Genomic DNA, 122,424 nt, shown 5'->3' on the forward strand with positions numbered 1-122,424 from the left:
TAGTCTTGGTCTTTGCCCTCGACGGTCTCTCTGACTTCTTACACTGGTTGTTCTCCTGGTGCTCAGAGGAAGAGGTCTCCTCCATGTCTATGCCATTGACCTCTCCCTCCTGCCCGCTGCCACCTCCCGCTGCCTTCTCCCCATTGAGCTGGGCTGTGGCCGGCAGGTCCTCCTTGTCAGCCAAGCCATTCTGCCTCTTCTCAGGGCGCTCTGCCCGCTTGTTTAGTGGCACCCTGGTTCGTCTCTTGGCTATCTGGTAGATGCGCACGTAGACCAGGATCATGATGAGGCAGGGGGCAAAGAAGGAGCCGATGCTAGAAGATATGATGTACCACTTCTCGTCATTGATCTTGCACCCTGCCACCCCTTGGTCAGCCTGCTGTCCGCTCTTCTTCTCAATGGATATGAGTGGCGGAAAGGAGATGACGGCCGAGATGACCCAGACGATGAAGATGATGCATTTGATGCGGCGGGGGGTACGCTTGAGGTTGTATTCGATGGCTTGCGTTATGGACCAGTAACGGTCCAGGCTGATGGCACACAAGTGCACAATGGAGGAGGTGCAGAACAGCACATCCAAGGCCAGGTAGATCTCACACCAGACTTTGCCAAAGTACCAGTACCCCATCACCTCGTTTGCCAGAGAGAAGGGAATGACCAGTGTGGCCACCAGGATGTCGGCTGAGGCTAAGGAGACCAAGAAGAGGTTCTGGGGGGCCTTGAGCGCCCGGCTGGTGAAGACAGCGATGATGACCAGGACGTTGCCGAAGACAGTGAAGAGCATGAGCAAGCCGGCCAGGCTGATGAGGGTGACGGTGGTGTGCAGGGGGTACGGCGTGCCCCAGCCCTGCCCGGCACCGCTCTCGTTGAAGGTCCCGTTGGCGCCGGGCGGCAGGTAGCCCTCCTCCTCCTCCAGCTGCCGCTGGTACTCCATGGAGGAGAAGAAGCGGCCCCCCTCCGCGAACGGGCGCTCCAGGTCGAACATCAACGGCGGCTGCGGGGACCCCCCCGCCCCTCCGGCCGCTCCCCGCCGAGCCCGGGGGGCTGCGGGCTCCCTCCGCTCATGCCGGGGCGGCACCGCGCGGGGCTGCAGGCGGCGGCAGCTGCTGCCGCTCCGCCGAGCCGCCGCTTTATAGCCCCGCGCCGGGCCGGGGCTGCGCGTCAGCCCCACGTGGGGCGCTGCCCCCGGGCACACGCACACGGGCACACGCGCCCCCCCGAACCACGCACACACACGCGCGCTGCTCGGCACCCTTTCTGCCTTGCACACTCACTCACCCCCGGCACCTCAGACCCTGCACACGCACCCCCAGCTCCTTGCCCGCTGCACACACACCCCCCCCCGCCCCACTGCCCCACGCACCTCGTCCGGGGCTGACGCCTCCCCGCACACACACGCACACGCTGCTCAGCACCGTCTCTCTCTTGCACACCCGCTCACCCCCTGGCACTGCACCCCTTGCACTCGCACCCTCCAGCCCCGCTGACCCCCTGCCCCACGCGCACGCACCTCCCTCGGGGCTCACGCCTCCCCGCTCACCCCCTGGCACCTCAGCCCTTGCACACGCACCCCCGGCTCCTTGCCCGTGCCCCCCCCCCAGCCAGCCCCACGCACACTCGTCTCGCTCAGTGCTCACTCCTCGCCGCTCTCCGCACACTCACGCTGCTCAGCCTCCTCTCTATCTTGCACACGCACTCACCCCTTGGCACCTCAGCCCTTGCACACGCACCCTCCACCCCCCCTGCCCCACGCACACGCACCTCGCCGGGGGCTCACACCTCCCGCACACACACGCACGCCGCTCAGCACGCCTCTATCACCCCTGGCAGCTCATCCCTTGCACACGCACCCCCAGCCCCACGCACCCCCACCTCGCTGGGTGCTCTCACCTGCCCGCTCAGCCCCTGGCACCGCAGCCCTTGCACACGCACCCCCCCAGCGCTCTGCCCCGCGCACACCCACCGCACTCGAGGCTCACGCCTGCCCGCTCACCGCACGCATGAAACGAAGGGACTGAGCCGCGTGCGTGTCTTGCACACCCGCTCACCCCCGGCACCTCAGACCTTGCACACGCACCTCCTGCCCCACGGTGTCTCCCACCCCCGCCCACCAGCGACGGGAGCGGCTCCAGCCCGCCCGGAGCGAGGTGCGGGGGGATGATGCCCGGGGGGAGGGGGGGGGGTGTGATCCGGGGCAGCGGGGCTCGGGCTGCGGGTTCGTCGGGGCTCCGACCCCCCGCGCATCCCGCGGCTGATGCCGCCCCGTCCCGAGGGGTCTCCGGCAGAGGCGGCGCGGCCCGCGGGCAGCGCCGGGCAGCGCGGGGGGGCAGCGGCACCTGCTGGCCGCGGGGCCGCACTGCACCGCACCCAGCGCGGGGGAGCCCCAGCGCACCGAGCCTGCCGGGGGAACCGCGGGGGGGAGGGTGGGGAGCAGCCCCCGCCATGGAGAAAACGGGGGGCAGCCCCCACTACGGAAAGGATGGAGGCATCTTCCTCAGTGCGAAGGATGGGGGGCAGCCCCCGCAGCTGGAAGGATGGGGAGGATCCCCCACAGTGGAAAGATGGGGGCATCCCTCACAGCAGAAAAGACAGAGGCAGCCCCCGCAATGGAAAGGATGGGGAGCAACCCCCACAACACAAAAGATGGGGAGCATCCCCCATAATACAGAAGATGGGGGGGCATCCCCCACAACACAAAAGATGGGGAGCATCCCCCATAATACAAAAGATGAGGGGGCATCCCCCACAGCGGAAAAGATAGAGGCAGCCCCCGCAATGGAGCGGCCCCATAAACAGGAAAGATGGATAGGGGAGCAACCCCTGCAATGGGACAGGCGGAGGGCATCCCCCACAATGGGAAAGATGGGGAGCAACCGCCACAATGGAAAGGATGGGGGCATCTTCCTCAGTGGGAAGGATGAGGGGCAGCCCTCACAATGGAAATGATGGAGGGCAGCCCCCACAACGGGAAGGATGGGGGGAAGTCCTCTCAATGGGAAGGGTGGATGGGGAGCAGCCCCTGCAATGGGAAAGATGGATAGGGGAAAAGCCCCCACAAGGAGAAGGATAGGGAGCAGCTGCCATGACAGGAAGGATGGGGACAGCCCCCCACTGCCACCCTGCACCTTGCCCCTCCCAGGCTGGCTCATCCTGGGCCATACAGGCCCTCACACCTCACAGCACCCACGAAGACTCACATCCCATAGCGCCAGACCCAGACATCTCTTGGGGCCCCCCTCATTCCCTCCCGCGTGCTCCCCGCTGCCTCTCCCCAGCCCCACGCGCAGGAGGGAGGTGGGCAGCTACCCCCCCCACACCCTGCCCCGTGAGGTGCCCTATGCCCACATGCTCCGCCAGGAGCACAGGAGCTGGGATCACCTACCTGCGCTGCTGCAACACCAACGCAGGACCTTTTTAATAGCAAAAGAGCAATAGTGACGTACCTGGTAGCCGCCTGACCCCCAAAGCTGTCAGCTCTCAGCATGTACAAATTACTCACCCGTAGAGTGCACGGACTCCAGCCTTGATCCTGTCACTCACAGTCTCTTCTCCCTCATTTTCAGATGGCTCTAATGATGCTCACTTGGTGCTCCAGATTCAGGCAGCTCTCAATTAATCGCCACGCCGAACGCTGGGGCCAATGAATGTATTTCCTCTGCGAGATGGAGGAAGCCCTGTCATCTTTGTCCCTGCGCCACACATCGTGTTATAAGCCAGGCCCAGGGGTGATAACACCCAGGAGAGAGGGAGCAGGAGGGGAGATGTAGGGTCTGGGAGACAGAGAGCACAGCCTCTGAGACTGGCACAGGGCTGAGAGGGGAAAAATGAGGGGAACCCCAGAGCAAGGGAGCGCAGGACCCACTACGCCAGTTTACCTCAGAAAAGGCAATCTGCAGGGAGTGACTTAACACTTGTAAATTGAACCCAAGATGACCAATAGGCACGTGCAAAAGGTCTCTACCTGAGAGTAAACGTGACATATAACCACAAGGTTCACTGCAAGAGGCAAGTGGAGACGCAGAAGCTAAAGGGCCTCACCTCAGCCTATGGCAAGACCAGGCAGGAGATCGAGGAGATGCTGGACTTTGTGAGCATCTCCTGTCATCTGCTCAGTGCAGGTACCTGTGTGCTCTGCAGGAGCCCGTGTAGCTTTGTCCAGCAGTGGGTCTTCCTCTACCTCAGATTGGGGATCTGCAGAGGCTTCCTTTGTCACCGCTTGGATGGAAGGACCCAGAGAGGGAGGGTGTAGGCCATGCCCTGCTTGACATGGTTAACCCTTTCTCTGACCGGTTTGACCTCAGTTGTAGCAGCACACTTGTACTAAGGCCACCACAGACCATGGAGGATGTTTTGCTGCAGACCTGGGCTGGTGCCTTTCTGGAAACGCCCTGTGTGCCCCCATGCTCCCTGCAAAGCCAAGCTGCATTCCCAACACAGGCAGAGAGTGGATTTAAATAACAAAACATGACCAGCTGCCTTGCTTTTCTCTCTGCTTTTGTGGCTGCACACCCTCAGTCTGCCTGAAGGTAAACTCAGCCAAAGACATTGCTCCAGAGCTGCGGCATCGCTAAAGCAGAACTTTGATCAAGGCTCTTTGCTGGGACAAAGATCACAAGGGGGACACGTGAGGCCAAAAGCCAGAGGAAAAGGGTTTGATTGAGGAACACAGCTGGACAGAGCGCTCTCTGCAAGCAGGTAACAGCTGGGGTGGCATCATATTCATCTCAGAGAGGGAGAAAACCTGCCTCATCAAAGGCACTTTTCTTGCACTGCCACCATCGTTGTGTGTGTGACATCTCCATGATTTTATTGACATCAGCAGTGCTCAGTGCTGTCTGCAAAGTGACTCGGTAGTGCTAGCTCTCCCATTTATTTTCTCTGCAGGTCATCTCGTGGCTCTGCCAAATTATCGAGGTGGTTGGAAACTGCTGGGGCTGGTAAGGACCCTCAAGATCTCATACCACAACCCGTGGTGCACCCTGTCCTACAGGACGGCTGTCTTTATGAGTCTATACAATGCTAGGTAATTTGGAATATTCCTAAAGCCTCAGCTCCCAGAGTCCTAGTAGAATTAGCCAAGAAACTTGAATTTGTAGCCCCTGGAAGACCGTAGAGAAAAGCTTCTGGGCAAAAAAAAAAAACAGCTAGTAAATAAAATTTTTATATCAATCCCCTGGCATTTGCATTTGGATGCTCGATTTTTGAATACATGCTGCTGACGGCATCGATACAAGTTATAAAGACTTTGCAGTCTAAGCTCAGTCAACAAGCGCCTGACGAGACAGCCTGGAAAACAGCCTGTTCCCTGGCAGCACCGTGCTCTGAAGAGCCTCAGGAGCCTGCCCTTTCCCTGGAAAAAGCAGCCTGGCTTCTTAGCAGAGCCCCACAAAGAGCTGGGCTCACCAGGTAAGAGGGCACAGCCTGGGTGCGCACTAATGAGCGAGGAAGGCTATCGATCGTCCTCCGACAGCTCCCCCTCCACCAGTCGCCATCCCAGGTGGGCGGCGATGCCCTTTTGGAGGCACAGCTATGAAGTTTGTGATCAGCACGCATACCTTGAGCACGTCCCTCGCAAACAAGCTGACCTTTAGAGCTGGTTTCAGGTCATTAATTAGGCACGTTGCTTCTATGTTTATGCATCTACGGCATCGCTTCCAGCGGCGTGAGGGGAGCTACGACCACCCTCCCCTGCTGCCTCTTGGGGAGAGGGAGCTGAGAAACATTCGTGGGATCTCAGGGCAGCTCACAGCACGGAGTAAATCCCATACAGGGAGATAATCTCTAGAAAGAATCGCTATGGTAATAAGGCTGCAAAATGTGTGTTTTGAACAAGCAGCCCCAGGAATTGTTTATTTCCAGAAGAGCAGTGAGATTCTGGCTGGGAAAAATGTAACAAGAGCTGCTAAAGGACCAAGGGTTGCTTTTTGGACGGCCTGGTTCAGGGTTCCAGAAGCTTGACCAACCTAAGGCTAGCTCAAGGCTTTGCAGCATAGAGTCCTGAGGGGACTATACAAAATGCCAACTACCAGAACAAGGTGTCAAAATTATTTCTCGGCAGAACCATTCAAGAGCAGTTCTGTAACAAATGGACACAAGCCTTCAAAGGGGGGAGCCTTGGGCTAGGAGCTGTGGGTGCTCCACACCAGAGGTAAACAGTTTACTTTGGGTTAGGAGTGGTTTGCTCATTTGCGCTTATCTCAATATTTGCATATCCATGGCAGGAAGCCCTTATTATAGCTGTGAATTTTGATCATGTCAGTGGTTATATTTGAATAAATTAAAGCAGGGTTTCTTTCAGGAAGATTTGCTTTAGTCTCTGGATTCCATTGAGGGTAACGCACTGAAATCCCCTGGCTTGTGACACCTTATGGCCTGACGTCTGAATAGCCCTTCATGGCAGCTTTGAGTTGGCCAGGTTTCCTCCAAGCTTAGGACAAGCTGGTGTAGATCATAGAATCATATAACGGGTTGGGTTGGAAAGGAGCTTAAAGCCCCAGTTCCGTGGGCAGGGACACCTCGCACTGGATCAGCTTGCTCAAAGCCCCATCCAACCTGGCCTTGAACACCTCTAGGGATGGGGTATCCATGACTTCTCCGGGCAACCTGTGCCGGTGCCTCACCACCCTCACAGGAAAAATATTTCTTCCTAATATTTCATCTAAATCTCCCCTTTTTCAGCTTAAAACTGTTCCCCCTCATCCTATCCCTGCACTCCCTGATAAAGAGCCCCTACCCAGCTTTCCTGTAGCCCCTTTAAGTACTGGAAGACTGCTCTAAGATCTCCCCAGAGCCTTCCCTTCTCCAAGCTGAACAATCTAACTCTCTCAGCCTGACCTCATGTGGGAGGTGCTCCAGCCCTCCGGTAATTGTGCTTGGGATTGCCTCATTCCAGATGCGGAACCTTGCACTTGGACTTGTTGAACTTCATGTGGTTCACACAGGCCGACCTCTCAAACCTGTCAAAGTCCCTCTGGATGGCACCCAAGCCACACAAAAAAAAGCATTTCACTTTTTTCTGCGTTAAACCTAGAAGGAAAAGCACTGTAGGAGCTATCAGCGGGAAAGGCATAGACCTTCTGCAGGCAAACCTGGCCTTGTTGGGTGTACCATGGTCCCGCTGCAAAGTAATACAAAGCAATACAGCAAGCACGCCATCCTTTTCCAGGGATGTGTTTCAAATACAGTAATTCATATTTTCCTTATATTTTAAGAATTACTTTACAAAAAATAATAATAATCAGACGTGACTGGTCTGGCCGCTCTCCAACTGCTTTGGGACCTCTGACACTTTTCCTCCTGCACACACATTGAAACCCACAGCTCTTCCCTTCCCCTACTGCACGTGCAGGTTTGAGTTTTGCTCTTTCCATAGATCTCACAGCAACAGCTTCTGCCAAGCTGTGTTGTTCAACAGAGTTTGTCTGGACTCAGCTGGTGGATGTACTTTTCCGAGTTATTTGAATAAACCAGTAGGAAACAGATAGCTGCGACAGCGGTCTGTGCTAGCACCTAATCCCCGTGCAAGCAGGGACACTGCCACCATATCAGATGTTCAGAGGGGAAGGAAAGGTGGCACACTGAATATTACCTACTGTGGCAGCTCTTCACTACCCACCCCCCCATCTGCAGCGAGCTGGCTCAAACAAGCACAGGATGGACCCTATGTGACCACCTCTTCCTCTGGTGCTTTTTCTTTTGCAAACGGCCTGAAAGCTCTGCTCGCCTTTCCTCATGAGCTGGCGTTCGGGTTGCCTGTCCTGTTCAGCAGGATTTTAACTACCGAGTTTGATTGCACAGCCCTAAAACAACAGCCAAGAGAAACATTTCCACAATACAGATTATAGCCTGGCAGAGTCGGGAGTGGGGCTGAGACACGGGGCCTGCGCTCATGTGAGCCTCTGGCTAATTTATGCATTGTTTTTCCTCTTTTGCTTCTGTCACAGTGGCCTCTGCAACATTAAAGGCTCCTTTTGGCTCTGCAGGAAGAATGATGCACAACAAGAAGCCTCCCTGCCTGTCTGTATGCCGCTGGTCTTTTGCCCCTCGGGCACTTCAGACCTGGGGCAGAAGGGGAGAGAAATGTGCACTTTCTCTCTGTGACATCCATAAGTGCATTCGCTGATCTGTTTTGCTGTACTGAGCACAGGCAAGTGTGTTTCTATGCAGCTCAATTTTCTTAATCCAGTTCCCTAGCTGGGAATCTTTCCTCCTTGCTGCATCCTGCCAGAATGTGTGACCAGAACAAAACAGCTGTGGGGCCATCCCCCAATACAGTGGAGCAGCTCCATCCCGCTCCCCACGCTTCCCATCCTGCTGGCTCACAGGATGGATCCCCTTGAAATAGCCAATAAGGGCAGAAACATAGTAAGACACAAACCTAACAGACTATGGACCATCCCAGTACAGTTTAGGGGCCTTCTGTACCACGCAGCATCAGTCCCTCAGCTCAGGGAACTGACTCGCTGCCTCCCATAAAACCGCTTAGCGGGCTGTGATGGATTTTTCCATACGTGTAGGCTCATATAGCCAAAACACCATGAAAATACAGCCCGGTCCTTCCAGCCCTGGCCAGAGCAGAGGAAGGCAATGTCCTCCATCCTCTGGCACCGCTGCCTTCTGGAGGCTGCCCACACGCAGCCCTGCTCTGGTGGGCACTTTCTGATCCTCTCCAGCGGAAAGGCAGCCAGCTCCCAGCGATGCCCCAGCGAGCGATAACCTAGCCAGAAGCATTGCCTCCCGGTGCTACAGGGCAGCACCATCAGCCGTTCCAGGCAGCCACAAAAGGGACGGCTGTCCAAACCTGCACTGCAAGCAGAGCCAGTACAGAAGTGGCCCAAAGGGATTTTATAACCAGCTTTTCAGGAGAAGAGCAAGTAGTCCTGGGCACGTGGAGAGGTGCCCAGCCCGGTGTTCAGAGAGGAGAAAGGCTGGGCGCTGCTGTTTCCTTGTAACCTTCCCTAAATGAAACTAATCAAGTTTCTGCAGCTCAACAAGTTACCTTTCATCAGCAGAGACAGCAAAATACTCACTTTAAAGTATTTAATTTCCCAACTGGGAGAGGTTAACATTCAATTACTCAGCTGAGAAGTAACTCGTTCATTCAAGTTTCACTCCCTAGGGCCCAAGTGCGTCTCTGCCCTTTCCCTCCCCGTTCTTCACCAACTCTGTCTGAGACTGACACAGTGACGCTACCTCAGGGCCAGGGGCTGCGGTCAGCAGTATTCCTTCAATCCCTCTTGCGAAAGCAGCAGTGCCCCAGGGTGAGCTGGAACTCTGGTTCATTGCACATCCCCAGCAGCTCCTTTGGCTTCCAGGAAAGCAAACAGCTCTGAAAAGAGAGGGTCCAAGGGAAAGCAGCCAGGCAGGACTGAAGGCTGCAGTTGCCGCTTGGCAAGGTGTGGGTCTCCCAGAAGGTTCAGATCACCACGGGAGAGGGGTGTTGCATTATACGTGCCTTTGAAAACCCAGAACGCAGCAAGGTGCTATGACAGAAGACAGCTGTCCATCCACACTCACCTTAGGTAGCTTTGCTGCCTGTCTTTCACCCACTTTGTGTGCCTAAATGAATCCAGGTCGGCACTACTGGAGTTAAAAAGATCAAAGAGCCGGGATGGCGGCAGCAGTTCTTCAAGGCTGAGCTGTATAAAAGGTCCAGGACATAATTGCCTGAAATTGCCGGGTTCCCAGAAAGCAGAGCACGTCAGCGTGGTTTCACAGGGAGAGAGGCTGCCAGGGAGCGCAGCAAGACTTTCCCTGTTTTCCCTTATTTCACCATCTAGTGGCAAAAGCAAATAAAGCTGAGAAACCTTCCAGGAGCAGCTGCCGGCTCTGGAAGGAGACCTCTCTTTACACCAGCTTCTCCCAGTTACCTCACAGCTGCCTGGGCTGGGGACACAGAGGAGGACGCACTGGAGCATCCAGCACTCTGCAATCATGGTCCTGGATAAAGATTCCTCTGCACAGGCTGACTCCCACCCCAGGACCCTCTGCCCACTTCCCTCCACTGTGTCCCTGCTCTCCCCCATCCCGGCTGTAACCCACCGGCTGCTGGAGCTTCTCCCCACCACGCGCCAGTAACCACTTCCCACCCTCCTGCCTCTGCTCAAAACCACCTGGTTGGCCGCAGGGAAGCCCCAGCTCGCAGGGAGCAAAGACAGCTACAGAAAAGCAGCACAGATAAGGCAAACTCAGGTTTTCCACTAATCAAACCCAGCTTAGCTAAAGGCGCAGGCTGAGCTAAAGCCCCAGGAAAAGATGTCAAGGGGAGCAGAGTCCTTCCAACTTGAGGCTGTTCTTTCCTCATCTCCGCCAAACCATTAGCCATGGCTGCAGTGGGTGGAGGAGGAAGGTCATTGGAAAGGGACACAAATACCTTCAAGGAAAAAAGTTTACCACCATGGCCTGGTGTTAAGAGCACCTCAGGTGTTGAGGAGAGCTTGCCCTCAGCAGGCCTCCAGAGCTGCCTTCTCCCTCTGCTGTCCCTTTCCATCAGGCAATGCAAAATTGGACGTTTTCCCCAAGGCCAGGCCTTCTTCCCACACCGCAGCCACAATCTGCCCACTTGGATGTGGCGGGAAGGTTTACGAGAAGGAGGGAAGGAGCGCACACCTGCCTCTGCAGAGCAGAGCTTGCGCAGCAGGTGCAGCCCTGGCAGCAGGGTGAGGGGCTGCCCTGCCTCTGAACTCCAGCTGACAGACGGTCCAACGCCTCCCCGGCCTGTGTGATGATAGCCAGGCGAGTGGAAAGCAGACAGAAACCTTCATCATCCAGTGACCGCAGGAGGGAGGGTTCTTCTCTCCAGAGCCAGGGTTTCCATCCTCGCAGAGGTTTGCAGATCCTGTGTGCAATGTGCCACTGCAAATCCATCATCATTACTGCGCTCATTCTCTCGTTGCCTACAACGCAATTATCCCTATGCAGATTGCAAACTACAAAGGTGGGTTTTTCTTTTCCTGAGAGGCTCAAATTAAGTTGAAACACCAGCTTTTGATTTATTTGCTTATTCAGCACTGTCAGATGTTTTTCAGCAATACAAAACAGCTCTCTCATATTCATTCTATCTGCGAATACCATATCAAGGGGGGGCAATGTTTAATCAGGATAAAGCACTCGGAGAACGCAGGCTGATATACTATACGCTAAGAGAAAAGCTATAATACATCTCCACTTGTGCTTTTTCAACACAGTTCTTCCTTTGCCCTGGAAACATTATAGGTAGCAAGGGAAATTCCATACAAAATTCAAGAGCAAAATAATCCATGTGTTGCCCTGAAATGTCACAGAAAACTAAGCACCTACCAACAAGCATTAATTTCTGGTGCTACAAACAAACTCTCTTCCTTTTTTTTTAACCCTGAGAAGTCATTTTCAACTGTGCACTGAGCAACGCCAGCAAATTCTTCTGGCATAGTTTTGTCTTTGCACTTGGATGAAGGATACTGCAGGGCAGTGCTCTCATCAGCACAGTACACCATCTCCATCCAGACAAAGCTTGATGTCTTTAATGCCCGCTGCCGCTCTGAGAGCCACAGACGGGAGCTACAGATGTAGAGAGGGAAAGGAGAAATCTTCACAACTTCATGTACAATTCTGCTATTCAGCCTGTCAGTGCCAGTTAAACGCAAGGGCAGAAGGACTGAAAGGGAAAGTAAGCTTTATAAGAAACACTGAAGCTCCTCTACAGACAGAGGGTATTGAACCCCTCCTGAACCCTTCTTTCCACTTGTTGGGCCAAGCCATTTGCTGGATCACAACTGCAAAGTGGAAATTGCCATACAGCATCCAAGCATTACTTGGAGGCGTAGTACCAGCATTATCAGACACACAGAAGGGAAAACAGTGCCACTGAAATCTCAAGACTTAGCAGCACCCTTTCAGTTCAGCTAGGCTAAAAATATCCCCCAAAGCCTCGCTTGGATTCCTTCAGCTGGCTTTAATCAACAGGCCCTCAAAACTGATCGGCTGAAGAGACCCTCCTCGCTGCCCAGCAGGCAGGGTGTATGGGATCAACCACTCAGCCACGAACCAGGCTTGGGTGCTACCAAGGAGGGTTCCCAGTATCTCTGAGCACCAGGACAACTCATCAGGCCAGGAAAGTACTCTAGAGTTCAAGTCATTGAAGAATACCATTGACTCCTTACTACAATCCAGTCTCAATTTTCCTGAAGCAGAGCTAGAGACAAGAGTGGTAAAAAGCAATCATGGCAACTTTAACAAATATCTTCAACAAATCCAATTTTTTTTAACATTTCTAGGGAATTAAATGCCTGTATGAAATAAGAATGTCATTTTGCCATTAATATTTCACTAACAATTTGGGGGAGATACCATGTAAAACCCTGGCTGGGCTATAAAAACCAAGTGTCCAAGGAGCCAACAGAGCAGTGGCAGAGCAATGCACAGCTGTGCCACATGCAGCAGATCATCTTTTATATTTCCCTCTCCCAGCCATCTGTTCCCAAATCTTGTTTTTCTCCTGGTGTCTCCCTTCTGCAACAGAACTAGAGAAAAGGGGCTTGCAACCCCTACAAAGCAGGCTCAGAAGAGGACCTGGATGTGCCAACAGGTATACAGATCAGAAGCCACTGGTTCCACACCGTTTTTTTTGCCCTTCACCCGGCCCATCTCCATTTACTTCAGCTCAGCACGGTGTGAGAAGCACCAGGGTGAGATAAAAGGCTGTTTGCAAAAAGAGGGAAATCTGAAGTAGGAGAAATGGGAGGAAAGAGCACAAGTGGAGAGGACGAAATCAGATGTGAACTGCAAGAGCTCACAGCAAAAAACCCAGACACTGCTAGAAAATCCCCTCCTTCTCATGAAGGATTTGGCTACTTCCAACTACAGTTCTGTTTCAATGTGATATCACACCCCCCCCCATCCCAAATTTCAAAAGCTTCTTCGCAAGAGGAGGTGGCCTGGGTCCAGGACCATCCATCTGGTGGAGCCACAGCCCCAAGAATCTTGGCTGCGATCTCCTGCCGGGGGGGAGGCTCTCTCTGGAGCTGCAGCTGGGTGTGGGCTATCAACAGCACCCACCAGGAGATGCTGCTGCAGGGGACCCGCTTACCGCTTTGCTCAACTTGCTTTTAGGGAATTTCCTCCAGTGCCTTGCAACCATTTCAGGCAAATCCCTGACTCCAGTGCTGCTGGGAATCTCTCCTGGTTCCTCACACCAGAACCGTATGGTGCTTTCTCATGTGACTTTCTGGGAGGCTGGAAATGCCTGGCAGGCCTATAAAGAAGTACTTTACTTGGAGAAGATTAAAAAGGCTGAAATCAGAGCTGCCTCGATGACCAGCAGCTCCTTACCTAGCTGAATTTGTTGCCTTCTGCTATGCTGGCAAGGACAGATGATTTCTGACCTCTCAGTTTAACTTCCCACTTGGTTAACACAGTTGGCAAGGACTGGGAAAAGCTGAAGGACACTCAAAAGACTTGGGTCATATAGAGAGAAGTCATATAGTCACGGCATTATATTTACCATGTCTGTGTTCAAGCAACGGTTTAAGACTTTCGCGGAAAAATGTACTTCCATTAAAATTGCCCACATGAAGTTTGGAAATCGGTCCTGGCAGCACAGCTGAAAAAAAAAAAAAAGGCAGGACAAAAAGCAAACCAGCTACTACTGAGGTCAAGTGAAGCAACTACTAAACTACAGCAAATTAAGGATTCATTAGGAGTCTTAACAAAGAAATACTTTACCAATAGAAAGGCAGAAGAGGGTGTTGCGGAGAGAGCTTTTAACCGGGAACACTTGTGTGCAATTTTGCAGATAGCATCTTACTCAGAGGCAGTGGGGTGGACTGATCTCTAAAGACTCTTAAAAGGTTTTGCAGTGGAAAAAAAAAATAATTGCAAGGCATACAGTCAGATCATTAACTGTGCAGCCTGGGCTGCCAGCTGCTCACTCAAATACTCCAGATGGCTCCTCCTCTAAACCATCATCATTTGATCTCGGTAATCAAATTATCTCCCACTCTTACAATCCTAAGCAAGGCAAGGCTTGTAGGAAGAGATGATGTATTTTATTTGACTGAGATGGCTTGCAAAAACAAAACAAATTAGCTTTCAAGGCACTCAGCCCTTTCTAATTGTATCAAAGCTAACCACCTCCAGCCCTTTAACACCTACTTTCTGCTGTTGCCACCACACAAGAGTTCAAAGCACCAGCTATAGTCTAGAAAGCTGCCCGGCATCCAGATTTTGTACAGTATTTGCACACTAAACACTTATTGTAGGTATCTAAGTCCACAACTTCCCATCAGTGGAAAGTAGGAGAGCGACACTGGGAGACTTGGTATCCCGAAGCACTTAGGCTGGATTAATTACACAAACATGTAATCTGTTTGTCTCGCCAGAGTCACACAAGACGCCGTCTGCACATTTTGAGGCCTTTAAAACAGCCTTTAGGACACAGAGTGCCAGAAACAAGACGTTTTCTTCACTTTTCACTCAATTAGAGCCATGTGTTGTTCTTCTGAGGCCAGGCTCATCTGTGGATGCTCGCTTCAATCATTTCAATAGAAAGGGGTCATGACCAGCAAGTTTCCCCCCAGTCCTGGTGGCTGCCGAGCACTGTCTGGCTGACACCGATTATCAACAAGATGCTCCTGGAGCAGGGGATGCTTCTTCTTTTAAATTGTGGAAGTTTCTTACATAACTTTCTGCAAAGGATTCAAGGAGGAAAATGAAACTCAACCAGCGTGCTGCCAGTCTTCAACTTCTCTTCCAAAGAAACAACACTAGAAATTGCCCAATATTATCAGAAAGTGTTGAGCTTTGACAGTTTAAAAAGGCCAGCTAAAATCATCAAAAGTCACACCTTCCAAAACTACGCACTCGTACTGGCATCAACAGAGGATTTTAAATCCTGGCATTATTTAAATCACCATACTTATGCTAAATTTAATATTAATTTTGTTTCTCAAAACTAGTTGCAAGAGATGAAAAACAGTTATAGCTAATATAGCCAATCAGAGGAAACAATTCATCACTGCAGTGGGTGGCTTGCATCTGAAGTCTAAAGACCAACCTGATCATTGCCTAGTGGGATTATTCCCCTCTAGAGTTTAGCACTAAACTTTATCGCCCACTCAACTTTAATTTTCAAAAGTGAGCTGTACTTCTGTTTCACAAACTAGAAGTAAACAAGAATAAGGTAACTTGTCAAAGGCCATGAACTAGGAAAAAGAATCAGAGCTGGGGCTAGAAAACTACGGAGAAAGGCAACAAGAATTATCACAGAATGGAAGAGATTTTGTTTGAATAGAAGCTAAAAAAGTAGAACTTTGACTTGGAGAAAAAACACTGCCATTTGAGGGGAAAAAACATCAAGAGCACTAAAAAGCAGATGAACAGAAAAAAGACTGTTCACAAATTTCTCAGAATGTAAGAACTAGGAGTAAACAAATGAAATAAGGTGGTGTGGTTTGAAACAAGCAAAAGGAAGTACTTTTTCACTCGGCACATAATTATATTGTAGAATTGTTAGACACAGGATATTGCAGAGGCCAGAAATACAAATTGATTTCGGATTAAAAAGAAAAAGAAAGCACTTTCTTCTGTGAATTTTCCTAATCTATCAAGGGGTACTAAGCACAGTGAGGCAGATGCTGCTTCCCTCTTTGCAAGCCCTTCAGACTCTGGTTGGTGAGGTCCTGAGCAGAGGAACCTGTTATGTTTCATACACAGCTGCCACTCAGCCCTGTCAGACACGGGGGGGATGGATATGGTCCAATATCACCTTCATGATGAAGCTGCCCAACTCCTTAGCTCGGTTCAGAGTGCCGGATCACTTACAGGAACAGGGATCAACTCAACTCGGAGATTGTTAGGCAGTTTGATCAGACCCTCTATTGATTTTAATCAGCAGAGATCTGATGTAAGGACTCGGATTATTGCTGCACACTGTGAGAACCCATTCCAGTTTTTAAAGCAACGAGACACAGTAAGTACACTGGTGCCATCACCATCATCATCTCCGAACTGCTAAGCCTTCCTATTCTGATTTCAAAGGATATTAGCACTTTTGTGTTTGTAGAACATGATGTAAGCATGACCTCCTTGAAACAATGTCTATCATAATGAGCTTCATGGAGTTAAAAGACGTCAGTTTAGAGCTGCCATGTCAGCTTGGCAATATTGTCTTTAATTAAACCAGAAGTTTAAATGCAGGTGTCTTATAAGCACCAGAATTCTATATCTACTTTAATTTTGTTATTGTTGAAATGTATTTTGCACTGAAACCCAAGATTCATTTTCCCTTCCAGAGAGAAAGGCTTGGGTTTTTTTTTTCCTATATGCCCCACTGTATTAGAACAAAGTGAAAGTAAAAGATTTACCAACATTTGCTTTATAACAGGTGTCCAATTACATGACTGAGTAAAGCAGTTACCGTCATGCAACTTTCGAAGTTTCCTGTAATTGCTATACATGAAAATCTATATTTTACTTTAAAAAAAAAAGCTTATAAAGAGGGATGAGTATACAATGAGAAAGCAGGTCTTGGTAATTTGGGGCACTGCAAAAATACAACTTACATCCAAATTAATGTTAGACTAGAAATACTAGAAAACTTCCAAAAGACTCAGTGGCAGCTTATTTACAAATATACTATTTATAATGAATGCATTGATACAGAATGACTCTTATAAAAAAGCAAGGCAATCTTTTACATAGACATAACAATCAACATTACAATAATTCAGATTAAAAGTACATTTTTTGTAGACTGCTTACACTCTTGTTTAGCTTTTAACCACAAAATTAGTGTGGTCTGGTATGTTTCCACAGCAGAAGTCCTGTGCAGTCCTGGTTAAGACCAAAACATCAGAACAATAAACATAATTTTCTGATCTTTGCTAAAGTAAAAACAAATGCCAGTTGTAGATACTACTGTTTTTTTCTAGTTGTCCTTACTATGCCTTCCATTTGTGTTGTGCAAATTACTACCAACTGCACATTTCTATTTAGAAGCTATTCTGGCATGCCGATTTGACACAACTGAGGTGTGATCCTGACTACATGAAAATGTTAGTTGCATCCAGACACGAAGGCTTCCCTGATATGGGTTTGTACTGATTCAGAAATTTAACTCATTTTTGGTTGTTTGTTTATATTATTTTAACAAAATGTAAAGATAAAATAATCTCCCAGTTTTCTCATTGTTAAATAAAAGGTATTTTAAAAGGTATTTTTCTAACTCCCAGGATTAAAGACGATACTTGAATTCCAGGTGACACAATGGGTTTAAGTGCTAACCAGCCAGACAGTTTGGGTACTAATTTACTTAATCACGTACATGAGCAAACACGACCTTCAAGAAGCCTGAACATGCACTTTCTCACACATTAGCAAAAAGTGGACAAAACTGCAAAGAAAACCTTACATCCAAGAGAGGCACTGAAGCAAATATTCTACAACCCAAATCTCTTTCTAAGAAATGGATATGGATTTCAAAGTTTCCAATAGCATCTGGCAAATGGGAAAGTACCAATTACACAACTGTATGACCCAACTTCACATGCAGCATTTCCACTGCTTTTATACTGACAATTTTAGTGAGGAACCTTTAATAGGGGACAGCCAGAGACAAAACTTTAACGGGTTTATACTAAAAGAAAACATTGCTGCAAAGAATTACCAAACAACTTTCTATTTAGTAAATTTAAGCCCAATGTGACCAACAGGAGTCACAATTGCAATTATTCCTTCTTTTCATTATTTAACAAATCCCTAATCTGCTTTACACTTTACCAAACTTCCATAATACTATATAGTCTGTGGTACAGTAGTTTAGCTTGTTAAATCAAGGCGTGATTCAGGATAGTGTCTTTACGGGGCACGTGTATACGTACATATTCTTATGTACATAGGCACAGACACATACAAATTGGTATTTTGTATATAGGCGAGAAATCAAAGTTATAATTTTCACTCAAAGTAACAACTCACACTTTTCAACAACCCTTCTAGATTACTTCCCCCAATACACCAAGGAGGATAAAGATTTAATACAATATTATACAATTTAATAATCTAGGAATCGCCTGTCTCTCTATCTTGTCTTCAAAGATGCCATAAAGAATTAATTTCTCCATATTGTCTGCTTCCATACATACACGGATGCACGTATACATATGTGTATGTGTGTGTAGATACGCTTGTCAGGATGAAGTTCTTTCCATTCATACTTTAACTGACTGGGCCAAATAAAATACTTCAACAGGTATAAGCCAGCACATGTGCCCAACTGAACATCATCAGGCACCAAAGACAATTTAGAAACTCTATCAGTTAACAACCCAACATCCTGAGAAATGCAAGTCTTATTTCAGGATGGAAGACACTTTTGAATGATCAAAACAGTTGGATTTACACACACCTGTGTACAGGGGTAGATATAAATCTATGTATGTACTTACACAGGTTTATATGCCTCTATTCCCAATCCATCTCACACATTTAATACTTAAAATTTTGTATTATTTCAAAGAACTTTTCAAATTCTTCCGAGTTAGTTTCTCCTGTACCAGAACTTCTCTCGCACTGCTTTTATTCAAATCTCTCAAGACACCGAAAAAAATAAACGTGTCCCTCAGAATGTATAAAATAAAAGTCCTAAAACAGGGCTCAGGATTATCTGGCATTGCAACAACCATACTAGTACAAAGATAGTTTGAAAAAAAAATCCTGGTTTTAATATAATAATTAATTAAAACATAGCTTGCTTTATTCCTATAAGTGTAATGAAAAGAATAGTTTGTTTTTAAGCAAGTGTAACGAGCGCTATTTTGTTAGCCAACTTCTCCACAGGAACTTATGCAAGAGAGGGTCAGCTCCAATCATACAGTTATCAACCATGTACCTTAATAAGGTGAATAATCAACATATTTACAAACTAAACAAATTCAATCCTGTCGGCTCTTATAAAAATAGGATTGAGGAGCAAGACAGGGAATGAGACCAAGATGCTTGAAAACACAAGGGGTCGCCACTTTTGTTTTAAGGAACCATATTAATCAAATCAGTTTCCCCTAGCGATCTGAGGGTTCAAATGTGGATTTAGCAGTATATTCAGAAGTTAGATTACAGTCTTGATACTAAGCATTTCAGCATCTTCATATCTTAACGCCTTAATGCTGAAAAAGATTAACCTCGGGCAGAACCATAAGGAACAAGCCTTTTGTAACCTAAAGTCTAAACCGAAAATCTGCAGTAGATGTAAAAATAAAGAAGGGGGGGCATGACAGAGAGACAGTGTGAGAGAAAGAAAAGAACATTACTTAGTAAAATCCAGTGACATCTACATTAGTTTTACAGCATGTTTAAGCCCTCTAAGGTTTTATATCTCCACCTGCCTTCCATTTAAACTTACTCCTTGTTAATGAAAATATATACGACGAAACAGAATGCAAATAGATCAAGGGGATACGTCTAAGAATGTGTGCCTAAAAGCCGGAAATAATATTCCCCAAACTTCTGCATATGAAAAAGACTTCCCGTGGCATCAGCTGATTTGATTTTATTCAACAGTTACAATCCTCTAACTCAATTCCCCAGCAGCAATTCCAACGAGTATAAACTGGGCAGTTCTTGAGTAACCGTGGAATGCAATCGCCTCGAGTTCCTACCCTCCTGAAAAAGGACAACTGGCCCTACCAGTGCAGCGATAGCGTAAATCTCCCTGAAGCATCCTCTGCCTTTTAAGCCACCAAGAGTCATGACAAAACTGAATGTCCACTATTTACAGTGTTTGTCTTGAGAAGAGAATACCTATGCACAAATGAAAAAGGTGGGTGATTCTTTTTTAATAGATCGGTTTAATACTGAAACAGATAGGATGAAGTTAAAAAAGAATAATCAAGATACTGAACTGAATATTTTGAAGCAAGTGCCCCAGCTGTGGGGAAAAGTGCATTTAGTTCAGCAGCAAAACAGCACAGTGTGAAGATATTGTGCTTGGACACAGAAGTTCCATAATGGAAGGAGGTACAAGGCAAGTCAAGATATAAAACCATAGTACATTGTTAACCAACCTTAAAACTTACATATATTGCAGTGTTTAAAAGTAAGACACATTCATTTATTGTACAAGGACTATAAGGAATCCTTAAAATTGCCTGTTGTAGTTTATGACTCAACATTGTAATAAAAATGTACATATATATTATTTCCTTGCCACTTAACTGTACTGTTAGACCTCATGGAATTGTTACTTCACAAAATGAAAACCGCTCTTCACTGAGTATACTCAACGTTTTTACCAATCTGAAAAGGTTTACTTGTGCTAGAAAAGACCAACCGCAAAAGGCTCAGTTCAGATATGTTGTGCCTGCAACTGATAACTCAGGGAAGCAAGACTTAAAGGAATTCAAGCTTTTTTTTCCTTTTCCTTTCCTTTTGTTTTGACTGCATCCTTTTCACCTGCCAGTTGTTCTGATGAGTATATGTTTTTAGCATACAAACCAGTTGATAAAAATTCATCAGCAGAGGCATATAAATTCTAGATACGATTGATTAAAACAGAGCAAATCAGAATAAAACAAAATCCAGTGATTTACTCTGACTGTAAACAATATAAAAACACCATTTGCTTCAAATCTCAAAATAAGTTAAAAGAAAATCCCAACCTCAGGACACATGACCCTTTCAGGTTTTGACACAAAAAAAAAAAGGGAGGAAAACAGAAGAATTCATTATATAAAGGTTATACATTTCTCTTAACTGAAAGTAAATCTAAGCAAAACTATTTTTGTCCCTTAAATTTAAACTTTGAGTTCATTGGCAATTGCTTTAAATGAACTGGCATTTCCAGATTATTCAGACAACTTCCATCAAATTCAGCAAAGAAAACTTAGACAAGCATTTTTACAGAATAAAAAAAATCTAAATGGCTATGATTCCTCTATTAGCAGAAACACATAATGCAGTCTTAAATTTGCCTTTTTATATTATTTATATATTTATATATATATAATATAATATAAAACACATATATTATATTATATATACATATACAGACAATTACAACATTAATGCAGTTTGTATTTTGTACAGTGTATTGGACAATCCGATTAGCATCAGACCATGGCACGATATGGTCCCTGCATTTTTAGGAACTGAATGATGAAGGAGGGTCCTCCTGCCACAATCTGAGGTGGAAGGTGGCTGAGCGGGCAGTTCTCAATACTCATTATTGACAGTTTGCTGCAAAGAGCCAGCTCAAAGGGAAGGCTGTGCAGATTGGGGTTGTCATTCAAATACAGTTCTTCCAGATTCTCCAGTGTACCTGGTTAAAATAAAATAATACAAAGTAGTATATTTTTGACTCATGCAGTTTATAACTTTTAGACAGAAGCTCTAAGTCCACTTGAAGATTCTTTACTATGTAGAATCTAGAGTCAGTGACTCTAAACTCCTATTTTCAAGCACTGGAACCTAAGCAAGAACCAATCTGCTTTACTTTCCCTGTAAAAATATCCATTGCTACATCTCCCTTAGGTACCAACTGAATTGAGAACCCACAGAATAAGAGAACAGAGAGGGACTTCACCCTAACTGTTCCGCCAAGTGCTTTGCAATTCCAGGCAACGTTGAATATGTATCCAGTTAAGTGGGCCTAGAAAATATTTATACCATACAGTACTTATTGTCTCTATAAAGATATATACCATACCTTTTATTTAATTAGAACCAATACATTAAAGACTTGAAGCTTTAACCATAATGAACCACAGGAAGAAAGCAGGAAAGATCTCTGCACAGCAGTGAATTTATTAAATGGAACAAACCTGTGTGAAAAATTCCTCCTGAATTCACATTTTACAGCCTGCCTCTACTACAGATACCATAACATAGACTAATCAGGAGATGGAAAACAGACTAATTTCTTCTTTCTTAAGACTTCCATTTCTCCACAGCAATTAAAATATCAAAAGTAATTCATATCTTTGAAATATATTCCAAATTCACAACTCCTCCTCAAAACATTGCCCATTTTCCCATCTTATTTACCATAAACATCTCCTGTAACCTGAAAGACTATTTCATCTTTCGTAAGAGAAAGCAGTAGCCAGGACTCAAGGAAAACCAACAAAAAGGAAAGGCTAAGAAAAAACGGGATAACTTTGGTCAAAGCAGTCACATCTGAAAATAGTTATCTATTCTCTAATCTGTTAAGATGACCCAGCTTTAACAACCAAATTGGACTCCTCCAATACTATTTCAAGTTTACTTACGTATTTTAATTCTGCAGCTTGTTTCCACAGCATCCAAATTCTCTCCACTAACTTACAAACTAAATGACAAAGCTCCAGATTTAGAGTGGTTTAGGGCCCTCTCACAGAGGCACATACAACATCAGTGGAAGCCAGAAGGGCTTTTCACTAAAGATGCCAGGAGGGGCCGACCGTGTCCCAGCCTGCTTCATCTGCACATCACTGCTTCTGACCACATTTTGCTTTGCTTCTCTCATCATTTCTTCTTCCATAACGAGCTCTAACTGTAAGTCTTAAGTGCTCAGAATCATGCTCTGGAGGTACTTATAACTGACTATAAAAGAAACAGGGGCTCTTAGTTTCAGATGCTCCGAATTCCATTTTCTCTGGATGCATCAAGTAGACAAAAAGAATCTTATTCTTCCCTTTCTTTCTATAGATTTCTTCCTCTTCACTTCCTTTTCTTATCTCATCAAGGTGAAAAACAATATGACGGTCTATAAACAGAGTGTGTGCAGAGCAGAAACATTTGCTTCACCTGTCTACACCTTACACAAGACCAGTGTGTCTGACACAGACCTCTTTCCAAGAGCAGGATTATGAAGTCAAATGACTGATAATGCGTGATCTGTGGGAGAACATGGAGAGAAAAGGAGTCCCACCATTTTGGGTTGGTGCGTGTTTGGCAGCTATCTGTAGAAGAACTGAAAAAACCTAGACTGTTCGTTTCACTACAGTTCAGCAAGATAAAGATCATACCCTACAGCGCTGTTCCTGTGGCACGTGCTTCACATTAAGTTGTGTATATCTATAATAGAAGTTTCACATGAATTTTGTGGCCTCTACTTCGGAGCACAGTAGATGCCCGTCTTCTGTGTTAGTAACTGCTTGGACCGAGGCACACGGTATAAAACCAGAAAAAAGGGTTCTTACCAATTTCCTCAGGAAGGTGTGTGAGAAGATTCTCTCCGAGCCCAAGGTGCGTCAGATTGGTAAGGTGACCAATACCTCTGGGAAGCGTGGTCAACTGATTATTAGTGAGAACCAATTTCTAAGGGAAAAACACATTTTTAGAAATTAACTTAATGACTTTTGCTTCTAATGACAGCAAGTAACGAGATATATAGCTGATAAATTGTTGGGTTCTACTCTCCAGCATCTGAATAAGAAGCTTTTTACCCTTCAACAACATTTCAGACCTATATTAAGCACAATAAGCGTAAAAATAAAATAGTGCACAGTAAAACACGTGCCTAAATATGAAAGCTTTCAGGAACACGACTGAAATCAGAGACTATTCCCATGGCAGTACTGTACTCATCATACAAATAGTTAAAGTCTTCAAAATTTGTTTGATCAATATTAACAGATAAGTTGAAAAACTAGCAGGGACAGACTGTGGGTTAAGTTGTGCAAGATTCTTGACTTTTGGTTCTACGTTCCAAACAGTTTTCCTCATCAAAATAGCTGTAATTAAATCAGCACGGTGTAAATAAAGGACACAAGATGTTTATCTTGGCCAATTATTGTTTCACCTGCAGATCCTTGAGGTAAGCTATTTCATTTGGCAAGGATTCCAGTTTGTTTTCCTCTAGATCTAACTCTCGGAGTTTCCGCAGATTTCCAATTCCATGGGGAAGTTTCTTTAGGAGATTGTTTGACAAGATGAGAACCTCAGGAAAAAAAAAAACAACAAACAAACCATAGAATTTCAGCAGCATAATTAGTAAATAACAATTAAGACAGGATCGGTTTTTATTTTCAAGTAATGAAGTCCAAGATTAGTCAACTTTCAAATTATGGAAGCAAACTGGAAAGATTAAACAATCAAATCAGTGAGTAACACCATTTTTTTTAACTGTATAATGATACATAGATTTATGACAGAATTATTTTAAGTATTATGTTATGTAATAATAATTGCAGAGCAAAATCAAAGAACACCTTATTTCTTCAAATAACTAAAGAGCAATAATTTCTCTCTGGCCTTCCTTTACTCTTGTTATCCTGCCTTATAGATACTTCATAACCAGGTTTTACATTATTTGCTGTGCTTGCCAAGCGCTCCTTTAGAAGCTTAACATTTCCTCTACTCCCTCCATCCCTTCGGTTAGGAGCAGCAGATCAGAACACTGCGTAGAGCACACAGACCGGAGCATTCAGATCAGAACACTGCGTAGATATCCTCTGGCTTTCCAAAATGGTTTCCTATCACACTCCCCCCTACTAGAGTGTTATCTTCTTGGTTTTCTCCTCCTTTTTAAATTGAATTATAAATAACCTAGGTTCAAGAAATGGATCCTTATTTGCAATGTCAGTTAACAGATTTATTCGTTATACCACAAGGAGGTTAACAGGGGTTACACTAGCACAACATTTCTCCTCTAGAGAAGTTTCACAGTCCTTAGAAATAAACAAACACAGCAAGTAGTAAGGTAATTCATTACCAATTAAACAATGCTATTATCTAATTATTTAAGAAGGCACCCAGTGCGGACCCTCACGCTAGCCAGGCACAGCTCCCTGCTAAGCCAGCCAAGGTCGCAAACGCTTGGCTTCTACCACTCCCAATTCTCACTAGCTTCACGTAACGTGGAAACACTGAAGGCAGGAACAGAATAGAAAACACGGCTAAAAGTCAAAGTGAAAATCAAAATTAATAAAAGCTAAAATCTTAACATTAGCACAAGCAGTATTTCAGTGACCTGCCTTTATGCACTGTGATATTCATGGAATGATAAGAATAGTAACATTATAATTGCATATCAAGAAACAAAGGCAGGAACAGAAAATATTACCTACATGCAATGCAGTTGACTTAGCACTGCTGTGGGAACCTTCACTTTTGCGTAAACACTGCCCAAGCAGTTCTTTGTATTTGATTCTTTAATTACAGAGACAAATAGCTCTAACGGGTCTGCAGACTGCGTGGCTCTCCAGCTTCGGCAGCTGGCAGACCACAGGCAAACCCAGTTGTTAGAGGTTACTAACTTCCCAATCACATCAATCACAGCCTTAACTTAAAGGGAACTGGGTTACTAAATAGTTATTACTCTGCCATAGCATTTTTGCCCTAAACTACAGGAATTATTAATTATTCAGAGTTGCAGTCACACTGGAAATCTGCCATTTCAAACACACCATTTGCTATTGTACTTTTACAGAACTTTCCCAGCTACTCACGGAGACTATGAAGTCCCCTCAGCTGCCCCAACAAGCATCTCTGTCTTTATGTCTCTCCAAGGCAATTACGTTTGTCTCTGCTAATGGGACCTTGGGAAATTAGACTAGGGGACACGACAGATTTAGTTCACAGTTTCAACCTATGAGTTCTTTCCCTCAAAAGCTGAGAATTCCCATATGGCTGCCTAAAAGGTTCACAGTGCTACGTTCAAGCCACCTCTGGCTGTAGGCTGTTTTATTAAGATTTTGGATCTCTCCAGGAATCTAACTGAGTTCAGTGCCGTTTCACTTACAACGGTAACTTTCTGTTGAGAAAAATTTTCTTCCTACGTAGTTAAAGACATATGCACTTAGCCCTTTGCACACAAACACTCACATATAGCCCGACGAACATTCAAAAAGCTGTTGACAACAACCATAAAAAGATGCAACACATCTATTTAAATAGTCTACATACATGTATACAGTCGGCTTTGTTTGACCAAAAAGTAATATTACTTAAACCTGAAGTAAGGAACTCCTATTTGCAGGGATTCACTTAGCTGTTCACGTATACTGTTCTCACCTCAAGAGAAACAAGCCCAGATACATCCTCAGGGATTTTTGTGAGCTGATTAGTCGCTAAGTTCAGTTCTACCATACTAGTCCAAGTCCCAAAGTCCAAGGGGAGAGAGGTCAGCTGATTGTCCTGTGATTTAACATATCAAACATTTAGGGTCTGTGTTTACAAGAAATCAGCATGGCATCAGAGAGATTAAACAAACTGCTTATAAAATACTTCATAACAGAATAGTAGATAATTAAATCAGAAGAATAAAATGTTGATAACAAGCCAAATATTTTTCACATTCCTCAAAACATAACAAGGGATTCCAACCTACAGTAACAGAACTGACTCTGTGTTACTAATGTGAACCGAAGTGGAAATACTAAAAGTACATAATTCTCAAAATTTCACACATCCCAGTAGTTAAAACATTTTTTTTTTTGTCCTATCTTTGCTGAATACAATGGAGAGGATGAGGGAAAGAACAGAAAATTCACCATAGCTTACAATGGTGCTTTCAGCAAACTTGAAAAAAATTCTACCACACACACCACAGAGGAAATACACTTTAACGGCTCAGAGTAAAAGCATCTTAAATTAAACAGAATATCTTACTGTTCAAAATGCAGCTACACATTTGATCTATCCCAGACACTAAAAAAAAAAAAACCCAAAGCCTAAAACTCAGGTCATACAAAGTCCTGGCAAACATGCAAAGTTACAAACCAGTATGTGATAAAAATGGTCTTATGCAGATGGAGAATCCACTTGTGCCAAAAGATAGTCTAAAACAGTAACTGACCACAGATACTGCTCAGACATTATTTATTTCTTTAAAATCATGTAAAAATTTTAAACATCCATTTGTAGAAAAACACCTCTTTTCTCTAGTTCTCTTCACTAAGTATACATTGCACAGATTTAAAGGTTCTTTTTCTGCGCTTTACAGCTACTGCCAAAAGTCTTCAAATTTAGGCTCTGAAAGAATATATTCTAAAAAGATATATTATGTAATTTAGTTTATAATCTAAACTGTAACAGTAGAGGGGGAAAAGAAATAAGCTCCTCTAAATGCTCGTGTCCTGTGTGAATATTCAGGAGCTTTGCAACCAATCTCCTTATTTTCATTGTTCAAACTCGAGCAAACGTGACAAAAGCTTAACTAACAAAAATAAAAACAAACCAATAGCACCTTCGATAGTACATTTTAAACTAGTACAGAGTTGTTTCTGCGACAGCAGCAGTGTTCACTTCAGCGTGATAAATCCACTCTTTATATCTTAAAGTTTGCCAGAATTCATGGAGCAGCAAACAGTGCTCCTCATTGATTTTACACACAGTAGCATGTTTCTGTGCCTCACCTTCATGTTCAGCTTACTTAATACTTTAGCTCTAGAGAAAATTCCAAAGGGGATTTTATTGATGCGGTTGTGCTCCATATTGAGAGAGTAGATTGTGGAGAACTGGGACGGGCCACCCACAGGATAGGACTGGAAGCAGTTCCTGGCCAGTGTTAAACTAGTCAGTTTGACAAGGCTGGATAAAAGACCCTGTAGAGAGAAGAAAACCACCCAGGAACTTAGGACAGAGTTATTTGGATACATCTTTCTTCCCCCATGGGTTTAATTAGAAATGTTTTCCCACCCAACTCCATCCCCTAAATAAGTGTTGCAACACACAAACCATTGTTAAATTTGATAAAACTTCCATCAGTAACAATTTCTGCTCACAGGCATCAGCCTTTAGCCTTTCTCTTATTTCCCCCTTTCTCCTTACATATTGCCAGATACAAAAAAACCAAATATATCCCATCTAAAAGCACAAGTTTAGGAGGTTTTGTAACTTCTTCTCCAGAAGGAATGTTTTAATAACACACTGCTATGTCTTGGGCAGCTTGGAAGAGCGCAAGGGCAGCAGCCGGCGGGTGCAGGCAGCAGCGTTTCCATCCTGAGCTTCGGTCCCGGCTTCGGCCAATGCCACCCAACTGCAGCTCACTCCATTTTGATGCCTGCTTACAGTTGAGAGTTGGGCCCAAAGTAGTATTAGCCACATGCACCATTTTTCAAGTAGATGTTTGATGCTTCCAATAAAAACCTTTGTTAATTTAATAAAAATCCATATTACGACCACATTTGGTAGAAGTTTCCGTTTAGGCTCTAACGGTTTCAGACAATCTGACAGAATAGAGAAAAAGAACGGAAGGATAAGGTTTGGAAATTCCATTTTTTTCTCCTGCTTTCGAAATATTCCTAAATACTTTCCCCTGCCCTCCCTTAAGAAATGAAAAGCAACAAGATCGGAGTTAAACTGGATAGCAATGGTTGCCCACTGAATCCAGAGTCTCATTTCCTGTCACAATCCTGTTAGATTCTAGAGCCTCAGCAGTGCAGATCTCAGTTTATCTTTTAGTTACGAGCCAAGCACGTTGCTGGAACTGTGGAGATGAATAATGAGATCTAAATTACTGCTGAAGTGTCACCTTTGCTTATTACTATGCCAACTTGAATCCATCCCTGTTTGCTTAAGTATTACAGAAATTGGAGATTTATGCATAGCATTACATACCATAAATAACGCAACATCTGCAATCAGGAATGAGCAGTAACAAGATAATGATTCCAACCGTATTCCTAATGCCAGTATTTCTGGATTGCAATTTCAGTGCTTTATTCACTGTAAAAGCTTTAAGAACACGCCTTTGCTGTTTCACCAGGAAGGCTTTGGGGCTACTTTTCTAAATAGTTTATTAACTTTATCGTAAATAAAACAGGACTAAATAGGAATTTGCCTACATGTCATGGCTAAAGCTTTAAGCACTGAAATACAATTCCAGGGGTATCTCAGCAAGTATCAGTGAAGCAATTTTTCCCCTACAGTCAAAATAAAGGATCTTCAAATCAGTATTAATCTAACTTAATCATTAACTAGTATAATCTTTGATTAGGAAACACTGCCTCTAGCTATACTTAAATTAATAGATATTCTTTGTCCTAGGGTTAGGCAGTCCCTGAGCTCTGTTACAAACACACTTCATTGCTTCCAATGGATCTTGGCATTTCAAAAAGCCATTTTTGAAGTCTGCTTCCACGGAAAAAAAAAAATAAAATATTAAAAATATGTTAGCTAATACACTTTAATAGCCCAGAGTAATTAAACACATTTGAAAGGAAACAAGAGAACTTTGGCAGTATAGAGAGAACAATGGTCTTGTATCTGAGAGCTGTGGCAGCATTGCCTTCTCCCAGCCCATCCTTTTAAGATAAAATATTTATTAGGTTTTGTGTCAGCAGCTTCAGCTCTGTTTTGAAATTCACAAGTTTCTTCTACAAATACGGTTCCTTGTATTATAGCACAGAATGTTTTACTTCAAACAGATTGCAGAATAAACTATCACTTCTGCAAGGTAGCAGCTTAAGTATTAACATATTGTTGGCAAATATACGTGAAGAAGGCAGCACAGTCACAAAGAGTTTCGTATTATGACTGAACATATTTTAAACCAAGTAATCACCCCCTCACATTAGCTCTTTGTAATTATACCGTAGTTGCTTTTATAACATGTCTGGGTGGGGTGGGCTTGCTTAGCTCTCATCTTAAAAGCAGCCTGGTGGCTTTCACTCAGCAGCATTTTCTTAAGTGATAGTTTTACCCAAACACTTATTAAAATCTCTAGTTTCAGTCTATCACCGAGGAGTTCAGAAATTTCTCTGAAGAAAAAGTTACTTACTGCACTTTGTTACTATGAGTACTTTGCCCATCTCAAAATGTATTTTGAGTTTTTTTTCCTATGTATTGTTTCATTTACATCCCTTTAGATATCGTTTTATCTCATTTTATAATGGTAATTTATAAAACTGGAGGGTGGGGGATGACATCTTTGGAAAGCACTTTGGACCATCATTAAAACAGAATATGAACTGTGTTGTGTCCCAAGGCCTTCATTTCAAAATGTTCTAAACTGATGGAAGAAATATCCAAAGTAAGACTCAATCGCATCAGATTTGTTTCTGTCATCAAAGCAACTCTTCCCAGGCACTAATGCTTCAAGTCAAGCATTTTTGTCTAAGAGTTTAATAGCATTAAAAGTACACAGCATGCAGCTGAGCATCTCTCACCCTGCTGCCCTGATAAATAGCTTCAAGAAATTAAGAAAATAGAAAGGTTTAAAGGTATAGCCCAGTAGGTCATATAGTTTCAAAGTCTGCAGACATCAAAGCTGTATTGAAAAATGGTCTGTCACCAACTACTGTAGCTATCCAGGTCTGTAGAACTGGAACCAACAGGGGCATGGTTCGGACAGCTTTGGAGGAGGAGCATACAAAAAGATACAGAGGCACTGGGACCTTCTGCCTCTTCAGCCCGGAGCTAGCAAAGCGCTCTGTTCAGGGCATGTCTTAATGGAGGAGACTGACAAGGTGGCTCCAGAACATCTAACTGTGGACATTTCCCCTTGGTCCCACACTAAACTTGAAGTAAGAGACACCAACGTGAGACAATCAAGTGCAGCAGCTATGAAAAGAAAAGCAAGAAAACTGATTTCTCTTCCCCTTTCTCCCAGCATCACTGGAAACTGAAAAATGATGCAATTTTTTTATTTTTCATAACAGATGGCAGGTGTGTCAATGAGTTGCCATGTGATATCACATTGGTGTCAACAGCACACTTTTCTGCATTAAAATGAGAATGCTGAGCTGAAGCAGTTGTGACAAGCTTTACCCACTCTCTCAAAGGTCATTCTTGCCTCAATTAGGTGGGGTAAGAGATATAACATTTTTCAGTCTTCTACTTCTTCCCCATCTCCATGAAACAGAAACAGAGAAACACTTATTTAGCTTGAATGGTGGGAACCTGGACTCCTTATGTAAGGTTTTCCAAAGAGACAGGAGATCAAATACAATCACATGTACTGCTCCTACCTTTTGAAGCTGCACGACATTAGCTCTTCTATACTAGTTAGATAAGCCCAGCATATACAGAATTGCAATATTTCAGATTGCATACCTGTACATTAAAATAAAAGCTGTTCCTCAGAATTATGATGCAAGGCAAAATAATTTCAGAGGTTCCAATCCCTCTACAAAACAACGATTCTTTACAGTAACCTTCCCTCCCCAATCCACTCCCTCTAATTCTCACCTCTGGTAAAGTAGAAATGTTGTTGTTCTCCAGGTTCAGTTCATCAAGTTCACTGCATTTTGCTAAAGACTTCGGAATTGCTGACAGCCTATTGTACCTCAGGCCAAGACGACTTAGACTGGACAGATTTCCTACAGGTAAAAAATAGGTATTAATATATCATTAGATTAACACAAAAGCACAGGGCGTTTGACTTCTGATTCTTCCGCTGTCTCACACTCTATACTTCAAGCTTTTCATACAGTGAAAATGGAACTATCATCCCAAAACAGGAGACAGGACAAGGAATAATGGTTTTAAACTAAGGGAGGGTAGATTTAGACTGGATACAAGCAAGGCATTTTTTACAACAAGGATGGTGAAACATTGGAACACGTTGCTCAGGAGGCAGTGGAGGCTCCATCCCTGTAAACATCCAAGGCCAAGTGGGATGGGGCTCTAAGCAACCTGATGGAAGTAAAGATATCCTTGGCTCCTGCAGGAGGTTGGACTTGATGACCTGCGAAAGTCCCTTCCAACCCAAAGCATTCTATGATTCTGTAAGACAATCAGATTACAGTGCTTTCTAATGCTGAAGTCAACTGTGCAGAAGTAGACTGTGTATATTAAATGCTCTCCTTAAATTGTGCATAATACAGTAAGTAAGCAAGGGCTATTTCTTGTTACAGAAGACCTTCTATCCTAACTTTTCTACCAACAAACCACTCTATCATTTTCCAGATGTTCCAAAAATGACTTTTTAATTACAGATAGCATCATTCAGTGCCATGACTCACATTACCAGAACCTGGGCATAACATCACACAAATCAGGTCCTGGCAAAACAATTTCCTTTAAGGAGAAAAAACCCTCTACTATCTTTCAAAAGCAACAAAATCTTCTAAAAGTAATAGGAAAAAAAACCCAAACAAACAACAACAAAGCTTCTTAGTTTTCTAAATAATACTGAAGGAGAAGTCTGGAAGAAGCCTGCAAAAACCTGGATAATACTAAAGTAAAAATCTTACTGAATAACACCAGGCTGACAGTCCCAGCTGATACGTATTTCTTTCAAGAAAAAAATCTTAAGAAACTTGCAAATTAGAAATTTCCCAACTGAAGCTCCCTTTAGCTCCAACCTTTACCATCTAACAAATACTCAAGACCAAAAGCAACTGCTATAGGATGTCTTGGAACAACACATTACTGGGGCATCTAGACCCTCCAACAGGTAGTAAGACCTGAAAAGTAAAATGGAAAGTAGTACAGTGTTTAGTCTTCTGGCTTATCCCTATGATCAGGAAATAGATTTGTTTGTGTGTACACCTTGCACCAGAAGAGCTTGTGAACAGATTCACACAATCGATCAGTTCCTTGTAAAATATTCACTGTTTTACACTCATTTTTACAACAACTCTTGGCACAACACATCTGTTCAGCAAACTGAAGTACCAGAAAGACACACTAGAAAAGAAACATCAGATTAAAAACAAATGGCAGCAAGAATAAACAGAAATCATTTAAAAATATGAAGGGAGATTAATATGTACAGCCTAATTATCATTAAATGAAGGTTATATTAATGTCTATGCATACACATTTATACACGGGTTACTGGAACACGGCAAAGGAAAAAGCAACTATCGTGTATGAAATATGTTTGGAAGCAAAAGATGAAACAAAATTAAAAGAAATACAGAATGAAAATTAATACAAATGCTACAACAGGTAGACAGAGAAAAGAATCTCGATAACTGAAGTAGCAAAATACCTCTTTCTTAGTCAAAATATACTATAAGAAAGAATGATCCTACATCACCGAGTAGCTGGAAATGTGGCTAATAAAAACTGGAAATCGGGAATGTTGTATGATTCATTGTAGTTATTTAAATGGAGATTCATAAGAGCACTGAAAGTAAAAAAATAAAACAAACCAAAAACCAACCAACAAAAAAAAAAAGCCACCAAAAAAAAATACAACAACAACAAAAACCAACAAAACAAAACCAAATGAACATAAAACCACCACAAACTTATACAGAACAAATATTAATCAGGTCTTAGAAATCAAGAACGAAAATAGGATGAATTTTCAGTGTATATCTGATATTTAGCTAACAAGCTTAGCAAAAAAATTCCGCTTAGGATTGTCAATAACAAAACAAAAGTTAATACCACAGCTGGCCTGGAGCTGCTTAACGACTGGGATTTTTATTTATACATTTTAGGGACTTTCTGTCTAAGCGAGTATACAATCAGCTTTTGCAGAAGCTGCAAAGAAGGTCTCTTCCCTTAACTGAATAAAGGACTATCAATATTGCTTTCCGGTGCACAAATCTTCATCTTTTGAGGGTAAATCCTATAGTGTATGTATGCAATAAAGAAAATAATTAAGACCTATTTTAAGCCTACAGTCCACTAGTAAAAAGACACCCATGTGTCCGCAAAGCAGCCATTTCATGCCATATTTGGTGAGATCTGGCACTGCTGGCTCTAAAGGAAACTGGCCTCATTTCACACGACAGACATCCCATTGCAAGGCATCAGGACCACCGGGATTCGCCTAACCTGGGACGTGTATAGAGACGCTGCCCAGTTGTGTAGGGACGAAGTCAGGAAGGCCAAGGCACAGCTGGAGCTGAACTTGGCAACGGAAGTAAAGACCAACAAGAAGGGCTTTTACAGGTACATCAATCAAAAGAGGAAGATCAAAGAGAACGTACCCCCACTGATGGTTGGAAATGGGGATCATGTATCAACAGATGAGGAGAAGGCTGAGGTACTTAACTTTTTTTTCTCAGTCTTCACCGATAACTGCTCTCCTCCCCCCTCCTGGGTCATGGGACAGCAAGATGGTGACCAGGGGCGTAAACCCTCTCCCACAGCAGAGGAGGATCAGTTTGCAAACACCTGAGGAACCTGAACATACATAAGTCCATGGGACCTGATGAAATGCATCCCAGAGTCTTGAGGGAATTGACAGATGTGGTTGCTAAACCACTCTCTATGGTATTTGAAAAGTCATGGCAGTCAGGAGAGGTCCCTGGTGACTGGAAGAAGGGTAACGGGCCCTTTTTTAAAAACGGCTGCCCCATCCCTGGAGGTGTTCAAGGCCAGGTTCGATGGGGCTTGGGCAGCCCGATTTAGTGGGATGTCCCTGATCATGGCAGGGGGGTTGAAACTAGATGATCTTTAAGGTTCCTTCCAATCCTAACTATTCTATGATTCTATGATTCTACAATTCTAGGGATGAACAAAGCACACCCTGACCATGTTTCTCTGAATTGTTATTTAACGCTTTACTAACAAAACCAATTACAAACTTTACACAAAACAAGATATCGATCAACTGTTCTTTTTCACTACTTAAACCTTAAGCTAGATGCCAATCTGGATTTTTCAGGCAAATGGGATGAGCAGGGAACGGCTCTCACAGGCAGCACGATGACAACTGTTGCTTAGCAATATGATGTCGCTATGCCAGTTCCCAGACATTGAGCACAGGTTGTATGGATATGGCGCTTTTCCGACCGGCAATGTGGCATTTCAGAAAAATGAGGCAAGGCAGCCATCAGGGAAAGTCAAAATGTACCATAAATTTCCAGCCAAGAATGACAAACATTGACTATCCTCATGGTCTTCTCAGAAAGGAGGCATAAACAGCAGCTCTCAATAGGTTTCTTTTTTAATCATAGAATATTTCAGGTTAGAAAGGACCTTACAGGTCATCCAAGTTCCAACCCCCTACCATGGGCAGGGACACCTCCCACTGGATCAGGCTGCCCAAGGCCCCATCCAACCTGGCCTTGAACACCTCCAGGGATGGGGCAGCCACAGCTTCCCTGGGAAACCTGGGCCAGGGCCTCACCACTCTCATGGTGAAGAAATTCCTCCTTATGTCTATTCTAAATCTTCCCCTACACAGTTTATACCCATTGCCCCTCAACCTATCACCACAAGCCTTTGTGAACAGCCCCTCTTCAGCTTTCCTGTAGCCCCTTCAGGTACTGGAAGGTCACTATAAGGTCTCCTCAGAGCCTTCTGTTCTCCAGGCTGAACAACCCCAACTCTCTCAGCCTGTCCCCCTATGGGAGGTGCTCCAGCTGTCCCATAAGTAGCATTTCTCAATAAAACCTTATCACTGTTTCTCTCCTAGTCATCTTTCTCTTTCGTGGGAAAGGCACACAAAGGCATAACAGATGATGCACCCTGCGTGTACCGTGTTCCCTGAGACCGTTTTACACACCACAGCACTGAATACAGTTATTCCCGAGAACAAAAGCAGCAAGGTTTCAGCTGGAGCTTCATCATTAGCACCTCTCCCACTGCTCCTGGAAAGGCAGTCCTGCATCCAGCTGATGCAGGCAGTACGCACCGCCTTCTCATTTCAAGACAGAATTTGTTTATAACCAATTTGTCACCATTTAGTCTTCCAACAACAAGACTGATTTCTTTTCATCCTCACCAGAATTCACATTCACACCTTGTTATTACCGCATCACAGTGAGAAACTCTTATTAGCTTTTATCTTCCCATGCTGGACAAGCCAGATCTGAGTATTCTCTCCACAAAAGAAAAAAAAATAAATAAAGAAGATCCTTATAATTCTTTCCTCTGCTCAGTGTGTCATTTTGTTTTATTTTAAAGGAATGTTCAGTACAATAGCATTAATATTTGGCGCTGTGGTCCATGGTTCAGTCGCTGGGTAGCTGGCTGACACACTCAGCTCTCTGACCAGTTTGTAACAGAAACTGCCTTGTGCACCACATGATCAAAAGCGATCCATCCCATCTACAGCTCCCTGAGCTCCGGATTAGCTAGCTGGCAATCTCATTGGGAGCTGCAGTCATCTCAATCTTCTCCAGTTCAGCTGCTGGTTTCTGAGACAGCACCGTGTCAGGCACCGTCCTGATGTGCTGCCAGGCTAAGTCTAAGAGATAAAGCCAGGAAGGTAACAACTGATCATCATCAACTCAGCCAGTCATCAGAATCATTTACAGCTGTACTTTTGTCACTGAAAACATACCTCAGCAGTTCCTCTAAATCAGTCCCTCACAGGTAGAGTGACTCAGAAAATGCAGCACTAAATGTTCATGAACCACAACTGTTTGATAACCACAACTGAAAAGCAGTTGCTAACAGGAACAGCAACAAGTAAAACCCCTTCCAACTTGTTTTCTTCGGCAGCGCATTACAAAAAAATCCTTGTAAACTTAACTGCCCCATCCACTGGTACTTCTAAAAACATGGTACTAAAGCCTAACTAATCCCTAAAGTTATGTCACGCCTAAGAAAGTCACTGAAAAATTGTTTCAGTGCAACTTGTGGCATGAACAGTCACTCTTGGAAATCAGGTCTCACAGAGCCACTTCATTTCAGGTCCATTTTCACACCAGCAAAGCGTACCTACGCCCAGTGGGCTTCGCTTTGCCCAGCTCTCAGGCTAAAAGCAATGCAAGTCCAGAATTCATCATCACTTCATTGGAGTGACTGCACATCTCTCTCAGGGTTAGCTGTTTAATTTACACAGACATGAATTAAAAATTACTTGGAAGCATGCAAATCCAAAAACATTAAATTAAACTCTGTTACTGTAAAAAGAAACTCTAAATAGCTGATTTAAATTGAATTCTTTAATAGGAGTACCTCAAAAATATTGGTTTTTTGTTAAAAAAACAACAGGTGTTTGCCAATCCCAAAATGAAGGGAATACTGGAAATGGAGCAGAAAATCATGCCTACAAACCCACTTGCTTTTAGAAAAACCACCTGAAGTGGTTACTCAAGTAAAGGAGCAATAAATCTCTTTCTTGAGTATTTAAAACTCAAGAGAATCAGGATCTGCTATGTTGAATAATATACAGAAATCCAAACTCTGAATTCAGAGCTTTCTAAAGGGAGTGACAAATGTTCTCTTCTTCTGAAATTTACCACACCTCTTCCTTTCCTCCCCTTAGTTAAAATAATCTTTAAAATACCTTCCCCTTAGGTGAAGAGCCATTATTTAGTGTGAAATAACACTGCTTCATTACTAAAAGACAGAATAATTAGTCTGCCTTGTACAACTTAGTTCATCAAGCTAGTTTGCTATCAGGATCAGCTGCTTTCTCCTAAATAAACCAGGTCAGACCAATTTAAAATACATTCACGAGAGAAAACTCTGCTGCAGATGATGTTAAAAACACAAATTGGACTTACAAGAACTGTGCACATCAGAAACTCATAAGATTGTAATCAAAAGTATACGTCAACCTCAGCACGCAATAGATAACTGCAAGAACCCGCTACAGACAACAAGGTGCCGTTAAGTATTTCTGATGGTCTAACTTCTATAAATATTCTTAAGATTCTGATTTGACTAAACTCTGCACACAATGAGCAGCCACTGATCGATGAACGTGTTTTGCATGGACGCACATTATTTCATAAAGCACAGCTCATGTAATTCACTAAAGGATCATCTTCCTAAGAAAGAAGTTGCTGCTTTGCTTACAAAAGGTACCAGATGTAAATTTTAACAAATAGAAAGGAAGAGGTGCATCCAAAATTAAACAAAACAAACAAATAAAAAAACCCCACACCATGAAAAAAAATCAAACTTGATGTCACTTTTAAAAAAAACATACATGAATTAAACTCAATACATCACATCACATTCATCTTTGTAGCAAGAACAACAGAAGCAGCAATAGGGAAGAAAAAGCCAAAAGAGGTTCAATGAGTATGTTACAAAGCAGATGAAACCTAAGGGCCTTAAAAGAGTTGAAAACTGTATAGGAGAGACTAGACAAGCTAGCGATGGCCATGTATGGATGCATTAAATACTGTGTTCGAGTATTTCAACAGCACTCCCAACCTAAAATAGCCATTAGCCAGAAGATGCCTCTATCACACTTTGTACTTCCTATATATTAGTTTTTCCAGATGTCGACCAACCTCCATGACAACTGTTGAACAGTTTCACAGATTTTTAGGTGAAAGGAGCTGTTGACATGTTTAATCTGCACTCTTGTCAGAAAGCAAACCATTTCCCCCGATAGCTGTAAAATGAAAGGCTTCAGATAAACTGTTTTAACCTTCCATCGCATTCCACAAGCAAAGACGATGTCTGCTGATGTCCAACACCGCAACAGCACAAAGTGACTGGTCAGGCATTTCAACTTGAAGGTGATCTCAGTGAGCATGTTGCAGAGAAAAGCAGAACAAAATACCATAGTAATTACTCACCTGACTTGGGAGCAACTCCTTCCTAACCCAAAGCCCATAAAATTTGTTGAAATGTCAACTAGTGTCATAACCAACCATCTGAGAGAAGCCAAATTCTTTCTACAACCTGCAGGGCTGGAAGACCCCTAATGTTTAATATGCTACAGCTAAAGGCTGATGTGTTAGGAAAATTGGGAATAGGGACAGAAAGGTGATAGGGGTGGGAGGGCAACCACTCAGGAAAACTGCAGATGATTCCTCCCAATCATTGCTACCAGCCACCAACACCAAAGCACGAAATGTAATTGTACTCTTCTGAATACAAAAGTAGAGTTGAACGCAACACAAAGCTTGACTTAAATATTCCAAATTTTAACTGGTCTAACAGTAAAGTGACTTTCAGCGTATTTTAATTATTCTTTCCAGCCATCAATCTCTCCCAATACATCAGGCCATCTGTAGGAGGCAGATTCAGACTCGCAAACTACAAGGTTAGCAGGAATTGTCATTTTTTGTCCTGCTTAAACTAAAGTGTATTATCCTGCTTACATAAAGTCTAGAAATTGTCCTAAAAGATGTTCTCTATCAGAAAGCTACTTAACATAAATTTAGAATTATACCACCCTTACCAGTTTAAACGCTATTAAAAGAGAGCATAGAGATTCTGATCTATTTTCAGTCTAACAGTATCAACCAAAGCCATGTTTTTTATCATTATTTCAAAATTTAGGCTAAGGCCTGACCATGTCAGCAGTTATTTGTTTTTCAACTCTTTTTCAAGCCCATGATCGTTGCTGACTGCATATGTGTGAAGGACGCACACAAGATGCTGACAAAAATTGAGTGACAGGGGCTCACGGATCTGCCACGCACCACACACAACACCTGCATAAGGCTCGGGAGCACACACGCTTCCTGACAGGTTTCTGAAACTGTCCAAGCTATGAAAATTCAACTTCATTTAATGTGAATTCTGTATGTATGTAACAGACCTGCTTGTCTTGATTCTAATGTGTTCCTCTGAACCACTCTTCCTCCACGCTCGCTTTTACGCAGAAAAAATAAGATTATGGGCTTTTCTTTTCCTCCTGTAGCATACAAATCATTCTGTAAATGCTGAGCTGCAGTTAAAATATAGCTGTACATACTGGTCTCTGCATCTCATTTCTGTATGATGGTTATGTACGTTCACTAAAATAAATTGTCCCCATCCTAGTCTCACCAGGAAGAATATCCAACCAAAATACAAATTAAAAATTATTTTCATAAATACACGTCAAATCAATAAACTCTGAATTAATAAGCCAAAGGAAGCTAGTCTAACTTTTACAGAAAAACAGTACATACGTATTGAACTACTGGGTTTGCATTGGAGATTTACTTATTAAAACAAAGGCAAGAAGGCTTTGAGCAACCTGATCAAGTTAAAGATGTCCCCACTCCCGCCGGCGGGTTGGACTACACAACCCATAAGGGTCCCTTCCAATCCAAAGCATGCTATGATCTGAAGTTATAACTAGCTGAAAATTATACAAACATACTATAACATTTCACATTGCAACAGAGTCAAAAGCAAGGGCTGAGACATACTTTGGGCTATCAATGAAAGTGTTGCATTTTACTCAATTCATACTTCATACCATAACGCAAAGCTACTGAGAATTATTTCTTTTTCTATTGGTAGTCTTATTTTCCTTTTTAATTCACTATTCAAAACCTTTCTATGAAATTAAAGCCTTCTATAAATGTAAATCACATTGTAAGAATAGTTTACACCTAACTCACAATGTAGAAAAAAACATTAACCTTTCCTAAGTGATAGATGCATTTAATTTTTTAAGTCTGCCCTACTTAGTACAGTAAACATAAAATGTATAACACATTAAGATACATTTATAATTTTAGCTAATGAAGAATGTGAGAATTATTGCACTCAGACTAGAGATACACTTCGTATCTTCTATCTGGAAAAAAATGCCCAACAGCAGACACCAAGAGAAAAACCTAAGAAACGGGAAAGCACACCCTGAAGCTTCCCCAAGAGCCAGGGTTGATTCAACAGTACATGGCTCAGCGACTTCCCGAATTTAGCAGCAACTGATACATTTTCCTCCTGTGTAATTGTCACGTTGCCCTGTGATCTGTTAGCACCTACAGCAACCTGTGCGAACACCAACACCCAAGTGTTCCCTACCCACTGCACGCAGCACAGTCTGCTTTTAACCGGTTCGAGGTCGACACCTCGCCGTTTTGCTTCATCCCTCCTGTTCTGCCTTGGAGGAGGCAGTGAGCAGTCACTTCCCACTTACTCTCTCCTGCCTCTCACTATTTTCTAGCCCATTTCACTGCTTTACATTTACTAAGTCTAGAACTGACGCCAACAAGGAGCAGAAGCTTAATTCCCTTTATGAGACCACCATGAGAAGCAGCAAAGGCAAACAACTCAAAAAATGAGAATAAACAAAAATAAAAGACTCGGAGACACTGCTTTCCACCATGAAAGGAAGAAAAGGCCAAGCTTATTGCAATTGCCCAATACTAGCAGAATCTAATTTAAAATGTTTCATTAACAGCACAATCCAAGAACAAAATCTTAGACAAAGCACTGAAGACTGATCAGATCTCCCGATGTGAGCCTACGGAAATGAGCTTGATCCTGCAAAGAACTGAACACTCGCAGATCAAAGCACTGGGTCATGCCCTGAAATTTTAAGAATATGAATACTGCCATCAAAGATGAAGCAGGAACCTATGCACTTTACTTCACCAGAGAGGCAAGTAATTAGTAATCTCAAACCCATCAGTCACATATGAACATCGCCCCTGAGCACTGAGGGAGCTGCAGGGGCTCTGTTGGGTCTCATCAGGACCAGAGCGCTTGTCAGACATTTCAGAATAAGACTTCTCCAGTTTTTGCTAAGCCTGCTGAACTTAAAATACCATTTGAAAGCAATTTCACTTTTCTACGGAAGTATATTTACCTGGACTTCCAGGGACCCAGAGCTCTCAACTACAGTTTGTATAAACTGGGCGCAACTAATTACATCTGCCCAGTTCCGATCACGATGCTTCATGTTTTATCAAGTCTATGATTCTAAAAGCACAACAGTGCTCTCAGAGGTGCACTGGGGCCAACTGGATTAGAAGCACAGTTCATAGCATGATTTCAACCAGCAAAAAAGGCAAGGCTACTCCACATAATATTTGCTTTCACGAGAGCTGAGATTTCAGCTTCTCGAGCCGATGTGCCTCAGCGAAGGGCAGGAGCATAGCGCAGGGCTTTGAACACGCCTCTCATTTCCCTAACCATCTCTTAGGAACGGTGCCATGTCAGACACTGCAAAGTGTGTCCAGTGATGGAATTTTTTGTGCTTTTAAAGCATCATTTTGGAACATTTACAACTCACTATTCTTTTTCTTATTAAAATGTCTGTTGCCTTAAATGTCCATGATTATGGCACACTTGACTATAATCGAACTGCACATGTAAAGACACAAAACTAGAAAACTACAAAACAGATGAAGAATTTTATTTTTTTAAAAGCTGCAACTTTAATTTCTTTCCCAAATAAGTGTTCCTGTGTTTTTAACTGATAAATTGTGAACACATCTGTACAGAGTGCTAAAATTAAAAGTTCAAAAAGGGAACACTGACAGTGTGGTATTTGCAGCACATTTTCTAAGCTAGTTTGTAATCCAAAGAAACACTTTACTCCACCCAAAATTTGCTCTCTGTCTCAAAAATCCAAATGTTAATTTTAATATAAATGGTAGGTTCTTCAGCTTCATTTACATATGCTTTGGATATATTAGTGTGCCGGCTAAGTATACAGAGATAAGGTATTGCGTAAATAAAAGTAGATCATAATTCCCTTCCCAAATAAAAAAGAAAAAACCCACCATGAGGTGGAGGGAAAATCTGCAATTAAGAGACTAAGCAGCTAAGATCCCACTATGATTTTGATTCTAGAGTTGAGACTCTTGGAATGTACTAAGCTGTTCCACAAAGCTCATTTTTCTTACAGGAAGTGATCTAATATACAAAGTACTTTGCAATTTTCAATCAACAGAAATACAGATATGAATGTATTAAGCCAATATCTATAAAGCAAGACATTAGGTCACTTCCTGACAAGTAATATCTAAAATCGACATTTGTCGCTGCACCAAACCATGCTTATAAAGCGTTAGTTGAAACAAGAACTTTGTATTTGTACAGAGTGGGTATATTGGCTCTGCTACTGCTTGTAATCATTGCTGATGCATAATCCCTTCCCTGCCACTCCCCCACATGTCACCCTCCAACATCCCTTCCTCACAGCTCCTTCCCAGTTCAGTGCTGTTAGTGAGAAAACAAGCCTTTTTTTTTTTCATTGGCAGGTCCAGAAATCTTCCTGTGGTAAAACCAAAACTTGGACAGATAGTCCAGCAGTCGATTTAAGAGGCATTTTGCAAGGGTTTTGGGTGGACGAAGGAGGGAAGGATCCTTTTTGATGGGAGGAAGAAATAGAAAAAGAAGGTGGCTGTTTGTTTTTCAAAGCAGCTCGACAAAAACATCCCTCAAGAAAAAAAAAACGGGCCTCCATCAAAAGGGTGTTGGTGGGGGAGGAGGGGACAGACCTGGCAGTAATGGAAAGTCTGTTCCGTAACAGGAGGCTCATAGGCTCACGCTGCATGAAATATTTATAAGGAGCAAATGTGCTTGGTTCTTTTTTGTACCCAGTCTGCGACCTCCACCCCAGTTTGATTGAACTGGGGAAACATTAACAGCACTCACACATTAAGTGCACTGAAACCGGACAGCGTGTAAACGTCGCAAGAAAAGCCAGTTGGGCCAAACATCGTGGGCAGATATCCACGAACAGAAATTGGAGCCTGAGATGGAGAGCTGGAGGTGCCGCCCCGCAGCTGCGCCGAGCAAGGCACGCCACGCGCCATTTACTCGCCGGGTTTTTCTCAGTACTCCAAGTCTCTCGCTGAACAACCCTAACCACAAAGCAAGTTGTAATCTAAAAATCAAGCCACAACTTGCTTTAATGTTGAACCAAAACTGCGATGACTAAGAAATAAAGCCAATGTTGCTGAACTGGCTACGGCTGACTTTTCTGTAACATGCATAAATGTAGGTTGATCGCTGTCATTTATGCTGGAGTTTAAAGTTTTTCCCTTCAGTATTTATTCCTGGCTGTTCGTGAACTCTAAGGGGAACAAATATCAATTTCTGAACGCAAGTTTTAACTCTAAACAGAAATGCTCGGCTACTACACAGTGGTCAATAGAATCAAGAGGTATTTTCCCATGAAGCTGAACCAGTGTAAGGTTAAAGGCACAATAACGCACTACGCTCTCCTGCCATTATCCATCTGCCTGGTGGTTTGTTGAGGCGTGTATCATCGACACTGAGCTCCGATGAGCGTGTAAACAGACATCTAGATACATTTAAAAACAAATATGCTTCAAAACACTACAAAGACAATTCAATGGAGAAACAAACCAAGGAAAACGGGCAGAAATCCAGTCCAACCAGATATGAACGTGACTCAATACAAACCACCTAAGCTTACAATAACTTTCTGAAGAAACAGATGAGTCCAAACTATCTTGATTGCATAGTCAGCAGTTTCCTACCGATCACAAATGACTTAACTGCCTAAGTAACTTTGTGCCTCTCCCACCTAAAGTTCCTTCTCCGCAAGCACAATCTTGCAGCCTACTGTAAGTTTTTTGTGGCTGAGAAACTCGGTGACTTTCAGTCACAGAACAACTCAGTGCGTTGTGCTACTGCTCTGCACAAGAACAGCAGTGATCTATAAGCTCCGACAATGGAAATCTCACATTTGCTTTGAGCATTTTTCCCATTAGCAGAACACTCACTTCCCAAGTATGACTTGTGCTCTACACATAAAACCACTACTTAAAACCACTTCCATTAAGATTTATGAAATAGTTACAAAAATGAAGACTGTGCTTATGAATTGTGTAAATTAGGTTCAAATTCCAGATGGCAAGGGATCTCCAGAGTTTAAAAATATCATCAGTCCAGGAAGGAAGTTTAGCTGTAGTGGATACTTCATCAACGTAAACTCTGTTCAGGTCAAACTTTCTAAACAAAAAGCCACAGTAGCTCCACGCTCAACAATTTACTGCTAAAAGAAAAGCTGGAGTCTTGTTAAGTGGTTCCTCCCTCTTCTACTCATTCACTTTACTATGCATTAAAGTACATTAACAAAATGTTCGATATAAATATTAAGTGATAACATCCATTCTTGTAAGTATGTTCTAGTGAAAAATAAGAGCTTAAAATCATGATAGCCTTGTTTTTCATCTTTTTAAATCACAGTATGCATCCCTCTCTGCCATCTGTTTAAAACTGATTTAATTAACTAGGAAAAGTCATATTTTGTTGTTTCAGCCTATATGAGATTCTGAAAATGACCAGAACAGTGTTTATTTCAGTCTTATTCCCAATCGAAGTTGCAAATCCTCTGTATTTTGTTGCAATAGAATATGGACTTCGTGGACTTGGAAGGTTTTTTTTAATCGTTCTACGGGAAAGCATAAAATATACAGAACTCATTTAAAGCATTTATCTTTTTAGTTCTATTTTTCTTTAGCCAAAGACATTAGTTAAAACTATCTGTCAAAGTATTATACCTCAACTAAGAGCCTTTCAGCCTTTTATTCCTTCATATGCTCAGTTTCGTTACAGAATGGACAGACAAGCTGTAAATATTTATTCATAAGCACAGAACACCTTAAATCAGAGTTAGAAGCGATGGATTCTTTTTCCTTATACATCTCATTCTTAGATGATGCTGCACTCTGCAGCACAGCTAGATTTAATAATGTAATTCAAAAAGCTAGAAACTACATTTAAGGTAACACACGCCTTGCTTTCAATCTCAAGTGTAAAGCTGCCTCGAGCTGAACAGCAGTCACTCTACGTTCACCTTTCAAATACTCATTCTCAAATTTGTTCCTCTCACAGAACATTATGAAATTCTGATTTATTTTCTCTTCTCCAACCCCTTCACATACCTATGGTTTCAGGCAGGTCCAATAGCTCATTGTGCTGCAAGTCAAGATTGGTGATCTGCGTGCAGCTTCCAATCTCTTCCGGAAGATGTTCAAGCTGATTGTGCGCTACATCCAGCGTTATGAGGTTACACAACTCACCTAAAAACACACAAGAAAATCAAAACATCAAGTTCTTTAATGTACAGCTCTAGACAATGACTTCCACATGAAGATTAATAGAATCAGACAGATTGTGGGATAACCTGAAAAAATCTATTTCTTCCATAAAGTTATACGTATAAAACAAGGCACTGCAGGATCATAATTTCAGTCAGATCTAAAACGTGATGGCCAATGTTTAACAACTCAGATAAATCTGTTAGAGATCCTCTGAAGGAATCTTATTTATTGAATTATTTTCTCCTGACAGTTCAAAATGTGTAATAGGAATACAAAATCTATATCTCATATTTGTTTCAGGCTTACTACACATTTAAAATATCATGGTGTAAGTGACTGTACTGAACCTTGAAAATTTTAGATCTGTTTTTATACCATAAATTACTTTCAGGCACAAAATCAACAATTAAGATACATGGAAATTAGTTGGCTGGCAACCTAGATAATCACCCAAAGTCTTGACTTATCATTTTTAGTCATTATAAAAAAGGCAACATATGCCAAGTAAACTATAGACCTATTTGCACAGATCATTACATTTTATATATGCAAGCAGAGATAAAGCAAATAAAAGTCTGAAAGAAAAGGCTTATCTGTTAAGCCTTAAAAAAGATTGGGCTTGCTCAGAATTCAGAGCTACTTTGCACTGAACTGCTTCATCCCTGACATTTACACATTCGTTTAAAAGTATAGCCAGGCACAACTCTCTGCATACAGTAGTTTCACTTATTTTAATGACAAACATAACATGTATAACATGTTCTGAGCAATAGCTTGTTGGGTTTAACAAAGAAAATGTTTGTAAATGAATACAGGTGCATGCATTCATATTTTTTGCATCTGATGGAGGTGAAATTAATGCAAATTATTTGAACAGCTTCAACTCTATCCAGTAAAGATGAGGTCATCGTATTTGTAGTTAAGAGCATGACTCAGTGAGTAACAAATCTGGAAGAGTAGCAAATTCCTTTTGAAGAGCAAAAGTCTATTTTTAAGCTTCGGCGCTGTATCTTTGACACAATCCTTTAAGGATTTTCCCACAGGCCTGAAGGACTAGGTGGAACAAGTTCTGACGTGCAGCTTGTCTACCTATTAGATCAGCATATGATCACAAATGGTGATTTGATAAATCATAAAATATTTAGGAATTCAGATACTGTGTTAAGTTGCAGGTATCATGTAGCCACAAAACTTACCATCTATCATGAAACAGTTATGAAAGGCCAGAAAAAAAAAAAAAAGCCTGTCCCAACAGCTTCGTTATTCTATTTTTCTTAGACTGCTAATACATAACTGATCTTATTTCCTGCACTTATTAACCCAAATTGGGATTTGTTTTCTAGAAACTGTGCAGATGGAAATGTAAAAGTGCTGGTTAAGCAGTTCGTCCACCACTCTGCGTGTGTCCCCTCTCCTAAGTCAGCATTCAAGTGAATTCCAGGCAGCAAATGTCAATAGTCAAACACGCCATATCTAGCACTGCATAAACCACACATTTCAATGCCGCGGACCTGAAGAAGAAAGCAAATTTAAGAAAAAATGAAGCAAGAGTTAATGTTCTGTGGTGGGAGCATCTTTTTGTTATTCAGGAAAACAAGTGGGCAAAGTGTAGAAGGCAATAGAAGGTGGATAAGCTTGAGGAAGACTTCAAAATCCCACTCTTTAAACATACAAACGGACCAACCCACAAATTTTTATTGAGATAATTCACGAACCTTTGCACACTTTGGGGCAGAAGTTTTCACTTCACGATTGCTGTTTTCATTTGTTTTCACTTCAGATCTAAACCAATGATGTCAAGTTTGAAATGTGGCATAAATTTCACTTCATCACACTGATTTCTCATTTACTTGGCTCTTCCCACTCTACATCTGCTGAAGTCGAAGAAAGACTCGGGATTTTGCAGCAACATTTGCCGCACTTAATTTTTGCACCTGCTGAAAACTTTGACAACAGCAAGCTACGTGTTTGAAACAAACATCTCACCAGCTAATCCTGGTGAGGGAAAAAAAAGGAGAGAGATGCCCGTGTTTATTTAACCAAGCTAAAGAAATTCAGGCAAGCTCACACTTAGGTTTAATTTGGATAACCATACTTAATATTGTTATATTAAAGTGTGGGCATTATTTTAAAAAGCTACACTGGCAAACACTTAATAAAAACACCCACGTATTCAAGGCCAGCTTGGATGGAGCCTTGAACAGCCTGGTCCAGCGGGAGGTGTCCCTGCCCATGGTGGAGGGGCTGGAATTGGATGTTCTTTAAGGTTTCTTCCAACTCAAACCATTCTATGATTCCATGATCTTACCAAAATGTCCTTTTTATCCTCTGACGGCAGAAGGAGAGGGGAGGTGAAGTGCTGTTGGTACTGGAATTCTTCCAATACTTTAACTCGGATTGCTGAGACACACCACGGAGTGTGCAAGTCAACAAAAAGCACTTAAGGTACGTTTCTCCCATTGTTCTCAATGATGTATTGAAAAAATTCTTACAGTCACTATACTTAACAAGGTGAAAATCAGTTAGTTGATGGGGTAAAGGCTCACCTCCACATGCAAAGGCACACAGAGGACCGGCAGCTCTAATACTGGCTGTCCCAGGAGAGCCATCAGCCCTATGGCCAGTGTGACACCCATCACAGTGAGTGTCAATGGAAAGGCTCTCCAAAGCGTCTTGCAGACTGCAGGCCGTTACTGTATATGCTACTATGGGTTGCAAGGAAGAGAAACTTGGGATGGCAAGAGTTGCTGCAGGATCTTTAGGGAAGGGGAAAGGGGAAAATCAATGTGGTTTGGGTGCGACAAGGAGGGTACATTAGAAAGATAAGGAAATAAATGAGTCCAGTCCTTTATAAACCCACACCGGTCACACCCCGTGGCCAATCAGCACCATTTGCCCTGTCTGCTCCTTAAAATCTGAACTGTTTTCCTGGGTGAGAGGCTCTCTGTTCTGTGTGCATGGAGCTCTGAGGACCAGCGACAATGCAGTCAGCGTGACCAACACTACTGAAAACATCCCAATGTGTGGGACCAGGAGCACTCTGGGCACAGAGGGCGCACGGCCGCCAGGCCGGCAGCTACGGAACAGGGGCAGCTCTTTCATCAGCAACCGAGGAGACCGATTTTCCCCGTGAATGGACGCACTGTGCTCGGCACTGCTGCACAACAGCAGCTCTTTCAAAAATAATGCCAGGATAAACACATGGCATAAACAATCAATACAACAAATAATGATCTGGAAGAACAAAGAGGACGAACTTAAGGCCATCTGCACAATGCTTTTCCGAAGAGCCGATGTAAAGCCAGCTTGTTTCAGTGATGGAAAGCATCTTCCTTATTGTCTAAACGGTAGCAACTGTACCAAAGGAAATGCTTCTCTTAAAAGGTGAAAGCAAGTTTCACCAAGACACACCTAAAGTCTGGACTTTCTGCTTGGCCAGGCTAAGAAGCGTATGCAAAATCAAAACAGAAGTTTTCCTAAACAAAAGATTTGCTCAGGTACAAAACCAAAAGTATCCTCAGAACAATTATAAAATAAACAAGGAAGATGCTGGGGTTTGGGGGGTTGCCTTTTTTTTTTTCCCTTTAACTATTATATTGCACTTTAATTGCAAAGGAAAAAAGCGACTGAAGCTCAAAATCTGCCAAGCAAGCAGACAGAAATTGCATGTTCTAGCTGGCTTGACAATAAAAGATTTTGAAGTAAAAGTAACACTACATGGCAGAAGGGTGGGAACTAGATGATCTTTAAGGTCCCTTCCAACCCAAACTATTCTATGATTCTATGATAATACCCATATGAAATACATAAAGCAATTTCTCTCTAAATAACCTTCAGAAAACATTTAGATACACCCTATTATGTCATTTTTAAAAAATTATAATTTAAAAGGTTCTACAAGATAAAAATATCAGACAATTCATGTGCATTATTCAGATAAATTAGTTTGTGAAGACTCCCAACCACCATCCAGTTAAAACCACTGTTAAAAACACAGCTAAGTACACCTCTCCACAACCCTTCAAGGTGGCGTGAGCAATCCCCTGTTGTTTTCATGTGCACAGAGACTAAATGTTACATAGTACGACAAAGCTAAATATACCTGCTGAAAAACCCCAGCATTACAACATGAGTAATGTTTTCTGCACAGTGAGGCAGAATTACAGCCCCATTACACAGCCAAGCTTGAAAGCCTGTTTTGACAAGAGGACCGAGTTACATGCCCTGACTTACATAACTCTGAAAATTCTTCTTGACCATTTAAAAAACAAAATACGGCTTCATTAAAAACATATAAAAGTACACGTGAATTAACAATCGTATAGGGAGAGAGTATAGGTCAGTAGCAAACAGGCTTCATTGTCTCCTCCCACTAATTCACTCCGTGGGCACCACTCTTGGACGCCAAACACAATTTGTAATATAGCCTGTTTTCCACTGGATTAACTCCATGCCTGCCCATGCTTAAGCAGATTGAAAATTGTGAAATCCTTCACAACATGATAAATCCTGTGCCAGATGACACAGCAGGAGGATCAAGACTCTTATGGAAAGTAGAAGGAAGAGGAGAACGCAAACATTAGTGGGACTTCAGGCTGGTGTGTCAGAACACCGGCTGTAAGATAATTTGTAAAGAATAATTATCAAAGAACAGCAATGCTGGGAACAAATTACATCTATTTCCCATAATGTTGGTAGCTCTTCATCTCTGTCTATAAAAGTCTTTGGGATAAGTGCCCTGATTATAGAAAAAAAAGATTAAAAACAATTTTACGGTTTCTGAGGCTTTTCCCTCTCCAGGAGATATGAGCACATCACTGTAACAGACAGCCTGAACTTCTTGCTGCATCTCACCAACTGCCCAAAGGAACAGTTTAAGCAGTCAGAGCTATTTCAAATTATTACCATACAGCTATAACTTACACAGAAGAGTTACTAAGGAGAAAGAATGCAATTTTAATATGGTCACAAGTTATTTATCTGCCAAAGTTAAAATATTCATATAAGTGAGAAGCACAGTAAAGTATTTAGAATTTGCACAATGTGCAACAAGATCTGGTTACGGGAACTGCTCCAAAACAAGAAACTAAGCTCAGCTGAAAAGAAAGACTAAAAATCTGGTCCAAAAGAAGCTTCAACAAGATACAACAGCAAAACACATTTATTGTTTCTAACTGAAGGTAACAAAAATAAAATTTAGAACGTGTTCAAACAACGCTGTAAACGTGAAACACGTAGAAGGAACAGCAACAGCTCAAGGCAGGATTGGAGACGGGCAGCAGAGTGAACCAGCAGGAACCTCACGAACTGCCAAAACATAGGCAAAGCCTTACACCTAGCATGGAATTACCCTGTAAAGCGGTCCAGCCTCGCACCATCTGGCAAGGACACAGCTCTGTAGGGGAGGATCTGGCGAGGCTGAACACAGGGTCACATCTTGGACCCTGTCCATTTTGAGAGAGTGCTCACTCTCAAATAATAAAGGCTAACTACCTACCAGGCTGCCTGAGGGAAGTGACTATTTCCCGCTGTTCAGCACTTATGAAAGTATTCACTTAAAATAATCGCAGCATTGATATTAAAGAGGGGAAAAAAAAAGGTGCTGGACTTCCGACAAGCCGTCCGTATTTACTGGAATTACACTTGGGGCATCATCCCAATAAGCTCTGCAAGTAGATCAAAAAGGCAGGACTACTTAATCATTATCCTAAAGCCAGTCTGAAGAAAATGTAATCAGGAGGAATGTGATAAGCTGACAAGACAAAACTGTGTCCCCACAAGAGCTTTCACAGGAATCAGAACCCAGATGCCAAACTTGAAGACAGCCAAAATCAAGTTCTTTATCCATCCTGCAGCTCAAGAAAGCAACCAGAACTGGATCAAATAAGCAGTTGCTTTGTTGACTTCCAGGGAGCAGCACACACATATCAATGCCTATGTTGATTCCACTTCCATTCACAGCTTCATGTTTCCATCACATTAGAACACAAAAATACAGGAACCTTCTCAACCACTGTAGACATTAGCATTGCCAACTACTCTCAGGAACACAACTTGGCTTCCTTCGAACAGAAGAAGGGGTTCTTAGATACAAGTAACGTAAAGAAATATTTCTCTATAGAGAAATATATATATATATATTTTCCTAGCATATATATATGCTAGGAAAAAAAAAAGGGAAATGAAATTCAGAGCATCACTGAAAAGCTCTGCAACTAGCAAGTCATTTAGCAAGAAGGCACTACATTCAGCATGGTGTGAGCAGACATGCAGTAACACAGCTGAACACATCTGGTTTGCTGTCAATGCTACTGAAAAACAAACAGGTGCAAGTGCTGTGCAAAAGAGTTTCAAAGTAGTGTAGAAACCACAAATGATCTAAATACTGGGTAGATGGGGGAAGGGAAGAAGCGAGTCTCAGAGACATTCCAAGTCTGGTGTAGGCAGATTCCCTGAATTACAATCTAAAAATATTTCCCTTGCAGAACAGCCCTGACCAGATTCTCCATAGAATGCAAGTTGCACTCAAAGACAGAAAACGCAATATTTGGAGTCTTGAAAAACTTGCAGAAACCGTGTAAATGTAATTTCAACTACGTTGACAATATTATTTCTATTTGAGCTGTGCGTGCCAAGACAAAACTAGTATAAGATGCAACCTTGTCTTTGCAAAGAAAACATTATCAACTGGATTGCGCAAAACAATTCCTTCAACACAACATGGAGGAATGCAGTAAAACTCTCAATACAAAAAATGCAAAAGGCTTGCTTAAGTGACAGCCTGCAAATCGAAGCATTTGCTTGGCCTCATCCCAAGACAGTTCCTCTGGTTTTCATCCTTCTTGTGCTGAATTTCTGACTCACCAAAGCATTCACGTTCTTCCGTTCTATCTTCAACTTTTTTATCTCAACGGAATGGACCTGATATGGCAATGAAGCTGAAGTCCACCTTGTAAACTCATTTCCACAATAATCCCTCCAGATCGTGTTTTGGCAAAGCTCCAACCTAGAAATCTTTCCATTAAGGTTTTATTTCACGAATGCCACCTGAGATTCAACAGCCAAGTGAACAAGTTCTGTGTTTGTACTCACTATTCAACACCTGCATAACAGCAACCTTTTAGTCAAGAACAATGTTCAAAGCAAACTTGTAGACCTTTGCTAAGGATACAAAGTGTTTATAGGAGTTTAAAGGCAAAAAAGAGTCAAGCTCTTGGAAGTCGAGTCTACTGAGAATTACTAAAAAGACAATCTGCACCAGACTCAGGAAATCCCTAAGAGTAAAAGAGCTGGATCTGGGAAAGGAGTCAGGTTAAGCCTCATATATATACTCACCCCACTTTTATGCAGGTGTTTGCTTAGGGCTACAGTCAGGTGCAGGACACTGGACAAGATACACTCTGAAAATTTATCACCACTGTTAGGCAGGATGTAATTTATACAAAAGATTGGGTTCACGAAGAGCAACGTAGAGTAACTTTGTCATCAAGAAACTTGCATCAATGAATTCCTGCTGCTATACATAAAAATTAGGGGCTAAGCTGACTCTATCAAGACTCCAATAAGCTACACAGGGTCTTGCGGAACTAGTCGTGGAAAGCAGGGATAAACAGGAAAACATAATCTGATGCATTTTCAATGGCTCTCTGCAGACAGTAATCCATCCTTCTTCAAACCACTTTCAGTGCACTTTGCATGCTTTTATATAACACAAGCAATCCCACCCGCGAGGTTTGGCAAGTGAGCTGCAGCAAGCCAAGCTGATGTAACAACTACGTTAGGGCAAAGTAGTGGTCTTGCTCTCCCTGTTCCAGTTCATGCTCTCCCCCTCCTCCTCCTACACCAGTTCCAGTCTTATCTGAAACTTCACTGAATCCAACTAATTAAAATAACACACAACAAAAGCAGCAAAACTACTAATATTTTTCTATTGGGTTAGTAAGATAAAACGGCTCACCAAGGAACGGCTCAGGTGAAGGATGTAGAGGAGTGAGCAGCTGGGAAGCCATGAAGAATGGAATGGATGCTGCCCCTTTCAGCATCAGGAAGCTGTTAAACATCAGCATAGCCATTTCATGACAACTCCCTCTAACTCAGCTACTCTTCAACAGAGCTTTTGGCTAAACGTGCAAAAAAACGTATTGAAAGGAAAAAAAAAAACCAACACACCAACCTCGGAAGATATTTTCAGTTCGATGGATTTTTAAGCATTTCTAGATCTTATTCAAACAAATCTATTTATATTTGAAAATACAACAGTGTGGATCAGGACTATGCAGTCTATTAAAATAATTTCAACCAAATTAAAAATGTAGAAGCAATATATGTGTTGCTGGAAAAGTGTTAAGAGGAGCCCAATAGATGACTGGTAGCAATGACTGGCTGGGTGTCTAGAGCCTGAATTTGCTGAGTAACTAAAATAACCTCTTCTTCCAAAGTACAGATAATATTTTCTTCATTATTTTTACTTACTGAGTGATCTCCGTTGAGTAAACAACTATTTAAAACTAAGACACCTTCTGAATATTGAAAAGTCAGGAAACCGTCTTGTCGTCAACCTACCTATAATACAGCAAGAAAATGAAAGGTACTGCCTTCTTGGGGGAAAAAGAAAAAAAAAAAAAAGACCAGAAATGCAGTCATCTGTTTACTCACTGTAGATAATAACGCTTCCTCTTTCTCTCTAAACCATTTATTTTAAATGCAAAGCAACTTTTCCCCGAATGCAGTCACCTCATTTAAGTTTCTGTTGTTTAACTACTAAAGACAGTTTAAAGCCCAAAATAAAACCAAACTTTAGACTACTTCCCACCTGCTCTGTGCTGGTAGGTTTACATCTTCTAAGGTTTCCTCCAGACAAGACATACCATTACAGGTCAGGTGTTTTAAAGCAGATTCCAGGACCGCTTAAACTTTGATCAACTACATGTTTTGCAAACAACATTTTGTTAAATGTTTTGCTTTTAAGAAATGTTTTAGAGTTATTTTTGGTTTTCCCCAAAAGGAATCTATTTCTGACAAGTATTAACACCATGCGCTCGCACAGTGAGCAGATGTTTTATGTAAGCATTTCTAGAAAGTTAGTTAGAAATCGCATGGTCAGTACTACAGTTTTTACACGTCATCTATAAACAAGAAACACTGCAACAGGGTTGAAGGCTATCAATTCAAAATTTAAGACAGGATTAAAAAGAAGGCCAGATTCCTCTAGGGACCCTACAAGAAAGCTGGGGAAGGACTTTTTACAAGGGCGTGTAGTGACTGGATGAGGAGGAACGGCTTTAAATTGGAAGGAGCAAGATTTAGGTTAGACATTAAGAAAAAATTCTTCACGATGAAGGTGATGAAGCTCTGGCCCAGGCTGCCCAGCAAAGCTGTGCTGCCCCATCCCTGGAGGTGTTCGAGGCCAGGTTGGATGGGACTGTGAGCAGCCTGATCCAGTGGGAGGTGTCCCTGCCCATGGCAGGGGGGTTGGAACTGGATGGGCTTTGAAGTTCCTTCCAACTCAAACCATTCGATGATTCTGACTACCTCACAGTCATGTAAACAGTTTTTTTCTCCCTCCCCAGGGTAACCTTTTGTAGCATATCTCCCACCAAAAGACAAAGTAAAGAAAACTGAGGGTTCTTCTTGTAGTTGAGTACCTGATTAACAAAACGAACCCGTTGTAGCTAACTGCTGCAAGATAACTCTGTGCTGGACAAGTCAACAGGTTATGTAAACTTTGAATGTCTAAAAACATGAAGAGGCACACCAGCATACCAGCAGATCTGTAAGCCTTCGGCCTTAGAACAATGGAGTATTTTTCAAAAGAATTTGAAATGCTCTGCATGATATTGCTTTATAAAAGATAATGGCCTCATTTTATTTCCCACTTTGCAACAACAATTTCTGTTATTTGCAAGCTGATAATACATGAGCGTTTGCTTGTAGACAGAATTTAAGAACTGTATTGTAAACATACAACAGATTAAAATCATTAGGACTTAAAAGGCAAGTTGTTTTAAAAAAATGCACATGTAAAATGTAGAGCAATAACAAGCATTTAAAGAAGCAGAGAAATTCCACTGGAAAGCAAGAAATACATTTCTCAGCAGTTTAATTTTTCAGCTGCGTTTCCAACTCAAACATTTCATCTTTGTACTACAACAAAGAGACATGAAAGTGCGTGAGTAGAAATCAATTACAAAAGTGAAACTAGCTTGTCTGTTTTTACTACTTGAGGAAAAAGGTTTTCAAATGCCTGCTCTGTATATCTTGGCAGCTAAAATTATTTGTGTTACTTAAACTTAGAAATCCTTTAATTAATTTATTTTCCAACTGACTCAGTTGCGGGCAACCTAGTCAGAGAAATTGACTTCAAATAGAAAAGGATGCTGATGTACTCAGTGATCGCCCTTGGAAATTCTTCACAAGGGGTGGCAGCTTGCATTTCTGCATCTGAAATGCCTTCCACAATGAGGTGCTGACCCGTAACACGGAACATGGGCAGTATCACAATACAAATAAAGGCAAGGCTAACTTCTGGGTACAAAGACAGAAGTAAAGTAGCTAATGTTCTCAAGCTAGGGTTTGATAAAGAACCGAGAGCACTGCCTGTATGTGTACCAAGACAAGAATAAAAAAAATATACAAAAGAAAACCACATATTCCTTCACAATACAGAGATCTACTTAATTTCTCTCCAAAACTGTTACACGTGATCTCTATCAAAAATATTGCGAACAAACACATACAGAAATGAAATACTTTAACATAAACTTAACCAGAGGAATTCAACAAACAAAATAGTCAAGAAAAAGAGGTTCCAGCAGCAGCAATGTCTGCAGTATCAAACAAACCTACAAAAAGTTTCTAAAGGGCAACACCAAACACAGGAATGCAACATCTCACCGATGTTTCTTCTTCACACACTAGTATTAATTTAAATTTATGCAGTACCCCCTGTAGAATCTCAGAAGCTCACTGTTTGCTGGATTACATTCAATAACTGAGCCACAAACAGTCCGAGGTGAAATACTGACAGTTGTGTGATACAGCTCAACCAGCTGAATCCATCATAATTTCTCCAACGTATGTAGAAACGCGATATGGTGTGGGGCTTTGGGTTGTATTTTTTTTTTTTTTGGAAACATCAGCCCATGGTTTCCAGTACGATTCTTTGATTAGTAAAAGATTCAAAGAGGCTGTTGGACTTAAACTGAAGTGTCAATATTATAATTCCTTAGCTCTCCCAGGGGAGATTCCCAGGACTGCTGACATGCTAATGCCAACTCAAAAATCACGTTGATCAGAAAACACACCACATAATTTAATTTTTGCCTAGCAAAAAAAGCATTTCTGTGGCTGCAGCAGAATCCATTCCAATAGCTCCTACAGGACGCAAAGACTCAGCCCAACAACCGACAGCCTCACCGCATTTCTTCGCTCCTGTTATCACATACAAAAGCTGCCTGGACTGGACAAGGTTGGTAACACAGTTCTGTGGTTTCAGACGTGCCCAGGAGTTCCTGCCACCAAGAACATGTTATCTTGTGTATCTTACATTATCAAGGCACAGAAGAAAGAGGCAAACCCTGCTGGCCTGAGGGAGTTCTATCAGAGACCCAGACAAGGCCATTCCCCAAGCTTTGCAAAATCAGTGAGCACAGGGTCCACTTTTAGTAACAACTAACTTGTGCGGTGGCTTGGTTAACACGCAAAAATCCTGCATCAGCTTTTAAAAACACAGCACAGGAATTATTATTTGCAGTATTACAAGGGCTTTCACAATTGTTTTCCATGCTTGAAGAAAGTTAAAGCAGTTTCTTAACTGCACGAAGCTTATGTTCCCCCTCTCCCTAAAGGGACTAAACTACTCTTGCATTTTAAAAACTGGTGTTACATAGAAAAAAACCCACTGATGACAGAATCTCCCTTTTATGAGGCATGTACCTTGCTCAAATATTGCTTGAAAACAGTCTGATAAAGACATGTTATCCGTGAATCACAACCTATTAGGAACAACCTCGAAGTTCTTCATATACAGCTATTCCAGCACGCTTTTAGTAATAAGCTATTTAAATCCATAAGCCACTTTCATACTATTTCACCACCCTTTACACTTTTATAACAATGTTTGGAAAAACAAATAGTATTCATTAAACAGTCATAAGAATCACCAGCCACGCACACTACATTTTATATTGAGTCCATGTATTAATGTATTCATGACTTATAAAAGGTTGTGGCTTTCACAAATCATTAACCTACACTGTTAACTGCTACAGCATCCAACAGTTTCCTCACAGTAATACCATGTAGCTACCTATTCTATCTCGTATTACCATGGCCACACCCCTCTGTAACATGCCTATAATCTGTTAATAACTTGCAACAGTTCATAAATGATTTATAAAATAAAAATCTTAAAATTAAATACGCCCCTCTATCTTTTCTCTTTTTTTGAAACCATCTGGGCTCTGAAAACACAATACGCGAAAGCACAAGGCAAAAACAAGATACATCTTATTTTGAGATGACAGATGAAGATAAAGGACTTTGGTTCTTTTGAAAAGAAAAATATCAAGGTATTGATTACTCTCAATATAAGCTAACATTGCAGCAGTGTGATCAAGAGCATAATATTATGAAGTTTTAAATGAAGAGGGGCACCTGGAGAAGTGGCAGTTTATGTATACTTGACTGAATCACAAGATGAACTTAAGCATAAAATTAAGCTTTCAATCAGTGTAATCGCTTACCGATTTCAGCAGGTAGTTGCTTGATTTTGTTCTCTCGTATGCTAAGCATGGTGAGTTTTGACAAGTTTTTGATATCCTTTTCCACAGTAGTTATACGATTAAAGCGTAGGTAAAGAGTGGCGAGAGAGCTTAGCCTGTACACCACCGAAGGGATTTCTCTAAGTTTGTTATGCCGCAGGTCAAGCATGCGCAGTTTCTTCAAGTTATCAAGAGAGTCAGGCAAACTGGTGAGTGAGTTTTCACTCAGGGCCAGTGTCATCAGGTTCACAAGACAGCCCACCTCTGCCGGTAGGGACTGCAGTTTGTTACTGTATAAATAAAGTTCTGTTAACTGCGTTAGCTCTTTGATAGCTGATGGAAGCATGTGTATAGACCTCTTGGACAAGTCCAAGCGCATTGAATTCTCTTCCCGGCATTTATTTAGCTCTTTGATCACTTCAGCATTGCTGGATTTTTTGCGGGTACCTGTGGCTGGATTAGGTCTTTTTATTGTATTGTCCACTGAAAAAGCTACCCCAGGCTGCGTGCTACTGGAGTCCTTCTTTCCATCTTTGGCATCTTTCCCTTTGGTTTTAGGCTCCTTTTCTTTGCTGTCTTTCCCAAACCCTCCAGAGGCTTTGGCCTCCTTCTCCCTTTCTTTTGACGATGGGACTTTTGGATCTTTCTCTTTACAGTCCTTTTCTTTTCCTAGATTACTACTCATGGTGACTCAGCGTTTAGCAAGCACCACATGAAATCCGTTTCCAAAGTTCACAAGAGCAATTCACTGCTGAGACAACAAGGATCCTTAAAACATCTAAGCGTTGAACCAAGGGAGGAGCTTCAGAGTTGTGATACCCATTTGCTACATATTGGTTCTGAAGGCACTCTTTCCTAATCCTGGTATCAGGAGACTCAGCTGTAGAGATTAGAAGGTCAAATACTCCGTCTTAGTATTTCTGTAACACAGAAAGAAGAGAAGCCAGAGTTAGTGCAAATATAAAACTTAGCTTTCAGTTAAATGTTGAGTGTTTCTACATCGAATATCTACAAGTTAATGATTTGTCCTTCTCTTCAAATGTCAATGAAAAACCCAGTGCTAAACCAAAAATACTACACGTATTGCTCAAAAGACCCAGGGTGGTAAAAGAGCTATACTAAGCAGTATACACGAGGAAAGAAAAATTACAATTCTTTAACATAATACTGCCTTTATTTGCGTCTCCATCTTACATCTTAGCTAGTTCTTAACATAACACCCTGGTCATCAACATGAATATTCTCTCTCCCCTCCATACCCAACCTGTCAATAAAGATCTGCTATAATTTTAGCCACCTGCCTCTTCAAACAAAACTGTACAGGCTTGTTCTTTCAGTACAGAGGAGCCTAAATTTGAGTGAAATCTCATATGCTACTGTAACACGAACACATCGCGTTAAGATCTCCCTTCTGACTGGCTCTGAACCACAGGTCTCTGCTTTTAACGTAAGCAGAACATTGTCACCAGCTTCATGTGCTTTGAAGACGCAAACATAAGGATTTTTAAAATAATGCTATCAAAAAGTCAACTGAAAGCTCAGAAGAAATAATATATTACGCTTCAAGACCAGAAAAAATCTGAAGGAATTTCTCCTGAGAGTAGGATAATGTATCTTTCAACAGTATCTTGAATTTTCCCTTCTCAATGATTATAATGCAGCCCAATAAGTGAGCAGATGTCTGAAGCCTATAAAGTCCCATTTACATTTTTACAAAATCAGCACGCATCACAGAAAGTAGCTTTGCTTCATGTTTCAATACAAAGCACAGGACATGTCCGAGAAGGTCATGATTGCGAATACTCTGGGTAGGTTTTTGAATGTACCTTTGTGGAAGAAAATAAATAGTCAGTCAATGGCAACAATAATTTCATGTCCCCACATTAGTCCACTTTTTAACCTAGAATCAACTTTCTCTGCTAGGCAGCACTCACTGATGAGGGAAGTTGGATTGTATCTCAGAAAAATACCTTCTTTCCCCAGCCAGGTGAGCCACCCTTAAAACTTCCAGAGGAGCTATGTCACTGTTCTGGCATTCCATCTTCTGCACAAGTTCATAGAGCTCATAATCAAAATCAATTAAATAATACTTTGCATACTTAAGCCATCAGCGAGCACTAGAAATGCAAACATTTCTTAGCAAAGCTCAAGTAACTATTTTTAATTGCACAGTGATGCTATGTATGCTTGCCTTCAAGTATAAACATGTGCTTGGAGAACACAAAGGAGCACACTTTGCTCGACGTATTTGTTTACATTTAAAAAAAAAGTAAAGAAAAATCTATTCAAGGATGGTAAGAAGGTCGAACCACGTTACCTCTGCCGAAAATAAAGCTATTTATTAACAAAGCTCCAAAGAGAACCTCCTCCGGGAGGTGGCTTCCAGTCCTTTACCCCAATTCATTAGTGCTGCGGTACCACAAAGTGTGCACCACAAACCCTGTAACGTCAAACCACGTCACTGCCTCCAGTTGCTGGGTTCTGGTCACGCTGTTGTAAAGGGCCATGGCCATTTGCTAGCAGCAGCGAAGAACAACCACTTATAACTTGGAAATTTTCTCCAATGCATTGTTTTCTAAACACACAAGCACAAGCCGATTCCTTACTGCATCCTTAAGATTTCCATCGCCCATTAACCTGACCTGTCCTCAAGATTAACAGCCTCACTACATTATATCTGAAAACGTCCTCTCAGCACTCTATAATCTACACTCTTGTAAACTCCAGCATTAGGAAATGTAAAGACTCCAAATGCAAAAATGCAGCTGAATAACGAGCAGGAGCCTGAAACACCCGACAACTTGTTTTCAGTACGCAAGGTAACACAAAGAACTGAGAACTAACTTGGTTTCTAAATTCTGACAACAGAAAACTCAGCCATCCAGCAATGCCAGGCAGCTACTGCTCTACATCAAGCCCCTACAGTGTAAAATACTCAAAGGGCTGCTGCTCTCTAGGGCTTTCAATTTAATCAAATTTAGGACCCGCCAAGAGATTTGTTTCATTTCTTATGTGCCCTGCAGCTGAAGGAGGTTTTGAAAGAGCCTCAGAAACGAAAGGCAGCTGGAGATTAGCACCGCTGAAAGCAGCTCGGTAGTGCAAATGCTCCAAATAATCTGCACGCACTTCACTGTCTTCGTTAGCAATTACTTTAATTGTACCTAAAAAAAGGTGAAGGGAGGCTCCCTGTTTCAATATGTCAGTTTAACATTTCATTTTGTGGCAAAGAACAAAAATCTTTCGCCTATACAAAAGGATAAAAAAAATGAAGAGTCATGAAAAACATCATCTGAAACGTATAAAGAAAATTCAAAGCAATACAAAGGGTCACGACGTGGAGACTTCATCAGCTCACAGTTAAAGAGGTCAGGAGGCGGGCAACTTGCAGGTAACCCACAGAGAGCCGTGGTTTTCTAACACGTGGAAACTGGAGCTAAGCTCACATTGCAGCAGGTCTCCAAAATACACTCCCTGTTCAGAGTGACAAAAGGCTAACAGTTAAATGTCCCCATCTATGGCATTTTTACCTCTTCACTGAAGATTTTGACTCTTACCTGAGACTGTAAAATGAACTTAAAACAGTTTGAGAAGGTTTAGTCTCTCTATCACTTATAAGAAGGGAAAAAAAAAAACTTAGGATGACACCTTTACCAGACAAAACACAATAAAAGCCAATGCAGGAGGAATCTCATCAAAGGAAATGCCTCAAGTAGAACAGCCTCGCCTCTCTTCGTCTGAGACATCCCCAAGACACCGATATCTGTCCTTTCCCCCCAAACAATGACCACGGCTAGGATCCTGACAGCAGAAGGTCCTGCCGCCCTGCAGAGTGGTGGGGCACAGCAGGCACCAGCCGGGTTCCACTCAGTTACTCCATGAAGCAGCCAACTCCTCTGTCACAAAGCAACGTTTGTGTCCTCGTGATTCCCATTACTCTTGACATCCTTCCAACCTTTCTTCCCCACCTTGCTCCATTTCAGTGGGAAAAAGTCCCAGCAAGTACCACAGCCAGGGCAGAACTGGAACTCATGAGACAACCCTTTCTCTTCCTAAAACCCTCTCAGTCACCACACAACACTAAATTTGAAGTGAAAGACGTTCAAATGAGAAGCCTTCCTTGCAAAATAATGCTGACTAATCCCTCAAATTGCCCAGATCTGTGAAACAACTGCTCTAGGCTGCCCTGCAAGGACCGTACAGTGCCCTCGTATCATAACACAAAAGCAGCACAGGACCTAAACGACTGTATGAAACTCATCCCATCTCTGGTACGTTAAAACTTTTAATACTTGCCATTGCAACCTATCTAAAATTATTTTTAACATATTTACATGCAATACAAATGAGAATATGTTTGATGCTGTAAACTTTCAGCTGCCAGGACTAAAATCTTGCTATTTCATACATCAATAACTGAATTTTGAGACAAAACTCAACAGGGGAACTACACTCAGAACACCTTAATCCTACCAGCACACACACAAACGAACCGCTCAAATTCACACAAGCAGCACTACGGAACTGTTGTTTCTGTTGCAGGTCACTCAAGCTGATGGGGTTACTCAGATACATCAAGTTAAGCATGTATGTAAACTTTCGGCGGACATAAGCGTAATTACATGTACTTCAGCGGAAGCTAAATGCGTTTCAAAAGGTTATTCATATTTTTCAAGCCCTTTTTGGTTACAAGACAAGTCATCATCGATTCTAAACTACAGTGAAACAAGCATTCACTGTATCTCAAAAGGAGAGCTTCTTTTACAGATATTTTTAGCAAAAGGAAATTCAGTGAAATTAGCCAGTGCTGCCAACTACTTCCATTTTCCAACCCAGTTCAAACTGACTTCCTGTCAATATTAATTGACATAAAAACATTTAACGATCATGTGCTAGAGAACTTGGAAAACTGACTAAGACTCTTGCTTGGCACAGCATATGAGGGAAAACAAAATTTCAGGAGAAGTTAAGGAAAATAATCTCTTCCGTGTTCCAAATAGATATTTTTTTTTAGTAAAATAGTTGTAAATACCTATAAATAACCAGAGTTTTGATTCGCTCCTCTTGGTGTCTGGTGAACATAATCCAGATGTGTTTATTTTTTTTCTGTCAACTATAACTGACAGAACTTCAGAAATACAAACAACTTCAGCCCAAAACTGTACCACCACCCTTAGCTGCCTGAAAAAGAACAACACATCGACTTTGTGTATTTTACTGATTTTTCTTCACATGTAAAAGTAACTGAAAAAGAGATTTCAGTTACTCTGAACAACAGAATCCAAAACATTTATGCATTAAACGTTTTAGGAAAAACACAGTAATGCATATCCAAGATTCTAAGAATAACACTTAACTAATCACCTGCAACATGGTAATATAAATACTGATGCTTCCTGGTCATTATTTAATACAATATGAGGCTTCAGATAAAGATTTTCACTCAACTGCTATTCAAAGATGACTGTAAAAAGACTTAACTGTCTCCTACCCACCACTGCAGAGTTAATTTAATACCTCCCCCCAAAAATAATCCACTGCTAATATTATCGCACAGCCTAGTAAGGATTTCCTCCCATTTATCATCTTTTAATTTTCACAGAATCATTGAGGTTGGAAAAGACCTCCAATATCATCAAGTCCAACTGTCAGCCCAGCACCACTGTACCTACTAAACCATGTCCCGAAGAGCCACATCTACACTCTTTCTGCACCCCTCCAGGGATGGGGACTCCCCCACTTCCCTGGGCAGCCTCTGCCAATGCTTCACTACTCTTTCAGTAAAGAATATTTTTCTAACATCCAATCTCAACCTCCCCTGGCACAACCTGAGGCTGTTTACTCTCATCCTAGATTTTTATTTTACATGAATAAACTCTCAAGCAGTTTGCTGTCTAATAAAATGCTAAGGTGACCAAACCAGGTGACCAAACCCCACGTGCCAGACAAGCCATCAAGAATGGCCAAAGCTCACATCACTGACAACACCAAGGTCCTGCATGACCATCTGCTCCTGCCCTGGGGCTGTAGGATCCCTCCAGAAGAGGTTGTGGCTGCACCAGCGTTACTCTCAGTAGCCCCTCAGTTCTCAAAGGATGCTTTAACAAGTGACTTGCAAGTACATGCAAGTTTCCTACATGTTCACAGAGATGGCTTGAAGAAATCATTAACTGAAATAAAATATTCTCCCACTGCTGAAGTATTTCCCTCCTCAAGTTATAGGGCGAACCAACCCCAGCCTTTTCTGCCAAAAGGAATATCATTGTGGTACATCGTCTTATAAAATGGTCACTTTACAGCTCTGCTTAAACGCTTACTACTTTCTGTTCTATGTTTCAGTAGACAAGAGGCACCCGAAATCATAAACGTTTCTAGTATACTAAGCATGTCATATCTCAGGCATCATTTGCACTAAAGCCTAATATATTACACTCAAATAAAACACATTTTACTTCTTCTGTAATGTAGCAGGAAGCCTACAGGCCTTCATTTGAAAGGAAAATTGCTTTCTATGTGTATAGTTTTATAGCATGGATCAGAAATGATTTTTCTCTTCGTTCTGTGCTTACTCTAAACTTAACCCAAAAGAAGCACCCCATGGCTTGGGCTTTTCAACCCAAATAACAGAAAAGGATCACTCCAAATATTAAGTACATCGAAGAAATAAGGAATCAGCTCACACTTAACACTCCAAAGTATGGAGGAAATTATTCCACTACATAATAAAAAAGGAAATGTTTCGAGATGGCAATTCTGATCTAGGAAATTCAAATTAGTCAGACCGAAGTGGCTTTTAACAACACGGCAGAGTTCAAATGCTATTTGGGATCTGCCACAGCACCTGTTCACAAACAAACAACAGAAAGAAAAATCTACCCTCTTAAAAGTACATACTTTTCACTCAGAATAGCACGGAATATATCAAAAACATTTCATATTCGACTACACCGCAAACATGAATACATCAATAAGCAAAGGATGAAATTTAAAGTTGAGTCCAAGTGGCTCCGACAACTTTCCATTCCCAATACCGCATATGCAAAAAAAAGAGATGGTCACTACTTTCTTTTCAAAACCCAAATAGCTGGAGCCAACGAGTTGCTTGCCAACAAAGCACATTCTCTCCTACAATTTACTAGCTTCAAACATCTGACCTAGAGAGTTTTCATCTGTGTAAGTGCATTTGAGCTTCAGCCGCTGCAGCCCCCACCGCTCAGCTGGGAGCAAACTGCCGAATCGGTCACCAGGCGGTCGCACGGCTCCGCTCGACACAAAACCTCATTCAGAGGTACGGAGACAGCGCAGGAACAACCAGCCGACCCACTGCCACAGATCAAAAACGTCGCCTAATCTATCATGACAAAAGTAGCGCTCCCGAAATGCGCCAGCGAGACACTTTCTCTTCTTTGGAAAGAAAACTCCTTTATTTCAGCACACAGGATGGTCGACGGCAGCAGCATAATACTGTAATGGTCCTTGGTGCCAGCTGCGGTGGCTGGCCTGTTCAACGGAGAAGACCGACCATTAAATCATCTCCGTCCTGTAAATGAATGGCCAGCAGATGGTAGCTTACAGACTACCAATCTAGCCTGATTTCAATATATCTGGATGTGTCCCCACTTTCCCCCCTAATCCCCTCTCACATGGAGGGAGCAGCTTGTTGCCTCCCTGCACGCACAGATCGAGCCTGTGGAGTTGGGTCAGTGAGGAGGCCGGGACTCTGACAGCCCACTAAGCCCTTTAGGATATCTTCATCTGCCAAAGGACTGCAGCCAAGACCATTCCCTGCCTGCTTGCTGCTTCCACAGCTGCAGAACAGCTGAGCATAACCCAATCTCACATTCAAACAAAACCTGGAGGTCGAGGGAACGACTGCATAAACATCAGACCAAGAGGACAAGCGAACCACCTCTGAAGGCTTGCTTACGCTTTGCATGTGGTGTCTTAATTCTGCAAGCACATCTGTAACTGTAGGTACCGAAATACAAACCTACGTGTAATTAAAGAAGACGCTATAAATAAGCAAATCAGCTTCAAGAGGTGTTCGGAGGTTCATCACTTTGTACTTGGAGAACCAGACACATCTCCTAGGACATCCCATCCCAGCTTCCGACACAATCACGCCCCCACAGCAAACGCACAGGCACGCAGTCGCTACTGCCAGTTTTGAAGTTTTTAAACCCGTCTTTTCATTCCCGGGTCACCAGATTCGCTGCTCTCGGGAGTACTTCATTGCGCTAAATGCCAGGTCACATATCAAAGTCCAGATTTATCACAACAAAAAGGCTCCACGCTAGCAGACAGAAAGTCACCCTGTACCTTTAATACCTAGGGGGCAGAAATAATCTTTTGTGCCCTGCCTTCGAACTCATCTAGCAAGTACAAAAATATACACGCTGTGATTCATTTTATGCCCTCCAACATTAGTTTTATGAAGCATTTTCTCTTTTTCTCCTTTACAGGGAAAAAAAAACCTAATATTTTTTGACCAAGACATAAAGTACCATTTCATGCTTTTTAGAAACAGACTCCAAGAACAAGTACAAAGAATTCTGCTAACTCCATGTGGCAGCTTATTTTAATATGTAAAAAGGTACTTTCTGCATGTGTGGTCCCCCAGCATGTACCTTTTGGGCTGCATGTCTCCGTTTCCATGGTAACTCATTGTATCAGCAGGCTATGGAATCCTGCATAATACATGAAATTTGAAAATCGTAACCTGCTAGATGAAACAGATTTCCCAGTCTTAGTACCAGTCCTAATTACTAGATATGTCTAAAAAAAAAAAAAACCGTTATGCTAAATGGACACATGAGTCTCGGAAAATCCAGTTTGCTCAGTTTTGTGACTATACACATCTATAGCGGCACACAATCTTCCAAAAGAAAAAGTGCTCCACTCTACCCAATACCCTCCCTTTGGACAAAGATCTCCCTGCTGCAGGAAAAACTTACTTTCCACTAGAAGAAAACTTCACTATTACCACCACGCAGCACCCAGGCACTACGATCCAGATCCATCAGCAGTTCCTACAAACAAAGGAAGCAGCCTGCCACATGCGGCTTTGTTACAAATCTGATAGAAAACGGCCCTGGTCTCACCAAAGGTGATGATGCAAACTTTAAATCAGCATTAAATATTTCTCTTCTAGTCACCATTTCCTCTGAACAATAAAAAAATGACATATCGAAACAAACCCAACCAAATTGGAGACAAAACAAGAATGATGGGGAGGAGAGGATGCAAACACACAAAGCAACAGCAGAGTAATGTATTATCTACTAATTATCTATATTATCAACAACTTAAGTTACGTTGATCCTACAAAAACTGGGAAAAGACACATATGGTGAATCCCATCTTAGCTAAATAAAACATTACTCCACTACTATCTTCGTAGCATCCTACCCTGGCTCCTACCAACAGCAAAGAACTATCTAGTCAAAAAGCAAAAGTATTATTTATTGTAGCATTCCCCTTTGTTTCTTTGTCTTTGAATTTGGTGCAGGGAGTTTGCTCATCTTCTTCAACATGCTTTTATGTAGCAATTACGACCATTGCACAAAGTTCACTGCTGGATGACTCTCAGTCTTTTGAATTTTCTGACCATAATTAGTGCCTGTGTAAGTCACAAGATCCTTTCGCAGAGCATTACTATGCTAGGAAAAAAGCTTACGTAAAAATCAACTTAAAATGCGCTTTTAGCACAATCCTGAACACGAAAAGGAGCGCTGACTCTTTACCTTTCATGTTCTAGCAGACAAAGCCATAATAACCACATACGGCACTGCACAATCTGAACCCTGTTCAATTTTTTTTGTAGCTAAGATTATTTGCAGTTCTTGATCTTCAGTTAAGATGCGAAAAGCCTGGATATATTTGTTTTATTGAACACCTAGTTTAAATATGACTATAACATTTACTTTCCCACTAACATAGGTGAGTTAGGAAGACACACCAGTGTCTGGTAAAGTCAAAAATAAAATTCATATTCACCCACAAGTTTCCAGTTACAAACCTCCTCACTTTTAGAGGTCATTAACATATTTTTACACCTAACCTCCTCTCACAAAACAAATATCTCCTTGAACAGATCAGCTTTTTTTACAACGAAAAGATAACAACCATAATCACAATCAAATCTGCTCCAATTTAAGTGTACATTTCCGCTTCATTACAGCTAAATTAAATTAAGAGAAAATTTATTTGAAAACTGCACAATGATCAGCTCAAGTTGGTTTCTTCAGGACGGCATATTGTTCCGAAAGATTACACCGTATATTTAAATATTTAAAGGAAACCAAAACCAATTTAGAATTTGGGCTCACAAGCCCTTTCAGAAGCTTTCAACTGTTTTCCCCTGCGAGCCAAACAGCATTAAACGTCATGTCATAATGTGCTTGCAGTCCAGAAAGACAACCATACTCTGGGCAGCATCTGAAGAAGCGTGGCCAGCAGGGAAAGGGAGGTGATTCTGCCCCCCTACCCTGCTATTGGGAGGCCTCACGGGGAGCCCGGCATTCAGTTCTGGAGTTCTCAGCACAGGAAGGACGTGGAGCTGTTCGAGCAGGTCCAGAGGAGGCCATGGAAACGATCCAAGGGCTGGAGCAGTTCACCTACAAGGACAGGCTGAGACAGTTGGGGTTGTTCAGCCTGGAGAAGAAAAAGCTGAGGGGAGACCTTAGAGCAGCCTCCAGTACCTAAAACGGGCTCCAGGAAAACTGGGGAGGGGCTCTTCATCAGGGAGTGCAGGGATAGGATGACGGGGAGCAGTTTTAAGCTGAAAGAGGGGACATTTAGGCGAGATCTTAGGAAGAATTTTTTTCCAGTGAGGGTGGTGAGGCACTGGCCCAGGTTGCCCAGAGAAGCTGTGGCTGCCCCATCCCTGGAGGTGTTCAAGGCCAGGTTGGATGGGGCTTTGAGCAACCTGATCCAGTGGGAGGTGTCCCATGGCAGGGGGTTGGAAATGGATGATGTTTAATGTCTCATCAGATCCAAACCATTCTATGATTCTACAAAGCAGTGAAACGTTACTTAAGCCAAGAGACGCACACTGTAGGTGGTGCGGGGAGCACTGTACACAGCTGCACGCAGACAACGCTCTGCGGCAAAGGCTTCTTCAATGATCTGGAACTTTTCTGAACTTCACTCCCAAAAGCTGATGTTTACCAGTAGCCACCTGCCAGCCCTTGGGATTTGGGGGGTTGTTTTTGGAAGCCCGGAGGAGACAGGAATAGAAAGAAAAGGTAAGATAATTTATTTGATTGGGCTGTTTATAAGGCTGAGAGTTGGTAAAAGCACGTTGCTTCGTTCATGTCAAAGGTAACCTTAACACTCATTTCACATCAACTATGGTGATTTTGTTTTAGATTAGGGACTAGAAATCTATTAAGATGAAGTTTAGTACCACAGTGAATTTCACCACATATTCAATCCCGGCCACTTTGAAACCTCTAATACAAAAACTGCAAGGAATTCCTCCGGCAACAATGAGCCGAGTATTTCATAAGCCTTGAGCCTGTTTCACCTCCTCGACTCCTACACGTCAACTTCTTTTGATATAAGGCATTCCCACAGAGCAAGTCAAACACACAGTGGCCAAACAGGCCTTTCCTACCTGGCTGAGACACCTTCCTGCCATCCTGCCCACCTTCCATGAATTCCCAGTGGCCACGCAGAGGAGGAGAGCTCCTGCCTGGAGGCCAGGCAAGCTGAGAAATACAGGAGCTACAACGAGAACATGGATGAGAAGCTGGCGGGCATGGCTGGTGGGCAAGAGGCAGCTGGTAAGAAACTCCCCGCAAGAGAATATCACAGATATAAAAATACTAAGACAGTAATCAATCAACAAACACCACTCCTGTTCCTACACACTACGTGGAGGAAGGGTCTTTAAGAGGGCAGAAGCATGTAGTGATTGGAGATGTATTAAACACTTTCTGACAAGCATGGTCACCTAAAGCACTAGAAGCCATCTCATACACACCCATCTGATTTTTGACCGCTTTATATTGTAAACTTAATTTTCATAACTTTAGATTATTTTTTTTTCCAAATCAACATTTGATGCTTAAGCATTACAAAAATCAAGAATGACAACATTTTAATTTCTTGCAAGTTCATCCACATTCTTACAGATTCCAGCGACAATCCCAGAGATTTCTTTCCCAGGATAGAAGACAAAACTGGAACACACACAGAAGAGAAAGCAAGCTCTGTTCACCTTTCAATAGCCTAAGCCCAGACCTGCCAGGAACACTCCTCGAGGAACCTTACCCGCACAACACCACCTTAAGCCCCAGCCTGACACCCAAAAGACTCCAAACAGCACTGAATACTATTCAGCTCATAACCAGAAGCCTGATTAAAACATTATTTCACATATACCAACAATTCTGGAAAATGCATGATAAATAGAGTAACTTCACAGGAACAAGATGTTTTCCTTCCAAAGGAAAAAAAAAGAAGAAAACCACTGTGATCCTTTCCAAGCAGATTCTTCAAAATCTGTTCAGATGAGACATCCTCTTTTTCTAAGAAAACAAAAGGTCTTCAATGACATTTTCACCAGAAATAGTGAAAAACATGATTTCTGCTTGCCAAAAACCAATTGGATGATAAACTCTTTAGTACGTTTGAAAGGCTTCGGTATGGTAAAAGCAGAAAGTAGCTGCAACGTTAATCTGAAAAAAAGTCAAAAATTTAGACATAAAAACTGAATTAAATACTGCACAAACGTGATATATGCACAGATAAGACTTTTACCTCACGATTTGCTGATAAATTAAATAAGATAACGGACACTGGGAAAAAATGATGAAAAAGCAAGCTAGCTTAGAGCTACATCAAAGTCCATACCACTACCCTAGCAAAATAATGACATTCTTGCACCCTATTGCCCTTTGTTTTAGACAACAAACAGATGTCGTTTGTAAGTGTCTGAGTAACTCAGAAAGGAATCATCTGATTTGTTTGTGAACATTTAAAAGTTATCATAAGACAAATGACTAAGATAAATGGAACCTTTACACTCGTTCAGGCACAGCACAGCGCTCCGCCAGACCTGCCGGGCTCCAGATACCTGTACCTTCCAAAACCTGTACGTACTGAGGAAACGGAGCAGAGGACTGCACGAGGCATTGCGAGCTGAGAACAAGGGATTCGCCGTATTCGGATTGCCCACTCCGGCTCCTCTCCGACTTACACAGAGCTGAAGACAACCCTTAGCTTCTCGCAGTGCATTCCCGTACCACACCCAAACTCCAACGCACAGCTCACCAAAGCCTGGGTTTTCCCTTTGATGCACAGGGCAGGAGATGAATGTTTCAGTCACCTAAGCGACATACAAGCAGTGCAGGTTGAAGTAATCCAGATTAAAAGAGAGTTAGTTAGCCCTTTTCAAAACAAGTGTAACTCAAAGAGTCTTAGGCATATGCAGAAAGCACTCAGAAAAGGTACACGGACTCACGAACTGACTAGAAGGTCTGAACACACTTTCGTATGACAATACATTCTAGAACAATACGCTCAAAATCAAGGTATGATATTTATATGTGAACACTATGAGGATACAACAAAAATAACTGAGAATTGAGAAAAGAGCTCCTGAACACAAGGAAAAAGAAGAAACTGAAACACTGGGGAGGTGCCTGAACCTCTAAAAAGTAAATAAAAAAACAGTTTAACAAGGAAGCTGATTAACTATTTTTATGAAATACTTGCTACGTATTTTTTCCTTTTTTCTCAACCATTTCCAAAATACTGGGAAGGGAAGAAAAAAAAAAATACACAGAATGACACTCCCACCAAAAACAAAGAAGACCAGAAAGGAAACATGAGCACAGGTAGAAGACGACAGACAATCACCAGCATCTGCCTGAAGTGAGAGCAGGAGCACTGAGTGCAGAATGCAATGAGCCTCAAGTGTAAAAACATACAGGAATTATGACCAGAAAGCAGTAGAAGACAGATAAAGAGGACAACAGAACTAGAGAAGACGTGGGGAATAGGATCTAAATTGGTCTGTCATCTGCAACGGGGCATGGTCAACACCACTGTCTCAGCATACGCTCCCTCTGCAACAAGGCACAACATGACAGCGCTATATTCCTCCTGTCCCGTGCCTTTATCTATATCTCCCTTTACTGCAAGGCAAAAACCAAATTACATCAAGTCTTTTATTCCTATCGGGGCTGAAGGACTAGCATGTGTATGATGAAACCTTCTCCTCCCTAACACCCTCCAGCTTCTGTGATTCTTGGCCATAAGGTTGTACAAATGGGGGCAGCTTCTCTCCCCCACAATTCCTCCTTCCCTTCCTTCTTCCTCTGACAATAATTCTTTAAACAGAAGGTGGAGAAGAAGCTGCAATCTGAAGAGCTGAATACCGCTTGTTTGTATCACATGAATTCCTACCAAACTAAAAGCTTCTGTAATTGTTACACAGACAGTGAGTAACATAATTGGTCTGACAATTGTCAGTATTAGCTTTATATTCAAGTATAACTAAATCCTATAAACAGGCATTTTCAATTTATTTTTTTTTAAAATGAAGATACACCTAAAAACACTTTATATTACATCAGCATCCTATGGGGATCAAATTCAGACCTGATGCAAAGAAGGAAATTTTAATTTAAAACAATTATTGCTTTCTAAAGCTAAATTTCATCTATGGTTGCAAGGACCATCACTTGGAAGCACAACTGAGTAAAAGAGGTTTTAATCACTGCCTCTGTTGTTTGACACATTGTGCACTGTCCTCTTAACTCCTAAATTCCTCACGTCATATCTGTGCAGATGACACTATTTCACTGCTCCCTTCTCTCACAACCAACCTCTACCTTCTTTTAAAGAGCAAATGACATTACCGCTAAATCCAGGCCAGATGATCCCTGCCACAGCCAGGCTCATTACTGCAGGCTGCATTCGGCATACTTGATCTCATGCAGTACCATCTCTTTCCTACTCCTAGCATTTAGTAATAAACTCCCGTTTTAATTCAAGAGCTCTTCATGTCTCTCCCAAAGAACACACTATCTTCAAGGGATGCTTTTGCAGGTCCAATTCCCCTCTTATATTTACAATTACACCATAATTCTGTAGGAATCTGCTGGAAAATTGCCTACCTGGTCCATCTCTTGCCCATGGTACCGGTATGTCTAGGTGAGGCTACAAAGTTATCTCAGAAAAAGCTCAGTGCTTGAAGCATCTGTTGACTAAATAGCCCTTTCACCTCTTCTTCAGAAAAAGGAAGCGAATCAATGCCCTGCAATGCAATTCTGGCCTGTGGACCACTACCAAGCTATGCTGCCCTGCATGCTCCAACATTATATTCATGCTTGCATATACAATATATAAAGCTGCTAGTAGAGATACAAAAGCTTGAACATTAAATAGAAATCAAAATCTCTAGAATGCAATAAAACTTACTAGCATTCACCACTTCGAGATTATATTTTATCGATGCGAATGACAGCAAGGTAAAGAAATGCAAGAAATCCATAAAAAATACTCCAGCAGAAAAAAAACCAAAATTTGTCAGTTTAAAAACTAAGTTAAAAGGTTTTGTTTAAGAACAAGCCTTACAGAGTTCGTGTGACCATAAAGCAGACTTTGGGCATCTGCACATGGCACCACCAACGCAGTACTTTCAATGTCTGAGAGAGAACAGAAAAAGCAAGAAAGGAACGGCTGTTTAACTCTCCACATTACATTGGATCAGCAAAAAGAAAACCTAGCATCTATGAAAAAAAGAAAAGAATCGGATCACTGGAGTTCGAACTTTCTCCAAATTTGAGATTCAGTTTTCAGCAACCAATTGAAATACTACAAACCCTGTATACTGTACATCTGAAACTGTTACAGACCCTGAGGGCAAAGGCTCCCTACAGGATGAACTTATTTGGGCTTCCCCTCTGGGATCAGAAATAATTGCAAATAATAACTGCATTTGATCGCTATTTTGCATTCATATGCCAATAAACAGTTCCCAAACACAGGCACAGGACTAGAAAGAAACTCTCAGAATTTAAAAAAGACAAAACCAACCCCCACACTAAAAATCCAACAACCCAATCAGCAGTGAAATTAAGACTTTTTTTCAACAAAATCATTATTTAGTGTAGTACTAAAGTAAAACAAGATTGTTTATTTATGTACTTTACGATTTCAGCTAAGTGACTCAGTGTTCTTTTATCTTTCACAAGAAGATTCAACGATTTGCACATGCCCTCACAGTCAAAAAGAAAGCATGAAACAAACAGGGGACACCCAAATCTTTCCGCTGAAGAAGCTGCAGAAGGAAAATCAGCTGCTCACCAGAAGTATCTCAAGGAAAACATTAAAGCTTGAGACTACTGCAAGAAAACATGATCGTGGTTGGTTAAGCAGAGGTTTTGCAGCCATTAAAATCTGTGCTTTCACTGAAATTTAACTATTAAAACCCTAGAAACTAAAATGTCTTCTTAGAACTAACACAAACACTTTGAACAAGAAGCAGAAGCTACAGCCATACGCCAGTGTCAACTCAGCATCTCCTGGATTTTCCTTTTCAATAGTTTTTCAAACATGCAGTCAACAGACTACAGCTTAGCTTAAAGGAAATATCAAGCCCAAAGAAAATAATTTCCCTAAACACCGGGGGGAAATAGACATTTATAGAGAGCAAGACCATTAAAACGAGCTTAATTCTTGAAGTCTTATTTAAAATAAATAAAAAAATAAAAGAGCTACAACTGTAAAACTACACTGAACAGAAAAAAACCCACGTTTCAGCTAAAATTTCTTCCTCACCTATACTATCAACAAAAGCGCTCAGCTTGTTATTTATCATTTCCAGATATTGTTTCAAATATTAAGACTTGCATAAAAGCCACATTAATTCAAGAACAATTACATGCCTTCAGAAGTACCAAAATAAAGCTGGGAGTGATCCACAAGTGAATGCGGTAAACTTCACACACAGCGCAAAGTAATCCTCCCTTTTGTGTATTTATTTATATCACATATAATGATACTATTACAACAGTGTCCGCATATCAGAAGACCTCATACCAAAAAGTGAACCTTACAGGGAAGTGAAAAGGCTGACTTAAAAGAACCAAACTCCTTGCACTGGCTAATTAGTCTGCTCTGTGATCGCATGTTTAAGCTTTCATATCAGAAAAACTCATTTCACTTCGTCACTGCTTTCAAGCCGGGATATTTTATTTACACTAGGCTGCAAGCACCAGGCAAGCTAAAAGCTGCATATTAATCATAATCAAACCCAATGGTACTCTCAGATGTAAAGTGCTCGTGGTCACACTAGATGAAGAGAAAAGATCATCCGAGTAGTCCCCCCCATGTGCCTGATAACAGAACTTACAGTCCTTGCTACCTGGTAATTAGGGTTTTGGCAGCAAGGAAAAACAGAATCAAAATGATTCCTAACTGTTGGGGTACTGGAATTATCACCTCTCTAATGGATCAATACAAACCTCGTATTAGAGCAGTCGTCAAAAGCTGGGTGTAAAAGTTCACATTTCCAGCATTAATTCTATTCTATTAATCAAGTTCTGCCCATTTATTTTTGGTAACTAGAAAGCAGCACACATTTGTGGTGGATGAATACATACACACGCCTGCAGCGGAAGAGCCAAAGTACAGCCCCACAAATGTGAACTTCTAAACCAGTTCTTTAGTCTCTCATTTAGTTCGTAAACTAAAGTATACAACACTGAACGCATATAAAAACCATAATTAAAACAGACAGCCAAGGCTGTCACCATCTCAGCCTCCACCGCTTGAGAAAGTTGTTCAGTGAAGAAAGAAAACTTCCTTTTCATGGGTCTGAGTTATCAATTTAGACTCTGCACTTGCACAGAACCTGAAATTCAGTCCACAAGCTTTTACAGCCACACACCGCTCGTGCAGAAGTGTTTCCACAACTCATTGTCCTTTACTCGTCATCTCAAACATGACAAAGAAGTCATGGCTTTGGCAATGAAAAAGTGCAAGAAAAAAGGTGAAACCATTATTAGATTCCTATTTAGAAAAACCATTAGGTAACAATCGGCGGCGTTTTGAAAGTCACACTCACAAATAAAGCTTCCATGCTCCCCCTGCTTTTGTTTGAAAACTGTACGTCCCTAGATAGATTCACGAACAGAACTACTCAACCATCAGACGCTCCGGCATCCCGGTTACCCAGCAGTCTAACTGACGCTATCCCAGGATAAGGGAACACAGACAAGCAGTTGCAACGAGTAGTCTTCATGCCCCACACACCACGTTACCTTGTGTTAAAGCATTTCTGTGACACAAGAGAAGAAATTTACAGCAAAGACAACAGAACTAATTCTGAAGCAATTTTTTTTTGTTAATTAAGGGTCTTCATAGACAAAAAAGGGCTGAAAAGGACATTGTCATAGTACAAATCAATGGGGAAAAAAACAGTAGATGAAGCTACAGAGCATACTTTTAGATTGCTGTGGAATACACCTGATCTGTTTATCTTACCTATTTTTGAAAGACAGCCAACAAGCTGGCCCAAAGAATCAACGGTGTGCAAGCTGTGAACGCACTCCTGCTAACACAGAGCAGGTGTAAGTGGTTTCAGTAGACTCTGAAGTCACCGGAGTGAAAGCTGTGACAAACACAGATTTCCCATTCCAAGATTCCACATGTTGAGAATGACACATAAATGTCTGCCTAAACAGACTGAAGTTTTACATCCAGTCTATTTACACCATTACTTTTGAAACTAAGATGATAGTGGCCTCCCTCTATTATTAATACAGAGGATCATTAAAGAAACAAGAGGTCACATACAGACTACGGCCACTTCAGGTCCTTTCAGGCAACACGACTGCCTGTTATCACAAGGCATGTCCAAAGATCTAACACGCTACTCTGTGTAGCTTTCATTTCCCATAAACATTTCATGGCAGTAACCATTTCACACCTTTTCCTTGTCTGGACGGAGAAGGTAGTTCAGGGCCGGGATCTACCTCCACTCCTTCTTCATGGCCAACTTGGTATGGGTCACTCAGGACACACTGGAATTGAGGTTCAGCTTCTACCAACTCATAGCAAGGAAGGCAGAGCAATCCCATTGGCACTGCTGCTGTTGAAAACCTTCTCTCTAATTTCTGTGCCTTAGTTTCTCTACACTAATGGTGCACATCGCATCATGAGGCCAAGGCTACGAGGTCTTTCTGATACTGTCAGACCAAGTTTAGAAATGACTATGACTTTCTCAGGGCTTTTGAAGCAGAATACTTCACCAAACGCAATCATGCGTCTTGAGAGATGCGGGCAGCTGCTCCAGGACAGAAAAACTAGTTCCTTATTCTCCTCTCTTTCTCTTTTTTTTTTGTTTAACAAAACCTGATTTTCACAAAAAAAGTTTAGGTTTTCATTACCACGGGAGGGCAGGAGCATATAATGCTAGTGCTGGTTTCTTCTTGGAGAGAGCAGAACAAACAGTGGGAGCTGGAAAGCAGAAAGAGCCAAGTCAGAGACCCGGCGCATGATGAAAATTCAGTCGTACCAGCAGAGTTAACTGCTTGTTAATGAAGGCGTATGCATCCCATCTGCTGGCTATGGAAGAGCTGGAATGGTTTCAAAAACATTCCAAGGCAGACATACCATCAAATGTATGATGCAAACGTGTGATCCATACCCAAAAGTTTACCCCACTGATTTCGGCAGGAGCGAGGACAGACAGACACGCACGGGCACCGAGGATGCAGGAGAAGAACCACGTCCTTGTCACACATTAACTGCCACTGCCCACTGGCAATAAAAATCCTTCCAGTGTCATTTGTTTATTCATTAATTCTGATTTCAGGAGAAAGTTCTGGCTTGCACCCAACAGCTAATTGATTCAATAAACAGCATCTCGGTTTAGAAGAAGAAGAAAACATGATACTACAGTGAGAGCATGTAACTGAAACCTCGATATCTGTTTGGGTATGACTTCGGGCTTCTCAAACGAGCTGGGCTGCAGTAAGCTGGGTTTAAAAGAGAAGACAGCATGCAGTTCACAAGCAAGAGAAAACTACCATTTCTCCAAAGAGTTCTAATGGAGAAGAGAGAAGAGAAATTGCTACTGTAAAAACGTGCCTAATGATGACCTAAAACACAGAACATAAATTTGTGGATGAAGTCATGGGAAAAAAAAAAAAAAAAATCTGGTTGTTGTATTTATTATGTGAATTACAGCTCATGGCTATAATGTTTAAACTTTTGTTTCCTTCCGAACCAGGCCTGCCACACACAATATGCTATCAAGAAAGCTGCCAAACAATTGTTTGACTATTCCAAAAAGCAAATATGTAGCCTACCATGAAAAACAAATACGATAGCCTGAAATCTGCCATCATCTGCCCTCAGTCCAAGTGTCCAAAAGAGTTAGAGGGACTTACCACAACAAAATTTGCTGAACCGAAACAAGCTCCCAGGTATCTTAATTAATGTTATTTACCAACATAAATTCTTCTTTTCATGAACAGTAATCATCCAGAATGTTGAATTCAACGTAGCTCATGTAACTGCCAGTAGTATAAAATTCTCTTTAATAAATATTTTAGGTTCTGCAAATACTGTACAATAGCCATTAGATTTTAAAAATCTATTAGAAAAGTAATTGTCACAGATTTAGTATTTTAACAAGAACATTTGAATGGAGGCTTCATTTAACCCATCCATCCCTTCAATAAGAAAACCCTGCAAATCTCTCCAAGTTATGCATATTTTATAGGATTTTTTCTTGGCTTTAAACCCTTTGATTGTATAATCATTTCTCCACAAGAAACATTTTTAGAAGTCATGTACTCTAAGTGCTATGTCAGAAGCAACAGTAAAAATGGGTTTTCATGGTAAGTCCTTTACATTCTGCTACGATCAGCATTTTGCAGGACTACAGAGATGGATTCTCTGGTAGCCCTTCACTTCCTTGTTTAGGAGGTCACTTTTTTTTTTTGCACTATTTCTTTTTATAAAGATCTATTTTTGACTGCTGCGGACTTTTGTTTACATATCAAGCCACCTGATGCCTCCAGGAGCCGTATAGTTCGCTAGTGAAGTCATTTTCTCTCTGCTACACGTAGCACGTAGTGACTCCGTGTAACCAAATGCTTCTAAACACGAGTTGGCATACACGGCATTCTGAAGAAGACTCCTTTCTGTACGGTTATCCCTTAGAGTTAAAAGAAACACACAGTTCTGCTTTTCTGCAGTGGCTGACTCAAGGAGGAGGGGGAAGGGGAAAATAAAAGAGTATAAATCTCCACCATCACAATTTCAGAAATACAAGAGCTCGTCTAAAGAAAAGAAGGATTACTCCATTATTTCTGTGCCTTGGGCAGCTGAGGGTTGATGGGGGGGTTGTTTGAGCTGGGGGGAAGCCATTGAGAGAGATTCCAGGATTTTTTTTTTCTGTTATATGTATTTGTTTTAATGAAAATGGAATCAACTCCAGTATTTTACTGATTAAGTACAACATGAAGGAAAAGTAAGACTGAAGCCAAAAACTTGAACCCTTCCACACACAAAGCAGCTCAGCACGTGCAACTGTACTGTATGTACAGCTTCAGCAATTACCGGCAAATTTCTAGGTCTGCTATACAAGGTTTCAGTTACAATGACAGGTAACTAAATCCCTTTCTTTTGTCTAAAAAAATAATAATTTATGCAACAGTTAAAACTGAAAAACGGGAGAGGGTTGCTCTAAGTATTTTGACACAACATGAGTATTTCATCCCAGGAATAATTATCAATAAACACAATTAATGCAGCCTATTACAAAATCAATTATAACCTAACTTTCAGCATCAAAAAAAATACAACAGTGAGAGATCTTACTACACAGAAGACTGGACAGTTCACATGCTACAATTACACAAGTAATTGTACAATTACTGCCGCCAGTCAGAGCAGAGCAGCCTCACACTAAACAGAGTAAAATCCCTTATTTGCCAAGATTTACATGACTGGGACACAGATGAAAGCAAAGTAAAAGAAGAGAGAGAAGTCCGACTCCCCATGATCATTGCTGCAGCTCGGCTACAAATAAATATAGGGCCCTGGTCTTTTTGGCTGCCGGTCAGGTATTTCTTCATAAAAGTAATAATAAATAAGTTTCCCAGTTAACACAACAGACCAATGGATTATTTTGATCATTCAAACTGTCACAAACTACCTCTTCAATTTCAGATTTAATACTAATTCCTATTGGGAAACAGGAAAGCAAAGCTCTAAATACAATAGCAAATCCTGACGTGGTTTTGCCATATTGTCTGAGGTACTAAATCAGCATTATCTGTAACATTTAATGGATAATTAAAATCCAAGCACACATAAAGTATAAAAATACTACAGCTTAAGGTTCTCAGGTGTGAGGATTTCGAGATTATTTTTATTCTTTCACTTAACATTCTTTAACCTTGCGTTTCCATGCCCATCGCTATAAATACTCATTCTAAACTTCTAGTTAACACAAGCTTTTAACAGCATAAGTATTAAAAATACTGTATTATAGTAATATGTATGTCTTGTGCAGCACTATGCAGACTACTTTGTTTATGCGAATCATCAATCATCATCCAGAAGGCCTAAGTAAATTTATGGTTTCTTGCAATGCTATCAGTTATTGTTTCAGAAAACTGTTTCCATAACGTTAGTTCCAGCAACAGGGTCGTTCATCATATCAATAACCTGAACAACTACTCCTGCTTTAATACGTGCAAACAAGTGGAAGATTGACAAGCTACTAACACCCCATATATGAAAAAAATAAACACTTGATTTAAATATACCTTTCTTGCTGCAGCTTTCACAAACTAAACAGCGTAAAATAGAGCAAACCCCTCAGATTACAACTGATTAGCCAAAAAAATACGAACAATAGCTTATTGTCTTTCCCAAAATTTGACACAATACATTAACAACAAGGATGTAGCTACAAGAAATTAATTCAAACCTTCAAAAGATGGCATTCTGTGGTGATTTTTAGAAGTCTCTATGCATCTACTAAGGACTAATAGCCAAGTAAGTGATATTAACCACTGTTCTGTCGAACAATTTTGCAAAGCAAACTTTTGACAGACAGGTGATGGCAACCTGCCACCAGTTCAGCAGAAGTGTCTGCTTTCAGTCACATCACTGTACCAACACTTTCAAAGGAAATCCAGGGTGCGCCTGGTCAAGTTAGTCATAAGTCAGCGAATGTGTCGGCACCAAAACAATGGTGGCATAACATTTCACATTCCTTATGCAAAAAATATTCCCACAGACATCTATACGATTTCTGGAAACAAATGCAAAACCAAGTCTCACGCAAACACGATTTACAGCCCCAATATAGTGAGTTTAGAAATAGTTTGTGAAAAACTTCTCAAGCTTTTATGTTTTTTTCCTCCAAGCGCCTGCACCAACCTGTGGGCTGGAAGGAGTGGGAGACCAGCACTCGGGCAAGCTAAAATTGCACCTCATGGCAAACAGGCTTCACTGTTTAATAAAGATGCGCTCCACAGCCTCTCTCCAAAGCAATATCAATCGCGTACAAGATCTGTGCTACAGAAAGAACCTGTTTCAAAACCCAGCAGTCAAAGCAGGGAGAGAGGGAACCGAGATGTGCTCTAATATTTATGCATCCATTATAATGCAAATGCGTAAGGTATTAGAAAAGCTACTTGCATTGGTGCACAGCCCCTTCAGTCTATGTACAATGCCAACAGAAAGAACAATTAGGGTGCATGCATAACAAAAAGCCTCCGACCACAGGGTAGGGAGGTCCACTGAACCGGATACAACGTCTACGGGATCATCAGGGCTTTGTGGTCTGCTGGATCACTGCATACATCTTGCTCATACGTAGAATATGAAGCATTCAAAGACACAAAAGCACATAGCAGATTAGCACGGCACAGGTACAACCAATTTACTGTGCATGTTTCTCCAGATGAACAACTGCTGGGCTGGACCCCCGCTCCCCACCCCAGTGCTGCTCCTCCCTGCCAAGCCCCAACACAGCTAAGGATCAAGTGGCAAACTTTCAACTGTGCTAAAAAAAATAAACAAACTGCTACATACTTTCCCGTGGCAAAAAAAAAGTATAAAAAATAAAAAAAAAAATCCAACTCTGCAGCACTTTTTGTAAAAGAAAGGGAGAAAGGGAGGGAGGCGTGTGAATTAGGATCTAATGTGCATCCAGTCTGAGAATACAGACCACACTCCTGAAGAGAAGCCAAAAAGCAGACAAATACATTCAAGTCTTTCCTGGTTTGGTATTTTTTTAACATGTACACCTTAACGGTAAAACAACAGTAAAAGAACCGAGCGCACAGGGCACAACAGATTGTTTTAAGAACTTTTCTGACCACGCACCCTAGTATTTATCTACACCAATTCACAGCCTTTAATCTATTCTCACACTAATCAGTGTGTCTCAATTATATGACAGGCTCCCTTCTCTCATGTGTTCTTTCTGATAGAGTAATACAAATAAAGCGCTTCTTAAACTGCAACGATCTTTAAACAGTCCAGTGTTAACTACGTGGTATAAAACAAATCATAAACACTGCATAATTTCCGTACAAAATACATCCATCACCGAGAGGTTAATGATAGAAGAACTGTCAGTAATTAACATACCCTTTTTATCCAGAGACTATCGTTCTGCTGTACTGAAAACGCCTTGATTGAATCAAATCTGGTATCGGAGAGAGCCCAGACTTAATAGTACCTTACGTGTATTTCACAACACAGCCAAGCCCAAGCAATGCAGTAAAAAACAAGCAAATTAAGGTCAGCTGCTAATACCACAAACATCACCTTCTTATTATACACAACCTGTTACATTTTTCCGGGTAGGTTTTGTAACACAGCAAGACTACTGTATCAAACAGACCAGGCTATGTCAGCCGGTACAATTTCAATGTAAACAAGGCTCCTTTTTATCTCTTCCATCTAGTTACAACCGACTGTTTAATCTTCACTACTGTGTCCTCCCCACCCCTCTCTCACAGGCACACAACAAACAAACCCACCAGAAAAAGAGAGACAGAAATATCTCCTCTGAGACGCAGTTGCACACAGTAGAAATAAATGCAAGGTATATCACAATGGCAGAGAGAAAAGCAGCCTCGCTCTAATTAAAAGAGCAACCACAGAGCTGCTGCACAAGAAAAAATAGAATAAAAGGCGGTGAGCCTCTAAGCATTACGGGTGGGAAATGCCGTGAGCCAAGATGAGTGAGAGGGTAAAGTGGGATAGACATGGGTACCTCTTACCACCCGAAAACCACCCGCAGAGGTGGGCTGAGCCCTCCCAGAGCTCTAGAGGGTGAGGAGAAGGGGTGAGGGCCACTTTCCCCTTCTGCCACAATACAAGTTTTCATCCTTCTTCAGACACCGAGAAGAACCTGCTCCTAGAAAGAAACAGCTCCTCGTTAGCCCCCACCCAGATTCTCCACGACAGTATTTAGGAAGCATCTGAGATCTCTTAATGCAGTTTTATTTCCTTATCATCACACAAAACCTTCCCAAAAAAAAAAGAGATCAGTTATTCACCAGGCTTCCTAAGCCTTGTCAAGAAGGGATCACAAAATGGGACCCTTATCATCCATAACAAACAGAAGACACTTCCAACACGCACGAGCAGCGTGCACACACGCAGGCACACACATCCACCTATTCCACGCAGGGCGGCGGCAGCTGGCTCGCACGGTGACAAGCCAGGACTGCCACACACACACCGTTTCAGCAGGAACATTCTTTTCTAGAAAGCTACAGCCAAGTAACAATCAATCCGAGGGTTTCCTAAAAGGCACATACACAGCGATCTTGCGAGCAATTAATTCCTGTACATAGGCTAGGAGGGCGGGAGGGCAGCTGGAGAAAATATTGGTCTTCTGAAGGAATCCCTTCCATCACACAAAATTCCTGAAGGAGAATACACCCGTCAGTGCGATTTAAGTGTCAACATAACAAAGGAACGCCCCTCCCAATACCTCCTGCCTTACAGATATGACATGCTGGAAAGGGAAAACTAGACCGGGAACGGCAGCTATTTGCAATCAGCACTGCTTATCGACCCTACCCTTGCCATCACCCTGAATTAAAAATGCTTGGGATTGTTTAGCATTTCTAGAAAGAGCAGAATAGAGGGACACAACAGAAGACAGCATCCTCTTTAAGGATTCCTTGGTATTCCTTAAAGTAGGGCTGTGGACACAAGGACAGCTTTGTATGGCATCATCTTTCTGCATTACAAGATAACATATAAAATTAGTTTTGCCTGATGTACGTTTTGCCTTGCCACACGTACAGAAATCACCACGGCTGACAAACATTAGCCTAAATTAAAAGGAATCCAGCTTTAAATTACTAAAATAACCTCCCATCTCACTCATCCCGAGCAAAGAATAATTACATAGAAAACCAAAACAGTCAAACCCAAACCATGCAATAGGAATTAAGAGGATAAGGGTGTTACTAAAATTAACATGCATGTACAACAGTGTAATAACAAATTCATAGGATACAGTAAATCTTTCCCAAAACCAGGCTAGGATTATATCAAGATCACCACGGAACATATGCCTGAAATATGGCTGTAAATAAGAGTGACTTAATTTGACCACCACCTACTTTAAGCCCTTGATTTTTATAAATAGCAGCACCCAATAACAACCAGTGATTAAAAAAACCCCACAGTTTAGAAGGCAAAAAGAAAAAACAATAAGTAGAAAGTCAAACGTGTGAACAAAAAAACAGTAATCCTGAAGGTAATTATTAAAACCAGCTTAATTTCTCTTTTGACAGAGAAAGAAAAAAAACAAAACCCACCGAGTACTGCAGGAATGACAATACACACAATTACAACTCCCTGATCATGAATATTCTGCCTGGGAAGTGTCTGCACATGTGCAGAACTGAATAAAACGTGCGCTTTCATATCCCCATCTCGAGTACGTGAGTTAAAAATTACTCCTACTATTTGGGCGCTCGGTTTTCCCACCCGGTGCGAGCGTTTGTTCCCGCTCCGTCCCCGCTCCTCGGGCAGCCCCGTGGAGCCACACTTCCACCCAAGTTCAGCTCCGAATCTCGGCAGAGCTCACGCCCAGCCGCGATTTCAGCCCACACACACGCGGCCCTTCACCTTTCCTAAGGTTACTACAGCTTTTTAACCGTTTCCTCGGGAAAATTCGGGCGCAGCGCGGGTTAAAAAAAACCAAAACAACAAACCAAACCCTTGGGCAGCCCCGGCGGCGGGCGGGAGGCTGTCACACCGCTTTTTCCACCGGTTCCAACACCGGAAAAGTCACCTGGCCGGGCAGAAGGCGACGGCTTCGGGCAGGGGATCCCGGCTCCATCAGCGCCGGCCCAACAGACCCGTGCGGGGAGGCAGGAAGGGAGCCGGGACGGGAGGGGGGACGCAGCCCCGCTGCCCTCCCGAGCGCTGCGATCGCTACCCCGAGCCCGGTCAATCCTCAGTGCCCGGATTCCCCCCTCGCCAGCCCCGGTACCGGCGGGAGGAGGAGAGAGAAGGAGGAGGAGGCTCGGCTGCACCGCGGCGCTTCCTCCTTCCTCTCCTCGCCGCGGCTCCCGGGGCGCAGCGGGGCTCGGGGACACACACGCACTCGGGCACCGGAGCCCGGGCAGCCCCCCGCGCCCCCTCCGCATCTGCCCGCCCCGGGCCCGCCCCGCCTTTGTCCGCCCCCGCGGTGTCCTGTACCGTGCGGCTCCGCCATCCCGCCCGGCGCGGCCCCATCTGCGCGCCCCGAGCCGTCACGGGACTCCCCGCCCACGGCGCTCCCGCGGCTCCACTCGGGGCGGGGCCGCCGAGACGAGCGCTTCCAGGTTACCGGGACGCGACAGCGCCGCGCCGGCCGGAAGTGATCCCGTTGCCCCGGGAGACGCCCCGGGGGTCCAGCACTGTGTGGGCCCCCCACACACACACACCCCTCCCCCGGTACGTACCCCACCACCTCTGGGATGTACCGCGGCCTGCCGGGCCTGTGCACCGACCCCTTGGGCTGTGCATCAACTCCTCGGGCTATACGCTGGCTCCCCCGGGCTGCACACCGCCCCCCTGGGCTGTACCCCACCACTTCTGGCTGTACCTCGGCCTCCCAGGGCTGGGCACCGAACCCTCGGGCTGTATACCGGCCCCCCCGGGCTGTACACTGGACTCTCGGGGCTGTCCACCGACCCCTCGGGCTATACACTGCCCCCCCCCGGGGCTGTACACCGAATCCTCGAGCTATACGCCGGCTCCCCCAGGCTGTACACTGGACCCCCGGGCTTTACACTGGCTCCCCCAGGCTGTACACTGGACTCCCGGCTATACACCAGCTTCCCCAGGCTGTACACTGTCCCCCTCGGGCTGTATGCCGACTGCTCGGGCTATACATTGGCTCCCCCAAGCTGTACAGTGGCTCCCCCATGCCGTACACTGCCCTCCTGGGCTGTACCGCACCACCTCTGGACCGTACACTGGCCTCCCAGAGCTGTGCACTGATCCCTCGGGCTATACACCGGCTCGCCCAGGCTGTACACCAGACCCCCAGGGCTGTACAATAACTCCCGGAGCTGAACACTGGCACCCAGGGCTGTAAACCAGCTGCCTGGGCTGTACACCAGCCCCCAGGGATATGCGCCAGCCCCAGGGATGTGCACCAGCCTCCAGGGATATGCACCAGCCCCCAGGAATATGCACCAGCCCCTTGGGGCTGTACACTGACACCCACACACACCCCCCCCCTGCTGCGCACCAGCCCCTGGGCTGTGCATTGGCCCTTCAGGCTGTGATCACCCCGTGGATTGTACACCAGCCCCTAGGTTGCACACTAGTCTCCTGGGCTGCACACCAGTCTCCAGGGCTGTACATCAGTCCCCTGGACTATGCACCATCCACCCCATGCCATACACCACCACCCCTGAGCTGTACACCATCCTCCAGGGCTGTTCACCAGCCTCCCAGGGCCACAGGCCAGCCTCCCAACCTGTACACCACCCCCCCTGGGCTGTGCATTGGTCTCCTGGGCTGTACACCAGCCCCCAGGCTGTATGCCAGCCCACAGGCCTCCCAGGTCACCCTGCTGTCACCTCTCGGTGCCCAGCTCTGCAGCTGTCAGGCAGCCCACATGGGTAACTGCCTCACATGAAACCCCTGTGGCTGCACATCCCAGCGAAACTGCGTGTGTCACTGCTGCCTGATGGGGAAACTGCTGTCGGGGCTTCCCCGAGTGAGGAGGACAGCCCACAGCTCAGTTAGGTGCTGGCTGTAACTCATTAAAGTATTGCAAGAAACAGGAACTGTTTTCACAGAATCATCATGGTTGAAAAACACCTCTAAGATCATCCAGTCCAACTGTCAGCCCAAAACCACCGTGCCTAGTAAACCATCTCCCGAAGTGCCACATCTGCACGATTTTTTAACCATCCAGGGATGGTGACTCCACCGGTTCCCTAGGCTGCCTGTGCCAACACTTTGCCAGTCATTCAGTGAAGGATTTTTTTCTAATATCCAATCTAAACCTTCCCTGGCACAACTTGAGGCAATTTCCTCTCATTTCCTCACTTGTTACTTGGGAGAAGAGACCAACGCTCACCTCACTGCAACCTCCTTTCAAGTAGTTGTAGAGGGCAGTAAGGTCTCCTCTCAGCCTCCTTCTCTCCAGGCTAAACAGCCCCAGTTCCCTCAGCCACTCCTCATAAGCCTTGTGCTCCAGATCCTTCACCAGCATCGTTGCCCTCCTCCGGACACACTCCAGTGCCCCAATGTCTTTCTTGTACAGTGGCACAAAACTAAACACAGTATTCAAGGTGCAAATTCTAATCTAATGAGTTCCTGTGAAGTACCTCTGTATCACACAGCCTCCTCGCTCTTGCTGTAGGTCACCTTTAGCGACTGAGACATTATGGAAGAGTTGGACCAGGAGACTGCAATGTTCCCATGACTCCTTTTTCTACAAAATCGTGACCATCCCCTGTTGTCACCTGATATAACCTCACCCCCATGTGCTGACTCTTCTTTCTGTAGGGGATAGCCCAAGCTAAGTGCAACCAAGCTGCCCGTGCAAGGAATACACGGGAGCTGCAGGGGTTGGTGGTAGCCGTTTAGAGGGCCACAACCATATCCCTTCGGTAGAGAAACCCACTCAAGTGTGACAGAGCATCTGCGATCAGTCATCATTTGATTTCAGATGAGATGTAAAAGCAAGTTCTTTCACGGCTTGTTATAACAGATCTTTCGGTATTTTGCTGAGAAAGGTTTAGTTTCTTTTTAATGCTAAATTCTCAGGTGGTTGCAATCAGTTCCCCTTTGAAGCCTAGATGGATTCTGCACTGCAGTAGCAGCTCAACTTTCTGATTTCTAAAACACATTAAAGCTAGTGGGAGTCTACTATTTGATCTCGGTACTTGCTGATCTGGACTGGTCCCACTGGCTCATGTTCGAAAGGAACAGCAGCGCCTTGGCAGAATCTAAAAACCATAAGCAAATTTGGGAGCAGAGTCAGATGTAAGTATGAGCTATTTCCACCGGTTTTTTTACAACTTTTGACAACCATGGAGGCTCGTTTCAGTGAAACAAGGCTATTCGAATTCAATTACCTGAGTTCTGCCAGTTTCCTTTGTGTGATTCTTCGGCAAACCAGACAGTTCAATTACAGGTTATACGCTTTTTTACTAATAAATGCTGGACAGTGTTAAAAGGAGAATCGGCTTTTTGACATAATGGGTCACAGGGCAGAAACCAGGTGGAATTTCCTAGTGACAATATTTCTTACAATGGCTGGATGTTTATTTGTTGCTATTACTCAGTAAAAGGTTCAGTGCAGGCAGCGCACCAATCCCCTACAAGACATGGAAATACATGCTTTGCCCTGAGAAAAATGGAGTTGGAAAGAATTTTTTTCTTATGTAACTCATTTGAACATACACAGATGTCTACATGTAACTCCATCTTCTGTGTTAAAGACCACAGCCTGCATTCACCACACACAGGATCTGAATGGTTTCTTGGCTGTGTACAGTACCTTTACCTTTCTCGGGCTCTGCCCAGTTGCCCTAGCATTGAAGAGGGATGTACAAAGGATCCATGGTGCTTGTACTCTGGTTCTGTTAGAGATTTTGGTTCTGTTAGAGATTTTAGTTCTGTTTTCACTTGCTTTGATTTCAAAAATACGTTTGCAAATTTTTTAAAAAATGTTACTTTATACTCAGAAAAAAAATGGTTTGTTCATTTTATGATGAAACATAAAACAGAAACGCTGATATAAAGCATAGCAGGACAATTGTCACTAGATGACGAATCAGCCAAGAATCTTACCCTGATAACTCCACTCTTCTGCTGCAATTACTTAAATATGTTCTATGAGATTAGACCAATACTACAGTAATACTTGTGCAAACAATCGGAACTAACAGGCACTTTTGCAAAGGCAGAATTCATACATGCAAGATTTGGTTTTCATCTGCACAAAAGGAATAGTTAATTTTACAACCTCTTACTGGACGCTTTTACTGGAGAACTCAACTGTAACCTGCTCTCAACTGTAACCTGCTCCCAGCTTTCATCAGGATTGTTTGTCTTCAAAATATTCATCAACACAGAGCTGGTCCAGTGTAGATGGTGAGCAAAAGTCAGAATCCTTAGGAGTATTAGTTGAGGGTCTCAGCATCGGGAGACAACGTGACAAGCCCATGAACCTTGTGGTATTGCGACTGAGTACCCCTCCTCAAGACAAATCCACAGACAATATGTGTGAGGTTCCCCCATCTCCGTTGCCCCAGAAAACACATAGAACTGTGTGAGGATCTGGAATTACTGCCATTCCTGCTGAAGTGAACTGCAGGGGAAATATAACTAATGGGTATTTCATAGCCTGCATGTGTACACGTTCTGAATTAAGCTCTCACCAACAATTTCATTCGGACATCGCCTAACTTATGAACACTTGGCTCTGCAACCTTCATAATGTTCCTTTAACACCTGTGGCATTTCCTGTGCTCCTGAAAAGGAAAACTATTCGTGCAGGATCATGCAGCATCACAGCACCTCCACGGGTCATCAACAGTGCTGATACTTCCCTACGACCAACACAGACCTCCATCCCTTTTACTCAAAGAGAAACAGACAGCAACAGCGGGCTGTTATCCTCCATCTAGACCAGCAGCAGAGAGGGATGAGTGTTGGAATTTGGATTATTCGTTGGATTCATAAGGCCATTCCTGAGACTATTCACTATTGACACAGTTGTTTTAAGCATGTCTCTACAAAGCAGTGTGATTTATTAGGAGCTAGGTCTTACACAGTGAGCAAAAATAAAGCAATTAATTAGTTAAGCTTGCTTAAGCTGACCACAAGATCAGCAACTTCAGAACCAACTTTGACCGAATTCAGATACCTCTGATATAATATCCCCACTTGCCTTTTCTTAATTTAGTGGCTGCCAGGCTAATGAATTGATCCTTTCTCTCTTGGTTATACGCTCTTTTCACTGCCTCCTCCCAACTGTGCAATTTTTGTCATCTAGCTACAAGAAAGCCCACTCTCCTCCCCAGGCAGGCAGCTGCCACTGCCTCGTCCAAAGACACTCAGTTCTAGTCATTTCTGTACTGCAGGCTGGGGCAGAAAGCACAAGAGTCAAATCCTTTGCTAGCTAAGCCAACGTGAAGCCAGCCTCAGGGCAGCTCTGTTCCACTTCCAGCTCTGGAAGTCAGGATATCCCAGCGAGCACATCCCATTACACTCCTTTCCACCCGCGTGCCCCTCTGTGTGGAGCTGCCTCCTGCCACTCTCTCCTGCTCCTCCAATCCCCTCCCCTCTGCCTGGCCCGACCTCCACTTTCAGACTTCGGTCACCTGCTCCTTCCCAGGCCACCTCTCCTCTCTCAACTTTGGACATTGCCTCCAACTTTGGGTCCCATTATCAGGTCCCTGTTTAGTCTCTTGTCTGGCTCTTCATCTCACTGCCTATCCACCTGACACTCCTGTCTCTGTCTTCTCATCTCCATGCACTGGCAAAGAGAATTCTGCTGTGTCTTCTGTGCCTCTCCTGCTGCCAATTCCTTGCCACCCAGTATCAGCATAAAATTCCTCTAATTTCCAGTTTCACTTTCTTTGAGAATCTCAATCTCCATCACATCTCAAGTCTCCAAAACTGCCAGTCCTAGGTTTTACCTTCCTCTTGTCTACACCTCAGTATATCCAGACCTTCCTGCCTTGTCCTATTCCTTACCCTTCTCTTGAATCATCAGTTTACCAGAAGTTTGGCTTTGGTCTCTTAGCCAAGAGTTGCAATGGATTTAGTTATTCTGGGGGAGAGAAGCATGCTGTGGAGGCTGATGGCACAACAAAGCCCATTTCATTTTGTGAGCATCATACCGATCACACAAATAGCGCAAGCCTTTATCATTGCTTTTTAATCTTCCTCTTGAACATCACTTTGGCTCCACTGCTTTTATTTTTGAGTATACAGAAACTGGGAAGGCTGGAAGAGCTGCCCCAACTCAGGAGCTGAAGGGGACAGAGGAAGGGTGCTGGTACAGAAACCACTCCTGGAGGATGCACGCGGACGTTCAGAGCACTTGTCAATGTCTAGAAGCAGAGTCACTGGCAACAAGATGCATCACATTGAAAACAGAGACTGGCGCGCCAAAGTGAAAGCTTCTGCGTGGAACGAGATGCTGTTGCAATAACAAAGAAGGATACAAAGAAGGGGAACCTCAAAATGTGGTTCTCTGTTGAAGGACTACAGTACAGTTAAGATGTTGCTATTTTTACTGCCTGTTCCTTTTATGTGTTCACAGTTAGACCAGCTTACTTGAGTGACTAGAAATTATCTTTTCTTTTTGTTCCAGTTGATTCTACAAAGCAAATGTATGATAAAAGGACAAAGGGTGATTAAGGTACCTATGCTCTCAAAACCAAGCAGGATGATTTAGGGTTGTAAAACTATGATGTAATAAACAATTCTGGTCCTGCCAGCTTCAACTTTCAACTCATTAGCTGCCTATCTATGTTTGTCAGGCTTTTAGCAATTCTTTAAACAGACTTTCTAGGTCTTCCAGGTAGAAAGACAGGACATACCAAAGCAGAAACAGCACATCCAGAGTGCCATGCAGGAAATAGTTTTCTCTTATTTACTTGTACACACACAAACTTTTTCAAGGATGTGCTGTGTCTTACCTGCTCCAGAGCCAGCGGTTCTTCAGTTTATTTAGTCCAAGGCAAAACTGCAACTCCAGCAGCCTCTCAAGCAAGATAATCTTCAGTTAAACTAATGGAGAGTCAATCAGTTCAAACAATTTGTTTCTCTTAAATCAACACTATAAATAACAGAAACAAGCAAGAGCTTTTCCATTCACAACAGACAATAAACTATTTTGTTAGTGTAGGTATTCTAGACAGGATAGAATCAGCTGTTCGAAACTTCTGCTTTTCTCTACTGTGAAAGACAGGGCAAATTAAAGGCTTTCGTTGTCTGTACTCGAAAGGGGAGAAAGGCTGGAACAAAAAACTAAGCTGAAACAGATGCTGATTATTCCAGCTCCAGTCAGGCCGTCCCTAAAGAAACCAACCTTTCTTGACTTCGTTCCATTCTTTCGGTACTTGCAAATTCATTCCTGACATCTCAAGGTAACTGGAAAAGACAAAGCAGGACCCAACAGGACATTCTGTGCTCTAGTGGACAAGTGCCTCTTAGCTTGGATCTGCCACACCTGAACTTCAGTAGGCAGTGTGCCTACCAAAGACTAACCACACCCAGGACTAGCATAACTCCCAGATCTAAGGGGCAAGAGGAGATGAGTATTTTCAAAAGCTAGTTTAAATCTACAAAGGTTAAGCTTTCTCTCTAGTCAATAAGATAAGCTTGTGCTTAGGCACTCTGAATCATACTCTGAAGAAATCACTTTTTCCATTGACCTCATGTGGACCCTGGGGACTTGAGCTTTCCAAGGGAAAAGCCACTTCCTCCCCAGGAAAGTGCATTTAAGCCTAAGTGGCCATGGGTTCACCAGCTTTTTACATGCTGCACATTGCTGTTGGACTACAATGCTGCATAAGCACTGCAAATCTGCATGCCTGAGGGTGGTACAAGACATCTACCACTGTACATATTTCTCTTGGCTCTCACGTCACCCTTCTAAAACTGGCTGGCACCAATAACCTGGTACGGCGTGGCTCAGATTTCATTTACACTGCATGTTGTTTCACGCGCCTTCAAAGGTCTGTGCAGATTAGTACCAGGCTGACTGGTATGGCACGGTATGTAGGAATACAAGTGTGAAAGTAGCCCTAGTTTTTTTCTGCTGAACTTCATACATGGGCATATCTTGTCTCCATTCCACATAAAAGAAGGAGCAGGCTTCCACTTCTCTGATCTTCCAGTCCTCAACAGCCACAACAGAGTGGCAACGTAGCCTATCCTCACACTGCCCTAGAGAGAGCCTGAAGACAACCTGCTCCCTACTGCTACCACATTTATCTGATAAGGGTGTGAAGCGAAAGGAAAGAGTCTTCCACAGTAGCCAAGAAAGGGGAAAGGTCTCTGGGAGTGGTGGCCCCAGGAAGGCAGAACAATTTTATTACAAGTTTTCCTTAAGATTACTGTAAACAACTCAGCTGTGCCCTAAAAGTGACGGGGAGTGGCAGCACATCCATGCTGAGCTGTGTAAAAAAGCCAGGTGCCCCATGCCCAGGCAAGTATCGTTGCCAGCAGGTTAACCAAGGCCACAGGCAGAAGCGGTTTTACTTGGGATTAAATCTTGTCACTGCTGCAAGCTCCATTGTCTGAACTGTGGAAGAAGATGAAGATCAGCTGAACAGGAGAGTCCCCAGGAAAAACAAACAAACAACTCTTATTAACATTCTCATAAAGTGGGAAAAAAAAATCTTTAAAAGAAATTCTTTAAAAGTAAAAGGGAAAATTGAGTTGGAATAAAATATTTGCCTGTTAGTCTTAATAGCTGCAGCTCTGCTATCTATTTTCTCTCCCTCTCCCAGACTGTCAGCTGGGATTGAGTGTTCTCCTGGAGCTAAGGATGGATTTCCTGAATGGTGACAAATAGCAGTAAAGCCTGAAGTCAATTCCACGGTGAAATCATTAAATATATTGCTCTTTCCTGCAGGAAAGAGATGGATGAAAAATAAATCAGAAAATATCATGAAATGAGTAATCTTACAGTTTGGTTATGGGAAGCAAAAGGAACCACTCCAGCAACGATGCTGGCTCAGCCAGGGAGCCAGGCGTGATAGGAACACACAGGTACAGGAAAATTTCAGTTGAGGATTTCTGAAAGAAAACCTGAAAACTAGATCATTCAGGTGCAGAATGATCTCCCCAAAGGACTCTGTCCAGAGTCATGAAAACTAGAACAGAGTGAGTGTGAGAAACCCTAATATTTATTCTCCTTGTGGTAGCACATAGGAGCGTTGATCTTGAGTGTAGGGTGCATACAAAAAGACTCTTCTGATCCAGAGACTGAATGCTAACTGCAAGACTAGAAAAATGACATGCATTTGTCACAGACGCAGGGAGCATGAGGAAAGAAAAGCAGTCAGTGTGCTGCCAAGTTTTTTTATAGGCCATACGGACAAGGAGAGCGAGTTGGAGAGTGCTCTGAAAGATGATTTTTTTCAACACGTATTAATAAGGGTTGGTTGCAAGGCGGGGAGGAAGCGTAGAGGTGTTTGAAATGGTAACAAGTAGGCAGTGGAACTGGTCATCACAAGCTGATCCCAAGAAAAAGCTGACATCCCAGCAATACTCTGAAACACAGCAACAGGGATGGGCTGGGGAAAGATGGGTCCTGAAGAGGCAGCCGTTTGACACACAAGAATAGAGAGTTAGTAGACAGAAAAGAAAGAAGCAACACAGACAGAGCGACACGCTAAGAACAGTCCTGCATTGTGAGGACAAGAGCTTGGTTATTCAGAGTTTTCTTTCCCCCTCTTGTTTCTCAGGGGGAGGAGCGGTGTTTCAAGGGATCATAATACAATCGTTTGACTGTGTTAAGAGATTTATGGCCTGAATTTACCATGTGTTAAAATACTGATTCTCTTTCTAACATATGCTTTAGATATTGACATTATTTTTTCTGTACAAAAGACTGACTTCTGCTTACAATAGCTGGGACTTCAGAGCAGGGTCCAGCAATGCTGGGTAAATACAAAGTGACGTAAGGGAAACACAAGTCTCAGATTTTTTCCACTCAATTAAATAAAGATAGCAAGAGAGACACTGAGCAGTGCGTGGCAGTGAGAAGCTGGAATAATTAAACAATAATATGACAGACGGTGCATTTACAGGCAATTACAGCATGCCTCTGCTGGCACTTTAGGGCACAAGGCCAAAGACTTAAATGATTCAAACCACACAAGTAGAGAAGTAACCTCCTAGAAATGCCAGTTAGAGCATCTGGCTTGGGAGCCCAGAATGGGACTTACATGCAGCAATAAAACAGGCAGTCAGGTTGCTGCATTTACTGGACATCACTGTGAGAGACAGAGCAGGAAGAGCAGTCCATCAAAAAGCTGTTTCTGTGTTCCTTGGATAAGACATTTCCAGGCACTTTTACGCATGTAGCAACAAAAGACAAATCTTCACACTGAATAAGGACATCTCCCTTCTTGCCTTGTGCATACAGCTTGAGGATACCACTGCATCAAGCAATGACAGGTTTAAAATAACTATATTCAAAAAGCTCAACTAAAAGAAATCACCCGTCTGCCAACTCCCTTCTGAAAACAAGGATTGGGTTAAACATCAAGCTCTGGAGGCATTTGTGATTCCCTCAGGGAGTCACAGGAGGCTTTCTGTTCCTCACCTCACCCCACCCAGTAAACCCAAACCACCTTCCTCCTCCTGCCTCTGAAGAAGATGGGCTCTGTATCCCATGGTACCACTCAGCAGCTTAAGGGAACATTTGCATGAAATCTGCACGTGTATTTCTGAAAGCATTGGTATACATTATTCAACTCACGTCACAGTCATGCTGGTACACCACGTTTCTGACCTCATCAGCACTTGTCAGCACGTAGAGAGGTGAAACAAGCTCTAGATTTTTAGAAAAGCAGAAGAAAAGAAAGAACTGCCTGAAAAGCAAACACAGATCAGGTGTTGTTAAAAGCTTCTTAAACTGTCAACAAAATATTTACTTATACTCGGAACAGAAAATCACCTTAAGGATGGGTAATTCTCATGAAAGCGGCTTTATTTTTAAACACCCCATGTCTGGTGCTACATGATTATATGGGACTCTCAAACAGATTTTTGTTTGTAAAGTAAGGACTTGATTCCAGACTTTCTTGTCGCATGGAAAAAATGGAAAACATTAACAGCTCAGAAAGCTAAATCAAAATAAAAAACAATTTAAATGTTTAAAGACAAAAAACCGAGACTCATAAACAAACAGGACTGGCAACATTGCTTCACCTAAATGTTTTTTTCTTCTATTTAGTAGAAGATGTTTCTCAAGACTTTAAATAAGTGTTGTTTTGCATCTGCAGGGCTTTCAGCAAGCGGCTGCCATGTTACGAAACTCTCTGGATTCCAACAATGCACATCTCTGCTGTACTCAGAGTATCTGGGAAGAGGAGGAGGAAAACAACCTTATCATTTATAAAATTATTGCTGGTTTTGTGGTTGCGAGGCTTTCTGCTGTGTACAAGAATAACTTGTTTGTGACATCGGGAAAATAAGGATACGCAACCTACAGCGCATTGTCCTCTCTGTGGATGCTACTCTCACACTTAGTCAAGAAACACTGGGTTTCATCTGAACATCGAGTCTTGGGAAGCTGCATGCAACAGTGGCACAACTTAAGACCCAGACATGTGGTGCACGAGGACAGCCTTGTTCTGACTTCCTCAGCTACCTGGGGTGGCACCAAAACAACACAGGCGCAACACAGTCCCCCTGCAACTGCACAGTACTTTTCCCAGATCAAAGGCCTTTGGCAAAGTACTTCAGCTTTCGAGCTATTTCTGGCAGCTGGAAAGGTCCGTGAGAGAAATGAGTGCGTGTTAGAGAACATCGACCCCAGAGCCAGAAAAATGGCGTATAATTATGCTTTCCTTAGCAGAAGAAAAGATCGAGTCCCTCACCTGTAATTGGAAAAGTCCCATCTTCTCTTGTTTGTCTTCCAACAAAATGTAGGGAATTAGGTCCTCTGTGCCACACCTTTCCCTCCTGTCAACTATGGTTAACACCACTCCAGTAATTACCAGCCTTACTAAAAGCTAAACCCATTCTTGGTTTTAAGTCATTTTGAAAAGTCCAACATTAAGCTGCCGACAATGCCCATGCCTCTTTCCTCTTATCCAGTCCTTTCAATCCTGAAGGTGGTAACTGTTCCTCCCCCAACCGACAGAGGTGTCTTAAAAGCAGACTTACTAGAGACCGTGGAAAACAATCTCCAGAGTCACACCTGTCCCAGCGCTATCAGCTTTCTGGATAGGCTGCTGAGTCGGCATTGGACTAGCTAAGAAAATGGATTTATCACACAATGCCAGATTCCACTTCTCAATCACCAAAACGCTCAAGTGACAAACTGAGTTCACCATTGTTTCTTATCACCAGGCAAACAAACCCTACTGGCAGGAAAACAGCATTTGGCAAAGTGATTCCCTACATGACTGAGACAGGTTCTGGTTGCTATAAATGCCATTCCTCAAATAACGCTGGACTCCAGGTGGCCATTGGCACTCTGAGGGGTGCTGTCAAAAAGCCTAGCCTACAATTTGATTTCAATATCTCTCTTTCAGTTCATCTTCTGTAGCTCTGCAGGCCATATTCATGACCACAGGAGTAACTGTCAATTTCACAGTGCAAGATTTTCTGTTGTAACTGTCTTCTACGTTCAGTTTTAGCCACAGCTAAGATGCTAACAGGATTTAAGTGGTTTTTTTTGTTTTGTTTTTTAACAAACAACCAGCTACCAAATTACTGATCTGCAAATTGCATGTACTGCTTAAAATGCCCTGGTCTACCAACATCCACAGTCCTCATAAATGCATCCTTAGTGTTTTGTCTTCCAATCAGTAGGAAATACTAACTGGCACACCAGATCATTTCCCACTGAAATCAGTGGAAACACTTCGGTGCACTTCAAAGGGTAGAGAAGAACATTCCAAGCAAGCATGTTCATTTTATAGTCTCACCAACGTCAATCTTCTGACCCGAAAGTGGAATATTTGAATCACAACAGAAACAGGCCTGCTTCTGAGCTGCCCCGGATGAAGCCAGAAGTGTTATCTTTGGCTGGCTCCACAAAAGGCAGGAAGCAGGAGACCCACGCTCACCCTCTGCAGGTTCTCTGCTGGCCTCCAACCCAGTAAGCAGGCAAGACTTCCAGTAAGGTGGAAGCGGGCTACCTGAGGGACCATCAGTTTCCTACTCTAGGTCGCCTTAGAGGAAAAAGGAAATAGTTCTGGAACAATGCAGACAGAGGCTTTAAATTACTGTTGGAGAGGTGCTGCTTACTGGAAGATAAAAGTTTTATCACAGGTCACCACCAAACCCAGGAACACCTTAGCTGACAGGGCCACAGCACACAGCCAGCCACAGGGAAATAGAACCATAGAATGGGTTGGAAGAGACCTTAAAGCCCACGCAGTTCCAACCCCTCTGCCATGGGCAGGGACATCCCAGTAGATCAGGCTGCCCAAGGCCCCATCCAACCTGGCCTTGAACACCTCCAAGGATGGGACAGTCACAGCTTCCCCGGGGTAACCCATGCCTCACCATCCTCAATGGAAAAAATCTCTCAGAACAGTCTGGGTTGGAAGGGATCTTAATGATCATCTAGTTCCAACACCCTGCCATGGGCGGGGACACCTCCCACTAGATCTTCCCAAAGATCTTATTTCCATCTCCTCTCTTTCAGCTTAAAACCGCCCTCCCTCGTCCTGTCCCTGCACTCCCTGACCAAGAGCCCTGCCCAGTTTGTGAGGGGGCAGCAAAGGACACCACCGGCGGATCCCGAGACGCCCCTCTGGCCCAAGCGCATCCCGCCGTACCGCATCACACCTCCCCAAAGGCCTACAGCTCCCAGCATGCTCCGGGGCACTACGCGCCTGTCTCGTGGGGTGGATGTGGCGCAGTGCAGTCTGGGCGCTGTAGTTTCCCCCCCCTCGCAGCACACCTCCCTTCCGGCCCGCACGGCGCCTGCGCTCCTGCGCCGCCATGCCGGAGGGGAAGGCCGCGTTCCGGGAGGTTCTGCCCAAGCAAGGTGGGAGCGGCGGGGGCGCCTCGGCAACCGCCCCGGCGCGGCCCCGCGCTCACCCGCGGCGCTTCTCTTCCCCCTCGTAGGGCAGCTGTCGGTGGAGGACGCTCCCGCCATGGTGCTGTGCAAGCCGAAGGTGCTGCCCCTCAAGTCGGTGACGCTGGAGAAGCTGGAGAAGCTGCAGCGCGCGGCGCTGGAGGCGCTGGAAGCGGCGGAGGCGGCGCCGGCCGAGGGGGCAGCGCGGTCCCGGCCCTAGCGCCGCGCTCAGGTACGCGGGGTTGGGGGGCGTTAAACACCGGGCTCACGGCGGCTGCAGCGCCTCCCCTGCAGCACAACGCCTGCCCGGCTCCGTACTGGCGGTGCCCTGCGATTCCCAGCACCCGAAACCTCGACACGAAGCTGGGAAACGTAAGGGAGCAGGAGAGGCTCCGCTGTAAGAGTCTTCCTTAGATCCGTCGTGTTCTTGGCAAAGCTGCGCTGTACAGGCACGTCTAAAGTACCGCAGTGGTAAATACCGTTTATTAAATACTTACCCGAGTTTAATTACTTCGTGCTCTTTTGCAGATTGTAACGGAGGAAGGCAGAGTTCGATGTGCAGATCAATTGCACACGCGTCAAGAGATCTGAACACAGTTAATTTTTTTTTTTTAAAAAAAAGGTAGAAAGGAGAGCTTCACAAAAAATATTTTTAATATGCTTTACCAGAACTTTTCACTTTTCCAGTTACATAGAAAAAAAGACGAGTTTGGTACATGGGGGCAAAAGCCAACCAGTGTTCGCCCCTGGAACAGATGAATTAACCTTAACCAGCTCCATTTTCTTGGGCTCTTCGAAACAAAGAAACAGCTATTTTTCCTCCCAGAGCACAGTATTTCTTCAGCAGCAATGGAAATGGGATCACAGCAGCTTAACTTGACCCTTCTATAAAGCTTGGTATAAACCAGTGATTTTATGATGACAACACTGTCCTTGAAAGAAAGAGCGGCAGTCAGACACAGATGTGAACGTGGAATGATTAGGTCATAAAGATATGGCACTTAAAAAGATAGCTTATTTCAAGGCACCACCACAGCAGTGGCCAGTTGTTCTACTACATGCCCAAAGAAAGATGTTTTCTTTCTGAAAGTTATAAAACTATTTAAAAAAAAAAAAAGATTTGTACCCAAAACATGTGCTTTTAAAAAAATATGAACTGTGCTAAGCAACTCTTAAAGTTTTGGTATTATATATATGTGTACACATATATACATACACACACCAAAGCAGCATGCGTGTTTGTATATATAGAGAGATCTATTTTCCCTTTAAACTTTAAGGCTTCAGGAGTTGATTCTCACATTCAGTAGCTCTCAAGCTTGAGACGACCTCCATCTCCTTCGCTCACAAAACGCTTTCTGCCCCTGTAACAAAGTAGAAAGTATTTTCTTCAGTAAGTTCAAAGTAGCATCACTTGTGTTTTCTTATCTATCACTGAGAAGAATCTTGGGAGTCAAATACAAGGCACACAAGTTCAGCAAGATCAGCTGATGCCCTTGATCACTAGTAAATGACTTAAAATACAGTTGAATCTCACATCTACGTTTATTTGCAAAAAGCTTTACAAAATGCAAGTTGTCAAGTGCTTTCTACTTTGCTCACCTTTTCACGTTCACACTTGCAAAAGATCTCAGTTTGAAAGCCTAGGAATGGTGTTTTTCTACCCAAAAGTGAAGTACATAAGCCAAAAATGCCTCTCAGTGTATTAGTAACTGAAGCATAACCAAGCTTTTCTTGCAGCTAAGACTTTCAACACTCCCACACACCCCAAACCTGCAAAACATTTGATACCAAGATACATGCAAACTCCATTTTAAGTCTAAATTCCATAAATAGAGGCTGGTTTTGATAGACACTTCAAAACCTGAATTTATTGCAAGCTGCCAAGATGGTTTAAGAAACCTAACAAAACATCCAAACTGGAAAAGATCTAACAAATGCTATTCCCCATTTGTAAATTGTAATTGTGATAATAGTTTTAATATTAAATTTAAAACATTACACATATTCCCTGTAGGAAAAAGAACTTAGGAATTGTACTGTGCCCAGTAAGGAGAGAACAGAATACTGGTTACGTACAGCTCAAACAGCATTACTTACACTACAAGTAAACAATAACAAAACAAAACCCACTATACAAACCACAAGACAGACAGATACTAAGAGATCAGGTGCACGGATTGTGTTCCACATAAATGTCCTATTCCTTTTGGCATGAACATTAGGATTGCTTGTCTCATTTTAGACCTCTGTTCATGCCATTCAGTATGTTTAAACCATCACTTAAAAGCAACTTTTTTCTTCCCCCAGGTTTTTTGGTTTTTGTTTTCCACTGTAGCTCAGAGTTTCCCACTGTGACCTGCATGGATCGTTGTGACACCTCTATCTTCCACCCCAGTACTGCACTGATCTCTACCAAGCAAATCAGCAAAACAGAGGCAAAGCAGGCCTCCATCCTCTGGAGAGCACGCAGGCTCTGTACTGCCTGGGACTCAACGGAGGCTTCTTTTTTCCAGTACTTTATCCCAGCCTCCACATAGTAAGTTTGTCAGTATAGCTTCTTAATAAACTTTTACCAGTCCAAGCCTCTGTTTCTCCATCCTCCATAGTTTCCAGTTCCAACTGTAATACATTGGTTGTAAGATCCTGCTTTCTGTTACCTACAATGGGGACAAAAAGCAGTGCCTTCACCAGTCTACAATAAAACAGGTACCTTGAAGGACAGAGGTCTCTCAGTGGTTTGGAGATTAATCCGGCCTGAAAGCATTCCTCTACAAACCGCTCAAGCACAGAATAGGAGCGTGGCACATCCAGGTTAATATCTGGGATTTCACAGTAAACTCGTTCATAACCCTGCAATGTAAGAAATTCAAAAGAATTACCACATTTTTTAAATACCCTCTTGCACACACACACAGGATTTATTTTTCAATATAGTTTTGTGTATGCTATGAACAGCTTCAACAAACCTAAAGCAGAGCTGCTGCAAATGGAGAAGCAGAGTTTAACACCAGCCAACACCAAGGCACTGCACCACTACCTATCTACATAAAAACACCAGCTGAATTTTAAACTCCTTTAGAAGTCAGAAATTCAGACAGCACAGAATGTGTGTGTTAGCCTGGCTGCTATTGCTTGGGTAGTAATAACACAAGGAAGAAAAGTTATTTTTCATCCCCTGTAAATGAACAAAACGAGGCTACAAATAGGCGTCACAACAGTTGATGCAGCAAGGGAAACACTAGTGACAACCAGAGATGACTTCACTTCCCACTAGCAGTATGGCTGCGTAAATTTTGGCAGAAGTCTTTGTGCAGTACCTACTTTGCTCTAGGACAGAACAGCTTCATACCTAGAAGCAAAGCCATGGATAATTCCAGCTGTGTAAAATTCTAGCTGTTCTGACATTTCTAATTAAGTGGGTCCTTATTGTACTATTTCAATTATGAAGAACTATTAGATAAAAAGAAAATATTATATTTAGGAAAAAATGGAGCTATATTGCAGCATGTCAAATGATTAGATTCGACGACTTAATTGCATATAATCGGTTGGAAATATTTGCACTTTCAAATATCCTGTATCTCACAGTTCTGCAGAGAAGTACTGCTCAGAATGAATTTGTACTTGTTCCAGTACATGACAAGTACTGTACATGTATCAGTGCCAGAGTGTTTGTATGGGATATAGGACAACCACGGAGAGTCTGCAAGGGACACCCAGTACCTAAAGAAGGTAAAAACTATACAAACTTTTGAAGACCTTACCACCCAAAATTCTCCAAGTACCACACTTACTCTTTTCATTTGGTCCACAGTAATGACAGAAGACTTCCAGAGAGATTTCAACAAATCCAGCATCATTTTAAAGGTCTTTTCTCCAGTTGACTCCAAAACCATTACAACAGCCTAAAACAAATCACGCAAGTATTTTAACTAAAAAGAAAACGGTGGCTCAAGTACAAGTGTTCAAGTACAAGTTGTATAAGCGTATGTGGATGCATTATGCATCTTCTGGAGGGACAAGTCCATTTGTAACATGCACTCACCATTTCAATACGTGATTATTTGAAAAAGAAACACAGATTAAAAGTTATTTGAATAAAGAGAAAAGAGATTAAAAAAACATGGGCAGAATGAAAAGCATTGTCTTTCTGGCTCTGGTTTGAGAGATACACATGACAACACCCATATGGTTTCTGCAGTACAGATGGCAATTAATTTTTGTGACATTAATTCTGTATCTGATATTTTTGAATCTGTGATTTTACAAGAACTTAGAAGTTTAGAATCTACAAATCACCACACACCTCATCAACTAAAAAGATTCTACTTTTCTATTGTGAAGGAATTGTCTAAAAGGACTGAATTTTACTGAAACCAGAATTTTTTAGATTGTTGGCGTTCAGCTTTAATGGTAAACAACTGTTTCCCAGTTTGGCAGATAACAGTACAATTGGGAACAGTCTCCCAGATACAGGAAAGATCATCTTTCTCTCATATAACCTGGTTCTGAAGAGCTTTTATAAATGTGCAAGATGGAACAAGCCCACCCTGAAAAGGAAGCTCTATAACTTAACAAAAACAGGTAACACCCACAGAATACACAGATATCTGAAACTAAAAGGAAATAAAAACCCTAACAAAGCATAGGATTTTGGTGCTGTGCCTCAGCAGAAAAATAAACTGAGCTCTTCTTTTTCAGGAGCCTGTAATAATCTGAATTCAACCATTTACCCAACAAAGTAATTCTGGATCTTTCCAGAGTTTGTGCAACACACAAGCTACTGCAATGTGTACACAAATGAGCATACAAACCATTACATTAATTTACATGAAATTATTTAGTTATTCAAATAGTATCAGAACTTGCAACATGAGATTCAGATTCCAGTTACATTATTTGCATGCCCACATCAAATCAAACCCAAACCTGCTGGTATTACTGACAGTTTCTAAAGGGACTCTGATTTCTCCTTACTTCATATACAAGTTCATGGTGAAAATGAGGTACTTCCAGTTCCTGAAGGCAACGTTCAGCTTCCAGTACATCTCCAGAAAGCAAATACTCTTTTAGCAACATATCAATCTATTAAGTTTTAAAAGAAACAAAAAACTCAGCACTTATTAGATACAAAATTTAAAAGCAGTCAACCATTCTGATAATCTGCAACCAACCCAGCAGCAAATTAGCTCCTGAAGCTTTTACTGCTAGTAATTTTATAAACGTAATTAAACTGAGACATTACCAGCAACCTGAAACACAGCGTATGCAAAATACCTATCCACAGTGTTGATACAGAAGCACAAAAAGCATCGTTTTCTAAGATGGGTATCACCATAAAAGGTTAATGTGGGTACAATTAAGTTTATGTTCTCCCCCGAAGTCCATCTCCTCCTCCTCTCATCCTTGTGTTACACTCACAACTTAGAAATTATAACATGACCTTTTGCCTGCCTATTTCATAGCCCGGATCCCCACACAATCCTTTCTTCCTCTCTTTTCCAGTTATTACTGTGCTTTACATCAGTAATGCCAAAAAATAATAATAGTTTTATCTAGTTCAGCCAGTTTCATCTGGGCTCTTCTAATTACTTCACTGTTTTTTACTGTAAGCTTTTAAAAAGCTAAGTGCTTTAAAGCTTTGCTTAAAGCAAAAATAAATGGATACGTGCAATCCAGAATATTGTACTAGCATGTTCCCATCACTGACATACTACAAAATCAACATTATATACATTAGTTTTTGAAAACTACTACATATAACTAAATTATAAAAAATAACCCTAACCCTTGAAACAATTCTGCCACAGGATACATGTATCTCAACTCCAACCCAAACAAAATAAGCTTAGACAAACAGTAAACTAGAGAGAAGCGTTTTATAGGAGTCAGATACCTCTTTAACAAGGTGTTTCACAGACTGCTGGCCACCTCCTGACCCCCACACGTTGTCTATACGCTTTCCACCCTTTGTCATACTCAGCAACACAGTGGCTCGGTCCAGCGCAGCTCTAGAAACCAAAGTTAATGTTTTAAAACGTTATTACAAGCTTCATTAAAAGACATCTGTAAATTTCTCCAGTGCCATTCCTCTTCAGGCAAAGCCACCAGATCCCTGGGAAGAGGTCAGGGTTAGCAACTTCACTGGGACATATGGATCCAGCAAGGTAGCTCTCCATGTTCTCTTTCTGCCACCTCTATACTTTTAGCCATATCATGCTTTGGCAGAAAACATAGCCAATAGTTATTACAATATCCCTCTTTGCCAGAGGCTGCTCCTTCCAACTTCTCACTGTGACACGGAACACAATCACGTTTCTTCATGAATTAAGCATTACAAAAAGTCTGGAAAAGCACTGCACAAGCTTCAAACCTTTATAAGGCAAAACAGTTAATCCCCTCTGCATTTCACAACATATTTACAGCAGCTGTCCTGATGCTATATTTACTCATTAATCACATTAAAGCTTTTCTAAAAACAAAGCCTTCTATAATCACTCCTTGTTTCACCCTACTTTTTTCACCCTCAAACATAAGCTGGATGACAAACCTGGCGAAACAAACTCAAACGTAACAATACATTTTTCAGGCATTTTCAGTATTTCTCCTCTGACCCATGTCATTATGGATTTTGTTGTTCTTTCGTTCGTCACAGATTTTGCATTTATTTTTAATAATTTTATATTAAAAAGTAAGAAATTAGAGAACCACACTATTTATTCTGAAGTCCTAAATTCCTAATCATCATCTTTGGCATCTACAATAGAAAACTGTACCTACAGAGAAAGCAAGAAAGTTACCGAGCTTGGACGCAATTCACAGTGCCTTTGTAGCCATCTACGTAGGTACTGCTTAGAATCCCATCTCCAACAGCTCTAGCAATAAACTGGCCCACCAACTGCAACAAAACAGAAGCATTTTTACTTAAATGTTGAATTTCAAAGTAGTTCAAAGTAGACCATTATAATGTGCTCGGTTTTCAGATTTTATTTAAATGAGCCAGTTCAAAGATAAAACACAGCCTGGGAAATTGGTAGGGGATTACAGAGAGCAAGAAAATCCACAGGTATTTTTCAGAATACAGAGTATTTCTATTCAATTGATCGATTTCAGCCACAAATTAAAGGAAAATAGTGTATGACAACTAGCACAAAACTTTACAAATATACCTGTGGTGCCCTGGGAGAATCCAACACCAATTCGGGTAGTTCTTTAAGCAGTCTATCAAATGATTTTTCCACATCGCTTTTGCTGACTACTGTCCCACAAAGGTCGGAGATAAGCTTAGATGTCATTTCCCTGTGACTAGCCTTCCCTTCCAATGCCAAGGAAACAGCCAAGACTGGCACACTGTATTTCATTTCACCAAGGTTTAAATCTTTCAGCATCTCCTAAATAAGATTTGAAAAACAAAACAGATTAACATTTTTAAATTCTTGTTATATAAATATACAATATAAACAGATTACAAATACATGAATATTTATATTTATACATTTCTGTATATGCTTCTGCTCATGTAACTGCTTAGGTATTCCTATTGCACATTTCTTGCAAACATCTCTATACACTCCTTTATAGCTAGCAGCTGGATTCCCTTGTATGCTACAGGTTTGCCCCCTAAAATAAGTAAGTAAAAAGGAATGCAACATACCGAAACTTCATTAGTATCTCCATGTTCAAAATATTCCTGTATGATGGGTGTCAAAGTTTTTTCAAATGCTCTTTCATCCAGAGGTAAAACGACTGTTTCATAGATGCAGTTCTCCTATTTCAGAATACAACAAAAGCATATACCCTTTTGTAAACAGTACTGGTTCTTCTTGCATCTTATGCAGTGCTAAAAGCTTAAAAATGTATCTTCTAAATTCTTAATGCTTTAGTCTTGTTAGTCAGTATTCTGCCAGAAAACATCAGATTATGTCTCTACCGTTGAAGTGTGGACAATGCTGGCTAAGTGTGAAGCTTCTTATATTTTGAATTTACTGTTAGCCAACTTCAACTGAAAGTCTGAATTTACTGTTAAAACAACAGTAAGCACTCCAAACTCTTCCTAGGATTCTGCTGACACCACATGAAGATAGAGATTGAGTGTCTATGTACTGATACGAGTGACAAAAACCCCTGTCCCAGCCCAGCAGAGTCAGCTGTGCCACAGCACAAGACTTCACTTTCAGCATTTGTCCCTGCAACCAAGCCTGTTTCCAGTACCTGAAGGAGGCATATAAGAAAGCTGGGGAGGGACTGTTTACAAAGGCATGTAACTGATAGGACGAGGGGGAATGGGCATAAACTGGAGAGGGGCAGATTTAGACTAGACATAAGGAAGAATTTCTTCACAGTGACGGTGGTGAGGCACTGGCACAGGTCATCCAGGCAAGCTGTGGCTGCCCCATCCCTGGCCATGTTCAAGGCTAGGCTGGATGGGGCCTTGCGCAGCCTGGTCTAGTGGGAGGTGTCCCTGCCCATCACAGGGCAGGTGGAATTAGATGATCTTTAGGTCCCTTCCAACCCAAACCATTCTATGATTCCTGCTTCCTTAGTCACTGCTTGACCAGACGGGCGATAGCACTTACAAATTGGAGAGAAGCCATTTGCAGAATACTTGCAAGCAAAGACATTCCGCAAGGTGAAAAAAGGATCACATAGCAACTGCCTCCTGATTAACCTGGTCCCAGAGTTCCAGCTAAACTGGATCCCCCTGTCATAATTCAGCTCCCTACTCATCATGACTACAGAAGTAACATGCAGAGCAATGCTCACAGAAATCTGAACAAAGAAGTCTTCCAACTAATCCTTATTGCAAAGAAGCTTTCCATGATTGAGAAGTATAGCATAAGTCCAAAAGCCTTTCCTTCCATCACACCGGTCTCCGTTTTGGGCTTGATGATCTCAAAGGTCTTTTCCAATCTAGTGATTCTGTGATCAGTCTCCATTTTCAATTTCAGAAAAGCTAAGCACACTGAAGTTCCATGGAATAGTCATTCTTCATTAAACTTGCTCTTATGCACTCATCAGCTTAATCTTTAATAGCCATCTCTGCTAATGCAAAGTGTTGAATTGCAGGAAAAAAACTGATACTGGAAAAAGGTTCTGATATTCCTACATAACGTGCTCTCAGCAGCTATGGCTACAAAAAACAGCCTCTCCTCAAAGGACACCACCACTGCTCCACCTATGTTATTCAGAATTCACTCAGTGTCTCACAATGTTATTGATCTCAGGCTTCAGTGTTTGTAATCAGTATTTCCTTTCTTCAGATAGAAAACACCCTTTCCCCAACAAGCTTTACTTTTTTTTCCCCCCCCCCTCTGATATTATGGCTGTGAGGTACAATCTTCCACAACACATATCCTTAATAAACACATGCAAACAAAATATCCAGGATATCAACTTTGCACTAGTTTGAAGTGTTTATACTATGCAGATAAAGACATTGGGAGGGTTAGAAATACAGCAAAAAGAAAAATCTATAAAAGATACCACCCCAGACTAAACTCCTGACTTAAGTAAGTCTGTGCTGCATTTTTAACACAGTGCCTGTTTGCAGCATTCAACATTCACCTCCACAAGAACCAGCAGCAAAAGAAGACACCTGGGAAAAGGGTGCTGCTAGTTAGTTACACAAAGAGCTCAGGGGGCAAGATCTGCAAGTGTTATACTGCAATACTTCTACACCAGCTGCCTAACTAGCTAAGAATCCATTCTTGAACATAAAAACGAACATTTAGTACAGCCAGGCTGACATTCACATAACTCACAAGTACCAAATGTTCATTCATATAAGTATCACAGCAATTTAAATCAATAAAGGAAATAAAAACTAAGACTGCAAAAAAATTATTTTCCTACCTGGTCATCGTCATAATTAGGATCCTTAATATCTACTTCTTCCACATCATACACTTGACCTGGTGTTCCCCAAACTCCTTTACCACCCGCTCCACCTGGCAAAATATGGGAAGGTAAGCAAGGCACATCAGTTTACAAAGAATACTTCTGAGTTCAACCCACCACTCTTTTACTTAAGAGTGATGTACGATTGCTGGTGCCCACCCCCTGACCCAAACAATATATGCTGAAAAGGGTGCATTTGTATGACATGTTTCCATTTAGCAACAAATCTTTTTTCCAGTAAGACACTAGAAGCAGTATGAAACTGTGCAAGAATTACTGGAAGTTGAAACTGTACTTTCAAATAGAGACATGCTTTAATTTTGCATTAATAAGAGTCCTGTGAACAACCAACAGTTCAAATTTACGTATTAAGTTTGCTAAGAAAAGGTACTTACCCTAAAGACACAAGTAAGCACATGAAATTTTCGGATAAGAAGGCTACCTACTATTAGCTCAAATTGCCACCTACTATCTAAAAAAGAACCAAATGCCTGTACAGAGATTGTGGCTTAAGAAAATGATTCCCAGTGGGGGAGGGGAAAAAAAAAAAATCACTTTTTTTGGACAGAATTTTTATCACTCTACTCTCTTCACTAAGCTACACCAACCTTTCTTTGGTAGACCCCTTCCCTTTCCAGACCGGGATCGCCTGTCCAGGAGTTTCCCCTTTGGGCTCGTCGGTACAACAATTCCAATCTTCAGTGTCTCTCCATTGTCACTAACAGAGTCTCCTCTCCCAGAATCTCTAGAAGAATTTTTCCTCAATCGTCTCTTTGCTTTAGCATTTATTTTGGCTTCAGTAATTGAAGTTGCAGGAATCCAATTTCCATTGATTTCAGTCTTCCGTTCCTCATTCCCACCATTCTCTTCATCACCAGAAAACGGAGCATCACTTAGATTCTCAAGTTCTTAAAAAGGAGACAGAGCAAAAAAAAATGTTATAGTTCTAAACAGTTTTAAGTTAAAATAACAACACACTGCATTTTATACAACAGTAAATAGAATTCTTATTTCCATCAGTGTTATGGCAAATGATGTTGGCTTTAGAATGTCTACACATCGCAGTAATAAGGAGTTCCTTATTCCCCTGCACAAACTACCCACAATCTAAACAGAGCTTATGTCAAGACTTGGAAAGCACATGAATAAACCATTTATAAACAGGTAAACCACAGAAAACCCCACCCTTGTTGAACAAAAACTATCAGAACTCCTCAGTGCATGAGATCTAAGCTCTTAGTTCTCACTCCACCCACTCATCTCTTCATTTAGAAACAAACAAAAATGCCAACACAGTAAATTCTGTAAGAATTCACTGATGTTAACAGACTAGTCACCAAAGTGAAATTGATTTCCTAAATCATCAATGAACATTCTCCTCATTCAAGGAATTCCAAACAGCTCAACAGCTGCAAAAGCAATTATTTAGACTTACAAGAACATAAAAACAATGGCACTCTTTTCTTTTTAAAGTTATGGGGGGAGAAAAGCACCTCTTAAATCACAGCATGGGGAGTTTGGTAACAGACTCATAAAGTCTTTTGAATCTATACAGATTACCCCTCGCTGTTGCTTCTTCAAGTCTTTCTATAAAACGGCCATGCTTTACTCCCCACACATAACAGATAACCAGCTTTGTTTCATACCCAACAGAAAACCCTCTCTTAACTTAAGGATCTGTAAATGCCTGAGCACTGAGAAGTGAAATAATTTCACTCTTTTGGGAAGTTAGATCCAAATTCTACATGTGCATAAAAGTCTTCCATTTCACAAACTCAGGAAATTGCACACCTGAGCTGTATGGTTCAGCAGAATGCCTTCTTGAGAGCATTAAGACCAAAAGCCTTTGTCATTTCTTCTTCCCCTTCTTAACCCATCAAGATAGAAAAAAAAAAAAGAAAAGGCATCTGGGGACCTATTTTACATTTCAGTACCCTGAGAGGCCTTGCAAATTGGAAGACACACAGACACAAAGGGAAGAACCTCAGCTCTCTGTTACACAGCCCTCCTTTGCTTGAGGATTCAGCAGTCTCAAAGGCAACCCGTAGCTCAAACCCAAGGAAATGCAATGACAAGGCACACAGAAGCAGCAGTGCCAAGCCTGCTTAACCGAGTTGTTCACTACCCTAAACCCAGAATATGAAGAGTATTTAAAATTTCTATCTAACTGCATGTATTACTTCACCATTCCAATACATTCTAATTACTAACGTTCGTTTGGCAATACTTCTCAGACCTGTAAATCCAAAACAGGTTAATGAATTGTTTTGAAAGTAAAGTGCTCTAATAAAACATTTCCAACCTCGAAGTATTTACCCATATCAAAGAGGGTTCTACACTACAAAATGAAGGGATGCAACTGCCTCCTTCATGAGCAAAGAAATAACATTTAGGTACTAGTGCTCACAGATGTGAGGGCTATAGCTGAACAATAATGCAGCCATTCTGGTTTAAGCTTCATCTTTCCACTCATTATTCCCACAAAAGCATGCCTTTTACGCTTGCAGCAAGCTAAAAAAGAAAAGCATGCATCGTGTCCAGGAAAAGATTCCCACAACAAGCTTTCTCACTCTGTCTAATATTTTATAAAACAATGCGATTTGCATAAAACTAACACGGGGAAAAAAAGAAAAACCAAACAGAACAGGTTTCCTTCCTCCCATTCCCCAGGGAGACTCCATCAGCACAACAAGCTCATCTCAGATAATTGAATTTAAATTCTTCTTCAAGTCAGCTTTCCCCTGAATTTCTCCAATTTGGACAGCTGCAATCCAGCTGTCCAGGGTTCTATACTCTTCCATATCCACTTACTTCTTTCTCATCTTTCGAAGAAAATTACCAACAACTAATGCAAGTCAGTCGTGAATCTGTCTAGCACTAAGGATAAAAGAGAAGGCTACAGTCCAACCTCTTTACACAATCCTGATTTCAGACTTAGGACTAAGGGAAATACTCTGCAGGAAACATCCAACCCATAAGACTTAATATTTCTCACTGCATTACTAAATTATTTTTTGATGTAACATCACTGCTCCTAGCTGCAACCTCTTTTATCAGGGAGTGCTTCTTTCTCCTTAATACTATGACCTTCTACTATCAGCCACCTAGTCAGCTGAAAAAACAAGTTAAACAGACATACTAGCTCTGAATAATTTTTTAAAACAAAATATATTGTTTCCTAAAAAGTACCGATAAAATGATGCTGATCTTCCATTCAGCTTCTCATTTTTATGTCATATAATATATGCATACATATCTATAAGAACAGTGTTCTATAAACTTTAAGACTTTGCTTACTACATATTAAAAAGTTATGTAAATTCATCTTATAAGCCTGCCTAGCATGCATGCTTAAAATCTGTGCTTTTATGGTACTATCTTAAATAACAAAGCACTCAGCAAGTACTTACCTACACACAAACTTCATGCGACCAAATTAGGTCAATTTGGATATCCAGCAGTTTCCCACCTATTATTCAAATATAATTCTAAAATGCTGAGGAGGAGGCATATATCTTCTACATTAAAGAAATTCTAATTTAAAATAAGAGGTCATATGGAGCATGTTGCCACTTCAACTGCATCACATACGAGAGATACACACACACACACCCTTTTTTTTCTGAAAAACATTTAAATTCTACAAAAACTCTTCAGTAAAAAGAGGTAAGTGCAGATCATCACAACCTTTGGAAGATGCAGAAGACAATATGAAACTGTGTTAATTTGACTAATCATCATAAAAATGTTTGTGATATCTGAATCTCATGGCAGTCTCTAACATATATTCAGTAAAGTTTTTTCCATGTCAGCTCACTTCCATCCAAGCCTTTCATCATTTGTTTCTTCTAATGTTTAATTTAACGGGTCCATTAAACCAGAGTTCATCCCTCCCAACTGCACCTACACATCTGACTTTTGAATTTATTCTTTTTGTGACACCAGCACTACTGGAAGTCAAATAAGGAGACCTGAGTCAGTATTATTAAATAAGTTAAAGAAACAACTTTACAATTTTAACCAATTTTGAAATAAATGTAATCAAGCAGGTAATTATGATACACACCTGAAACAATGATTCTGTAAATTTGTGAGGAAAGATTATTTTTTTTTTTTTTTAAACCAGGACTGTTAAGAAATTAGCAGGTAATACAATTTTTGTGCAAAGAGCATTTCAGGCCAGCTAAGCAATTTTAAATAAAACAAACAAAAAAAAGATACTGAATATATTACTTACCAGTTGGGTTAACAGAAATGTGTTCCTTTTCTGCTTCCATAGTTGCTTAACAGAACTGCCTGTGAAATGTAGCCTTAATGTTTTCCCTCCAAGGCCTAAACAAAAACACAGAAGCTTAGGGAAAGAAAACACCAGACAAAATCTTACAGAAGTAAAAAGCTACAAAAAGCTTCTCTCACAAAATACCATGCAAAACTAGGTTTTGTAAGTTATAATTAGCTATCAGTAACCACCGAGAAGTTCTTATGAAAGTAAACAGTGTAACATGAGACAGCACCACCGTACAACACATCTATCTGAGCCTTGAAGTCTTACCAGTTGTCAGTTCCTGTGCTTAGAAAGGAAGCACCAGCATAAAACCCGTTATTCTATGGGTAAAAGCTCTCTGTATGCAGCTTTTTTTGGTTGATAAAAGCCACCTCTATCAACTTCAACTGTCCTCCTCTGCAAAGCAGTTATCTATACGAGCATACAGTATCAATGTTATAATTGCACCCACAAGAGAAATGTTCTTCAGGTGAACTATACTGATAAAATAGTGCCAATTTATAGAGTTCAAACCAGCTCTCAGAACACAAGCTATGTTTTGTTCCTCCCCTCAAGGACATAGTGTTCCTACTTTCCTATACACGTGTAGATATGGCTATCAGGCTTTCACATCTGTTTTTGTACCCTTCAAACCCTCCATATAATCACCATTCAGTCTACAAGAAACGAAGTTGAACACACTTATTTTTCTGCCACTCCTTCTCCTTCCCAGCAGCTGCTATTCTACAAACCACCCTGTGCCACTGTGGAAGAGTGGCATCATCCACTTTTCCTTTACATACACAAAATATTAAGCAGCCCCAGAATTCCCCGTACCCTTATTCACCTACAAGATTTCCACAAACCACTTCGTAGTCCCATAAATACTTCTGGTATTTGTGTCTGCCCTGTTAAGAATTTGGTGACTCTTCCCCCCCGCCCCCGACTTCTCATCCTCTGCTGCCTGAGAACAACTTACCGTTGAGCAGCAAGATTGTGACACCAAACGACAACATTCCCTTCCCCTTTTCTTCTCTCTCCTTGGTTTTACCCTCTTATGCCCACTTGCCTACCACAGACCTGTTAACTGCAAATGATTCACCACAAACCGTTGGCAATAAGGAAACTCTGGTTTAGGGCATTATATCAAGCTGTCATGATCTTGCATTTCCCAACATCAACCCAAACAGTTAACAGCTTTAAATAATAATAATATGGTGTGTGCCTCACACCATGCTTTTAGATAAACAGCGTTTTTTTTACCTCAATCACTCAGGAGTTCCCAAGTGTTCCTGGTCACTGTTGGCTGACAGTTTCTTTTGTATGGATTTCAGTCTAATCTGAGCAAGCTACTGTTCAAGAACAGTTTTATTCTTCTTAGTGTAATGTTCCATCAGCTGTCTACCTTTTTCAAAAAGGCAAAGGACAAAACCTGTATTAAATACCAATAATGAAGTTCATCATTTGTCATCAGTTCCTGAACGTCAAGAGGAGAAATACCTCTTCCATGTGGGAATCTAGTTGCAATTCCCCACCTACTGTAATGTAATAAATAACACAACTTTCATAAGGCTGTTTTCTTGTGATTCAGCACTCTGCTTTGTCTGTAACAAGAATGACGGAATAACTAAGCTATATAATTCATGTTGTCATATGGATTAGGAGACATACTTTCAATTTAGAAATGTTCCTTCTCATTATCTTAAGCCAACGTGTCTGCTGGAGCTTCAGGATCCTGGTATTTATCACTCTCTATTTTGCAAAATTATACCACAAACCACAGAACACAAGCTGAAAACCTGCATTAAAAATATCAGGATAAGCAACTCCAAAACTTTATGTCAGAATAAACAACATGGGAACAAAATGGAGAGGAGTAATATTTAAGCATCTGCAGAACAAGAATGCTGCGAGGGATCTTAAACTTGACCAGTGATGCAAGTAGTTTTTTCTAAATTAGAGGAGAGTACTTCCAAGTTACAGAAAACCACCAATAAATCATGCTCAGCTACTTGCAGGTGTTCACTCTGTATTGACCACACTGCACGTACTTTTATCTAAATAAGCAATTCTACCCCAGCAGATGAATAGCAGCAGATGAACATTCAAGAACAGAACACACTGCAGAAGAAAGCGTCCAGAACTTCTCAAGACCTTACAACCCTGGGGAACTTCCACACAAGTTACACTATTTTCCCCTTACCCCTAACTTTAAATGCATACTCCTCATCACCAAGGCCATGGAGATCTGCAAACGCCAGCCGTTATCCTGCCGCCATATGCAAAACCAGCCAGGTAAGATATCATAGAATCGTTTGGGTTGGAAGGGATGTTAAAAGCCCATCCAGTTCCAACCCCTCTGCCACGGGCAGGGACACCTCCCACTGCATGAGGTTGCTCAAAGCCCCATCCAACCTGGCCTTGGACACCTCCAGAGATGGGGCATCCAGGACTTTTCTGGGCAACCCATGCCAGTGCCTCCCCACCCTCACAAGAAAACACGTCTTGCTAAAATCTCAGCTGAATCTCTCCTCTTTCAGCTTAAAACCGTTCCCCGATCTTATCCCTGCACTCCCTGATCAAGAGCCCTCCACCCAGCCTTCCTGGGGGGGGACACCAGCCCCCCAAAGGGAGGGGGAAGGGGGGGGAGAAGCCCCTCACGGGGGGGGGGAAGGGGGAAGGGGGGAGAAGCCCCTCACGGGGGGGGGGGGAAGGGGGAGAAACCCCTCAAGGGGGAAAGGAAGGAGGGGAGGAAGGGGGAGAAGCCCTTCAAAATGGGGGGAGGAGGGCTGGTGCTCACGGCGCCCTCCACCTCGCGGCCCGGCCGCCCCCCACGCACCGGGCAGGGCTCCCGGCCGACCCCCACGCACCGGGCAGGGCTCCCGGCCGACCCCCACGCACCGGGCAGGGCTCCCGGCCGCCCGGAGGCCGCAGGAGGCCGGGCCGAGCCGCGTCCCCTCAGGCCGCTGCGGGGCCGTTGCCGGCAGCGCGGGCCCCTCCGCTCCGCTAGCCCCGCCCCCCCCAGCCGCGCGCGCGCCCCGCCTGCGTTGTGTTGTTGTTTTCTTCCCCCCAGCGACACGGCCCGCAGCAGCGCCGCGGATTGGCCAACGCCGCCCGCCGCGCCAGCCAATGGGCAGGCGGGGAGACCGCAAGGGGTAGCAGGGCGAAACCATCTCGGGGGTCGGCGGGGTGGGGGAAGGAACCATTGGTGCCGGGGGGGAGGCCGTGGGCCGTGTTTTGCCTGCGCAGAGCGAAGAGGGGGGGAAGGAAATGGCTCCGTGTGAGGGGAAGGAGTGAGAGCTCCTCAGTGCGCTCTCCTGAGGCCTCTGGTAGAATAAAGCTGTGTCTGAAGTTTTATTTTACCTACTCTGTAGGTGCGAAAAGGGGCCACTGCACATGCACCAGGCTTGCGGCCTGCATCTCATAGAATTATGGAATGGGTTGGGTTGGAAGGGTCCTTAAAGCCCATCCCTGTCCCAGGTGCAGGGACACCTCCCACTGGACCAGGCTGCTCACAGTCCCATCCAACCTGGCCTTGAACACCTCCAGCGATGGGGCAGCACAGCTTCCCTCGGCAGCCTGTGCCAGGGCCTCACCACCCTTACAGAAAGAAAACTATTCCTAATATCTCACCTAAATCTTCCCTCTTTCAGCTTAAAACCATCCCCCTCATCCTATCCCTGCACTCCCTGATAAGGAACCTCTCCCCAGCTTTCCTGCAGGAACCTGTCCTCACCACACTCACTGTGAAAAATTTCTTCCTAATGTCTGATCTAAACCTTCCCCCCTCCACTTTAAAGCCATTTCCCCATCCAACACAGCCAGCCTGCTCAACATGCCATCATCTCCTCGCTTCTTGCAACGTATGAGGCTCATAACCCTTGACAGCCTTTCAGTTGGTTGTGAGAGGACAATGTGGGAGCAGGGCTGCACATGCAGAGATGGAGCGAGGGGATCATAGAATAGTTTGGGTTGGAAGGGACCTTAAACATCATCCAGTTCCAACCCTCTGCCATGGGCAGGGACACTTCCCACTGCATCAGGTTGCTCCAAGCTTCATCCAACCTGGCCTTGGAACACCTCCAGGGATGAGGCAGTCACAGCTTCTCTGGGCAACCTGTGCCAGTGTCTCACTGCTCTCATAGTGAAGATGAAGAGGTGTTTGCAGGGACAGTGACTGGACTTGGCCGGGGAAACCAGAGAGCCAGGCAAGCACAGGCACCACAGACAGCCTAGAAACCTCCACGACTCTGCCTCATTCTTCTCCCATGTTCTGTCCTCCTTTAATTACAATTGTTTATGGGGCTCTGAGCAACCCGATGTAGTTGAAGATGTCTCTGCTCACTGCAGGAGAGTTGGAGTAGATGATCTGTAAAGGTCCCTTCTAACACAAACCTTTCTATGATTTTATCAGAAAAACAATGTATTCCTCCTTCTTTGTGTTGCCCTCACCTAACATGGGGATTTCAGACTTTTTTGCTCTCTCCTCACACAAGACCCCTCTACCTTCTCTTCAGCAGTGGGTGTCACAGGGCAGGGGCAGGACAGGAGGACCGGGGAACACCACAACTGCCCTGAAGCTGGCAGATGGAATGCCTTCTGCACAGGCAATCCCACAAGTAAAAGGTGCTGTGCCCACCTTCTCCACTGCTGAAACTCTGAACACCGTGCACAGTTAGGATTAACACTTAAACCATGCCTATCCATCCACAACCTTACAAAATTCTACCTCATTTTAGTTTACATTTACCCTGTTTATTCTCTACACACTGCCTGAGGCCAGACACCTCATTAGAAGCGACAGTCTCCTTTCATTGCCTTGAATTTTGCTTCCATTCAGTCTCTCCTAAAAACTCAGCTAACCTTTTGTTTCCTCTCTATAATCTGTCACTGCAGAGAGCCCAAGCAATAGGAGTCCAGTGCTAGGAGGGAAGAAAATGCAGATCCCTTCTGCTTTAGTACTTTTGCATTGTCAGCTGCCAGCAAGAGAATCCTCCTCAGTTAAAAGATTATGACTTGACTTTTGTGGTATTCTTACATATTTTTCCAGTATAATTCTACTCCAGATCAGTGTACTTTTAACTGAAATAAGATGCAAGCTTCCTGTGAATAAGAGCCTCTGGATTAATTTACTGGCCCAGCTCTTGGATGAATCACCAAAACTAAGTTTAAGAATTAAAGCAACAGTGATCTGTTAGAAGACTGTGCATCACAATTGCTGTATTTTTCAAGGTAAATACTTTCCTTGTCATCCGAATGACAGAAAATCTTTCTTGTTCATGAAGAGACCAAGTTGCAGACATTTTCAAGTCAGGACAGTTCAGCATGCTAGCACAAGACTTTTCTCACATGCAACCTAGAGGCAGCTTCAAAAGGTGTTGTTTCCCCATCAATCAAAAAATAACTTCTAGTTTGCTCTTTGCACCTCCACTGACTAGCACATACCAGCAAACCACTACAGTGTCATCACTGAGACCTGGAAAATAAATTCTAGCTGTTAACATAGATCCTGGAATTCAGCTTCCCCTGCAAGGCAAAAGAAGGGCTTTAAGGAGATTTTTCAGTGAAGAGGGGGCAGAGAAACCGAAACAGTAAACAGAACCTGCAGAGGGGAAGGTGCAACAAAATACCAGAGCAGTGCATCATGCCGATTACACGTTTTAAAGCACCGTGGAAAATCGCTAGAGGATTTTCTGGTAAAATGTAGGTCCAGATCACTTGCAAGAGGCCTAAAAGCTGGGTCAGTAATCAAAAGAAGATGAAAATACCCGAACCATTCAGCACACCTCCACACAAGAAAATGGTGGTGTTTTCCTTCCTTCTGCTGAATGTTAGCAGCTGGGTTACCAATCACTGAAAATCTCGCCTAGATTTGCCTGCACATTCTTTCTCATTTCAAAAACACCGTGACCTGAAAAAAGGGCTGATGGGCATGAACAATTCTTTCTATTTTTCCGTTCTATCAAGTGATCTGCTAAAAGATATCACCTCTTTTTGCATTTCTAACCTCAAAACAGCCTGCACTATTTAAAAGGCAGCTGATGCCATGCTCATATCCGAGCCGTAGAGACCCGCTCGCTCCCTCCCCCAGCAAACACATCACCAAAATCCCCATCAAAACAAAAGAGCACCATTCCTTCCCCACCGAGAAGGAAAACAAAATTCCCTCTTTCGACCGTTTCTACCCCGTTTGCAGCTCCAGGCAACCCCCACCTGTATCCCGGGGTTACCTGTCCCGGGATCTCCAGGCTCCTCCTGCTCTTTCTCCTCTAACACCACCGATCACCTGGAGCGAAATGTTTGCAGGGAGGCGAGCAGGTCACTTTCTAGCCCTCCTTCCTTCCTTCGAGCCTGCTGGGTTGTTTTCAAACTCTCCCCTCCCTTTTCCCACATGCTGGCCAAGCCCTCCCGTAACACCCAAGGGAGGAATCCATTGGCTGCGGTTCCCCAAAACGCGTGGAGCAGCCCTTCCCCCGCCCGCTGCCTGGTGCACAATGGGCACCGCGGGGCTGCCCCGCTCCGGGCTCTCCCCGGGGTTTGTCTCAGCCGGAGCTGGGCTGGCTCACACCGCCTGTCCGACCTCCAGCGCCAGAGGGAGCAGGGAAAAGCAGGGCGAAGTGGCGTTGGCTTAGAAACAGCACATTTTCGTCGCGCTCCTCACTTTTTTTTCAGAGTTTTACTTTATGTTTTAAATATTTTCGAAAGGCAGCATCGAATCATAGAATCATAGAATCTTAGAATCATAGAATAGTTTGGGTTGGAAGGGACCTTAAAGCCCATCCAGTTCCAACCGCCTGCCATGGGCAGGGACACATCCCAGTAGACCAGACTGCCCGAGCCCCATCCAGCCTGGCCTTGAACACCTCCAGGGATTCACTTCCTTGAACACCACAGCTACCCCGGGAACCCGTCTCAGTGTCTCACCACTCTCATGGTGAAGAAATTCTTCCTTATATCAAGCCTAAATCTGCCCCTCTCCAGTTTATACCCATTCCCCCTCATCCTATAACCACAACCCTTTATGAATAGTCCCTCTCCAGCTTTCCTGTAGCCCCTACAGGTACTGGAAGGTCGCTCTAACGTCGCCTCGGAGCCTTCTGTTCTCCAGGCTGAACAGCCCCAACTCTCTCAGCCTGTCTCAGCATCTGTGGCCCTGACACTTCAGTTTGATTACAGTCAAGTCTGTTACTGTATTGCTTGGCCTTTCAATATTTATAGAAAGATGGGGAAAAACTTTTTAGCAGGGCCTGTAGCAATGGGACAAGGGATGACAGTTTTAAATTAAAAGAGGAGAAGTTTAGACTAGATATTGGGAAGAAATTTTTTATGCTATAGGAGGTGAAACACTGCAACAGGTTGCCAAGAGAGATTGTAGATGCCCCATTCCTGGAAACATTCAAGGTCAGGTTGGATGGGGCTCTGAACAGCCTGATCAGTTTGAAGATGTCCCTGCTCACTGCAGAGTGGTTGGACTAGATGACTTTCATGGTCCCTTCCAATCCAAACCATTCTAATAGTCTATGATTCTACAAATATACATTACCACACATAACGCAGACTGCAAAAGTGCATTGTATCTGTTCAATCAATCTGCTCTGTTCAGTTGCTTCTCCCTTGACCACCTGTTTTCTTTTCCCTCAGCCTACTTTTATTTTTGCATCTCCTTCAAAGGTGGCTTCATAAAATGAACTGCAAGCACAGCAATCCCGTTCTTCATCAGGCAGCGTCAGCTCCAGGTTGAAAGGATACTAAAACACACCTTCGCTTTTTTTAATGTTCAGTAATTAGAATTGCTTTTGAACATCTCCCTGCAGCTCCATCCCTGAGCTGGGAATGGGGCTGCGCCGCAGACCTGTGTGTGCAGTGCCTGTCGAGACTGGGCACCCTTGGGAGGTGGACAGGGAGCAGCTCGTGTTTGCCCAAGCATGAAAACTGAAGTATCACCCACTGCAATGGCTTTGGATAAACACTTTGCCGAACCACAGTTTGCCTGCCTCTATCGTGGCTTTCCAGGACTTGCCTCTCACATCACACAAAAAGCCTCTTCACATTGGAGTACACCCTTCTGGCAGAATCATTAGAACTGGGTTTGCTTTGTAAAACCATTCCAGACATGTTCTCCTCAGTGCTGCTGTTGTCATCTGTTCATTCTTGCCTTAACAAAAGGCAATCACGCATCTGAAAAGACACTTTACTGCAAAAGGCTGAACTTGTGAAATGTGCAGAAAAATGAGAGCGCTTGATTTAAGAGTTCCAGACAGTGAGTTCATCCAAAAGCTAACAACCAGAAACATAAAATACTGACTTTACCTCGGAATAATTGTCCTTATTTACTGTTTTACTGTGGGAGAAAATGTTAGGGAGCTATTTATTAAAACTGGGTGTGCTATTGCCTTGTAATTATTATTTGACAGGCTAAGGTCCTGTGATCATGTGCCTCCATTTGGTGAGTGTATAATCACATGCTCCATATTTATATTGACAGAGGGTTACAGAATATTTACCTTTCTGCATAGGACTGGCAGGAACTTCTGTACTACCAGGTCTCCTATCACAAGGCACCATGCGATATAATGCTTTTCATAAACTTATCAAGTTCCATTCTCAAAGTGATATAAAATTTTACACACATGGCTGTTTGAGAACCACATGGTCAAATGGTTAGTAATGACCTTCTAAACAATATATCTGATGCCTCTGTGATAGCTATTCTGTTCCAGCTCTTAACACCATCAGCTCTTCTCTCTCCCTTCCCAGGAGTATTTACACAGAGGAACC

General features: G+C 42.7%; 5 protein-coding genes and 1 long non-coding RNA gene across 18 annotated transcripts in view; 1 reads left to right on the plus strand and 5 right to left on the minus strand.

Annotated features, from left to right (window-relative positions):
- The window catches only part of ADRA2A (adrenoceptor alpha 2A), a 3,551-nt gene extending 2,300 nt beyond the window's left edge, over window positions 1-1,251 (minus strand). The window contains exon 1 of the mRNA XM_009568160.2: window positions 1-1,251. This exon is cut by the window's left edge and continues 2,300 nt beyond it. Within this exon, the coding sequence (XP_009566455.2) occupies window positions 1-985 (985 nt within the window). The 5' untranslated portion in view covers window positions 986-1,251.
- A 2,068-nt stretch (window positions 1,252-3,319) lies between these two features.
- On the minus strand, window positions 3,320-10,025 carry LOC128852688 (uncharacterized). The gene is made up of 3 exons (XM_054071531.1): window positions 9,517-10,025; window positions 9,193-9,328; window positions 3,320-3,655 (listed from the first exon to the last, which is right to left on the minus strand). Exons 1-3 carry the CDS (start codon window positions 10,023-10,025, stop codon window positions 3,560-3,562), a joined length of 741 nt encoding a protein of 246 aa, XP_053927506.1. The 3' UTR covers window positions 3,320-3,559.
- Window positions 10,026-13,642: 3,617 nt separating this feature from the next.
- SHOC2 (SHOC2 leucine rich repeat scaffold protein) lies at window positions 13,643-86,070 on the minus strand. 2 transcript variants are annotated; one of them, XM_054071648.1, is made up of 9 exons: window positions 85,946-86,070; window positions 58,208-59,145; window positions 45,306-45,443; window positions 31,084-31,214; window positions 27,309-27,497; window positions 25,966-26,088; window positions 23,753-23,890; window positions 23,151-23,268; window positions 13,643-21,289 (listed from the first exon to the last, which is right to left on the minus strand). In XM_054071648.1, the coding sequence occupies exons 2-9, from the start codon at window positions 58,908-58,910 to the stop codon at window positions 21,081-21,083; spliced, it is 1,749 nt and encodes a 582-aa protein (XP_053927623.1). In that variant the 5' UTR covers window positions 58,911-59,145; window positions 85,946-86,070; the 3' UTR covers window positions 13,643-21,080. The 2 variants fall into 2 exon arrangements, with proteins under 2 accessions (XP_053927623.1, XP_053927622.1); XM_054071647.1 differs by lacking the exon at window positions 85,946-86,070 and adding an exon at window positions 85,536-85,806.
- Window positions 86,071-91,218: 5,148 nt separating this feature from the next.
- LOC128852685 (uncharacterized) lies at window positions 91,219-99,643 on the minus strand. The gene is made up of 3 exons (XR_008450659.1): window positions 99,506-99,643; window positions 92,407-96,806; window positions 91,219-91,904 (listed from the first exon to the last, which is right to left on the minus strand). It is a non-coding gene; the product is annotated as an uncharacterized LOC128852685 (long non-coding RNA).
- On the plus strand, window positions 99,344-104,456 carry BBIP1 (BBSome interacting protein 1). Of its 3 annotated transcripts, XR_008450658.1 has the most exons (5): window positions 99,344-99,452; window positions 99,533-99,714; window positions 101,793-102,021; window positions 103,074-103,217; window positions 103,300-104,456. XR_008450658.1 is itself a non-coding variant. In XM_054071466.1 (3 exons), exons 1-2 carry the CDS (start codon window positions 99,407-99,409, stop codon window positions 99,700-99,702), a joined length of 216 nt encoding a protein of 71 aa, XP_053927441.1. In that variant the 5' UTR covers window positions 99,344-99,406; the 3' UTR covers window positions 99,703-99,714; window positions 101,793-102,189. The 3 variants fall into 3 exon arrangements, 2 of the variants coding, with proteins under 2 accessions (XP_053927441.1, XP_053927442.1); XM_054071466.1 differs by lacking the exons at window positions 103,074-103,217; window positions 103,300-104,456 and having other exon boundaries at window positions 101,793-102,189; XM_054071467.1 differs by lacking the exons at window positions 101,793-102,021; window positions 103,074-103,217; window positions 103,300-104,456 and adding an exon at window positions 100,011-100,149.
- PDCD4 (programmed cell death 4) lies at window positions 100,119-120,115 on the minus strand. 10 transcript variants are annotated; one of them, XM_054071465.1, is made up of 14 exons: window positions 119,877-120,115; window positions 114,910-115,051; window positions 113,620-113,714; window positions 109,991-110,290; window positions 109,338-109,432; window positions 107,140-107,253; window positions 106,655-106,876; window positions 106,286-106,383; window positions 105,382-105,496; window positions 104,463-104,570; window positions 103,280-103,390; window positions 102,196-102,335; window positions 100,784-100,846; window positions 100,119-100,409 (listed from the first exon to the last, which is right to left on the minus strand). In XM_054071465.1, exons 3-13 carry the CDS (start codon window positions 113,657-113,659, stop codon window positions 100,786-100,788), a joined length of 1,404 nt encoding a protein of 467 aa, XP_053927440.1. In that variant the 5' UTR covers window positions 113,660-113,714; window positions 114,910-115,051; window positions 119,877-120,115; the 3' UTR covers window positions 100,119-100,409; window positions 100,784-100,785. The 10 variants fall into 10 exon arrangements, with proteins under 10 accessions (XP_053927440.1, XP_053927439.1, XP_053927431.1 ...); XM_054071464.1 differs by having other exon boundaries at window positions 100,119-100,414; XM_054071456.1 differs by having other exon boundaries at window positions 100,119-100,846; window positions 114,910-115,047; window positions 119,877-120,112.
- Window positions 120,116-122,424: the final 2,309 nt, after the last annotated feature.

The sequence above is a fragment of the Cuculus canorus genome, chromosome 7 (assembly GCF_017976375.1).
Source record: "Cuculus canorus isolate bCucCan1 chromosome 7, bCucCan1.pri, whole genome shotgun sequence".
In the NCBI taxonomy this organism is placed as follows: Eukaryota; Metazoa; Chordata; class Aves; order Cuculiformes; family Cuculidae; genus Cuculus; species Cuculus canorus.

Bases quoted from the DNA above. Each gene is read 5' to 3' on its own strand.
- LOC128852688 (XM_054071531.1), bottom strand. From the start codon at position 10,025: ATGGGGGAGAGCAGGGACACAGTGGAGGGAAGTGGGCAGAGGGTCCTG. The intron at 9,329-9,516 runs GTGAGTGTGGAT...CTCTCTTTTCAG, and splicing joins AGGCAGCAAAGCTACCTAAG to AGCTGTTTGCTTTCCTGGAA. The intron at 3,656-9,192 runs GTAGCGTCACTG...TCCATCTCGCAG, and splicing joins CCGCAGCCCCTGGCCCTGAG to AGGAAATACATTCATTGGCC.
- BBIP1 (XM_054071466.1), top strand. From the start codon at position 99,407: ATGCCGGAGGGGAAGGCCGCGTTCCGGGAGGTTCTGCCCAAGCAAG. The intron at 99,453-99,532 runs GTGGGAGCGGCG...TCCCCCTCGTAG, and splicing joins GGAGGTTCTGCCCAAGCAAG to GGCAGCTGTCGGTGGAGGAC.
- SHOC2 (XM_054071648.1), bottom strand. From the start codon at position 58,910: ATGAGTAGTAATCTAGGAAAAGAAAAGGACTGTAAAGAGAAAGATCCA. The intron at 45,444-58,207 runs GTAAGCGATTAC...GTGTGTTTTTAG, and splicing joins GCAACTACCTGCTGAAATCG to GTGAGTTGTGTAACCTCATA. The intron at 27,498-31,083 runs GTGAGAATTAGA...TTCTCTCTACAG, and splicing joins ACATTTCTACTTTACCAGAG to GGTCTTTTATCCAGCCTTGT.
- PDCD4 (XM_054071465.1), bottom strand. From the start codon at position 113,659: ATGGAAGCAGAAAAGGAACACATTTCTGTTAACCCAACTG. The intron at 105,497-106,285 runs GTAACTTTCTTG...TTTGGTTTCTAG, and splicing joins GTGAATTGCGTCCAAGCTCG to AGCTGCGCTGGACCGAGCCA. The intron at 103,391-104,462 runs GTAAGGAGAAAT...GATTTGTTTTAG, and splicing joins ACCATGAACTTGTATATGAA to GCTGTTGTAATGGTTTTGGA.